Below are 144,179 nucleotides of genomic sequence, written 5' to 3'. Positions count from 1 at the left end.
GTGAGAATAATGGTAAAAAAATGTTAATTTTTATCTATCAGAAACGATGCATTTTTCTTCTTTTTTTTTTGCTATTTCTTTTTCTCTTCAATAATATATGTCCCTTATAAATTCAATGTTGCAGAAGGATGGTTCTCTGAAGCTTCTATAAACAAAAGTGTGATAATATATATCAGAGATAATTGTATATGAAGAATTTAGATAAATGGGTTTATTTAAAATTCCATTAGGTAGATAGTGAGGTTTTGAGAGCTTCCATCTTGGGCAATGGCACCTTTAGATTTCACTCATAATGCGATTCTTAACTATCTTAAGCACATAAGAAGAAACTGGCTTGAAGAACATTCTGCCTCTGCCACCCAGTAACTATCTTTCTCTACACATTATGCATTTTAAATTAACATGTTTTGACATAATTTTAGAGTTTATAATTTAGAAAACAATGAATCTTGGCATCCATACAATATATGTGTGTTTGTTTGTATTTATGTCATGCAACAACTCTATCGTTTCACTGTTTGCTTACCCTTTTTATCTGGTAAGTGATCTCAGTTCTAGCTTTTCCTCTCTCATTCCATTTGTTTCTTACTTTACTAGCTTCTTATCTTGTGGCTTTGGTATCATTTATAGTGGAGTCAAAGTCCTAGAAAGAGTGTTCTTATTTTGATTCAAACAGTGACTAATTGCTTGTTGCAAGTGAAAGAAAAGATATTGCAACTTGGACAACCATGGTTGCTCGCTCGGTGTGCTTTCCTTTGTAATGGGTCTGTTCAAATCATTAAGCTATTTATAGGGCTGGTTTTTCTTTTCTTTATGGTTAATACAGTTGCTTTTACTTTGGATGAAAATTTCTCTTGTTTTTCAATTCTGATACCTTCCAAATACAAATTTGTCATGTGGTTGGACTTGGTCACTTACTTGCATTACTATGTGGCCACGAGGACAAACTTCCATGGTTATTGAAAATGAATACACATACATAAATAATATACATTTTGTTTTAGTACTAAACTACCTCTCTGATTATCAATGTGTTGCTTAGGTACTTAGGTTTATTAATTTTTTGTTTAAGCAAAAAACAGTTATATATGTTGTAGGTGGTATATGATTTCCATTAGTATAATATAAATAGTCAATCAATATGAATATATAAATTTTTACTACTGCTAATTTTATCTAAGTTCAATCTAAACAATAAAAAATGTTGAGCAATTCAATCGATTCTTTCAACTGAGGTTAAAAAAAAAAGGTAGAGTGAAATGTAGCAGAGGAAAAGGGATGGTGTTGGCCCATTCAATGGGTAAGATGCCTTCTGGTAATATCTTAACTTTCACTTTGTTATTTAGTATTTATAGGTATTATATTGCTTTTTTTCTTTTTTGTTCTAAAAATCTCAACTTAATGCTCGATTTGAGTTTGTTAGTGAAAAGGCTTATTTCCTTAATCTAATTTCTTAACTTCTCTTAATTTAGTTGATGATTCACTCAAATGGTTGTTTTTATGTGTTTCTTAATTTGTATTGACTTTGAACTAAACATAACATCACTTACAAATTGTATCATTTCTTAACTGTGAATTAGGGAGTGACTACTTACTGATTGTTTTTGAGTTATTATCAATTGTCACTCTGTAGATAGCCACTGGTTGAGATTCCATTATATCTTAGATATAGTTTTTAATATCTTTATTGAATTAATGCTTCGTAATCACTCCCACTTGTTGCGGAAATGGGTCCAAGAGCTTTCTTATTGATGAAAAAGTATAATCTTATTTTTCTTATAAGCATCTCAACGATTATACCAAGTTTTATAAAAAGAATTTAAAATACATACATTTGAACTATTTTTGGTTCTTAATTTTCATCTTTATTTTTTATTACTTATCTTTATTTTTGATACTGGGTGAAATTTTGTTAGTTTAGATCTCCATCTCTGTGTACTACTCTGTATTCTTTGATTAAGAATGTGAAAGTACATTTGATTTAATTCATCTATTATTCTTTTGCTGAGAAATTCAATTAATCTATTATTGCTTTTACTTTTATTTTTTATTGTTTGAAAATTTAAGGTTTTAATTTCATTGTAGAAGTTAAAGAGATGATAAAACGAAGAATATGCAAAGAATGAGGACCTTCAAAAGATTAAACTGACATCATCACTGCTATTTTTGGGACACTGTAAGTTTGAAATAACCCACTTGGATTTGGTCATGATTTTGATTACTGCCTTTTTGGAATCCCATATCTGATACAAATTTCAATTGACTTTCTAAGTGATTATTATTTGGCTCTTGAGTAAATTTTTAGTGGCAAGTGGTCCGAGAAGGCAAGTGTTTATAGTTTTAGAATTCTTGTCTTTTAAGTAGTATGTGGAAGAAAGAACAATTCTTCCAATAAAAGTCCAAACCCCTGTTGTGCAGATGGTAAGCTCTTTGTTTCAAACATAGGTTAAAGACGGTCATAAATAATGTGATAAAGACCATTATGTAAAGGTTTGGAGCCATTATGGAAGCAGTACACTTGGTGAATTAGTTGATCCAAGCCTAGGAGGTAATTTTCAAGCTGAGGAGCATCTTGGTTGCTCCAAATTGGGCTAATTAGTGTACAAGCCTCTGCTGAGCTACGACCATGCATTTGTTGTGGATCTGCTTACCGAAAATCATGAGATTCCGTAGCCAACACAACCACCTTTTTCTGAGCTCAATCTCCACAGAAATTGGCCATGGCATCTCTTCTAACTAATACTATTCTTCTAGGCGTGAATCTAACACGCAGTCTTCTGGGAACAAGATGAAATGATCATTTATTTTCTTCTTTCTGAATCACTTTGTGTATTGCTTCCACATTCTATACATACAAGGCTCCATTGGCTTTTATTCGAGATGTCCCTTTACTAATCTTTTGATTCTTTCTTATGGTTTAAACTGTTCCTACCTTCTTGTCACCCTTATATGTCTCTTTGCTGTTGCATCAGTATTTATATAATAAAAAAGTTATATAATATTAAATATTTAACATACATAACTCATAACATTGATCACGTATATAAACTTAAATAAATATCAATAATTTTTTTTTATGATATAATATTGAATTTTTTAACATACGTAACTCATATATTAAAATGATATTAAAAAATCTCAATCAAGCTTTCTATTACATGTTATGATTCATGTAATACAAAAATTATTTCTACAATGACAATGAAGAAAATGAATGTGAGAATCCAAATTGCAGAAAAAGATATCTTCTTACACCACGGTAAAAGCATTATATTTAAATTGACATTTGAACTTAAGTTACATTCATACCAACGTTTACATATTCTGTATGGATCATTAGTGCAAAGACATATGTTCAACTCAACAATGGTACTGAAAAACTAGATGTTGTGATGTTCGGAGATGTTGCAGAAAATATATTATCATGTATTGCAGTTCAATTAAAGTCGTATTCAACTAAGGTATATTTTCATATTTAGTATATCATATATATATATATAAATGTGTAATATTTTTTCTGCAATTACAAGCCTACTGAAACTTATCTTAATAATCATAAAAGTAATATTTAAATTAAATTTTGCAGATGCATCGCTTGTTTCTCTAAAAAAAAAACTACGGAGAGATTATCAGTCATTAAATGGAAAATTCAGTTGTATGTAGATCCAAAACGACGGATGAGCTCAAAGTACAATCAATTCACCATTTAAACTGCTGAGCCCATAGAAAATTAAGATAACGTTTCATTATGCTTAGTTTTATTTTTCATAAGGTTTTCTATATTGAAACTTTAACTAATAATTCTTTTTCCTTATTTTAAGATGACATTTTTTCATTCATTTCATTCATTTCATTACATAATATTTTCTTTAAATTTTCCAAAATACATATATTGATCCTTTTAATTTTCTCGAAACCAAGAGTAAATGTTAAAGTCATGTGTTGATATGACTTATCATAAATTATTTCATCACATTAAGGATAATTATTATATGAGTATGAATATATTGAGATAAATTTACTGGTTATTATTAATAACAATGTGTATATCATATGTTTATATACACAATTATGGCATTCTTAACAACCTTACTTTTATAAAACAAATCGTTTAAAAAATAATTTACAATTAGTTACCGAATTCTTAAACAAAAACCACTAGATCTTAAATAAAACTAATATTTACGTGGCTCGCCACGTAACTTTCATCTAGTAAATATATATATATATATATATATAAATATATTCCAATTTTCTAATATCACCATTTGTGACTCAATATGGAAAATAAAAATCTGGAAGAGTGGCGGAGATTGCTCTTTTTTTTTTAAAGAATTGTCTCGTTTGTATGAAGCATGTTACGAAGGTACGTTAATTTTTTTTTTTTTCTTCTTCTTTCTTTTATTATTAAATATATTTTCTGAAAACAAAGGTTAATTAATTATAAGTTGTTCATCTTTATATACCTATAATCAGGGTCAGCTCTGAGTTGAAATAAGTTATAATCAAAAAAAAAATTTTGAGCCCCTAAAATGAGTGGGCCTTAAGCACAGGCCTAGCTCGCCTATACTTAGGGCCGACCCTGCCCATAATCATTTCTATTTTTAGTGAATGTAGTACTTTTATGACACACCCAACAATATGTAATAAAACATAACACATGATGACAAAGTTAATTTTTTTTAACAAATTACATTTAATTTAAATGAGACTCACTATTTTAGAAAATAGTGCTACATTATTAATTGTGCAATATTTTGTTGCATATATAATTGCTCAATATATAGATAGGTTGTGTTGTGTTGGTAATGTTGGAAAGCTTGATCAACCATGAATGAGCATGCATTTCTTATGTTTGACTCTGTAGAAGCTATTCAAGCTGAGAAGAGGTAAAAACCAGAGGAGGTATAAACCAGAAGAGTAAAACTCAATTAAGAACAGAAAACATAGCAATAGCAAGAAAAGCTTAACTCATTAAAATGAGTAGCTGATTTATTTATAGGCTGAGATTACAACAACTAAAGCACAAGTTAGTTAGTACTAACTGAAACAGAAACTAACTGACTAACGGTTTTTACAACAGTTTATTTATTGACTAATATTAACTAACATCCCCCCTCAAACGAAAAGGGGTTGCAGCCATTTTAAGTTTGTCTTTGAGGTATAGAAACCGGTCAGTGGAGAGTGCTTTGGTAAGAGAATCAGCCACTTGATCAACAGCTGGAACATAGCGAACCGAAAGCTCCTTTGCCATAATTTGATCTCGAACAAAATGGAGATCGATCTCGATATGTTTGGACCGTGCATGAAAGATTGGGTTAGCTGCGAGAGCAGCAGCTCCTTGATTATCAACCCATATGACTGGTGGATGAGAGGGAGAGATCTGTAATTCAGAGAGCAAATGAACCAGCCACCTTATTTCAGCAGCAGTGTTGGCCAAACTTCTAAACTCACTTTCAGTACTTGACCTTACAACAACATTTTGCTTTTTTGCAGACCATGAGACAAGGTTTCCCCCAAGAAAAACAACATAACCTCCAGTGGATTTTCTGTCATCTATAGCACTAGCCCAATCGGCATCGGAATATGCAGAAATCTCCATCGAAGCAGCTGGTCTTAGAAGCAAGCCATCTGTTATGGTCCCTTTAAGATACCGGAGTAATCTTTTGCAAGCAGCCCAATGAGTAACCGTAGGTGCGTGAATGAATTGACTGAGCTTGTTAATGATAAAGGCGACATCGGGTCGAGTTAAAGTGAGGTATTGGAGGGCACCAAGTGTACTTCTATATAGTGTAGGATCCTCAAATGGTTCACCATCATTTAGAGATAACTTTTGAGTAGAGCTAGCGGGATTGGGACAACTCTTCACTCCATCAAGCTGCAATCTAGTGAGTAAATCAGCAATGTATTTGCTTTGAGAGAGATACATACCACCCGAGTCTCTATAAATTTCAATGCCAAGAAAATAATGAATAGAGCCAAGATCTTTTAATGCAAACGATTGGTTGAGATCAGCAACCAACTTTGAAATAAGGGCTGAATTAGGTCCAGTTACTAGTATGTCATCGACATACACTAGTAAAATAATCAAGTCCAAATCTGATCCATAGATAAAAAGTGAGGTGTCAGACCTTGATGCTTGAAAGCCCCATTGCAGCAAAGTAGACCTTAGTTTTTCATTCCAAGCTCTAGGAGCTTGTTTCAATCCATAGATAGCCTTGTGAAGATGACAAACATGAGTAGGTTTAGTTGGGTCTTCAAATCCTTTCGGTTGCCTCATGTACACAGTTTCATGGAGATCACCATTCAAGAATGCATTACTTACATCCAATTGCTGAACCGGCCAATTAGATGTGACAGCTAGGGATAGAACTGTTCGAACAGTTACAGATTTGACCACAGGACTAAAGGTCTCTTCATAGTCAATCCCAGGTGTTTGCAAGTACCCTTTAGCATCTAACCGGGATTTGTAGGTATTTAAGGAGCCATCTGCATTGAGTTTAATTCTGTACACCCATTTATTGTCAATAACATGCATATCCGGATGATATGGAACAAGTGTCCATGTCTTGGATTTAATCAATGCTGTGTTTTCTTTTTGCATGGATTGAAGCCATTTTGGATCTTTAAGTGCTTGCTGAGTTGTTCTTGGTTCAGTAGGAAAAAGAGATTCTTTTAATGGATGTCTTGTAGCCATGTATGCCTTTGGTTTGTATATACCACTTTGGGACCTGGTTTTCATGTGATGAACCCGAGTAATAATACTAGAAATAGGAGCTTCAGCTGGTTGAATATCAGATGTAGAGCAGGTATGGGTTCGGATACAGGGACAGTAGTGGTAGGAGGCTGCAATATTATATCAGAAGGTGATGTATTATTGGTTGGCAGAGGCAAATTGGGTGTAGTTGAGGCAGGTATATCTGGTTGGTGGGAGAGAGTTTCGGAAGCAGGTTGTATATGTTCTTGTGGCTGGGAATTAATTTCTGGTGTAGGCAGGTTATTTGCTGGTGTAAAGTGGGAAATTGCAGGGGAAGGCATTTGGGAAGGTGGATGTTGTGTAAGAGAATGATGTGCGGAAGCAGGTGCTTGGGTATTTGTTGATGAGTGTGGATTGTGTTGAACATCAGTAGCACAACCAGGAATGGAATTAGCACCAGTAGCAATATTAGAAAAAGAAAAGGTAGGAAATTGAGAGTAAGGAGAAGGGTGTACCTGACTCGTGTTGTAGTTGGAAAAGGCAGGGAAGTGGCTTTCATTGAAAATAACATTCCTTGCTATATATATTCTGCCATTGGAGTTCTCACAGAGATATCCTTTGTGATGAGATGAGTAGCCAAGGAAAATGCACTGATCAGAGCGATAGTCCAACTTATGATTGTTGTATGGTCTCAAATGTGGAAAACAAGCGCAACCGAAGGGCTTGAGAATCTTGTAATCGGGCTGACTTCCAAATAAGCATTCATAAGGAGTTTTAAAACCAAGAACGGCTGTAGGAAGTCGATTGATTGTGAACACAGCACTTTGAAAGGCATACCACCAATATGACAAGGATAAACCAGCTTGAGCAAGCATAACCAAACCAGTTTCAGTTATATGTCGATGTTTCCGTTCAGCTCTCCCATTTTGTTCATGATCATGTGGACAAGGATGTTGGAAATGAATCCCTTGATCACTAAGAAAGCGAGCAAAAGGTCTATACTCCCCTCCCCAATCGGATTGAACACTTTTTATGGGCAAGTTAAATTGTTTTTCAACCATACTTTTGAACTTAAGAAAGACATCAAAGGCTTGGGATTTTAGAGTTAAAGGATAAATCCAAGTATAGCGAGTATGATCATCGATAAAATGAATATAATATTGAAAACCTTCTTTAGATGCAACATGGGAAGGACCCCACAAATCGGTGTGAATTAATGCAAGAGGTTGTGAAGCAAGACTAGTGGAAATAGTGTATGGAAGTTTATGACTTTTGCCTTTTTGACATGCAACACAAAATTGTAAATCTTTTAAGGTCCCACTATGTGAAACATTGGAAAGAATTCTGCTTAAAATAGCAGTACTCGAATGGCCTAATTTTTGATGTCAAACATTAACATCTTGTTTCAAAGTGGTAGTTAAAGCAGTAGAAAAGCAATTAAAAGGATAGGCAAAAACTGATTCTTTATTATCATTTGGCATAGTACATGATTCTATGTTTAAACCAGCATGAGTATTACAAGGAGCAGTATGTGTAGAATCAGTAGGGGAGGAATTAAAGGAAGATACAGTGGTGAGATTGCATTGTAATGCAGGAGAGGATTGACTTGAATCACCAAGCACATATAGGCCATCTTTAACCGGTCCCTTGAGAAGAACAGCCCCTGTGAGTTTGTCCTTTACAAAACAACAATGTTTGTGAAATTCAAGGAACACATTATTATCATTTGTTAGTTTTGAAACACTAACTAAGTTCTTTTTAATGGCAGGAACATTAAGAACCGAATTTAAACGCAAGGGATGAGAAGTATGGGGAGATATGTAAGTAGACCCAACATGAGTGATAAGTAATGGCTTACCATCACCAACAGCTAAAGACTCGGTGCCAATGTAGGGAGAGGGTGATTCAAGAGATTCAGACCCATTTGTCACATGAACATTAGCGCCTGTATCGACAAACCAAAGGTTATCATCACCAAAGTCAGGTAGGATAGTGGAATTATATACCTGATACTCATTGTCCATGTCGAGTTCTGTAAGATACGCACGGGGGGCAGCAACATTTGGTTTCGGGGGAACAAAATTCTTATCGAACCGATAGTGACAAACAGCTGCCGTGTGCCCACTTTTAAGACAAAGTTGACACATTAATCGATTCTGAAAACCAAAGGTGCCGCGAGAAGCTCCTTTAAAACCAGTTCTTGAAAAAGATTCAGGGATATTTCCTCGAGCAGCTGGTGGGATATATTTGCCAGAGTTGTTGCGATTGTTACCTACGGCCAGATTTGCTTGGAGTTTCATAGAGATGTCGGTCATGGTACTGTGATGTTCAAGTCTACTCTCATGAGACATGAGAAGAGCTTGAACCTCATCAAGAGACAAAGAGTCACTTCTTGAAGTAATTCCAGAGACAACAGGGTCAAATTCAGCACCTAGGCCATTCAAGATCTGAAGAACAACATCTTGATCACTAATATTAGCACCAGCAATTGCCAAAGAATCAGCAAGAGTTTGAACCTTATCCACATAATCTGAGATTGACAGATTGCTCTTTTGAACATTTGAAAACTGACCTTTGAGCTGTAAAAGCCGCGCACGAGATTGACTCGCAAATCGTTGTTCCAAAGCACGCCAGACCGCAAAGGAGGTATGATGATTGGCAACAGAAGCAAGAACGCCTTCTGTCATGGAAGAGCGAAGCCAAGAAAGAAGAAGTTGGTCATTTCTTTTCCACTGTTGATAGAGAGGATTTGGTTGCCATTGATCAAGTTTTGAGGAGGTGGAACGCCATTGAAGAGAATAGCATCAAGATCATGTCCAATAACGGCTGGAACAACCTGAGATTTCCAAGAAAGGAAATTGGCACGATCAAGCTTGATCGTGAGGGATGTCGATAAAGAACTGGAAAATGGATTGTGAACAGAGGAGGCAGGGGATTGTGCAGTCACATCTGGTGGAGAAGCAGTAACAGTCGAAGGTGTAGGATCTGGAGATGGAATCGAGGACTCCATGGAAGACGTCTGATACCATGTAGAAGCTATTCAAGCTGAGAAGAGGTAAAAACCAGAGGAGGTATAAACCAGAAGAGTAAAACTCAATTAAGAACAGAAAACATAGCAATAGCAAGAAAAGCTTAACTCATTAAAATGATTAGCTGATTTATTTATAGGCTGAGATTACAACAACTAAAGCACAAGTTAGTTAGTACTAACTGAAACAGAAACTAACTGACTAACGGTTTTTACAACAGTTTATTTATTGACTAATATTAACTAATAGACTCTAATAGAAGCATCAAATGTGCTTGTTGGACTTATATATAATGTGTTTGTTTTGTTAAATATATAATAATAATTAGAAAAGAAGAAAGTGGAAGATATTGAAAAGGAAAATGCAAAATTGAAGCAGCAAATTGAGGAAGTGAAATCTGAACAAAAGGTGAGCTTTTGTAGATTACTACTAAATACCTTGTGAGGAGGGCCAAAAACATTATGTTAGCTTGAGATGAAGCATAATGGGAGTATTTATGTATAACTTATTAAGTGCTATACTCTCTTCAATGAATACTTATTTCTTTAGATGAAGCATAATGAGAATATAGCCCAATTTGAAGCGAAGGTAAATGAAATCGGGAAAGCCCTTGTAGAGAGTGAAGAGAGCAAAATGCATGCTGAGAGTCAAGTTACTAGCTTAATAATGGTTAGCATCGAGCAAAATCAATTGATTGCAAACTTGAAGGCTGAGAACTTGAGGCTTATGAAGAGGAGATCACTGTAAACTCGAACCTAAAACATCTAACACACACGTATACTCTTCTATAGTCACTTAAGCTAGCCTCAAGTGGTGACATTATTGTAAAGTGTATGAATATTGTATCTGTTGTATTGCTTTGAAATAATTAATTACAAATTTTATGTACACAACTGATTAAGTATAACTAACTAATCAAGATCTTAGCTATCGTAACATAATAACATCTAACTAGTTAATTCTGAACAAATTTCTAATAAATTCTAAGCTGAGACATCCCTAATTTAGTTTTCACCCGCTCATTATATTAATTTTTGTAGGTTTATTCCTAAACATCGTGAGCAAAAGCAATTAACTAACTAAGTCTTATTCATCTTAAATATGCTTTATATTTCTAATAATGTGAGACTATTTTTAATAAATAGTATTGAAGGAATAATCTTTGTAAGTGCAGAAGTCTGAAAATTAGTTTTTTTTTACTAGCAAAAGCACTTTTATTACTCAATTTTCTACAAATTTCAACTTATATGATCAATTTAAAATGCATAGATTAGTGTCTAATTTGAACTTACTGGTGAGTTTAATAAGTTCAAAAAATATCATCTAGAATTTTCCTTTGAATCTTCATGGATAACCTTTTCTTTTTTTCTTTTGACAAATCTACATAGTAGAGAGGAAAATGAGAGGGAAAGAGAGAAAGATAAGATATAGGAAAATGAAATAAATTAAAGAGAAAAGAAAAGAAGAGACAGAAAATAGTGAAGAGTTTTAGGTGAGAGAGGAGTATTTTTGAGTATTAAATATTATTTATTTAACTATTTATATTTGAAAAGTAATTAAATATTTTAAATAGAAACTAGAAAGATTACGTGAGACCATCCAATAAATCATCTGTATTTTGAATTAAATTTGGTTTAAAATATGCCATAAAATTATAATTAGCTCAATTTTTATATTTGTGATCTAATACACAAAGTGCAAATTAACTCTAAAAATCTAAAAATCAATAATATCATTAATACTCATTAAAAATATAAAAATAATAAAATTTATTTATGTTATTTTAATAATATATAAATATAAAAATATTTTTAATTAATAAATAATATTAATGAGTAATAAATAGGTAATTAAAAAAATAGCATTTATTGTGAATTAAAATTTGGTACGTGTTATTTTTTATACTAAATTTGACACAATTTTTAACTTAGACCAAATTTAATACACATTTTACATCATTATTAGAGTTAGCTTTTAACAAAATATTTTAAAAAATAACAATAAACCACATTTATAGCTTTTTTTTTATTGAAAGAATTGTAGATGTCACTTGAAGCATAAATAAAACTCGAATTTCTCTTTCCATTTTGCATAGACCAAATTATCACATACCATGAATATCTATTTGACTAATTATATAACAATCACACATATGATAATAGTATATAACCATCCCCCTAATCACTTTCTTTTAACTACAAAGTTAATTAAGGACCACAGACCAGCTTCATTCAAATCATGTTAACTACCCCTGCAATCAGAGAAGAACACCTCTTGTTAGTATATATATTTATATATATAAATTAATAATTAAAAAAAAAAAAACTTCAAGAGCACAAAAACAAAAGAAATTAATATTTTAAAATAAGAATAAAATCAAATTTAAAATGTATAAATTTTTTTTTATAAAAAAATAAAAAAACTTTTTCTATTGAAATGACATTTTTATTTTAAAATACAACCAAAACAAATGAATAGAATAAAAATTATTGAGTGATTCTACAATGCACCCCCTTTAAAAGGGATGTATTGATACACCCATGACTTGTTTCAACATCTAGAAAAAAATTTTAGTCTAATTTTTAACTATTTAAAATAACCTACAAAATTTTGAGAAATTCCGAATAATTTACAATATAGAAAAGAATGTTCAAACAATCTATTTTACAGGCGTATAAAATAAAATAGTCACGCGATACACTGTTTGAACGTAATTTTCGACTTGTTAAACTTTTCTAAATTTTTTAAAATTTTACCGAATGTCATAAATAACTATAGCGTACTTGATCATGAGAAAAAATTTGACTAAAAAATTATTTCAGGTGCTAAAACAGATAAGAGTACATCAATATATCCATTTTAAAGAGGTGTATTATAAAATTTCCCCAAATTATTTATTTTCTACTCCGTTCTATTTTATTACCTCAATCCAAACACCACCCTAATTAAATTATACACTTCATAATTTTAATTTTTGTAACAAGTATACCTAAATTTCTATAAACTCGGAATACAAACATCTCCTTAACAGAGGAAAAAAATTAGGCCATTAGTAAGAGATAGAAATTAGAGTAGAAAAGGTAGAAAATGTATTATTATGAGTTGTTTTATAATAATAATAATAAGTTGTTTGGGAGATAGAGAACAAATTAATAATTTAACAAATTCATATAAATTACTTTGAATTGAGAATAAATTAAAATGATTATTTATAAATTAAATGTATATTATAAACAAAATTTCTCACCACTATATTAGTGTGTGGCCAACTAGATTTTATTTTCCCCATCTTTTCTTTTTAACCAAGCAAAAATAAAATCTTCTCCCCAAACTTTACATTCCTCCTCTACCAAACATTATGCAAGAGTATCTACAATTAGGCTGATTTGGAATTTTATGCCAATTTTTTCCTTGATTTTCACTTCGATCGAATATATTCATTTGAATTTTCACATCTAGATAATATATCTTTTAAGTTTTACACCATTTTTCCAAACACTTATAACAACATTTATAAACAGAACACTTCTTAGAGTTATATGGCATGGTTTTCCCCCAAAATTCATTTTTATTAACAAACTAACAGTTAACCATGTGTTTTTGAATTGGTATCAAAATTTGCAAATGTTCCAATGTGTATTTTATCAATAACTATTTTGTCAATTAACAATGAAATTGAGGGAGATATATAGTGATTTATTGGCTAAGCCAAAAAAAACAAAATGGTGGGTAATCATCCTTTGGCTACTCATATATGGCTTTGGCTTTTTTCATGTCATCTACCAAAATCAGAGGGAATAAGAGATTATAGGGTCACACACCCTAAATTGTTTCTTCCAAATAAGGCCATTAAGACATAAAGAACAAGAAAGATCTTACATTGAGCTAGTGAAATCCAATTCCAAGCTGCAATTTTCTTGGCTATTCTTAAAGGGGTAGCTCAAAAACACTACACAAGTTAAGATATTCCCAACATTTTTAAAACAAACAACATTAAGGTCTCTTAAATTACCTGTTTTGGTTTGGTAAAAGTGATTCATGTATCAGCTTGGGGAGCTCGGATTGGGTGTGGACAGAGCCACAATAGGTGATGAAGAAGTAGAGTAATCTCCATTCTTCTCATCAACTCCTTGATCATACAAAAACCCCTTGAAGACATGGCCACAGATTCTCACAGCAACCTGATATGCAACCTCAACCTCACCGTCGCTAATGGCTGTTACTCTATGACACCGGAAAATCGCTGGAGCATGGACTTTACTTGGCAATGACTGCTTCAAAGTTGCATCTGTAAATTTGAAAATGAAAACAGAGAAAAAACAGAACAAGCTAACAAATCATTCAATTTTGCAATAAAATAGTGTTTAATAACAATGCTGGACACAAAAATATACCAAATTGATTGTTTGTTTTTGAAATATCAAAACTCAAATTCATACTTTTATTCAATAGTAATGGTAATACTAATTGCGGTAAAACCTTTCCAATTGTCATTTCACTTATATTTAATTCTCTAAAGTGCAAATTTAAAGTATCATACAGTTAATTATTACTATCAACTGCTAATATGTACACTGTTAACGTTTATATTAATACACCTAATATTATTATTTGAAAATTATTTTTAAAATTAAATAAAATTACAAAAAATAGAAAAAAAAAAATATTTAAAAAAATAAAAAAATATTATAAATTTTTAAATATTTTTTATATTTTTAAAATAATAATATTATTTGTAACAATATACATTTTAACATATAAATAAAAGTGTACAAATACACATAACCTATTTATATTGGCAATCAACTATGAGACCTTTGCAAATCATCTCAAAAAAAACTAAACTAATATATTATGTTTATTCTTCAAATTAAGATTTCTTCTGAATAATATAATATTTTTATTAGTTCTTGTCAATCATATTGGTTACACTAATCTTGAAAAATCGAGTTTTCCAAAACATATTCCACAGACCATACTCAGATTCATCAATCAAATTCACATTTTTTTCTTTAGAATTTGATAAAACATAATTTAAATAAATTAAACAAATACCCAATTCAATTTTCTCCTCAAATCACCATTTTCACCAAAAAAAAAAAAAAATCACAAAATCCAAGAGAGAAAGAAATACGACCTTGATTGGTGAAAGTCGTGAGAGTGTTGGAAATGGAAGTAGTGGTGTGCGAATCATACAAGGTTGGCCTCTTGGAATGAGAAAAAGATGAGATGGAAGAAGAAGAAGAAGAAGGATCATGACGACGCTTCCTCCGACAAGCGACGGGGACCCACGTGCTCCTCACGTGAGTAGAGCAAGGGAAGGCACGTGCACGGCAACAAGTCCTGCACCTCTTAAACCTACACTCTTTCTTGGCTCTGTTCCCGCAATCACTGCAAGCCCTCCAACAATTCAGAATTGGAGGAGTGACACCTTCCTCGGCCTCGGCCTCTGCCTCGGCTTCGGTTTGGTCACGCCACTTCCAGTAGGTGAAAACGGCGTCGTTTGATGAACAAGGTTCTAGAAGGTGATTAGAGGATGAATAGTAAATGGGTTGTTGTTGTTGTTGTTGTTGTTGGTTCATGTGCTCTTCTTTTTTCTTTGTTTTTGCCAAACTCAAATCTGAAAAATGAAAACTCTAGAAGAAGATGAAGAAGTTGTATTATTTACTTGTTGTGAATAGATGGGTATAGGGGTAAGTGTTGGTTTTGGAGGGAGCTAAGCTACGAGTAGGGGTAGTGTAGAGGAACAGAGGAGGTGGTATTGTAATTTTTGTAGGGGTTGTAGGGGTTGCCTATCTTCTTCAACCTTTTTTTCTTTTTTGAAAGAGAAAGATCATTTGGTTTAATTGGTTTAGTATAATGGGAATTATAATGGAATCATAATTACATTACATTGTCTGTTTTTCATTTTTAAACTTTTGTAATGGTTTTACATTGTAATAGTCATTATACTATCTATTGTAATTCATATTACATTATAAAACTAATGTAATGAAAATATCTCTTTTACTATTTTTTTTTTTAATTTTAAATATTAAAAATAATAAAACTAAAAATATTTTTGTCAATATACAACTTATTTTATTTGATTACAATATTTATTACAGAGTTAAACCAAACATCATAATATGATTTCTATTACAATTCTAATTCCATTATATTACTATTCATATTACAAGAGAAATTTGATTTTCTATGCATTTTTTATACCTAAATTTGTTTCCCAAACTAATAGTTATAGCTATTGAAAAAATGGGTATACTTTTCCCTAAATCCTAAAATACCCCTCCCATATTTTTCAATCTCTCTCTCTCTTCCTCCTTTCTCTCTCAAATCAAACCTAAAACCCACGCACCTCCATGCCGAGCCACCTCCTCCACCGCACCTCCATGCCGAGCCACCTCCTCCCGCACAAAACCCACGTCGATCCACCTCCTCCACTGCACCGCTCGACCGCCGCAACCACCGCACCGCTCGACCGCCGCAACCACCACGAAAACCGACCAAAACGAAAACCCACGCGCAGGTCCGATTCAGGCGTGAATGGTTGGGGAAGACGAAGACCCGGTGGGTCCGATGGGGCTGGGCTGGGTCCGATGGGGGCTGTGCTGGGTCCGATGGGGCTGGGTCCGATGGGGCTGGGCTGGGTCCGATGGGGGCTGTGCTGGGTCCGATGGGGCTGGGTCCGATGGGGGCTGTGCTGGGTCCGATGGGGCTGGGCTGGGTCCGATGGGGGGGGGGGGGAGGGGGGGGCTGGGTTCATAGTCAAGTGTTGAGTCAGATTTGAATAAGGGGGTAATGTGGGAATTAAGTAAATATTATCCTATTTTACCAATATAAGGTATTTTAGGTTTAAGGAAAAAAATTTCCCTTCATGTAAGGATGATTAGTGGTTAAAAATACACTTTTATTTATTTTAAATGATAAAATAAATTGAGTTTTAATTGATATTTTCATGAAATTATTGTAATATATTTTATAAATGAAAATATTTGATTTTGATTCAATTTATGTCTTTCTTGTAGGAATTAAAGTGTATTTTTGTTGAAAGAAAGAGGAAGGAGCAAAGTTGAAAAGAAATGAAGAAAAAAATGGCATTTTTGTTGAAGTCCAAAGCAACCCAACCCAAAAAGGTTAAGCCTAGCCCATGAAACTCATCATCAATTTTGTCTCTTCCAAAGCATGTGATGCAATGATGATAAGTCTAGGTCATCATCAACCCTATTTTCCTCTTCCACACTCAACCTTCATCCAAAGAGTAGAAGTCAAAATCACAATGATAACAAAAATAATATTAATTTTATTTTTTATTTGAAATGTCAAATTTAATCTTAATATTTATTTTATAATTCCAAATTTTTATTTATTTATTTTTAGTCCTTTTATGGCTCTATAAATAGGAGCTCATTTTAGTAATTTTTGGTGTGTAATTTTTAGTGTAGAAAAACTATAGCAAAATTCTCTCATCTTTTCTCTTTAGAAATTTTATGAGAATGATTAGCACAATGGCCTAATCTTCCTTGGAAGGTTAGGGATGATTCCATATGCAAAGTGAGGTTATTTTGTATCTTTGATTCACATGTAATATTTATTTGAGTAATGCAAGTTTTTATTTCACTTTTATTTTCTTGTTCTTCATCCATCTATACTACTATATATGCTATTATATACTAAATATATATAGACTTAGTCATACTCTTTCTATATATTTTTATTTAGTGATTGTAGTAATAGTAGTATTTATCTTGTTCTATCTTTTATGTTCATTTTTATTTACTTTTTATTAAACATATAGGTTTAGTCATGCTCTTCCTATGTGCTTAAAAATTAAGAAAAGTAATATTAATGTTCATTTCCTTCACTATCACCACCATCTCTATTTCTATTTTCTTTGTCATTATTTTTACTAAAGATATATAGGATTAGTCATGCTCTTTCTATGTGTTTCCAATTAGTAAAAATAATATTTATGTTTTGTTTTATGTTTAATCTTTTATTGCATTATTGTTTGATGTATAATGTCATTTATAGGTTCTACATAAGATTAAATCATTTCTTTTATTTTCAAGAACTTGTATACTCAAAATATAATGAACTTTAATGTTGTATGATTAGTGTCAACTTTGTGAATCAAAGGTACAAAATAGCTAAACAAGCATATGGATGATTCTTAAAGCCTTTCTCTCTTTTACTATTGATTATACATTTATTTGCTTTCTTTTAATATTTATTATCAAATTAAAAATCACAAAATCATTGGTTACTATTATCACTTATTATTAACCTTTTGTTTTTATTTTTCTACTAACGTTTTTGTCCATAATCACCTCCCTGTGGAATCGACCGCCCGATCTATACTACAACCACCGCTAGTGGAAGTCACATTTGGGCGTTAAACAAAGGATAAAAAATCAAATTTCCCTATTACAATTACCATTCCTATTACATTACATTACATCGAATCAAACACCACCTTAATAGTAAAACTTTAGAGCATGCTTAGTGAGAAGGACATATTATCTGACAAAATATTAAAATATTATACCATTGGAAAGAAAAGAGACAAACAAAAACTCCATGGGTAAGGGTAGTCCAATGGGTGTCGTGGAAGCCAACCTCCAAGGGTTGTCGCAGAAACCAACCTTCTAGGATATGTCTAATGTGGCGTGTTTCTGACACAAAATCCCACAGAATTAGAGTAAAATATCAAAAGAAGAGTAAATCGGCACTAAATCCTGTCCAAAGGTACTCAAAAATTACTATTTTCTTTATAGGATTGTTCATAAAATAGCTGATTCAATACAATCCGCACAATCCAATCCGCAAAGTGTGAATATCTGCACTTGTACAGATTAGATTGAATTGAAAATTTTAAAATCCGCACTTGTGCGGATTGGATATTAATTGACATGTAAAAGTAACTGATCCAATCCAATTCACACATATTTATAAAAAAAGTTAAAAAATTATATATACAATTAATATTTTAATATAAAGAAAATAATAATTTTAAAGTTTAATACATATAATACAATTATATTTCAAAATTTAATAAATTAAATGTATATTCCATTATTATATATAATTTTTTTCTATATTCAATTTAAAACAAAATTAAACATTTCTTTATACATACAATTTTTTTTAGGGGCTTTCTCAATTTTACACTTTAAAACAGTTTTTTTTTTTTTTTTTTTGCATTTTTACAGAATTCTACATAGAAACTCTTATTGCAACTAGCGCTGCAACCTAAATTGCAACAAAAAATTGTATAGAAACTACTACTGCAAGTAGCTGTGCTACCACTTTAAAAACTGAAACCGTAAATTTGAAAAAAAAAAAAAAAAAAAAAAAAAAAACATAGTATAGGGGGTAATTTCCCTTTTTTTTTATCCTTTGAATTTGTTATTTGTTATTATATTTATTTTAATTTATGGTTGGAGATAGGGTTGTTCATCCAATCCAATCTGCACTTTTTTGGTCAAACAATATCCAATCCGCACTAAGTGCGGATTTCATTTTTTGGATCCAATCCAATCCACACAATAGGTCAAATCCAATCCAATCCAATCCAATCCGCAAAAGTGCGGATTGGATCGGTTACTTTGGATTAGTTACTTTTTAATATTAAATTATTTAATATTTATGAAAAAAAATATATTTTTTTTCACATAACTAGCAACAAAATAAAATAAACTATAGTTATTTTATGTCTCCAACAACACATTAAATAAATAATATAACAAATAACAAATTCAAAGGAAGAAAAAAAATTGTATATATAAAAAAAATATTTAATTTTATTTTAAACTGTATGTAAAAAATATATATATAAGAATAGAATATACATTTTATTTATTAAGTTTTGCAATATAATTGTATTATATGTATTAGATTTTTAAATTACTATTTTCTTTACATTAAAATGTTATTTGTATATATAATTTTTTAATTTTGTTATAAATATGTGTAGATTGAATTGGATCGGTTACTTTTACATGTCAATCAACATTCAATCCGCACAAGTGAGGCTTTTGAATTTTCCAATCCAATCCAATCCGCACAAGTTCGGATATCCGCACTTTGCGGATTGGATCGTGCAGATTGGATTGGATCGACTATTTTATGAACACCCCTAGTTGGAGATATAAAATAACAATAATTTATTTTATTTTGTTGCTAGTTATGTGGAAAAAAAAAATATTTTTTCATAAATATTATATAATTTAATATTAAATAGTAACCAATTTAAAATAACGAATTCGATCCGCACTTTTATAAATTGAATTGAATTTGATTTGAGCTATTGTGCGGATTAGATTGGATTCGAAATATGAAATCCACACTTAGTGTGAATCAAATGCCCTATAAGTAAAATAATACGGATTAAATTGGATGAACACCATCATGTAAAACAAAACATGTCTCATATTTAAGTTTGTCTACAGTGTTCCGTGTTCCGACTACACTAAAATACTTTTTAGTGTTATGGTTGGAATAGAAAAATATATAGTACTAAAATTATTATTTATTAGTGTTACTTTTACTGTTCGATTGGTAGATTTTGTCGAAAAAGCTACAGCATATTTAGGTTTTTAAGGTGCCATTAGAGATGACCTTAGTGATCTAAGTCTAAGTATTACCTGTTAATATAAGTGCAAATGATAGTGAGTGATTTCTTCCGAGTATCTTACCAAGATGAAAGAAGATACTTCATAATCAAAAACAATTTACATACAGGAGATATTATATACAATATAATGACCCGATACAGAGACACTGGGAAGAGCAGAACCACTAATTCTAGACAACAAATCTCAGGCATGGTACATCCTATTACTGTTAGAGACCTATCAGTAGGTCATGCAATGAAGTTCAACCCTTTTGTCTCAAGTCAAGTTTACAGGAAAACTACCATGGTTCGGAATTATTACCTAAGAAATTCCTAGCAAATGATGGCTTGCTCCAACCTTCTTCCATTGAAATGAGATTAAGGCGTACCATCAATTTATTTACTGCGTCTTCCTCAAGATTGCTAACTGGATCCGGCGATTCTTTTTGTGTAGAAGGAACCTGGGAATATTATAATGAGCTTTTCAGTAAACTAGATATGTACAATGCAATGAATACCATACTGAGAGATAGAAATGACCTTGGATTCTTGATAGAGCTTTAGGTAATCTAATGATTGCTCATAAAACCCACAAAGGTAAAGAAGAATGCTATAATCTCTCAATTCCTTCACATCGGTTTCCAGGAGGATTAGACGTTCACAAGCTGTAACATTAACAAATCTAATTAGAAAAAGGGTAGACAGAAAATTAAAGTAAATGTTGATGCAGGGTTCAGGAGCAATTGTGTGATTATTTCCCTTAAAAGGAAAAAAAAAGATTAAAAAGCGCCAAATTTTTAAAGTAGCAGAATAAAGAGGTTAGCATGACAATAAAAGCAAGACCATATTGCACATAATGTTGTCATTCTCTAGATTACATAAAGAATTGGCTTTCATATGTACAAACCAGCTAATGCTCGTCTCATATCCCCAAACCGTACACTGGTCCAAACACCACGTTCTAGCCTATGTTGAGCAGCCTTAGCAGATGCAAGTCGAAAACCACTGCAAAAGATAAAAAATACATAAGCAACATAACAAGAACCTTTTCTTCACCCCTACTAGCTATCTTCCCGAAACAAAGGAAAAAACAAATAGAGAAGGAAATAAGAGAATATACTAGTTGAAAAAATTATTCATCAATACAAGAGCATTTTATGTTCATGTATAATTAAACAACCTATCTTCATTAATGTTTGGTCTATCTATGCAGTTAGCAGCACGTGCAGCTCTTAGGAATAAACTCCCTGTCTGATCATCTTGAAATGGCCAGAAAGCTTCCTTCAAATTTCCCAACATCTGCAGACATGTTAAACTATGAACAACATATGCAACTGATTAACGTGTAACTGAGCACATGTACCAATGATAACAGGCTGACACTGAGCTATTTCTTCATGAAGATATTTGAATGATATTCTTAAAAATTACCAAAACTAGGTTAGCTTCAAGTTTTCCTTCCATATACCTCCCAAAAAAAAGGAGAGAGAGACATAATACTGACGCACTTCCCAACAAACTCTCCGCATTGTCTTAGAAACTTTTTCGGTAGAGCCAAACAATTCATTGTGATTTATTCTAATACCTCACACAAGCAGAGGTTTTGTTTCAAAAAAATACATAGATAATACCTCTTAAAGACTAACTCCATTGTGTACATATCCAATAGTTTTGGCCCACTAGTGAGAAATTTCCAAACAGTTTATAGGATTAAGAGTGCTTTCATAAAGTGTTTCACAACCCTTCTCCCAAACCATGCGAGGTTCTACATATAAACTACATGAGGCAATTGAATAGTTTCAATTCACCATATTCTGTCATGTTAGTAGAATGTGTTACAGACTGGCTCATCAATATAATTTTACAAGAATACCAATTTCTAAACAGGAAATGTTCTAGTTTACCGAGGGTAAAAAGAAACAACTCAATTCTAAAGTCAGGATGTAATACTTCAACATTGCTTGAAATACACACAGAGGAAGTCTAAGGATATTCTTTGCTCTTACAATGGAAGATAAAGAAATAACTTCAATGACTATTATTATTTTATTAGAGGAAAAAATAACAAAACCTTACTAAGAATAAAATACTAGAAAATGTAAGTAAACGAGCAGAAACTCCTTCAATACACGGCATGACCAACAAAACTACAAGAAACAAAGAAGAAGCTTCTGGATAGCATAGTTTTACAAAAACCCAACAAGAAAATAAGCATTCAGTACTTTATTGAACTTGATCAGCACACATTCTAAAAACGTATAATTTGTATGAAAGAGGCAAGAAAGAGCACTGAAAATGATAGAAAAGAAGTTACCTCCACTAGCAGGGCTTGTGATGTCAATACATGTGAGTGATCAGATTCCTTACTTTTTAGTTTATGGTAACCTCGAGGAAGACTATGGAAATCATGAGGGAAGAATATTTCCACATCAAAATCCAAAAGGCCCCATAACCGAAGCATCTTCAGAATCTCTGAATATATGAGTGAAAGCATTGTCAATGAACCTGAACGGTGTGTCAAAACCTGTTCAAACAGAAGGATTAAATATTCAAAACGATGACCGTGTAACAGTAAGTAGTTCCTCTTGAAATGAATAAGAAAGACACCATGTAAAAGCATGTGAGGGTCAGAGTTCCATACAGTGTGAAGATATAGAGATCGCGGTTCCAACTGAAACTTTGTATTGCTTCTTCGGAAACCCTGAAATTGGAAACCACTTTTTATGAAGAGAAAAAAAAAAGCACAAAACCTGAGAAAAGAAAAACATTTTGTAATGAGAATAAATAAACACCCAGAATAAAGAGAGAGAAATGATATGAGGGTAAAACATCTCAAATATGCACCCTTTTCCTTATAGTTTGTCATTTTTCTTTTTGCTCGAGGGAAATATTCATCTCATTTCATTGATTCAAATCATTAAAATCACATAAGATAATTTCAAAAGAGGACTCCCTCCAACCAAACTAAGTCATTGCTATTACTAAGGAAATACTTTCCCAATCTGTGTACTGCCATAATAGCAAACCAGAATACATAATTAACATAAGCCCTGAGAAAGAACATAACAACCTATATTGTAATGTATATATCAAAGCCTGCTTAAAAGAAAGAGCATCAATCTCATTGACACTTTAATAGTTATAATGAAGCAACAGATTTTCATGAGTACTCTATACATATTGTTATAAAGAAAACATGAAAAAATGAAGAAAGCAGAGTTGTCTCTAATACCTTCTTGTCATACAAATAGTTTTCCAAACTGTCCAAAAAATTCTCTGGCGATGATCTTGATGCTGAATTGTAATGAGAGCAGTAACCCATTGAAAGATCATCCAATCTATCAACGAAGGCATCAACAGGAAGAGGAACTGAAGAATGAGACACGAGAGAGTCGTCCTCTGCAGCTATATAAAGAGCTGTTTTCCCCAAATCAACATGTCTATTGATACTAATACTGGTTTCCCTCTCTATATCAGAAAGTTTCTCAATCTGTGAGCAAAATCCCTCCCTAGCTTCCTGCTCCATCCATTTTCAATCAAAACCTTTTTAGATTTCATAACTAAAAGTGAAAAAACAAAGGAAATTTCAACACTAAACTACTATATCCATCCAAAACGAAATTCGTGATGATTGTTAAAAAAAAAAACATTAAGAAAAATAAGCATAAAATTATAATTAAGTGATAAGAATTGAATGGCGAAGAAGAAGAAGAAGCAAACCCTAGCATGAGAGGTTTGAATTCCGGAAGAATCGAGAGCGTCGTGGAGAGAAAACTTGAGGTGGCTGGTGATGGGTATGGAGCGAGAGGATGATCCAGTGCAGCAGAGGACACGAAAAGAGGAAGAGAAAGGAGAAGAGAGGTGGTGATGTTGAGAGGTTGAGGTGAATTTGGAAGGTAGAGCTATGGCGGAAGAAGAAGATGAAGTAGGAGATACCCAGGCCATGGTTGATTGTACTGTACTAAGTTCCAACTTCAAACTCCATGAATAGGCAAAATCAATTTCTCAATATTATATATTTTGAAAAGGCACACTTCTACAATCACTTACTTCATTTTCACCATGTCAAATACAAATTATTATGTGATATATTTTTATATTTATATAATATATTAGTTTTTTTTTTTAATAATATTCTAATATATTAATGATAATTAAAAACAATATGAAAATAAATGTGAATTTTGTTGCACTATGTTTGGTGCACACTTTTTGTTAGAATTTGATAAGATGTGATTAAATTAAGGTGTATGAGTTTCATCTCAAAATCAATTAAGGATGAAAAAAAATAGTTCATGCATCTTATATGGTATTAGAATCAATTACTTTTGAAATAAAATATCATGCACCATACCAAGTCTTAACACTTTTAACCAATTTAATGCATAATCTATTTATTTTTAGCACTGATTTTGATAAACAAGTGTCAGAGTTAGTTTTTTGACAGTTAGCATTTTCTGTTGTAACAGTTTAATGTTTATTATTTTGTTGTTAGTATTTTCTGTTAATTACTCTATTCTTTACTTCTTGTATCAACTCTGTAATCAGCTCCCTATAAATACAATGTCTCATTTCAAGACTTGCAACTTTTGCAAAGTCTTGTGATTCAATTTCTTCAATTGTGTCCTCTTAGAATTGCATAGATAAGTTCACTTATTTCACATGGTATCAGATAGCGTTTGACCTACGTCGTTCATGGATCCTCGCCACCCTGAACCCCTTTGCTCGAAGCCATTGCTCCAACCTCTCAGCTCTGCTGCTCTTACCTGCAACTCCGGTTCTTCAACCAGTTCAGCAATGGAATCCCTTTCAGAATTCCCTGAATTCTTCCCTCACTGTTCGATTGGATCGAACTAATTTCCTTGCATGGAAATTTCAAGTAATACCCACTGTTATTGGCCACGGTCTTGATGATATACTCCTTACTGGTATTGCACATGTTCGAGTTCTTGTTAATGGAGGCCCTAACCCAGAATTCACGATCTGGAAACGCAAAGACCAATTGCTTCTCAGCTGGCTTCGCTCATCTATGACAGAGACAATTCTTAGTTCTCTTGCTCAGTACTATTCTTCTATGAATTGTCCCCAGGATCGTGCTTATCCCAGAAACAATCCATCTATCCCAAGATTGCTCTGTCAGGTTTGCCACAAAGCAGGACACACGGCTGCTGTTTGCCACTACAGATTCGACAAAGCATTTGTCACCCCCAAAATCAATGATTCAAAAGTCTTTCTTGCTGAAATCGATGACCAAGAAGAACATCAAGCATACTCCAGTTCAGCCATGCCTAAATTCGTTGAAGATTTCGACTGGTATGCTGATATGGGTGCAACCAATCACATTGCTCAGGGCATGGAACACTTAGAATCTAAAATCCCTTACTCAGGTTCTGACACCCTAGCTGTTGGAAATGGTAAAAGACTTGTTATAAGTCACATTGGTAACTCTTCTCTCCCTTCATCTCAGTCATCTATACGTTTAAAAAATATTCTTAAAGTCCCTTCCATTATCAAAAACCTCATTAGTGTTTCTAAGTTAACTGCTCACAATAATGTTTTCTTAGAATTTCACTCAAAATGTTGTTTTGCTAAGGACAAAATCACAGGGAGAGTGCTCCTCAAGGGGAGGCTTAAGAATGGCCTCTATATCCTGTCTCACAGCTCCTTCCCATCTAAAGTTCAGCTCCAATGTCAACTTGTCACCAAGCAATCCAAATCTGAGTCTCCATGTTCTGCTTTTCATGTAACCAGTTAAGAATCTGTACCAAGTTCTAATTCTTGTTCTTCTACATGTAATATGAGTACTGTTAACACAGTAACTCCCCCATGTACTAATTCTTGCAATAATAAAAATGGTTTTTTACCTAATAATACTGAGTCTTTATCTTATCTTGTTCACAAATCTGATGTCAACCTTTGGCATTCGAAACTTGGTCATCCCACACCAGAGACACTTGTAAAAATCTTATCTGCATTACATGTTCCAACCAACCTTAGAAATCTAAGGTTTCTGCGATGCTTGCAAAAAAGGCAAAAGCCATGGACAACATCATCCCATATCCGAGTCTCGAGCCTCCCAACCTTTAGAATTGGTTCACACAGATTTGTGGGGACCATCACATGTTGAATCCAAAGAAGGGCATCGATATTATATTCACTTTATAGATGATTTCAACCGCTATACTTGGATCTTCCCATTATCCACAAAATCTCAAGCCTATAGTACATTTCTCCAATTTAAAACCTTTGTTGAAAAACAAATTGATCTTCCTATCAAAATTGTCCAATCAGACTGGGGAGGTGAATATAGGTCCTTAGCATCCTTTCTCATGATCATGCTCAAAATGGAAGAGCTGAACGAAAACATCGTCATATTACTGAAAGTGGTCTTACCTTACTTGCTCATGCTGGTTTGTCTCTCCCTTATTGGTGGTTAGCATTTCAGCATGCTGTTTATCTCATAAACAGTTTGCCTACTCGTGTTCTTGGTGACATGTCCCCATATGAAACCTTATTTCACAAAGTTCCTGACTATAATATGCTGAAGCCCTTTGGTTGCACCTGTTACCCACATCTAAGGCCATATAACAGCAACAAGTTGTCCTTAAGATCATAAAAATGCATGCTTGTTGGCTACTCCATGAATCACAAAGGCTACATGTGCGAAAATAAAAATGGCAAAGTGTTTATAGCAAGAAATGTGGTCTTTAATGAAGAAGAACTTCTAGCCCTCACATCATGTGATTCCACAAAGGTATATTCTTCTTCACAACATTTTTTCCCTCTACTTCATTTCTTACATCTCCCATTATAACTAATAACACTATGCCCTCTACATCTGCTGCAAATGCCAACATATCATCCACTGCAAATCCACCTGCTGCTACTGCTGCTGTGAGCAATGCTGCACCAGTGGTCCCTTTAGTTGCATCAACATCCCCATCTGTTACTGTTATTGATGTCCAGAACACCACTATTGTTCCTACTGCCTCTATGTCTGTTCTCCCAAATCCTGATCCTACAACCTGTGTCAATAATCCCATACAACAGCCAAATACTGAACCTTACACTACCAATTTGCATCACATGCAGACCAGGTCTAAATCGGGCATCATCAAACCAAAAACATATCACTCTACTCTACATCCTTTACCTGAATCCACCCTCCCTAAAGTTCCCACAACACTCAAACAGGCTCTTACCAAACCCATATGGCTTGCATCAATGCATAAAGAGGACACTGCTCTAAAAAAAATAACACTTGGACACTTGTCCCTTACTCACCAGACATGAACCTTGTGGGCAATAAGTGGGTACATCGTATCAAACTCAATGCGGATGGTTCAATTGACAAATTCAAATCACGGTTAGTGGCAAAGGGATACTCTCAAACTCCAGGCATTGACTACACAGAGACATTTAGCCCGGTTGTCAAGCCCACAACAGTAAGAACATTACTCACCTTGGCTGTCTCCAACAATTGGGACATCACTCAACTAGATGTCTCTAACGCTTTTCTCAATGGCACTTTAAAAGAATCAGTCTTTATGACTCAACCTCTTGGATTTGTTGATCCAAACTATCCTAATCATGTATGCAAATTGCATAAGGCAATCTACGGTCTCAAACAAGCTCCACGAGCTTGGAACGAAAAGCTAAAATCCACTATTTGCAGCAACGGTTTTACATGTTCCAGGTCTGACAACTCTCTCTACTTTTCTGGTTCGGGTAACAACCAAATACTATTATTGGTATATGTAGACGATATCTTAATTACAGGCCCCAACAAGTCTCTAATCTCACGACTGGTTCAAGATCTTAACAAAGAGTTTGATATCAAAGACTTAGGACCCCTACATTTCTTTCTCGGGGTTGAAGTGCAGAGAACATTCGCTGGAATGCATTTATCTCAGTCAAAATACATTGCTGAAATTCTCAGCAAGGTTAAGATGGATGGAGCTAAGCCAAGTCCAAGTCCCACCAGTTCAGCTATCAAATTATCCTTGTCTATTGGTGACCCTTTTTCAGACCCAACACTCTACCGCAGTACATTGGGAGCATTACAATACCTTACCCTTACTAGACCCGACATATCATTCATTGTAAATAAACTAAGTCAGTTTATTCATACCCCTACTACAACCCATTGGGATGCCTGCAAAAGACTTTTCAGGTATTTAAAGGGAACAATTCATGAGGGCCTTTTCATTCAACCCGCTGCTCGACTGGAACTTCAAGCTTATTCTGATGTCGACTGGGCAACAAGCATTGATGATCAAAAATCCACCGGTGGTTATGTAGTGTTCCTTGGTGGAAACTTAATATCATGGTCAGCAAAAAAGCAACAAGTTGTTGCTCGCTCAAGCACGGGAAGCGAATTCCGTGCCTTAACCAATGTTGCTGCCGAAGTGAATTGGATATGTCACTTACTCAATGAAATCCAGATCTCTCTACCAGCTTGCCCAATAATTTGGGTTGACAACCAGGGTGCTGCATCTCTTGCAGCTAATCCAGTCTTTCATGCGCGATCCAAGCACATCGAAATCGATCAACACTTCATCCGAGACCAAATTCTGGCCAAGACACTCGAGGTTCGTTATGTGCCATCTCTCGATCAAACTGCTGATATTCTCACCAAGTGTCTATCTACTGATCGGTTTCACTATCTCAAAGACAAGCTCAAAGTGTGTTCATCACCATTTCGCTTGAGGGGGGATGATAAACAAGTGTCAGAGTTAGTTTTTTGATAGTTAGCACTTTTTGTTGTAACAGTTTAATGTTTGTTATTTTGCTGTTAGTATTTTCTGTTAATTACTCTGTTCTTTACTTCTTGTATCAACTCTGTAATCAGCTCCCTATAAATACAATGTCTCATTTCAAGACTTGCAACTTTTGCAAAGTCTTGTGATCCAATTTCTTCAATTGTGTCCTCCTAGAATTGCATAGATAAGTTCACTTATTTCACAGATTCAATACCAAATACCAAACACTAAATAAATATGATACCAAAGAAAAATATATCACTTAAAATTTTTTAAATTTTAGGGTGCGTTTAGAAAGCCACAATTTAATTGAATTTGTGTGTAATTGGAGGTAATTACACAATTTGTCATGTGTTGTCTGACCATGTAATTGCACTGCAACTATGTAATTGGAAGTCATTGAGGGGTTCCAATTATATTATCCAATTTTCATGGCCCCCATGAGAATTGAATGTAATTACACTATGTAATTACTAAAATCTTTTCATATTAAACATTAACTACTAAAAAATATTATCTTTTCATGTAATTACTAACTATTTTGCCAAACAAGATATTAGGAATTCATATGTAACTACCACCTCATATTCAAACACACCTTGCATTTTAAAATATAGTGTAATTACTAAACTGTATAATTACCACCCTAGTAATTACACAGTTACTTCCAAACACACCCTTATATAATTTATATAATCACTCATAACTAATTTACACATATAGTATACTGTTAACAAATAATTAATGATTATATTTGAAAATAAATTAAAGGAACGATTAAAATAAAATGAAAAAATTATGCACCAATTTAGTGTAAATTTAAAATCTAACACTACTAATATGTATTTTAGTGATTGTTCATGTAATAAATCATGCTCCGAGACTTTGATATCTACCAAATCATATCCCTCGAACTTTGATATATATTAAATCAAGCCCCTAACTTTCATCCATGTTAGATTAGACAAAAATATTTAAATTCAACAATCTCAATAGTTCATGGAGCGTTTTTAATAACCTTAAAAATTTAGAAGTATAATTTTATACATGTCAAAGTTAGAAGGTAAAAATGTTAATTATCCTATCTTTTATCCATTCTCAAAAAAATATAGTCAAAGAGTTTTAATATATTTCACTCTGTTTTACAATTTCAATTTTTATGAAATCTTGGGTGTGACATGAATAATGAGAAAATAAATTATGTAGCTGACTTTTCTTGATCAGAGTAGTGTCCATGGTGACCATGGCAGAAGGGAAGCAAAATAAGTAAAGGAGAAATAACCAAAGAAACATCGAATCGAATTACAGATTGATGGAAGTGGAAATCGGTCTATTACCATAACCACTCACTTCAAACCCTCTTCTCTTTCCTTTCTCAATCGCTTTTACTCTTCTTCTCTTCAATTTGTAAAACGATGGTATGATTCTCATATTTCTATTTCATACAATATGCAATTTTGTGGTGATTGAATCATTTGTGTTTGATTGACTCGCGATGTTGCAGATCCGATTCATTCTCTTACAGAATCGCCAAGGCAAGACTCGTCTTGCAAAGTACTACGTTCCCCTCGAGGATTCTGAGAAACACAAGGTTGAATATGAGGTATGCGATTCTTGTTCATACACGATTCTTGTTGAGAAACACAATGATTTTGAGTTGGATTTTGATTTCTTTCTTTCTTGCTTAGGTTCATCGTTTGGTGGTAAACAGAGATCCCAAATTCACAAACTTCGTTGAGGTGATGGTTTCTCTCTTTATTTCCCCTAATCTTTTTCGTTTGATTTCTCATTTCGATCCATAATTAGATTAATGGCTTTAGGGTTTGAAACCCCATAATTAAATAATTGAACAAAGTGATTTTAGGAAGATTGGTTAAAGGGTTGTGAATAATAATTTTTGATGAGACTTAATTCTTGCAGTTTCGTACACACAAGGTAATCTACAGGCGTTATGCTGGATTATTTTTCTCGTTGTGTGTTGATATTACAGATAATGAGTTAGCATATCTGGAGTGCATTCATTTATTTGTGGAGATTTTGGATCATTTCTTTAGCAACGTTTGTGAGCTCGATTTGGTTTTTAACTTTCACAAGGTTAGTTGCTTTTTCTCATGATTGAATGTTGTTTTGATAGTGTATGTGTTTGTTATAGAGAATATGACATCAAGAACTTCAATGTATAGATGAATATATCTAATGTTACTATATATTTTCTTTTATCTAAACTGAGCATATTGTTGTCCTGTGAATGTGAAGGTATATCTCATACTTGATGAGTTCATTCTTGCTGGAGAGCTTCAGGAAACTAGCAAGAAGGTGTGTTATATTGAGCTCTTTTAATCTTTATTCGTTTAGTCTTTTATGCTTTTCGTTTGTGTGTGTGCTTTTCTCGTTGACTGCATTTTATGCCTGGAGAATTTAGTTGATTGTTCTGCTTAGAAGCCTATTTTTAACTCCAAAATGCAACCTCTTGTGATAATTTACTGTCTGTGTGGAACCAAAATTTTGGTACATTTACAATTGTCAGATATGATATGGTTTAGATGGTTAAGTCACTGACTGTTGTATCTCCTTTTCTCTTCATCTTTGTCATTATTGGCTAATTAATCATCTCTCTCATTTTCATTTGAGTTTTTTTTTCTTTCTTCAACAAGGGTCTGAGAAAGGATTGTGGGCTTTTTTCAAAACTTAAGAAACATACATATTTTTTTATTTGTGGCCAATTTTTTTGAATTTTCAGATATGTAAACACTGGGAAAATGTGAGATGCAAAATGTTTAACCGTGAAGGCTGTTTTTTGCAGGCAATTATAGAGAGAATGGGGGAACTGGAAAAACTAGATTAAGAATTCTGTGGTGATTGAAGAGTGTGTAGAACTAAATTTGTTTTATTATGATATATTCCCTATTGTAATATTTGAAATGGAACTAAATTTGTTTCTTCTTCGTATTTGCATTTCACCAATATACTTTCCATCACTTTTTCTTTCTATTTTTGATAATTCATGTGAAAATCCTTCTATCCTTTGTTGAATTGAATGGTCATTCTATCCTTTGTTGAAGTATCATTCCCATTACAATGGTGAAATTTTTTCCATTAAAATTAAATTTCAAATAAAAAAAATACAATTCCTTCCATAAAGAAGTTTAATTCTAGTTATGGCAGAAGTTGCAGATGTAGATCGGGCAATAAAGGTTTTTTTATATATTTTTTATTTTATGTTTTAACCTCAAACTATTCACAGTTTGAACATAATTAACGTGTCTAATTGCATATTTTAGACTAGAATTTCTGACGAACTCTGCACTCATGGAAAGTTTAATTTATTGTCTCATTTATTATTATAAATGATCATAATTTAAGAGAAGCTTGGCATCACTAATTTAATGATCATCCTAACTTATTATTGGGAATCATTCACTGCATCATTAGTGACATTAGACCCCTTAATTACACGTATTTTTGGTCTTTAATATATTATACATGTACTCTAATCTAATCTAATGTTAAAAAGCACAATATATAAGCTAAAATTAAAAAATATTGTTACAATCATTCACAAACCCAACAAAAATACTAAATGATTATAGATATAAGTAAACTTGTTCATTGAACTTACCAAAATAAACTTAAAAAGTCAAGTCAAAGTCCATATCATTACTTCACAAAGCAAAATATAAAACCAGTCTATACATCTGGTAAGATGAGAGGTTACTACGATTACAAAGCAAAAGCATAAAAAACATAAAAGAAACTTATGCATATGCACACATCAAAAGAGCAAGTACATTGCTTTTCCAACACAGATCTTTATCTTACAAAATCACAGCATTGATGATGATCAACTTCACTTTCTTCTCCTGCATTTTAACCAAGAAAAAACCAAAATATATGTAGATTTAAGAGAATACTGTGTAGCAAGAAAGAAAATTAAAGGTATAGACTTTAGATTCACATTACCTACCTTAGGCGTTTGTTAGGAGTCCAACCATCGAGCATGTACTCAACAACATCCTTCAAAGTTGCTTTTCGATCTTCTTCCAAATTCCATAGCTCATGAACTGGAAAACGACCACTTGGGTTGTACTCATTCATCTCAATTAATGCAGTTTTAACAGCCTCATAAGCTTTCTCACCCAATTCCTTTTTCAGTCCTTTCAACTTCTTATCTTCCCCATCAACAACTTCCTGAATTAAACAGTCAAAAGGGACTATAGAGTTACCAAAAGAATAAGTGAAAATGCTTCCATTTACCCTTATTCCTAAATAATAATCCAAGAACTCAATCACATTCAAATGAGCCAAATCATACACAAATAGTATAAACCATATATATTTATGTATAAATGTACCGTGAGTTTGCCTCTGATTTTGACAAATTTGAAAGGGTGCCAGTGTGGATCTCTAATATATTTGCTCCATAATGTGCATTTCTGCATAGCTTCATAGTGGTTGTCCTTGCTACATTTCATTGCTTCAGTGAATGGTTCAGAATCTAATTCTCCCATTCTCTTAACACCAAAAGGACAAGAAGAAGTTGAGGCATTTTTGAAGTGCTACAAGTCAATTAATTAAAGTATTAAATGGGTATATAACTAAAGCATTTAACAACAAAATTAGCCAATGTGACCAAAATACAAACATCTACATCTGCATGTTTTAGATTTATGGAATAAAGTCATAACAAAAATCTTACATTAATGAAGAGCCTCCTTACTTCATTCAACTCATCCTTACTCTTTTTTTCATTAGCAATGAGAGCTTCCATAAGCTCTTTCTCAGCTTCAGCCTCTTCTTCTTCTTCTTCTTCTTCTTCTTCATTTTCTTCTTCTTGCTCAGCTTCAGGCTCATTTTCTTCCTCAGACTCAGATGGGTTTTCATTAACTTTCTTGTTCTTTTTCTTTAACAGGACAAATAACAAAGTTACATAAATTAGATCTCAGTGCAAAACCAAGACATGCAAATTTGATCATAAAGAGGTAATTAATATTTTTAAGTGTAAGCTCACCTTGTGTTGGTTTTCAATTTCTTCAAGCTTGTGCTTCAATTCTTGAACCTTCCTCTTTTCTGATTATATTAATAAACAAACAAACACATTAATTGATTATAACTTGAAAAGGCTAATTTAATTAATACATATTATTAGATTTATATGAAACCTACCTTCATAATTTGCTTCATATAGTTGTGATAATTCTTTGAAAAGTGAACATCTTCTCTGTAATTCCTCCAGACTTTCTTTCTCCATATTATCAACTCAATCCAAAGACACCTTTGTTGTTTTATTTTGACTAGCCTTCCATTTTTATAGTAAGTTAAAGAAAAGCAATTATTATAGAGTTTTTTTGGGGCTAAATTCTTTAAACTATCACTTAACTTGCACTTAACCATTTAATTTCAAACGGCAAAATTTTCTAAATTACTAAACTGGTTACAAATTTAAAGTATCATTTATTTTTTTAGAGTTATCACTACTTATGTGTACAGTTTTATACATTTGTCAAATTTATATTGGTATAACTAATATTATTATTTTAAAAATACAAATATTATTTCAAAATTTATAATATATATTTTTTAAAATATTTCATTTAATTTTAAAATAAAATTTGAAAATAATAATTTTAGGTGTACCAATATAATTGTGTCATGTGTATAAGAGTGTACACATAAGTAGTACATAATTCAGTTAACCGAAAAACACCTTAATTTTACTACTTAGTTTAATAATTTCGAAAATTTACTGTTAAAGAATAATTAAATACAAGTAAGACAAAAATTGAAAAAATTTTACTACAAAATTTATTATCAAAATAATTTTTTATTTTTTGCCCAAAAAACTCTTTATTATATAAAAAAATTTGATAGATATGACTTCTCAGAACGATCATGAGATTCTCTTCTGCATCATATCTCCTTTTCTCTTTTCTTTTGAAACAAAGTGATGTGACTACATAATTTTTTTTTTTTTTCTGAACAACATAAATTAAACAACCAGAATACTAACCAAAATAGTTCCAACCCAATGTTAAATTATAATAATATTTTAATAAGCAACATTTTACATTTTTTAACAACTTAGTTTTTGGACTAGTTGTGAGAATGTGTGCACATACCAGAAAATAATTTTGATTATGTATATGATCAATTTTTAATAAGGTTATTTAGGATTTTTTTTTTCCGAATTTTGACATGTACCAAATTATGTCCCCTAAACTTCTTTAGCCGTTAAAAATTCTCCTGAACTATTGAGATTGTTAAATTTGAGATTTTTGTCCAATTTTAGTAAAAAAAGTTTAACATGGATGAAAATTCAGGATTATGATTTAGCATATATCAAAGTTCCAGGCTAATGATTTGGTAGATATCAAAGTCTGAGAGCATGGTTTAGTACATAAACAATCACTGAAACAATAAAATTGAATGAAATCATACAAAAGCCCTTAAATCTAACAATCTCAATAGTTCAGGGGAATTTTTAACGACAAAAAAAGTTTAGGGGGCATGATTTGGTGTATGTCAAAGTTCGGGGGAAAAAAAATCCTAATTAGCCTTTTAATAATGTCCACGTATATAAAATATTGATTTATATATTTAATTATTTTCTTTTGAAAAGAAAAAACATAAATAATTCACTAACACATCAAACCTAAAAAGTCTAAAAGTATAAGTAAAGCATAAAAGATTAAATAACAAAATTATAAGAAGTCCTGGTTACAAAATGCATTCTTTACAAGAGAATGGGTAATTCTTAAACCTATTATAAGAGCATTGCAAGGAGACGGTATATTTTCATATATGCCGTGAATATTGGTCCAAGGAAGCTGCATTTCACGCAGCATTTTGAAGTTTTGTCTACAGTGCACGGTATATATGTTGTGCACTGTAGACACTGCATATATAATATATATATAATTTAATTAATATTTATAAAATTAAGAATTATTTTTTGGAAAATTTTACAATATATATTTTTAAAAGTGATGTATAAATCTATTCCTATTTGTTTCGGCACCCGACAAATTTTTTATTCATTTTTTATATAGTCGTGTATATTATAATTATTTAAGAAATTTTACAAAATTTAGAAAAATTTGGAAAAATTTAACACGCCGAAAACAATACACTTCTTTAAAAGTTGCGCACTGATATACTCCAACCTGTTTTGGCATTCGAGAGACTTTTTTAGTCTTTTTTTATGGTCGTGTACATTAAAGTTATTTAAGTCATCCTGCAAAATTTTAAAAAATTTAGAAAAATTTAACACGCCGAAAATAAAATTCAAACTTTCTCTCACGTGACTCTTTTATTTAGAGGGATGCATTGTAAAAGCATATTATAATATATTTTTTTTGTAATTATTAGTTTGATTTAATTTAATGTAAATTTTTTGAATATAATGTTTATTCTTGCAATATGATATTTTAGTTTATAGAATTTCGCCAATTTTACAGTATTATTATCTTTAATTTAATTAGTAAATTTATTTAAATTATTAATTAAATATAATAATTGTTGTAATTTTTGTTAATTAATATGTTATTAATTTTTTTGTTTTATTAAAAAATTAATATAATAATAAGAAATATTTTTTTAGTGTAATTTTTGGTGTTGTGGTTAGAGTATAAATATTTTTTGACGCTAAATTTAGTGATAATGCAACACCAAATTTGGTGTGTCTTTAGAGATGCTCTAATAAGATAAAGAAATACTTTAAAAAGATTTCCATACATTAAAAATATTATTAAAAACAATACCAAACTTGTTATAGCTAATATATTTAGAATGACATGTAAGATGTAAGGAAGGATTATTTAGAATGATTTTGGTTTTTGGCTAATCAATTCTCAAATTATAATTACTTGAAAGATTCAATACAAATTGAAAATATATTTTCATCATTTTTATATAACTTCAGAAAACTAATAATATTAATATCATGGTGCTAGATCTATTACATGCATATATATAATTTTCTTTTTTTGGTTGAATTTAAAATATACAGATGCAAAGTATCTATATATCTATATATATATAAAGGAAAAGTATTAGGCGATCTAAAATTCTTCTAAATACCACTATCTATTTTCTTATTATTTTTTTAATTTTTTATTCATACTCTTTTAAAATTATTAATTAATAATATTAATAATTTAAAAATCTAAAATCTATATATATAAAGGAGAAGTATGAGACGATGACGAGGCGGTCTAAAATTCTTCTAAACACCTCTATCTATTTTCTTATTTTTTTTTAATTTTTTATTCATACTCTTTTAAAATTATTAATTAATAATATTAATAATTTAAAAATCTAAAATTATTAATTATTAAAAATAATAATAATTTAAAAATCTATATTTCAAAATCACGTATAAATATATAGGCAGCCGATTTTGTGCCCATATGTGCAAAACACGGATTGGAATCCGTTGTACGGCAGGTGGGTCCCACCGTACTTTTAAATGTTTTTTAATTTTTGAAATTTTGGTGGTGACCGGTTGTTGTAGGTGTGGTTACCGGTTGAGAGTTTATTATTTTAATTAAAAAATAGTTAGGTACGAAAAAGGTACAAAATAGTACTGTTTGTGTTAGTTAGAGTACAAAAAGGTACAGCAGTCTTCACTGTTCCTGGCAGTTGATGGTACGAAAACACTGTAGGCAGTGGGTCCATGTTGTCGGATTGAGGCTATTTTGGTATTTTCCTTCATTCATAGGATCATATGTATTTGTGGGATGGTAATTAAGTACATTATATCGAGTACCGTGTACATTACTTGTTTCTGCGTGATGTTTAGTAAAATTAGTGTACATAATATCACGTACCGAGTACAAAATTTCACGTACCGAGTACGTTCATTTACGTTTCGTAGTATATTGTTTAGAATTTTTTTTTAAGTGATGAAATTATTTGTTGTTATACATTGAGTTTTTAGTTGGTGTAATTTTTTAATTGTAAATATTTCGTATATTAAAAATTACCACAAAAATATATTTTTTCACCTTATAAGATTGAGTTTTTTTTCCTAGGCATAATTTAGTTGTTCGTCAATAATAATTTTGAGATTTGGTGAAGATGAGAAAATTACCTTAAACACGCCAAACATAACAAGAAGTATATAAATGTAGAATTTTTGAAGCAATAAGTAGAGTCATAAACGTTAAAACAACAATGGCTAAAAGTAGCTAGTTATAAGAATGATCATAGTAAGACTCTTGTGTGGAGGAAGGCGGTTCCGGGAAATACGTGTTGGAGTGGTCATTGAATGAGTCAGATGTTGGTTGATTGTTTGGAGGTTGTTGCCCCTGAGATCCAGTGTTATGTTGACGATTTGGGCACCGTCAATAATCATGGTCTGATGAGCGATAAATGCGACAATGTCTTGAGTTTCTTGGGATCTGCTCCCCGTTTGGTCCTTCCCTTGTATTTCTCGTACCCTTTGTTCTCACAACTTCGGGGTCTTTAATAATGTTGGGGTTGCTACGATATCTTCCAGGTTGTGGCGTCTCTCCTTCCGGATTGGAATTCAAGTCAAATTCTTCCTTGAACATTAGAGTTAGCCGTTCAAGCTCTTCCTTTGCACGGTTGTACAAGTCCTCTGATTTTGCTGCATGGAAAGTGAAGTTATAAGTCAGTGAACTGAGAGATCCAAACCTAGCCATCTCGTAAATGTGCTGTTGTGGTTGTGCTGGCGGGTTAAAATGTAGGTGGAGATTTATCTTTGCGGATTTGCTCCATCGCTTCATGAGAAGAGAATTAGGTATTCTTCTCATGTTTAATCTTTTCATTGTAGCCCATAAATGTCTACAAGGGTACCCTTGACTTTCATAGAGCAAGCAACTACAGTGTAGTGCTCCTCGGCCTTCACAGTAATGAACTCGGTATTGGACGTCCGGATGCTGAAACTTTCCAATGGTGAATATTTTCCACTCTCCTTCTTGCTCCTGACTTATGACAAAATAGTTATTCTCTAAATCAAGCTGCTCAGCAACCTTGTGGTACATAGTTCTTGTGTAGAATTCAGCACATTGGTTGTAGTAAGTGGTCAAGCATGTAGGATTAGGTGGGTGAGGTCGAGTGCATCTGCTTTTGAAGTCATTTGCAATCTCGTTGTGTCTGAGCTTTGAGACTGTCATATCTATGGTTGTTACAAATTCACGCAAGCAATAATTCTTCTCTAAAAATTTTTTTAGAGCGGAGTTGATGGATTCGCAACGTTGTGTGGTTCTCATTCCTACAACGAATGAACCCCTTAAATAAGTTTCTGCCCATTGTTTTCTTGACTCGAATGTTGTTTGACACCATTCATTTGTTAGTTGTTGGGTTTGGATGACGTCTAACCATCTTGCTTCAAATTCTTCCTCCTCGTAGTAGTTGTACATGAGATCCTTAAATGTTGTTAAGAAGATCGAATCTTTAACCTTTTTCGAAGCATTTGTATTGAGATGCCAAGCGCAGAGACGGTGCGTAACATCGGGCATGTGTTCAACGATAGCCTGTTTCATGGCCGCATCTTGGTCAGTAACTACAACATTTGGCTTCTTATCTCCATGGCATTCTAGAAATTTTTGAAGTAGCCAAGAATATGATGGAAGCTTCTCGTGGAGGAGAGCAAAGCCGAAGATGCATGTGTTGAAATGGTGGTTGACGCCAATGAGAACAGTGAGGGGCTTATTGTACTCATTTGTCATGTAGGTTGTGTCAAATCCTAGTACATCCCCAAAAGCTACATAGTCCACGCGTGAGTTTCCATCTGCCCAGAATAAGTTAGCCAAGCGATTCTCGTCGTCAACTTGATAGACAACGAAGAAATTAGGATCCTTCTCTACGAGACAATCGAGAAATCTCAGAGCCCCTTCTTAGTCTGTCTCTATCTTCTCTTCTCGCTTCGCACCAGCAACCCTGTTGTACACATCTCGAAGTTGACATGGCATTTTCTCGTAACCTCCACTTTGCAAAGCAACATAAGACATTATGTTGGCAGTTTTAATTCCTACGGAGTTCATCGACCTAACTTGGGCAAGCAATCCATCAGACACAACTCTATATGATCTCAAAAATTGCACCTCACTCGATGAAGCCAGCTCGTGATTGTGTATTGTGCTGAACTCTTTGCATTTCCAAGTGTTACACGGTTGTGTGAGTAAAATACGCAATGCTGCCTGACATCCGGTTCTAGTGACATCATGAGGTCTTTTTTTTCTTGGTGTGTCCGGTGATGCGATTTTTTTCGAACCCTCGGAACAACAAACCCACCTCCGCATTACAATGACCCCATGAGAACGTCGTACATCGTCTTTCCTTGTGCCGAAACCCATCCGTTTCGCGTACATTTCGTAGAATGCTTCCCATTTTTCTAGTTTGTCGAGACTCTTGCCTAGCACGTCCTGTATTTCAATCTCATTCACTGGTTTTATGATGTTTAGCTCTGCTGTGATGGTTTCCCATTCATAAGTGTGTTCGTCATTCATGTTGGCTTGTTATTGATTTGTAAGAATTGTAGATGAGGAGTAAGGTTTAGAGGGTGCTGAGGGGATTGAAATTAGATTTTGTGAGTTTAAAGGGCTGAGATAATAGGGTTGTGTGGAGTTGGTGATCACATTTAAAGCTGTTGGGCTGATATTAATGGGCCTCTACAATATTACAATCTGAACTCAACTCCTCTCGTACGTCAGAACAGTATAATAGTACAAATTGTTTTAATTTCATTCCACATGTAATTGTAAAATAAGGTTATTTGACGAAAAATTTAAAGGGGTGATGTTATTGAGTTGAAAGGGTTGGTGGTGGCATTTAAATAGATTGGCCTTATGTTAATGGGCCTTCACCTAAGTTTTTCAATGAGTTGAACCATTTTCGTACGTCCAAAATAAAACATTATACTTTTTTTGTTTTTGAAAAAAAATATGTTAAGAAAATAAGAAAATTTTAATAAATGGTTAGTTGTTCACATTTAAATCCATTGGGCTTATATTAATGGGCCTATACCAACATCTTTTAATGAATTCAACCATTCCTGTACTTTACAAAGATAACGCAGTACTATTATGAAAACCCCATGCGTGTACATGTGTATTAAAGTGATGACATTTTTTAGTAGAATAGGTAGTTTCTCCCATTTATATATGTTGGGCTGATATTAATGGGCCCTTCACCTACATCTTCTTATAAGTTAAACCATCGTCGTACGTTAGAACAGTACCGTAGGACATTAGGTTTTTTGGAAAAACGGGATTGATGAATAATGTTGACATTTGACCATACTACGTACGCCTACACGTGTATTTAATTGTGTAATTCAGAGATTTAAGCACCCCTCTTTTGACACATCAGATGTGCCCAATGGAGTACATCCCAATGGAGTACAGCTAACTAAAAAACGTATTATAGGGTTATTATCCACGACTTATATAACACACTTGAGACGTTTTCCAATCCAGCATCAAGTTTATAGAGAAATTAACTTGTAATTTAGTTATTAGCATTACAATATATCAAGTATGAGTTCAGGTCCACACTGGGTTATTTTCAATGGACCAAATTAAGGTATCTATAGTAGGTACGAAGATGCTGTAAGCAAAAACACTACTTCTGATGAGTCCATAAAAATAATTCGTTATGAATCTTTCATAGAAGCTTTTTCTACTTTATGTCTACATGGAGAGACGGGACAATGCTTCACTGGGCAGCAAGTTAGAGAACTTTGCTGTGTTAATGAGTTTCCCTGCATGTGGGATTCTGATGATGATAATGATGAAGAGGCTATCCTTAATTCTGTTTGCTCACTGTTTGATGAGGGTGAATGCTCTGGTGCAAATAAATCACCCTAACAGGACAATGTGAAAGATTCGACTGACAAAGGTGAGGACCGAAATGGAGATGATATAGAAGTTGGGGACAAAGGAGGAGTGGATACTTCTCCCAAAAACAGTAAATGATGCACTGTGTTAGTGTCTAAGTTATGTTATTTTATATTTTGAAGCTATAATGTACTATGAGTATTTGTTATGAAATATGTACTTTGGTTTATTTTGGAGTATTAATGTCACTTTCCTCATTAATTAATTGTGGAATTAAAAGTGAAGTGAATCATTGTGAAATCACAACTGCAAACAGAAAGAAAATAGACTTAAAATAATATAGTAGAGTTACATACAACTACATATATAATGGAGGTAAGTGCTTCAACCTCATTAAATGACCTAACAAAAAGTTGATTCAACGGCCATATGAGATGAGTTGTAACAAAAGTACACTATATATATATATAAAATACCACTGTAAAGTCCTTTTTTGGCAAGTTAGGTGTCAAAATAATTTTTCCTTTTTATGGTAAGATTGCTATGCATTCATATTCGATTTCTTACCTTATAAATTCGGATTGTAGTTGCCATTTTCCTTGTTTGGAAAGTTGCACTTTCAGCTGAACTTTCCTTTGTTGAAATCTTCTCAAAAGAGAAGGAATTCTCTTTTGGAAAGTTGTCTTTTTTTGGGAAACCTTGATTATTGCCTTTTCCTTATTAATTTCGATTGTATCTTGATACAATCAGAATATCTAATCTGTTTTTGGCAGGAATCAAACTTTGAAAGAAGATCGGACCCGATTTTAGTAAGTTTCCCGTTTCTGGGCAGATCTGCTTCGTCAGCAACCGAATCTGATGTAGCAGATCGTGTTTGTTTTTGGAAAGTCTTTGTTCTGCTGCTAATTCGAACTTGTGGTTGCCTCTTTGGTTTCTATGATCTATAAATAGAGCCTAGAGAGCAACCATTCGATTTACCTCTTCCATTATTCATTTTTTTCATTTATCCTTTGTGAGAAGAGAGTGTTTCTTTGTTTTGTGAGAGCCTAGTTGTTCACCTAGGTTCTAGTTGTTCTATTTCTGTTCTTACTCTATCCTAGAGGTTGTGAAGAACTACTTGACTGAACAAGAGATTGGTCTTCGGGAGAAGACTTGATAAAGCCTTACTTCGGGAGGAAGTAAGCACTTGGTCTTCGGGAGAAGACTTGCTAAAGCCTTACTTCGGGAGGAAGTAAGCACTCACACTTCAAAGACGAAGGGAGTTCGGGCTTGAAGGTGTTTCAAGAAGTCAGATTCATAAAGTGGATTACAAAGGATTGCGGCAATACTTTAGAGGGAGTCTAAACTTGTTTAAGTCAATTGTCTTTGTAATTTTGATACTTTATTAATTGATTTCATTCTCTGGGCGTGGCCCCGTGGACTAGGAGTGTTCGTGAGAACACTGATACCACATATAAATCTCTTGTGTCAAGTTATTTATTTTTCTGCAAATATTTTATATTCTGCCTGTTCAGTTTTGCTGTAGCAGAATTACTTTCTGCTGCTGCAAACGCTTACAGTTTTTATATTTTCTTATATACAACTGACATTTGCAAAAACTCGGTTTTTCAACCACAATTGAAATTGAACGGATGTTCAATCAAGTTCTATAACTTGAGGAAACTTCCGTTGAGACGGAGGGCTATTGTCTCTGAACGGGGACTTTGGTCGTGAAGGACTTTGTCTTGGAGTAGTGTTTGGTGATTCTTGTTTTACATGAAGTGTGTAGTGGAGTATGGACACCTCGGTGTAGTCGAGAATGTCATCCATGATACCCTCTAATTTTTCTCTTGAAGTGTTGGCTTCTTGCATGGCATGGGCTGAATGGTAGAGGTGTTTCGCCAGTTTGTATGACTCCTGCTTGGCCTCCGTTGCTCTTAAATGTGCCTTCCTTATAAGTTTTTCGTGTTCGTGGAGAACAGTCTCGAGCCTTGTACAGTTAAGACATCCTAAAATGGAGGTTGAACGGAGTCTTGGACTCCGTGACAGTGTACCTACAGGTCTTGTGGAAGAAAAAGGATGCGGTGGGGATTTTTGAGGACTTGTTTCAAAAGGGTTGAAGTTTTGGTAAGGGTCCATTTGATGTAGGTAACAGTAAAACGGGGTTTGAAAAAAATGCTTAGTTTGGATAACCTAACCTTTACTTATATAGTGGTTTGATGGGTTGATGTACACGTGATTGGGTTCATGTAATAATAATGGATTTTTTTTCCCAATTTAACCATTTAATAGTTAATAAATTTTCACAATGGTAATATCCACTTAGGACAATCTGAGAAATCTCAATTTACCCATTTATTAGTTAACCAATTTTAATACAACGAGAAGGTCAATCAAATCCCACAAACAAAATCTAAGCAATATCGGGAAAGTACTATGTGATGTGACATTTTTATATTAAAAACAAACATACCTGCGGTTTTATGATTTAAATAATAATTTCCAGAATTAAAGTAAAAATAAAATGCTTTAAAGTATTAGTACACATGGAAGACATAATGAATGAAGTCAATTGATTTATTACGGCTGTATAAAAATGTCACATCACCATCTTCAAATTATAAGTACATGGTTTAAATGGTGAAATTAAAAATGTGATATGACATCCACTCATTTCAGTAGTCAATAATTTATTAAAATTTGACATCATAATCGTTGTTGGTACTACTATCATAATTTATTAAATCTCACCTAGTTGATTTGTCCAAATTTTAATAAGAAAAATGTCATATTAGTATATTAGAGCCCAACAAATATTAAATCTCCTTAAGTAATATAGGTAGGTTTCGTGTTTTCATATAATATCTTAATTAACTCAAATGAGGGAATCCCATGAGATCTGCATGTCATAATGTACTGAGTTTGATTTGACGTTACACTGTGAAATCGCTAACGTACGTTATTTAAAGTATAGGAAATACTCCATTTAACGTCAGTGAGTACACTGCGGGACGTACACAGAAAATTAAATATTGATAAGACAACAATTGGTTTTTTTAGTGAGTATCTACAAATTAAAGTTACAGGAAATAGTCCATACTTGGTTAAGAAGACTACAATATTTGGACAATTTTTAAATAATTCCGAACAACTTAAGAACGTGGACTATTAAGAATGGGTAGTAGTCCAAAATTAGTACAACTCCTAAATAGGAAATGGTTTAAACTGTATTAAAATAAGTATTGTACGAATAAATATGTCTGAAATTATGGTTTACATTTGAAAAAAAAATCTTATTATCTCATTAAATTCAAATATTGAGTAAACATAATTGCACCATACTGCATTTACGATGTGAAGTACTCTGCACATATATTGATGTACGTTATTTTCAAACTTGAACTTATTGAGATATGGGAGATCCAGCTTCTGACGTACATGGAAATACGTTCCAAACATATTTTCATATAATTTATTTCTGTGGCTGTTGAAAATTTATTTTAGGGTTGGAAAGACATACGTAGAAATACGTTATTAGAATAAAGAAATCTTTTATATTTGCTAATGAATTCGTAGGAACCACATTACAATTTTTCACATCTTGATTAGAATAAAATATTCAACATTACAATTTTCCAATAATAAAAGTGAACAACCAACTACCATTACAATGAAGATGTTATGAATCCGTGTTTGTCAAAGTAATATTAAATATTTACATTTAAAACCTAATTTGACTAGACTGTACAACCTATCAATGAAGATGACTTTGTGAATGCATTGGAAAAAGGCATTTGGATAAACCCAACCAAATGGTGATGTGAGTTCAAATTTCAAATGAAATATTAAAAAATAATAATTAATAATTTCCAAGGTATTACTAATTACTTCATAGTTATATGTAATTATTTTACTAATATTTTACCATCAATCCGTATAAGGTCACATCAGTAGGGTGTACGATCTACTTTGAAAACCCTAGCTCATACCATATCAAATATTAAAACATGTAGTTCCGTCCAGCCTAATCCATTCATCCGAACCCTTCGTCAACATTACCTGAATATACATGTAGTACATACATAAAATTTCTAAGAATCAATTTGTAATAATATACTATTGAAATAAATAGACATAAAGAGTTGAGTTATTACCCATACTTGTTATGAGATGATTGATTGAATTGCTGAAATTCCCTTGATGCACCTACAACACACGGTTGTAGTGCATACCAATCAATCTGTTTACACATCTTCACTTCGGTGCAACAATAATACATAATTTATTTTTTTATATATTATCCCTACACATACGTCTACAGGAAGGAAGTGACTTCTCTAGGAAAGAGAACAATACTAAATTGAGGTGTGAAGGAGTAAGGACAGGTAGAGGGCTATATTAGTACTTGTGGATGTGATTGTGTTGTGTAGTCTTTTCAAAAATTAAGAAATAATAATTAATACAAACTGGTACGGCTAAAGATGGGGTGATATAACACCAATATAAATCTGATTTTGTCAATGCATTGAAAACCGTAAGTTCAACAACCCAACCAACTAATAAATTTTCCTTGAAAGACGTAATTTGAACCAACCTAATAACCGGTTTTGTTATGGTTTGGTTGAGTTTGGTTAGAAAAATTAAATATTTAAATAAGTGAAATGTTGTCCCATCCCTAAAATTGTCACATGTAGCAACAAATATGCTCATATTATGTCCAAATAAACATGTGTGGCCAAATGAATAAGAAATTAAATTATGATGTTTACTAATAATCAAAACTCAATTTGTGAGTACTACGAACCAGCTCAGTTAATAATGGGTACGTGTAAGAAATTAGTACAATTTGTGAGAAAAATAATTGTTATTAGTTTGTATTGGAATACTAATTTCAAATAATCAGTTGACATCTGTAGGATGTACTACCTTCTTTAAAAACATAAAAAATACAAATTTAGGGATATTATTATAACACAAACCTTTGAAGTAAATATGAAAGAAAATAATGTTTTAATTTAAATATACATTTTGACTGGGTTAATATCAATAAAACTTAAATTACCTTTGTTTAATTTTTGTCTTTTCTTAATAAAAATTCCTACAGTACATATGATGTGACATATATATATTTAAAACTCAGCGAAGTACGGTTTTATAATAAAATAATAATTTGAACACTTAAAGTAAATAACAAATCCTTCAAAACCCTAAAGAACGATTTTAAATAATTGTTATTAGTTTGTATTGGAATACTAATTTCCAATAATCAGTTGACATCTGTAGGATGTACTACCTTCTTTAAAAACATAAAAAAATACAAATTTAGGGATATTATTATAACACAAACCTTTGAAGTCAATATGAAAGAAAATAATATTTTAATTTAAATATACATTTTGACTGGGTTAATATCAATAAAACTTAAATTACCTTTGTTTAATTTTTGTCTTTTGTTAATAAAAACTCCTACAGTACATATGATGTGACATATATATATTTAAAACTCAGCCAAGTACGGTTTTATAATAAAATAATAATTTGAACACTTAAAGTAAATAACAAATCCTTCAAAACCCTAAAGAACGATTTTAAATAATTGTTATTAGTTTGTATTAGAATACTAATTTCCAATAATCAGTTGACATCTGTAGGATGTACTACCTTCTTTAAAAACATAAAAAATACAAATTTAGGGATATTATTATAACACAAACCTTTGAAGTCAATATGAAAGAAAATAATGTTTTAATTTAAATATACATTTTGACTGGGTTAATATCAATAAAACTTAAATTACCTTTGTTTAATTTTTGTCTTTTGTTAATAAAAACTCCTACAGTAGGTATGATGTGACATATATATATTTAAAACTCAGCCAAGTACGGTTTTATAATAAAATAATAATTTGGACACTTAAAGTAAATAACAAATCCTTCAAAACCCTAAAGAACGATTTTAAATAATTGTTATTAGTTTGTATTGGAATACTAATTTCCAATAATCAGTTGACATCTGTAGGATGTACTACCTTCTTTAAAAACATAAAAAAAATATAAATTTAGGAATATTATTATAACACAAACCTTTGAAGTCAATATGAAAGAAAATAATGTTTTAATTTAAATATACATTTTGACTGGGTTAATATCAATAAAACTTAAATTACCTTTGTTTAATTTTTGTCTTTTGTTAATAAAAACTCCTACAGTACGTATGATGTGACATATATATATTTAAAACTCAGCCAAGTACGGTTTTATAATAAAATAATAATTTGAACACTTAAAGTAAATAACAAATCCTTCAAAACCCTAAAGAACGATTTTAAATAAATGAGGAAGATTTTTTTTGTATTTTAAAATAATAAATATTTTAGTAAAATTTTTCCATCAATCCATATACGGTCAAATCAGTAGGTTGTACTATCTACTTGGCTATATATAGTACTTGTGGATGTGATTGTGTTGTGTAGTCTTTTCAAAAATTAAGAAATAATAATTAATACAAACTGGTACGGCTAAAGATGGGGTGATATAACACCAATATAAATCTGATTTTGTCAATGCATTGAAAACCGTAAGTTCAACATACCCAACCAACTAATAAATTTTCCTTGAAAGACGTAATTTGAACCAACCTAATAACCGGTTTTGTTATGGTTTGGTTGAGTTTGGTTAGAAAAATTAAATATTTAAATAAGTGAAATGTTGTCCCATCCCTAAAATTGTCACATGTAGCAACAAATATGCCCATATTATGTCCAAATAAACATGTGTGGCCAAATGAATAAGAAATTAAATTATGATGTTTACTAGTAATCAAAACTCAATTTGTGAGTACTACGAACCAGCTCAGTTAATAAGGGGTACGTGTAAGAAATTAGTACAATTTGTAAGAAAAATAATTGTTATTAGTTTGTATTGGAATACTAATTTCAAATAATCAGTTGACATCTGTAGGATGTACTACCTTCTTTAAAAACATAAAAAATACAAATTTAGGGATATTATTATAACACAAACCTTTGAAATAAATATGAAAGAAAATAATGTTTTAATTTAAATATACATTTTGATGGGGTTAATATCAATAAAACTTAAATTACCTTTGTTTAATTTTTGTCTTTTGTAAATAAAAACTCCTACAGTACATATGATGTGACATATATATATTTAAAACTCAGCCAAGTACGGTTTTATAATAAAATAATAATTTGAACACTTAAAGTAAATAACAAATCCTTCAAAACCCTAAAGAACGATTTTAAATAAATTAGGAGGACCTTTTTTGTATTTTAAAATAATAAACATTTTAGTAATATTTTGTTGGAAATTATTTTACCAGGATCTTAGATCTACTCACAAGTATGTTTATTAACACCCTAAATATGAACTTTCTAAAACGATGAAATAAACACATATAAAGTTTAGGAAACCTTACATTGGGTGCAGCGGAATTAAATGACTCCTTCCGTTCAGATATCTAGCCCTTGATTCCTTTCTGTAGCAGAGCATTATCAATATCTGAACCTGGATCTCTTTCTCTGAATCTTTGATGCTGAAACTCCTTCTTGCTGAAAGTCTTTCTTCACGATCTTCCTCACTATGATTGAGGTATCACTTGCTATGTGTGGGCACTACTCATACACTAAGGATTTTCGAAATTGAAGGAAGAAGAAAGAGAAAGTGGGTTCGGCCAAAGATAGGGAGAGAGAAGGCTCAGTTTTTTCTGAATCAGAAGTGTCAGAAGAAAAGTGTGTTATTTTCCTGAAGCCTTCACTATCTATTTATAGCATTCCACTAGGGTTAGGTTTGAATTATTTGGCATTAAAATAATGAAAATATCATAGGTAAATTCCTATAAAAGTGGCCGGCCCTACATAGTGGATTTGGGCCTCACTTTTTGCAATTTTGCAGTTTTATCTTTTCTGCATCTGATTTTCTCAAAAACGCCAATTTTCTAATTCAACCATTTAAATGCCAATTCTAACTATTTAATAACTATAAATAATTATTAAATAATATTGTCATTTATCATATTTATTAATTGAACCATACAAAGTATCATAATTAACAAATATGCCCCTAAAACTCTTTCTTTACAATTTCGCCCTTACTTAGTGAAAAATTCACAAATAGACATAGTCTAATTTGAGAATTATAATTGATTAATCAAAACCAATTACATGAGTCTTACAAGCAATATTATCTCAACTAGTGGGGGGACCATGGGTCTATATAACCGAGCTTCCAATAAGTAGATCAAGAATTTAGCACTAAAATTCACTAACTTATTAATTCTTCGTTGAATCCACGCATAGAACTTAGAATTGCACTCTCAGTATATAGAATGCTCTATATGTTCCACCATATAGACACATCATTAGTTATCCATTGTTATAATCCTAATTTGATCAATGATCCTCTATATGAATGATCTACACTGTAAAGGGATTAGATTACCGTAACACCCTACTATGTATTTTATCCTTAAAACACTTGATCCCGTATAAATGATATTTCAGCTTATGTGAAATGAGTACTCCACCATTTATGTTCGTTTGGTCAAGCTCGAAGGAGATCATCCTTTGCTTACTGTTGCCCCTGATTTCACCCAATATACGTGGACCAACCGAACAGGGACACGTGGATCAGATAACTTATAAATATTTGCTAAGTCTTTGTATGCCACAAGGAAGCACCTTGGGCATAGGTCCCGGAGGAGGCACCCGGAGTGCAAGGTGCTCCCGGAAGCTCGCACAACATAAAGCCTCTCCGTGAGGTGTCAGGCTTCTCCTGAGCAATCAAGTTGCATTTAATGCTGCATGGGAGGAAGCGTGTTGGTACTGCAACACGCAATAAAGTCTGACGGCACAACCTCCAACCAGCAGCGCTACAATAATGATCATTTAAGTCTAGCGACGGCTACTCTGTGAAGAGTCACATCAATCACAAGGCAAAAAGGACATTCCTCATAAAAACCCTACAGCACCTAGGGATTTGACCATGCATTACTCATGGTATATTCATTGGGAATACCCAATTTTATGGATACTTGCAGATACATTTGTAAGAACAATTCTAGGGATTACCCCACCAAAAACACTATAAATACCCCCTCAAAGCTCATTAAATGGGATCGAGAATCTTGGGCTGCATATGAGCAAGAAGAGTAAATACTCACCAAGAACATTCTCTGTATTTATAAGGGTAACATTCTCTCAAGTGTAGAATCTATATTAAATACATCCATTAATAACAAAGACTCGTGGACTAAGGCTCATTAACGCCCCAACCACGTAAAAATCCTTCTCTCACTTTCTTACAGCTCAATATTATAATCATATTTTATTAGTTGCCGAAAATCTCGGTCAACACTTACTATTCGCCAGATAGAAGCTATAGATTTCATGTTTATGCTAGCGCTCCCACTCAATTGCACTACCGTGTTCCCAAAATGTACGTATCACCCTGACCTAAAAGTAGGCTTAACTAACAAATCAAAGAACACGAATAGCCTTTCAAGATTGAGCCTAATCATAATAGGATTAAGAAAATTTGATCTAGGATCAACTTGGCGATATTGACTTGAATAGATATTATGGTAAGTTTAATAAATCTAAGTCAAAGTTCAATATCGATCCCTTCCGATGCATACTCCATGCATCTAACCTGAGCTTTACTTTAACCAATGCTCTGGAAAGAACATAGTACTTCTCCAAATGCAAGTAAACTCTGTTGTAGATTATCATATCAGTAAAACCCTATGTCTGATAAATCTAGGAAACTTTATTCACATAGTCATGTTTACTTTCCAATGTGTTGACGGCACAATAAACAGGATCAAGTATGTGAAAAGGGTTTCAGATGAATTTATACATTATGTACATATAATCATGAAATAAATCATGTGAACCATGCAACATTAAATGTTATTTCTGATCTATATTAATAAGTAAATCTGATTATATTGAAATGAGTTTTATTGAGGGCATAAAACCCAACATATTTTCCCATCAATCCATATACGGTCAAATCAGTAGGTTGTACTATCTACTTGAATAACCTAAAAAAAATAATTACGTAGAAATATGTTATTACTATAAAGATACCTTCATTATTTGGTAATTAATTATGATAAACTATTTTTTAAATGATACGTGTATGTTTTTTGTGTACCGAAGGGTGCAAAGTTAGTTGATATTTTTTTTCATCTCATTTTATTTTTATCTGTTTTTGTCAAATTAAATAGATTATTTAACTTATTCTGCTAATTCTGTTCTTAATAAAAGTACAGAATTTATTAAAAAGAAAATCAAGTAATATAGTAGTATTTATTTTTTTGATCTAAGTCAAATATTGTATGTATAGTTTTTTAGTACAGTTTTCTTTAAAAAAATTATTTTAATAATTAATATCTGATTGATTGGGACAAGATATCGTAGAATACGGTTGTTTAATTTTTGGTATAGTTTATTAGTGGATATAATAAAAACCAGTTAACCATGCACATCCTCAAAATTGAGTTTGAGCGTCAAATAATAGACAAATTATGGAACCAGTTAATTATCATTATTATTTTAGTACGTAAATTGATTAATTATCATTATTATTTGATACTGTAAATATACATTGTATTGAGATGAATTTGTACATATACTATAACATCGGGACTCTTATTACATGAGGAAGCAATTTGACCTAAGAATGTAAAAAACGCTGACATTTGCCTCCCGCGTACCATTTTGTTCGAGAGTCTGGCGCACCGTTGTGTCAAATATGATAACACTCATTCCACAGTGGCCTTGTCGACTCGGGAGGTTGAGGTTCGGTAGGATGACATATTTGGGTGGCCGTATTGGAAGTAGTTCCGTCCACCCTACTCCACCCATCCGAAACCTTCGTCAACCGTAGTGACTCCAGTACCCCAAAGCTAACTTGACTACATACTGTGTATTACCGAGCCCGTAAACACCGCAAGTCACAGTGTGAGTAGTACGAATGGTTGAGGGTCACTCTGTACAACCCTAGGTCGAACTGGATTCGGTGAGTTCGTTGGGAGAGTAGTGAGTTCGGTACCCCACATCTAACTTGACTACATACTGTGTGTCACCGGGCCCGTAAACACCGCAAGTCACAGTGTGAGTAGTACGAATGGTTGAGTGTCACTCTGTACAACCCTAGGTCGAACTGGATTCGGTGAGTTCGTTGGGAGAGTAGTGAGTCTGGTACCCTAAAGCTAACTTGACTCCATACTGTGTGTCATCGGGCCCGTAAACACCGCAAGTCACAGTGTGAGTAGTACGAATGGTTGAGTGTCACACCGTACAACCGTAGGTCGAACAAGATTCGGTGAGTTCGTTAGGAGAGTAGTGACTCCGGTACCCCAAAGCTAACTTGACTACATACTGTGTGTTACCGGGCCCGTAAACACCGCAAGTCACAGTGTGAGTAGTACGAATGGTTGAGTGTCACTCTGTACAACCCTAGGTCGAACTGGATACGGTGAGTTCGTGGGGAGAGTAGTGAGTCCGGTACCCCAAAGCTAACTTCACTACATACTGTGTGTCACTGGGCCCGTAAACACCGCAAGTCACAGTGTGAGTAGTACGAATGGTCGAGTGTCACTCCGTACAACCCTAGGTCGAACTGGATTCGGTGAGTTCGTTAAGAGAGTAGTGACTCCGGTACCCAAAGATGAGTTGACTACATTCTCTGTGTCACCGGGTCCGTAAACACCGCAAGTCACAGCGTCAATACTACGAATGGTTGAGTGTCACTCCGGTCAACCCTAGGTTGAACTGGATTCGGTGAGTTCCGCTCAGTAGAAACCTAGCCAGAGAGGATGTTCAGTGAGTTCGTGAGGAGGATAGTGACTCTGGTACACCAATGGTAACCTGAGTACTTACTGTGTGTCACATTAACCAAAAAACACCGCCAGTAATAGTGTGAGTACTATGAACGGTTGACTGTCGCTCAGTAGAACCGTAGCCCGAGAGGATGTTCAGTGAGTTCGTGAGGAGGATAGTGACTCCGGTACACCAATGGTAACCTGAGTACTTACTGTGTGTCACATTAACCAAAAAACACCGCCAGTAATAGTGTGAGTACTATGAACGGTTGACTGCCGCTCAGTAGAACCCTAGCCGGAGAGGATGTTCAGTGAGTTCGTGAGGAGGATAGTGACTCCGGTACACCAATGGTAACCTGAGTACTTACTGTGTGTCAGAGATACAGATAGTAACAGGATGTTCATTGTTACCTGTTCGAATATTTTTGAAACAAGGATGACATTGTTACCATAACGAACCCCTCGTGAAAAATTGTAATTTTTAAAAAAATATTCTGACATGTAATTTTCGGCTTCACGATGGAGACAGAGATAGAAACAGGATGTTCACTGTATCAGTCCCACAGAGACAAGTGTATCCCAGTGTAAGGCCATCTCCAATGGGCCTGCATAAACCAAAAAATAGGGTGATATTACACTAAAAGCATGTCCAACCGGACGGCATTTGCAACATCAATTTTGGGTTTGTCTACAGTGTCCCACCATATTTAGGTTGGCACTGTAGACAACACTAAACCTTTTTTTTTTTTTTACTTTTTAATAATTATATAATATTAAAAAAGCCTAAACAATTATCAAGAAATATTAATCAAAACTTTTATAAAATGTATTTGTTTATATTTTTATATTTTTAAGTGTGCTAAAAATATATTAGGGTGTTTGCAGTGTGGGTAGTGTAGTTTTTAACCTTTTTTTTTTAAACCAATCCATACATGCGGTTTTTCCAATTTCTCAAACCGCACTCGCACCGCGAAACTAAAAATCGCAGAAATCGCACCGCGAAAAATGGTGCGATGCGGTACAGTTTTTACGATTTGGACTATTACCAATAATTAAACTATCACAAATACAACAAAACTTGAGCAACATTTGTCAAAAATACCATAAGGATTAAAAATAAATATAAAAAAAAATCAATAAATGTAAATTAAAATATTTAATATTTCTAATATTATTTAATGGATTTAACAAATATTTAGTATTAAAATATTCTTATTATATTAATAAAATAATAGAATAATAAAGAATATAATATTTGGTGTAATTTTTAGTGTTGTGGTTGGAATTGAAAAAAAATTTAGTGTTGAAATATTAGGTTTTTGGTGTTAATATGGGACGTACACTGTTCACTCGAGGGACCTTGTCAATTCACACAGCACTAATATATTATTTTAAAAGAAAGGACTGCTTGTGACATGACATGATACGCTTCCCAACGAAACAATCAGCCATGCCCTATTATGTTGTACGAATTAGGTTTTGAAATTGGGGTTTATTTTGGCACCAAGATTGATCAAGTTAAAGGTGAATGTGAGAAAGTTTTAAAAAATATATTCATTTTCCCACCACTAACTCATTTAGAACAGCCTATATATAAACAGGTGCCCCATTTCCTTGTAAGTAACACACATTATCTCCACCAAAGTTAGAACAAGAAAAAAAAATTTGTATACCTCACAAATTATAGTACATCGAACATGGTGGCTGGTGGTGGAGAAGACTCATGCGGGTTCTATGGGGGTGGTCCGCCTTGGAGAAATTCACTTCAAGGACACCCCCATTGCTACTGTGGTGATCTAGCTTATGTTTGGACTTCTAGTAGTAGAGCAAATCCTGGTCGTCGATTCTTTGGATGTCCACACTATGTAAGAGTTTTGTATTTTTAGATTCAAAAGTACTTCTCATTTATGTTTTCTGTACTTAGGCAGCCATGATAAACTAATAGAGTTATTTTCAACTCAGGAGAACGATGAAAGTCGAGGATGTGATTACTTTTGTTGGATCGATAAATCACATGTTAAGAGAAGTACAGATGCTACACTTGGATTGCGAAACCAAATCAAGATTTTGGAAGAAGATAAGAAACGCAATGAGAATGTTATTAGAAAATTAATTTTTATCATTTTTATTTGCCTTTTCATCATTGTCCAACTTATATTGCGTTAAAGATATGGGTTGTCGCAAAATGAGTATGTTTTGTATATCTTATGTTCTCAAAACTAATGTTTAACTTAATTGTGTAGAACTTAATAGATACGTGTGGATGATGACGAAAATTACATTTTGTATGAAGTACCCACTACGTTCTCAAAATTAACATTTGGTATAAAGTACCCACTACGTTCTCAAAATTATATGTTTTCTACATTTCTAATTTCTGTAGCAAATTTCCTCAATGGGTTCAATGTGAAGTTGCAAAATTATATGTTATTCACATCTTCGTATTTGTTATGTGAAGTAGCGCAATGAGAATGTTCTATATTCCATATTTTTCCTCATTACTATGTTATGAAAAACCAAATTTAAGGGGGCTATTGTCTATTTACATTTGGTTAAAGTAATGGGAGTTGATATGGTATGGTTTCAATCTGAATTTTAATATGTTTTCAAAACTCAGTTTAAAGTTGAATGAGTACAAAGATTTGGTAAGATTTGGTAACTAACATCATTTTCTTTAAATAATTAACAAGTCACCTTTGTCGTTATTTGTAATGTTATTGTACATGTGTTTTGAAAATTCGGTTTAAACTTCAATGACTACAAAGATTTGGTAAGATTTGGCAACTAACATGATTTCCTTCAAATAATTAAGAAGAAGTCACCTTTTAACCAAAAAAACAAATAAAGGAAATTAAGAAGTCACCTTTGTCGTGATTTCTAATGGTATAGTACAAATCATAAAGTTTTGGGGTTAAATAATTTCTGTGAAGTACAATCAAGTACTTCTCAAGTATGGGTACATTGTAAGAGTTGTTATGGTGTGAGTACAAAGATTTGCTAAGTATGGTGCAATCTCAAAGTTAATATATTCTCAAAACTAAAATAAACACGAGTCTGTCAACATAATAACTAGTTCCAAACGTCAACTAATAAAAACAGATGTCTAAATCTAAATGCTCCCAAATCCAAACTAAACAACACACAAATAACACAACCTATGCTCCCAAATCCAAAAGTAAACAACACACTAATAACACAACCTATTAATAACACAAGTGTTTTTTACAGACTATTCACCATATGAAATCTTAGCCTTGCTAGACTGAAACCTAGGGGAGGCTCTTGACGGGGGAAACATGTTTGTATGGCGAGACTTCGTAAAACTGAACCGAGGATCGCGTGGAGACTTTGACGGACTACGCAAAGGGGCCGAGGATGATGCAAATGAGCTGCCTTGTGCAACCCTACGATCTTCAACCACTTTGGTACGAATTTCATTTTGTTCATCAGTTATGATCCTCGCAACGATTTCCAAACGTGCCTCAACCGGGTGAAACTGTGGCACAATACAGAAACAAAAACAAAAACTTGTGAAAATGTAATTAACTCTAATCAACTTGACAGTAAAACACCGAATAAAATTTAAATTACACAACGTTAATCTCAATCAAACTTGCGTAGTACATTCTGAAATAACTAAACAGTGGTATACCTGATCAACTACTTCTTCCTCATTGGCCACAGCCTCCATGTACTTCATGACGTATACACCGCAATCTCGGTCATTGTCTTGTTGAGGAAGCCCGCGATATTTCCTGTCAATTCTGAAATCCACGAAAGTCACATTCTTCGACTTATTCTCCTCAAACAAAAGGTCCAACGTCGACAACTGCAAACGTATACAATTAGTTAGATTCAATGAAGAATGAGTTCACATCAAACAATGAAACTTTGCAACTTTACCATTTTTTTCGTAGCGTCCACACGATACTTCTCATCCATTGCGGTGTGTAGGGAGTCCAGAAATGAGACAACCTTGGACTTCATATTAACTTCGGCACCAAACTAATGTGGTGCACCTTCTAGAGTCAACACCGGCACAAACATCTACAATTGAATAGAGGAACAATAAAGTCAAAAATAAATTGAAATTACAGACCATATAGATATTCAACACTACAATGACCAATATGCATCGCTAACATATCTCAGTTTTCAAAATTACAATTAAGAACGACCATGTGTATATGATGAAGTACCTTGACGCATTTTTGGAAGTTGTCTTCGTAAAACAGTTTTAACCATTCCCGGTCTTTCGCAATCCTCTTCACATTAAACGAACTGAGAGTTTTTTGCTGCAAAAGCATTGTTCATCTTGTCAAGTAACAGAAATTACAACCAAATTGAAGAATTACAAAATTTAAAATAAGTTGTACAGCAAAGCAATTACCGAGATGCGAGTGGGCATGTACCAAACACGAGGTTGGTCAGCTAATCGACTATCACGTTCGTACTTGTTCATTAGTATAGAAAAACAGTCAATGATCTGTAACAAAATGAAATATGATTTACACATGTACAATAAATGATACATATTTAGTAACTACTTTGACACTTACGGATCCCTCAACTTCTCGCAAGGGTCGCAACGATGCCATGCACCTCCTATCCACTTCAAACTTTCGAAATTTCGCAAGCACATATCTGATTAAATTGTAATCAATGTAACTGTTATTAAAAATTTCTACAAGTATATGATAATGAGAAATACAAAAATAACATTTACTTACCCCGGATCTAATGTGTTGCTAAAAACAAACTTGTAAAACCCATATTGGTTACAGGGGATCGCTTCCTTCGTCTTGAAAGGCCCGACAACAGTTCTGCCCGACTCAATAAATTGCTCGTAGGCCTTATCGTTGAAGTCATCCTCAATTAAAGGCAGATTCTCCGACTGTGTCTTCTTTGATTTGACGAGGGCTTTGCCTTTATTCCAGAAAGACGCCACTTCGACTATATCAAAGTCCTCATCGTCGAAGGTCTTATGTGCAGCACCTTCATCTTCAACAGATTTTGTAGCAGATAGTGAAGGCGTACTTACAGATTCCACCACATTTTCCTCGGATAGACCAACAACATTAGTCTTCGAACGGACAGGGGACTTCAACGGGGACTCCTCCACGGCCTGGCTGCACTCCGCCTTCTTCCCCACTTCCGCAGCAGCATCCTCCTCCAACTCTCGGTCAATACCACCTACACCTTCTCCTTTGTCCATAAATTTCAAAGACAATGATCTCAACTGAGACTTTAGCTCATTGGAGAAGTACTCCTTCAACTTGTTGATAGAGCTGACAAAGTGGTCACTGCTCTTTCTTCCTTCCGAGTCGGAGTAGTAGTTGGGCAGTATTACGGGATTCGAAGTGAGCGTTATCTGTTAAACATAACAAATTAAACAAATTTAATTTTTCAAACCCAAAATAATTAATATCAAATTAAATCACATTACCACATTATAACCAAAATTCGATGTACCTTGTCGCTGTTGGGACCCCCATTGTCTTTCACAAATTTGTAAGCGGACTTACATTGTTTACTACCCCAAAAATCAACGGGGAGCACTGTTCGGTCGACATATCCAAAGTTCCACTCCACGTGAGTCAAGTACACCAACTGTGACAAACAAACAATGTATTAGGAATACATTCGACTAATAAATCACAATATTATATTATAAACTTAATAAACACATTTACATAAATGAAAGATAACAAAATCAATGTACCTGGAGGAATAAGGTGCAGCCAGACACATTCTTCGTGGCCTTATTTCAGAATCTGAAAATTGAGTTCATCAGATACCTGAACCCGGCAGTTGCCCAGTTCTTGTGGCGAATGTCCCTGGTAACCGTAAGGGAGTGCAAGTACCCCGAAGTGATATCGCAGCCCGTTTTTGGTGCAAGGACTGTACCTATGACCACCAAAGAAATTTTAATCAGAAATAGGATGTCTGCCTCAACGCATTCCAACAAAGATTTCTCCAACCCTGTCAACGACACGGTGTACTCGACAACGTTCAATATCTCCTACAGATATCGAGTGTCACTATCACCCTCGGTGACTACAGGATCCCCTCCGTCGTCCACCCCCATAACATCTCCGAACATCGCGGCAGATAAGTGAATTTTCCTCCCATACAAATCCAGTATGCTAGTGGTTGGGTCAACATGTTTGATTAACCAACTCACTAGTCGGGTGTCAATGTATGGTGCATCCTCTCTGATGAATGATCCAAATCCAGCATTTTGGATTACATCTTTCTGCTCTAGGTTCAGGTTCTTGCAAATCCTAATTAAACGGTTGAAGGAGCATCGACCGTACACAGATGCTTCTTCACTTTCAGGAGCAACCTCTTCCTCATCCACCTCCACTTTCTTCCCCTTGCCATCAGCTGCCTTTGGTTTCCTCCCCCTTGTTTGCACTGCCTTCTTAGCGGGAGTAGGGTTAGGGTCATAGCTTCTCCACTCAGACTTCTCCTCGTCGGTGAAACCTTTATATTGCACTTTCAATTTGTCGGTAGCCTGTAATATGAGGCAAACTTACATCTACTACAGAGTACATGGAAAGAATCTTAAAGTATGTCAAACAATTACGATGAATTACGGACAATTGACATAAAAAAATTGAGTGACATCAAACCTCTTTCTCAGTTAATCCCTTCTCAGCTGCTCGAAGGGCTTTGTAGTTCGCATTGCTACATATGGACATAATTTCAATCAAATATATAATAAAATAAATGTTAAACATCATTCACACGAGTAAACAACTATCCATCATTCAAAACTTACAAGAAATTTCTCCAAGCAACCGCATTATCGTTCGGCTCGGGGGTGACATCCTTCTTTACGGGTTCATTTCCCCCTTTCCTTTTGCGTTTCCCAGCCATGTATGATGAACCTAACCAAATTAAAGATAAACAAATTTAAACGTTAAGGACTACATATTTCAGCAAATACACTATATAAAAAAAAAAATGACCAAAACACAATGAAAATCGTGCATTGTAATCACCTAAAATCACATAAAATCAACTTAACCATTCGGCATTGAAAAAATTCAGATTTCAAACACACATTTCATGCTTCTTGCATGTTACACATTAAAGTACATTAAAATGATGTGAAACTCTTTTCAACTAAATGATTTCCAATACTTAAAAATTATACGAAACAAAAAGCATTCCCAGAATTCAGACTTCAAACACACTATGCACATCAGATAAAAACATATGATGTTTGACACACACAAAAGTTTGCTTCCAAGCAATTGATGAACTACTCCAAAGAATCTACACCTTGCACAACCAAAACAATGAACAAAACAAAACTTAACCAACAACTGCCATACACAATAATGAACAGAACCATATTTGGCAGAACCATATTTGTGAAATAGGTCTAAACGGGCTTATAAAAAAAATTCTCAAACAAGAATTAAATGAGGTAAAATCCAAGTTTTTTTACACACAAAATGGATTGAATTGAACAACAATTACTAAATCCATGAAATTGTAATACTTAATTGGCCACGAATTAAACCTTTTTGGCTAACACTTAAATCATCAAGATCAGAGCCAAGAGGGGTCAATGACATGTACTATGAATATAATCACGGGTTTCCCTCTCTTTGTACGACCAAAGCAAAAAAAAAACTCAACAATGCTTAACCAATCTCGGTACCTTGTACCTCTTAATTCATAATGAACAGAGAACAAAACAAGTTCGAAAACATTTAATATCAGAATTAACAAAACAATGCTTAACTACTAACTGTCATAACGAATTTCAATAAATTCTCCGATAATTGATTTACACAAAAAAAAACCAAAACTGCCATATTTTTTATCAATACTGTATCTCATTAACTCATGAATCTTATGTCTAAACAATCAAATTTTTCAAACGAATTTATGACAATAGGAAAATCCAAACTAAAACTTGTAATTAAATTACAACAATCACTCACTACCCAACAGATAACAAAAAAAATCACATTCCATTGTTTCTTTACCTAACTCAACACATGACAGCCATCACTTGTTTTCCTTACTTTCAAAAAAAAAATTTGGGTCAATATAGGGCAGCCGAGGGTAAAACATTTGGGTAAAATAAATACACACCAAAATGACCAAACACGTGAATCCAAAATACTTTCACAATAAAATTACCAAATTACCAAACAAAATTGATTTTCGAAAACAATTATATTTCAGCAACACTGTACTTACCAATGTTTACATAGCTTTTCTTTATTTCATTACATTCTTTTGTTAAAATTGTTTCACTGTATTAGGATTGTTAATCCTTCTGTTCATGATTCAAGAATCATGGCAATGACAATGGTGAAAACAGAGAATGAAATCCAATCTTCAATAACTGAATATATTGAGTATTATTGCATATATTCAGAGTACAATAGAAGAATACTTTATATAATGACTACACACCATAACCAAAAAAAATTAAATGCAATCTTAACTAACTGAAAAATAACAACCACTTACAGTGATGAACTAACTCTAACACACTCTGAACAAAGACCCCTAATACACAGGGTATAAATTAATCCAAAACACTTTCACAATAAAAAAAAACAAACAAAAAGGGTACACACATGTACCTTCGATTTTCAGAAATCTGAGAATCAAACCTTGTTCACGAAGCAGATTTAATGCATGTACAAAGGATTAAAATTACTCAATAAACCAAAAATAGAACACAAAAACAAAATTAAATGCACATACACGGTTGAAGAACAACACTTCTCTTTACAAAAGTTTAAATCTTTCTTTAACAATGTTAGACAATTTTTCACATCCCCAAACTAAAGAACGAACAAACATGCAAAAGAAGAATAAAATTGCTACATTCGGAGAAACTTACTTGTACACCGAGGTCGGAGACGGAGCCGGAGAACAAGAAAACGAAGTACAGTAACTCCGAACGTACTGCAGTTTCCTCCCCCAAACTTTAAAATAATTTTAATCACTACAACAAACTATGAAGAAGAAGAAGAAGGAAATGTGAAGAAGAAGAAGAAGAAGGCAATGTGAAGAAGAAGAAGAACGAAATGTGAAGAAGTGTGAAGAAGAACGAAATGTGCCCTAATAACCCACGAACCCACTATTTAGAGTATTTTCAAAATTGGTAACTGTCACCCGTACATCAAACGTCAAACGTCAAACGTCAATCGGTGTCAGTTTTTAAAAAATTAATTAATTAAAATTTAAAAAAAAAAAACGGTTACCATTCCCCCCCCCCTAAATACCCCTACTTTAATCCCAGCCATTAGATCATGCCCCAATTCAATCCAACAGCTACAGTACAATCAGAGATTGTATTCCCTATTTTAGCATAACGGGACCAAATCCTATCCCTAAATATATATATATTGATATTCTATTTTGAAATCATCATATATTTTTTTAAAAAAATATCTATATATAAATATAATAACTCTCCACTATATCCTAATTAAACTTAAACCTAACCATATTTAACAAAACTCCCACTTTTTTTTTGCAACCACCTCTCTCTCACGTTTCTTTTATTTATTTATTTTTTTTTTGACAAAACTCCTACTCACTTTATTTGGTGCTCTAGAGCAAGATTACTAATCATGCATATTTATGTGATTATTAGGTAATTGTTATATTATTCATAAGATTAATTATGATGGTTTTATATGTAGTTATTTTCTTAGATAATTAATCATGTATATTACAATATTGTTATTGTTGTTGCAATAATTACTAAAAAGTTGAAGAGATATATATCTTTGAATTGATGCAATTATATAATTTTGTGTGTATGTATAGTTTATGGCAATTTAATTTATGGCTAAAAAAGTTTGTTTGTGATATAATCAATTTATAACTCTAGAGATAGTATGCAATGTTTCTCTTTCTAATTTATATATTTTGCCAAAAAGTGTGAAATGAGTTTTTGTATGTGACATCTCTCTAAATCTCATAATCATAGTTTATTATTATTATTTTTTTTTTCAACAATCATCTTCACTCTTACTCACTTCATGTTCTTACCAACTAATTAATCAATACATATCACGTGGAAATTTATATCTTATAGAATTTTCAATAAGAAGATATTAAAAAATTTAAATTTGATACATAAAAATTAAAATACTGCATCCAAAATTACCATTGTTAATTTGAAATATTGTGCTAATAAAAATTTTGTTGCAATATTCTCATAAATTAATATAACTAATTTTTGTTATTTTTTTTTATCAATTTATTCTGAATTTTATTTTCTATATAAACCTAATAAAAGATACACATATTTTTCACATACTCTTTTATTTTCAATTTTATATTATTATAATCCTTGAATTAATTTTTTATTTTGTATATATCGAAAAGATGTACATGTTAGAAGTGTGTTAGTTGACTTTTTATTATATTTTTTAAGCATATATACATTATATTTTATTATAAAAAAATATTTAATTACAAACTAATAACAAAATTAATTGTTAGTTATTTTAAAATAAATCTTTTAATATGATTTTATTATGTATAGATATTTAATGTAATTTTTTAATTTTCGATTAGTTATATTTTTTAATAAAAAAGTGTATTAAATTTTTAGTAGTTAGTTAGCTATATGTTCTAATAAAAAATATTAATATTATAACTATAAATCTTAATATATGTTATTCAATCATGCCCTCTAATCATTAGTTATGTTATAATTTGAGAAGTATAGTTTGTTATATATGCATTGTGAATATTTTATTGTAGTTATCATATATATTCTTTAGATATGAACTTGAGAATTGAATTTTTACTTGAAGGTTTTTGAAATCCATCACACACAAAATCAAACATTAGAAACCCAGTAAAACACTAAAACTCAAACATTAAAAACACACACATTAAAATTCAAACTCAGAATTTAACACACACATCAAAATAAAAATTAAACCATAAATGAGGATTTATGTTATTTATTAGCAATAAATTTAATATTTTAAGTATTTATGTCACAAATTTTTTAATAGTAAAGTTAAGTAATTATTATAAATTAAAATACATAATTTATTTTTTATATATAATTTAAAATATTTTATATATCCGCCGCGAAGCGTGAGATGTTTACTAGTATATATATAAAGGAGAAGTATTAAGCGGTGACATGGCAGCCTTAAATCACTCTAAATAGTTTTTTCTATTCTCTCCTTAATTCTCTCATTTTTATAATTTTAAATTTTATTTTATTATTTTTCCTAATATTTTATTAAAAAAATTTAAAATAAACGTACCAAAATTTATTTTCCTTAATAAAAAAATCATTTTTCAATTTTTTTTTCCCAAAATCTGATACATATAGCTTATTAATTTTTATATTCAAATATTATTTTTTAAAAAAATTAATCACTCAATCGCACACAACAAACAACAAGAGTATTTATTTATTTTTGGTGTTTTTTAAAAATGTCTATAATAATTCAACTTACTATTACTTTTTTCTTAAAAAAAATATCTCATATTATTCTCTTTTTAACTCAAGTGCATATAATTCAAGTGCTATATTATTATTTTAGGATTTCTTATTTTAATTCATAAATCATAGAAGTACATGTATTAGAATTTAGAAGCTTCTTCTTGATAGACTCAATATAAAACTAACCATGAAGGTATATATTTATCAGTAATATTTATTTATTGATAATTTAAAATACATTGAAATTATTTAATGATATCGTCAATTAGAGCACATAAATATTAAATATATACTATGACATTTTTTTATTTTATGTGTTTCAGTTGTAACTACTTTATATTTTTTTTATGTATTATATATATATGGATTCATTAATGTCTACAGACTATACTTATAATTTCTATAGTTTAAAAGTAATGAAAAATTTTAAATATATTTCTTTTTTTCTTGCTGTACCAATTTTTCTTGGTCTATATTTATTTTATTATTTTATAAATTAATAAATAGTAATTCTAACCACATGCTTAGAGTCATAGTGGTTCTGGAGTGTTTTCTAATTGATACATTTTAGAATCTATATATCTATAAAGCACAATATAAAGTAGTGACATGATACTCTAAAATCACTCCAAATATTTTTATTTAGATAAAAAATCTATAGGTAAAAACATAATTATAAAATCACTCCAAATACTTTTAGATAAAAAATTATTATTATTATATTTTCTTCTTTTACTATTCTACCTTAAATACTATTCATTTATGACTTATATATATAGGGACCGGATTTCGTCCCGTTACTGTACGGACACGGATTTCAATCCGTGATGTACTGTAACCGTTTGATGGGTAGTTAATTTGATCCAACGGTTGGGGTTCATGTAGGGGTAATTAGGTATGAAAAAATGGCTACCGGTTACTTTTTTTGAAATTTAAATTTATTAAAAATGGAAAAGTGAAAAGTGACATCCATCCATCAATCAAGTCTAATCAACCGTCGTACTCCTCCACTCCTCCACTTCTTCACTTTCATTTTCTTTTATTGTTCTATTTGTCATTCATTTTTTCATTTTCATCTCTGCTAGGGCAAAGTTCTTCCTCTTCCATTTTCTTTTCATTTTCCATTTTGTTTTTCCATTTTCTATTTTCGTTTGAGGTAGTAAAACCCGTATTGTACATTGTGGTGACTGTGGTGTACATTACTCGAAGTGCCATTGTTGGAGTTGTTAGAGGGGGGTGTCGACGGTGAGTTATACATTACTCCGTTCTACTTTACATACATTTTCTTATTGACAGAAAAAAAAATATATTTTTGAAGGGAATGTGGTGTTTTTCCATTTTCGTGTACTTAATAGTTTCATTTTGTCTCAGGTGTGGAGGGTGAGGTGGTGAAGGGAGTTTGCATATCTTTGTGGAGGTATTTGTGTTTCTCCCTCTCTCTATCTCTCTGTCTCTGGTTCTGTGTTTAAGGGAGTTTGCATTTCTTTCTCTGTCTCCCCCCGTGCATGTGTTGTGGTTCTTAGTGTGGAATGTACTGTGTGTTATGAGTTTTTTGTTTTAGTTATTTATGAATATGTGATTTGGTATTTTGATTGAGTACAATGCAATAAAGAGTTGCATTGTTTAAATTGAATTAGTTGCATTGTACTATAATTTAGGGGTTTTGATTTGGGTATTTTGATGTATGTATTTTTGGAATGTGTTAGTTGATTTGGTTGGATTTTAAATATTTGGGGATTGGATAAATGGAGATTTTTTGAGCAATATGACAAAACTCATTTCAATTTAAAAATCTGAACCCAATAAAATAAAAATAGTTGTATTAGAGAAAAAGATGTTATCTTTTTCAGTTATGTGTACGGTGAAGACTAAAGATATAAATGTATCATATGTTTTTGAGCAACACCCCAAAAATATAATTCACAAGTTCTATAATATTAGGTTGGATATTGTTTTAGTGATCTTATCATTATGTAACTGATTTTGCTTTCTTTCTTGTTTTTGGGATAAAATATGAAACATCAAGTATTTTTAAGTATGGTACCAATTTTAGAGGCACTAAACTTATTGGTAATGAGCATAATGTCATACAATTTAAATATCCTAATAGAAATAGGAGATATTATCAAACCAAACAAGTTGTGTATTGAATTAAAAACTTAACACAGATAAATTAGGAGTACTATTAAAAATTCGGATAAGAATAATTTAAAAAAATATATGTTTTAAATTTTGTAAAGATATTTGTACTATAGAAAATAAAATTTTCGTACATTTTTGAGACCTTATGAAATTAAAACCCTTTCGAAATTTTTTCACTTATGCAGATAGAATTCATCTTATAAAATAGTATCAAAAGAAAGCTATTTTGTAAAGTAATATAGAAGTGGACAAGGTTTAGAAGTCCCATTTTGCAACCCCATCAAAGCTTAATGTTCATACTTGAGGAAGTGTAATAAGACATTAGTAAGTACTCTAGTTAGCAAGTAAAACATTAGTTGCATTCTCCTTTGAAGAATTATGGAGTTTTTGACTATGTTAGGTATAGGGAAAAAATGTGGAAGGGATAGAAAATAAGTTTAAAAAATTGTGGTAGATCCTTATTATTTATTCTTCTCAGTGTATATTTTCATGTTCCTTCTGCATCTACACTGAGATGCCTACAATAAAATCTTAATATAATTGTTTCTATATTTTATATTACATATGTTGGCATCATTGTATGTTAAAAGTGAATACTGTATAACTGACTTTGCTGGGATGGTATTGTAATAGTAAATTATCTTAGGAAAATGTGATAACTTGGAAGCAAAGGGAGACTATTTTGCAACAAGATGAGTGATTTTTATTGTTATTATTACTTGTTTATTTTATTAATTGTTTGTGAACTGCTCGTACTGCGGTTTTTTTGTTCCAAATCGATGGGAGTTGTTGGTTTGGTACAACCCACTCGATTTTGGGAAATTGACATTGCTTTTAATTGAATTTTAATCTTATTTGAATTTTCCTTTTGGGAAATTAGAATTATAACAAAACTAACAATTTACAGAATCCATTATTTAGGCATATTGGTACATTGTACTTAACAGTTTCCATGTAATACATATTATGAAATTATGTTATATGGGAAGAGATGCTTACCTGTTATTGTACACATATAGAAAATTAAGTGTCGGGATGTCATGAATACACTGAAATGTTAGACAATTGCATGAATTATTCAAAGTCTTTGTCTTCCAATATTTTAGTGTTTTGAATGTTTGTTAATTTAAGTTATTTTGTCTTGTGTAATAGGTTTATAAAATGGTATTTAAACGGAAGAGGGGGGCTGCTGCAGACAAAAAGGATGCAGCAGAGATAAAGAAGAAGGATCCGAAGGAAGCTTGGGCGAAGTACTAGTGAGTTATTTGTGGCAGTTATTTTAGTGGTAATATTTTTTGGTTTTGAAAATAATATTTATAATTCCATTCCTTTATTTAATTGATGCAGCCAAGCCAATTTCTATGCTTATGCTGATGCACACAAAGAGAAACCTAAAGCAGATGTGAGTGACTTGGACTGTGTTATGGATCTTTTATTTTTTATCTTTGATTTAGCGTACTTTTGTTAATAATCGAGTCTTAATATTGCAGGTGCTTCGTAGTTTTAAGGAGCAATTCAAGCTTCTTAGCGATGAAGAGATTGACAATTGGGCTGCATACGAAGTCGAGGCTTCCCCCTCCAAGGTTGGTGGTAGAGGGAAAGGGAAGAAGGTGAAGGAGACATTATCTGATGAGCCAGGGATTGACAACAACGAAGGTGTGGGGGACGTTCAAGTTTCTGGTCGTTGCTCATTCGAGCGTTTGGGGAGAATAGTCCCACTGCTCAACGAGGCTCAAAAAGAAATGGTGAGAAATGGCGGTTTCTCAACATTTTTAAGGGAGGATGCCCCGTACATAGACGCTAAGATAGTTAGTTGGCTGATCGATCACGTGGATCCAACCACTTCTCGGCTGGAGATATTTGGAAGAACAATCCAACTATCCTCCAAGCTGTTTGAGGATGTCATGGGAATCGGGATGGCGGAGAACCCGTGGCAACCGAAAGTGAGCGTGACACAGTTGAGTTTGACGTCCTCTTCAAGGCCAAGGACTATAGGTATTCCCTGACTTTGCTAGAGAATGAGCTCAGGGAAACCAGCGACAGTGACTACCTGTTTCTCATTAAGTTTCTCCTTGTACGTATTGGAGCGTGTTCTTCTTGAGAAGAATGGTACCGAGGTCGGCACTAGCTACATGCATTCTTTAGTTGACATAAGGTCAATTAAGAAGAAGAATTGGGCGGCTATGGGATATCGATATCTAATGAGCTCTCTACACCGGTACAAGACGAAGAACACCAAAAATGTCTCAGGTTGCACGATATTTTTACAGGTAAGTTTTCGAATTATTGTGATGGTAGTAATTTTATTCTCTCGTGTACTGGTGTGGTAATATATGTATGCACTTTTGTTTGGTGGCAGCTTGTATATTTGACGCACGTAGACTGGACTGCTACTCACGTGGACCGAACTGTGGCTCCAATTGACTTTTGGACCACAAAACACTGCAAGTCAGTGTACAAGTGGATTCGAGACCAGGGTGGTCACACAAGTGGAAAGGTACATTTAGTACTTCAATTTTCTAATGCGTTAGAATTTTATTTGAGAGATATGCTAACTAGTTTTTTTGGTGTACTAAGCAGTGAAGTTGACTAACACGTATGTGTTACTGCCAAGTTTTGAATCCGCTGCTGTTGGGCAACCCACAAATGACGCAATATACAAAGGCTGTGTGAGTTGAAAGATGAGGTCTTCGGCTTGATTTGAAGGTGAGCAGCGCAAAAGAGCATTGCGAAGGTACTCTCCACTTACCTTGGGAAGGGGACTATGAAAGAAGTGTTGGAGATACCTGAGACGAGCAAAGTTCAGCGCTCGCTTTCGTTCAACGGGGAGACCGAGAAGAAGGATGACGTGGGTGTCGAGGAAAAGGATGGTGAAGGGACGAAGGATCAATTGGAAGAGGATGTTGATGATGTAGAGAGTGTCCCTTCACTTAATCTATCAGAAGAGAAGGTCGTTGTTCCAACTAAGGTGGTTGTTTCTGATGATTCGTTTGAGGTTATGAACTTTTGGGGAGAAGATCTCCCCGCTATTGTAAAAGAGGAAGTTGAGCAGACAGTGAAGGATGATTTTGATGATGCTGCGTTCGAAAGATTCAAAGAATGCGGAGGGAAGGTGATTGGTCCGTTCACTGTGAAGAAGGGTTACTCAAATCAACAGTACGAGTTGTTCCGTTACATTTTCTCTAGCGCCAATGATCCGAGGTAATCTCATGTGTCATGATTACTGTGTACGTAGTTGATATTAGTACATTCGTTTCGTTGTTGATTATTTGTTTGGTATTTCAGTGAAGTGTTAGCCCATTTTGGGAAGGTTGAGGTCGAGCGGAGGTATTTCAAATGCATGAAACCGGAGACCGATATATCAAACAGTGTACGTAGAAGTTGGCATTTGGGTGCTTTGAAATTTGTAGTTCATTATTTTAGTTAATGCCATTTACAAATTGTATGAATGACAACATAACGGATATTGTTTGTGTAAATGTCAGGTCATTGATTGCTTTGCTCAAATCATGAATTTTCGAGAGAAGAAGCGCAACGGCATTGGAAGTAAGAGAACTTGGTTTATGCCCACCAGAATTTCGGTATGAAATTTGATATTTAAAAGTGGACATGAATCTTTTGTATTTGTGCTGTAAACTCTGTTAAATCTATGTTTTTATTTAAAATGTAATCTATTATGTGTGCTTATTGTGCAGAGCAAGTTACTTGGAAGAACGATGACTGTGGAGAGGATGGCGAAGGAGCAAGAGTGGTCCACTCTTTATTACGATGCAGATTTGAGTTTATGTCACACTGTAATTTGCATTTTCTTGAAACTTTTGTGTTGAATCAAATGTGTGTAGTTCAATTTTCCAATGACGTTGTTTGTTTTACTTTGTCGCAGATGGTGGTACCCCTACTGGATACCGATAGTGCTCCGCACTGGTTTGCGGCGAATGTGAGCATGGTTAATACAACAGTGGAAATTAGGGACTCGTTGTCTTCTGCAATGCATAAGAGGTCACGTCGGAGCACCTGCGTAGAGATGGTATGCACGTGTGTACACGGTTTGCCGTTTTATTAGTGTAATTGCACTAATCTCAACTGTGATTGTTTTAATTTTTTTGCAGCTCCAGACTTTGGACCAATTGTTTGCCCCTGTCAAGCCAGGAGACCTGAATTTCAGCGAGTTTGTAATTATTTCTTCAAGCAAGGACTACCCACAACAACAAAATGGCCACGATTGTGGAATGTTTGTAATGAAGTACATGGAATCACTGTTCGAGGAAAATGAAATATTGGAAGAGGTAATGTAATGTTGATTTCTTTAGTTTAAGTTTTCATCCAGTTAACTAACTGTTTATATTGTGAAAATTGAGTTGTCAATCTATTTTTTGATGGATTTGTTTCTATGGATTTGGTTGTCATGTGTATTACTGAATTGGTTTCCTAATGTACAATGCAGTTTGATCCTATTGAAGCCAGACTGGATTGTGTTGGGAAAATTGTCACCCACGAGAGTAACAAGGCTAAACATGCTGTAATGGAGGGAGTTAAGAAGCAATTTGGATTGAGCAAAACCAAAGTTCTTCCATCAACATCTACAACTATACCATTACGTAGTCCATCAAGGTCTCCTCGAGACCCCCGATTCAGCACAGCGAAGGCCAGGTCCGAAAACATGTGGACTGGCAAGAGCAAGTCCCCGAAAACACGTCATTCTAAAAGAAATTTGGCCATAAGTAACAAGTAGTATATTACAATGGTTACAAAAGTTACTTTATTTATATATTTACTATGTTCAGTACAATGGTTACAAAAGTTAGGTTTTAGGTCGTAAATTATATTTAGTCAGTCATGTTATATACTTGCATCATACTACTGTTAGGTGATTTGGAATTGCACTAATGTTGGTGATTTTATAATTTACTATAGGGTAAGACTTGTGGTAGTTTTTAGAATTTGGTGGAACTGATTATTATTATTGTATGTCATTATTACTATTATTGTGAATATTATTTCGGTTGTTATACTTTGCCATTACTATTAGGTTTTGGATTTTTTTTTACCATAACAATATGTGAAGTACATTATTCTGAAAATCAAACTAACCAATTTTACATTCTTTTTCGCACTATCTGTTTTAGTCCAATGATGTCCATAGCCAAAATAATAAAAATACTTATACTTATGTACTTTCCCATTATTATTGTGAATATTATTACTGTTGTTATATTTTGCCAGTACTGTTAGGTTTTGGATAGTGAAGTACATTATTTTCAAAATGAAATTGACCAATTTTACTCCAATTATGTCCAAAATAATAAAAATACCTACACTTATGTACGAAGGCATTAATTCTGGCCTTGGACATAAATTTGGATCAAAAAGAGTAAGTACAGTACAATTATGAGAAATAATAACTCTGTCACACAATTTCCTTTGTAACAATTTTACCACTTCTAAATAATGTAATTAAAGGCTATAAAAAAAAACTGTTTTCCAAAAATGCAGTGTATAGAACATCAACCTTTACAACAATTATATGGATACCTCCAACATATTAAAAATTATAAACAATGGTACCAATCTATTCAACATTAAACACATAGTTAAAGTACAGTACAGTAATGAGACATAATAACTCTGGCGTTCACACAATTTCACCATTTCTAAATAATGCAATTAAAAGCTACCAAAATAAATAAAGGTTACTGTTTTTCAAAAATGCAATGTATTGAACATCAACGTTTGAAAATGGTAGCAATCTATTAAACATTAAACTTTGAAAAAAAAAGTTGAAGTATTTTTAAAATGCAAATTAGTGAAACACAACAATATTGACTAAGTTATTATGACACTTTTTGGATTATATTGTGAAAATTACCGATATTTATCTTTAAATCCTAGTATTTCACACTAGATTAATTACTGTACTACGCACATATTGACATTCACAATCAATGACGAAATAGTAATTAAGAAATTTTTAATAGAACCAACTTAAATGCCTACCTTTCCTTTGAATTACGTCCTTAAAAAACATAAAATAAACATCATACCACATACAATATCTCTAACGAAATAAAAGTTGGCAAATTATGAAGAGGCAAATAAATATAATGAAATATAATTTTTTAATAATGTTTTCATGGTGCATCTTCTCTTTCTCTAAACTCCTTACTTGGTTTCGCAAACCGAGAGTAGTGTCTGCAGGTTTTTTAGGATGAGCTTGATCGATCCAACAAAAGTAATCACATCCTCGACTTTCGTTGTTCTCTTGAATTTAAAATAAGTACATCACCATATTTACAAAGTCTAGTTTAAAATATTATTAAGGCGTTCGAAGTCTTACATAGTGCGGACATCCAAAGAAGCGACGACCCGGATTTGCTCTACTGCTAGAAGTCCAAACATAAGCTAGATCACCACAGTAGCAATGGGGGTGTCCCCCAAGTGAATTTTTCCATGAAGGGAAATCCCTCTCGAACCCGTAGGGGTCCTCTCCAGAACCAGCCACCATGTTTTTTTTTTAACAAACCAAATTAGGGTGTTAGTGAGGCTTGAAAAGGAGTGTTTCCCTCGACCTTATGGTGGAAATAGGTTGTGAAAATAAATTTAGGGGGGAAACCGAATTTCTTTGAAAACGTTAGAAAGTATATTAAAATTGGGGAGCATATTTTGTGCTGCCTCTCAAATATTTGCTTCAAAGTCTTTGGTGCACTATACTTATATACAAAAAAGTAGTGTCAATCACAAGCAGTCCAATCAAATTAAAATAATATTTTATGTTAACTCTATGAACAGTTAAAAGTACAACACATAAATATTTCTCCCCACATGAATAAACCACATATACAGCCGGTTTAGTTTGGTTTAATGGAATTGTATGAACTTTCTTATATTTTATGTTATGTCCAAATACACATGTTGGCCAAAATTAATAAACAGACTATGCAATACTTTTTCTGTATTAATTGAGTTTGCAATTTGTATGTTTATTTCTTTTAATCATATGACAACATGTATGTTAATTATTATAAATGTTGACCATACCGGAGTCCATACTCTCCAAACGAACATAAGCTGAAATATCATTTATACGGGGTCAAGTGTTGGGGTACCGGAATCACTACTCTCCCAACGAACTCACCGAATCCAGTTCGACCTGGGGTTGTACTGAGTGACACTCAACCATTCGTACGACTCACAATGTGACTTGCGGTGTTTACGGGCCCGGTGACACACAGTATGTACTCAAGTTCGCTTTGGGGTACCGGAATCACTACTCTCCCAACAAACTCACCGAATCCAGTTCGACCTCGGGTTGTACTGAGTGACACTCAATCATTCGTATGACTCACAATGTGACTTGCGGTGTTTACGGGCCCGTTGACACACAATATGTACTCAAGTTAGCTTTGGGGTACCGGAATCACTACTCTCCCAACAAACTCACCGAATCCAGTTCGGCCTCGGGTTGTACTGAGTGACACTCAACCATTCGTACGACTCACAATGTGACTTGCGGTGTTTACGGGCCCGGTGACACACAGTATGTACTCAAGTTCGCTTTGGGGTACCGGAATCACTACTCTCCCAACAAACTCACCGAATCCAGTTCGACCTCGGGTTGTACTGAGTGACACTCAATCATTCGTACGACTCACAATGTGACTTGCGGTGTTTACGGGCCCGGTGACACACAATATGTACTCAAGTTAGCTTTGGGGTACCGGAATCACTACTCTCCCAACAAACTCACCGAATCCAGTTCGACCTGGGGTTGTACTGAGTGACACTCAACCATTCGTACTACTCACAATGTGACTTGCGGTGTTTACGGGCCCGTTGTGGCACAGTATGTACTCAAGTTCGCTTTGGGGTACCGGAATCACTACTCTCCCAACGAACTCACCGAATCCAGTTCGACCACGGGTTGTACTGAGTGACACTCAACCATTCGTACGACTCACAATGTGACTTGCGGTGTTTACGGGCCCGTTGTGGCACAGTATGTAGTCCAGTTCGCTTTGGGGTACCGGAATCACTACTCTCCCAACGAACTCACCGAATCCAGTTCGACCACGAGTTGTACTGAGTGACACTCAACCATTCGTACGACTCACAATGTGACTTGCGGTGTTTACGGGCCCGTTGTGGCACAGTATGTAGTCCAGTTCGCTTTGGGGTACCGGAATCACTACTCTCCCAACGAACTCACCGAATCCAGTTCGACCTCGGGTTGTACTGAGTGACACTCAATCATTCGTACGACTCACAATGTGACTTGCGGTGTTTACGGGCCCGTTGTGGCACAGTATGTAGTCCAGTTCGCTTTGGGGTACCGAAATCACTACTCTCCCAACGAACTCACCGAATCCAGTTCGACCTCGGGTTGTACTGAGTGACACTCAATCATTCGTACGACTCACAATGTGACTTGCGGTGTTTACGGGCCCGGTGACACACAATATGTACTCAAGTTAGCTTTGGGGTACCGGAATCACTATTCTCCCAACGAACTCACCGAATCCAGTTCGACCTCGGGTTGTACTGAGTGACACTCAATCATTCGTACGACTCACAATGTGACTTGCGGTGTTTACGGGCCCGGTGACACACAATATGTACTCAAGTTAGCTTTGGGGTACCGGAATCACTACTCTCCCAACGAACTCACCGAATCCAGTTCGATCTGGGGTTGTACTGAGTGACACTCAACCATTCGTACTACTCACAATGTGACTTGCGGTGTTTACGGGCCCGTTGTGGCACAGTATGTACTCAAGTTCGCTTTGGGGTACCGGAATCACTACTCTCCCAACGAACTCACCGAATCCAGTTCGACCACGGGTTGTACTGAGTGACACTCAATCATTCGTACGACTCACAATGTGACTTGCGGTGTTTACGGGCCCGTTGTGGCACAGTATGTAGTCCAGTTCGCTTTGGGGTACCGGAATCACTACTCTCCCAACGAACTCACCGAATCCAGTTCGACCTCGGGTTGTACTGAGTGACACTCAATCATTCGTATGACTCACAATGTGACTTGCGGTGTTTACGGGCCCGGTGACACACAATATGTACTCAAGTTAGCTTTGGGGTATCGGAATCACTACTCTCCCAACAAACTCACCGAATCCAGTTCGACCTCGGGTTGTACTGAGTGACACTCAACCATTCGTACGACTCACAATGTGACTTGCGGTGTTTACGGGCCCGTTGTGGCACAGTATGTAATCCAGTTCGCTTTGGGGTACCGGAATCACTACTCTCCCAACGAACTCACCGAATCCAGTTCGACCTCGGGTTGTACTGAGTGACACTCAATCACTCGTACGACTCACAATGTGACTTGCGATGTTTACGGGCCCGGTGACACACAATATGTACTCAAGTTAGCTTTGGGGTATCGGAATCACTACTCTCCCAACAAACTCACCGAATCCAGTTCGACCTCGGGTTGTACTGAGTGACACTCAACCATTCGTACGACTCATAATGTGACTTGCGGTGTTTACGGGCCCGTTGTGGCACAGTATGTAGTCCAGTTCGCTTTGGGGTACCGGAATCACTACTCTCCCAACGAACTCACCGAATCCAGTTCGACCTCGGGTTGTACTGAGTGACACTCAATCATTCGTACGACTCACAATGTGACTTACGGTGTTTACGGGCCCGGTGGCACACCATATGTACTCAAGTTAGCTTTGGGGTACCGGAATCACTACTCTCCCAACGAACTCACCGAATCCAGTTCGACCTGGGGTTGTACTGAGTGACACTCAATCATTCGTACGACTCACAATGTGACTTGCGGTGTTTACTGGCCCGGTGACACACAATATGTACTCAAGTTAGCTTTGGGGTACCGGAATCACTACTCTCCCAACGAACTCACCGAATCCAGTTTGACCTCGGGTTGTACTGAGTGACACTCAATCATTCGTACGACTCACAATGTGACTTGCGGTGTTTACGGGCCCGGTGACACACAATATGTACTCAAGTTAGCTTTGGGGTACCGGAATCACTACTCTCCCAACGAACTCACCGAATCCAGTTCGACCTGGGGTTGTACTGAGTGACACTCAACCATTCGTACTACTCACAATGTGACTTGCGGTGTTTACGGGCCCGTTGTGGCACAGTATGTACTCAAGTTCGCTTTGGGGTACCGGAATCACTACTCTCCCAACGAACTCACCGAATCCAGTTCGACCACGGGTTGTACTGAGTGACACTCAATCATTCGTACGACTCACAATGTGACTTGCGGTGTTTACGGGCCCGTTGTGGCACAGTATGTAGTCCAGTTCGCTTTGGGGTACCGGAATCACTACTCTCCCAACGAACTCACCGAATCCAGTTCGACCTCGGGTTGTACTGAGTGACACTCAATCATTCGTACGACTCACAATGTGACTTGCGGTGTTTACGGGCCCGGTGACACACAATATGTACTCAAGTTAGCTTTGGGGTATCGGAATCACTACTCTCCCAACAAACTCACCGAATCCAGTTCGACCTCGGGTTGTACTGAGTGACACTCAACCATTCGTACGACTCACAATGTGACTTGCGGTGTTTACGGGCCCGTTGTGGCACAGTATGTAGTCCAGTTCGCTTTGGGGTACCGGAATCACTACTCTCCCAACGAACTCACCGAATCCAGTTCGACCTCGGGTTGTACTAAGTGACACTCAATCATTCGTACGACTCACAATGTGACTTGCGGTGTTTACGGGCCCGGTGACACACAATATGTACTCAAGTTAGCTTTGGGGTATCAGAATCACTACTCTCCCAACAAACTCACCGAATCCAGTTCGACCTCGGGTTGCACTGAGTGACACTCAACCATTCGTACGACTCACAATGTGACTTGCGGTGTTTACGGGCCCGTTGTGGCACAGTATGTAGTCCAGTTCGCTTTGGGGTACCGGAATCACTACTCTCCCAACGAACTCACCGAATCCAGTTCGACCTCGGGTTGTACTTAGTGACACTCAATCATTCGTACGACTCACAATGTGACTTGCAGTGTTTACGGGCCCGGTGGCACACCATATGTACTCAAGTTAGCTTTGGGGTACCGGAATCACTACTCTCCCAACAAACTCACCGAATCCAGTTCGACCTGGGGTTGTACTGAGTGACACTCAACCATTCGTACTACTCACAATGTGACTTGCGGTGTTTACGGGCCCGTTGTGGCACAGTATGTACTCATTTCATCTTGAAGCGTACCAGAGTCACTATTCTCCAGACTTTATTACTACAGTCACTTGTTGTCTCAAACTACTATTGTATTCATAACAGTATGTACTCATTTTAATATGTGAGAAACATAAAATGAAGAATAATATTAAAAGTATTTTTTTGTTACTTTTTTATATTTTTAAGCTATATTATGTTATTATATTATTTAAGATACCCTGAAGTTACTTTTTTTTTTTTTAAATGTAACTCATATAATGTTTTAAATGTAACTTATTAAAATAGTTTTATAAAAATAAGTTTATTTTTTATTTAATTTTCTAATTTTAAATATAAAAAATTTAAAAGTAGTAACTTGTTCAGTTGTTTCATTATTTAATTTTCTAATTTTAAATATAAAAAATTTAAAAGTAGTAACTTGTTCAGTTGTTTCATACATTAAATTTTATTTAAATTTAAATATTCTTTATTTATTAACAAAATATATAAAAAAAAAAGAAAAAGACTAAAATATTTTAAAAAAAAATTAAAAAAAAAGAGAATGTTTGACAAGTTTATTATTATTATTAAAAAATATATATTTTTACTATATATGTCATGAGTCATATACAAATAATAAATAAAAAAGTAATTGGCAAAAAAAAAAAAAAACGTACAAGCACTGAATTAATATATTTTAAAATTATTAAAGTGAGAATATGTGAATAGCTCATTATTTCAGTTTTTTAATAATAATAATAATAAAAGAGAAATTTTTTCTAACCACAATCAACCAAACCACAACATAATCGATAATTTCGTTGGTTGGAATTACGTCTTCCAAGGAAAAGTTAATAGGGGGTTGGGTTTGTTCAAATTACGTTTTTCAAGGGATTGACAAAATCAAATTTGTCTTGGGGTTATACCACCTTTAGCCGTACCTAGGGTTATATTAATTATTATTTTGTAATATTTGACAAGACTACACTCAACAATCACATCCACAAGTACTATATATACCCCTCTACCTCTCCTTACTCCTTCACCTCTCAATTTAGTATTGTTTTCTTTCCTAGAAAACTCACTCCCTATCTGTAGACGTATGTATAGGGATAATGTAACGTCCCCGCTTCAAGCCTCCATTGGGCCCTTACACCCACGAAATAATGGCTCTTATACACGAGTACGTCACTCTAGCTGCTTCATGGACTGATGACTGGCCCTACAGACCAACACGATTGTTTCCAGCGTGCTTTGTCCTCACTCGCACGCTTCCTGAGAAAACTTCCCAGGAGGTCACCCATCCTGAAATTGCTCCCAAGTCAAGCACGCTTAACTGTGGAGTTCTTTCGTGATGGGCTACCGAAAAACAAGATGCACCTTGTTGACATAGGTAGTACCAATCAATCCATTTAAGCTCTCTTCAACTGTGTAGTCCCATACCTACACAGTCTCAGAATCATCCCACTTGACCTTCCCCAGGCGGTGTGGGATTGCACAGCTTACCCGGTGTTTCCCCTTACGGATCACGGGACTACTGACTGTCACAGTCACCCCCCCCCTTACGGGGTCCGACGTCCTCGTCGACCACACTTCCGGCTGGGTCAAGGCTCTGATACCATTTGTAACGTCCCCGCTTCAAGCCTCCATTGGGCCCTTACACCCACGGAATGAATGGCTCTTATACACGAGTACGTCACTCTAGCTGCTTCATGGACTGATGACTGGCCCTACAGACCAACACGATTGTTTCCAGCGTGCTTTGTCCTCACTCGCACGCTTCCGAGAAAACTTCCCGGGAGGTCACCCATCTGAAATTGCTCCCAAGTCAAGCACGCTTAGCGTGGAGTTCTTTCGTGATGGGCTACCGAAAAACAAGATGCACCTTGTTGACATAGGTAGTACCAATCAATCCATTTAAGCTCTCTTCAACTGTGTAGTCCCATACCTACACAGTCTCAGAATCATCCCACTTGACCTTCCCAGGCGGTGTGGGATTGCACAGCTTACCCGGTGTTTCCCCTTACGGATCACGGGACTACTGACTGTCACAGTATTGTGACAGTCAGTAGTCCCGTGATCCGTAAGGGGAAATAGCGGGTAAGCTGTGCAGTCCCACACCGCCTGGGGAAGGTCAAGTGGGATGATTCTAAGACTGTGTAGGTATGGGACTACACAGTTGAAGAGAGCTTAAATGGATTGATTGGTACTACCAATATCAACAAGGTGCATCTTGTTTTTCGGTAGCCCATCTCGAAAGAACTCCACAGTTAAGCGTGCTTGGCTTGGGAGCAATTTCAAGGATGGGTGACCTCCTGGGAAGTTTTCCTAGGATGCGTGGGAGTGAGGACAAAGCACGCTGAAAACACTCGTGTTGGTCTGTAGGGTCAGTCATCAATCCGGGAAGCAGCCAGAGTGACGTACTCGTGTATAAGAGCCATTCATTCCATGGGTGTAAGGGCCCAATGGAGGCTTGAAGCGGGGACGTTACAAATGGTATCAGAGCCTTGACCCAGCCGGAAGTGTGGTCGACGAGGACGTCGGACCCCGTAAGGGGGGGTGATTGTGACAGTCAGTAGTCCCGTGATCCGTAAGGGGAAATAGCGGGTAAGCTGTGCAGTCCCACACCGCCTGGGGAAGGTCAAGTGGGATGATTCTAAGACTGTGTAGGTATGGGACTACACAGTTGAAGAGAGCTTAAATGGATTGATTGGTACTACCTATATCAACAAGGTGCATCTTGTTTTTCGGTAGCCCATCTCGAAAGAACTCCACAGTTAAGCGTGCTTGGCTTGGGAGCAATTTCAAGGATGGGTGACCTCCTGGGAAGTTTTCCCAGGATGCGTGTGAGTGAGGACAAAGCACGCTGAAAACACTCGTGTTGGTCTGTAGGGTCAGTCATCAATCCAGGAAGCAGCCAGAGTGACGTACTCGTGTATAAGAGCCATTCATTCCATGGGTGTAAGGGCCCAATGGAGGCTTGAAGCGGGGACGTTACAGATAATATATATAAAAAAAAAGTAAATTATGTATTGTTGTTTGTAACGCCCTAATCTATAGGGACGCCACGTGTGTGATTTTATAAACTAGTTTAATACTAATAGAATAATTAATTATTAAAAACTGTGATAATATTAAAAACTTGACTATAATAAAACACTAAAAACGGACATTATAACGGCATAAAAAGTGTGTTCCGGGAATCCCTGTTATAAAAAGTTTTGCTAAAAAAAATATATACGACAACCATTTTAATATAAAAAAATCAAAATACACAGCAGATACAACCAGTCCAAAACAACTCCTGGCAACTCGGCACGCAGGCCAGTGAGGTCAATATGTACATTGCTGGAGAAGACTGTCACCTCATGGTTGATCTAGCTTTTCTTTGCCTTTACCTGCACCACATAGCACCCGTGAGTCACAAGGACTCAGCAAGAAAAGTAATAATAACAATCATATAGTTTATTATTTGAATATTGTCATTTATACACAATAAGAATCAAACCATCACACTTTGTTCATAAGATGAAATCCAAATCATTACTGGCATCTGTCACGAATAAACATTAGTATACAGATATTTGGTAATACAAAACCATTATACCAATAATGGAATTCATATTCATTTAATCATATAAATAATATATATGTTACCTTATAAAGCAACCATCTTCATGACATCATGCTGCCTAATCAGGCAAGTCGATGCTTAAATCTGATGATCTTATATTGTATCGCCTAATCAGGCAAGCCCGTGCCATAGCCTGGCACCCATATGTCGCATAACTGCATCACCTAATCAGGTGAGCCTATGCCTAAAAACCTGCACCATATATCATATAATTGCATCACCTAATCAGGTGAGCCCGTGCCACAATCTGGCACCAATATATCGCATCGTCTAATTAGACGAGCTCGTACCTACGCCCGGTACTTATCATGTCACTGACGCCCGTACTTACGCCCAGTACGTCGCCAGGAAAATCGCATCACCTAATCAGGTGAGCCCGTACCTACACTCGGTACTCATCATATATCACCAACGCCTGTACTTACGCCCAGTACGTTACCAGAAAAATTGCATCACCTAATCAGGTGAGCCCACATATCACATGCATAATATTATCACATTATCAATACTCAACCAATCAATCTTTTCAATATATAACAATATTAACTATATCTCAATATTGATCAATTCATAACAATACTAATTGTATTACATACAACGTACTATGCAGTACAATATACTTTTCAATATATAACAATATTAACTATATTTCAATATTGATCAATTCATAACAATACTAATTGTATTACATACAGCGTACTATTCAGTACAATATACTTTTCTTACCTTTAATCCAGATTCATATATTTCGACCAACCCAAGTGGAGAACTATCCCCGATGATCTCGGCCCTATGTCACAACAACGATAAACCAATAAGTGTTTATCCCAAAACACTGCTTATATTCACATAAGACAATCGAGGGTTTTCTACCAAACCCCGCAGTATAAATACACTAAAATAAAACTTATATTTTGGCTCTAAAACATACACCATATTGTAGAGCTCGTCGCAAGCTTCGAAACGGTATATAGAATGTCCAAAACGGACACCTGAGTTAAAAGTTATGACAAAAATACGATTTCTGATCTCTTAGGAATTTCTATAAACTGTGAAATACGAAAAATTTCAATTTTCGCACTCACCGAAACACTACCAAAACTTATCCAAATCACTCCAAACTTCACAGGGTGCATGTATGCCATAAATACTACCATCCTTACGTAACAGAAATAAAAATCGACCCCTTAAATGAAAAACGCCATTAACGTTCGGACTAAGCTTTAAAAAGTTCCAAACTCGATTTCTAACTCAAAAATTACCTCAAATTCAACAAGTAAACATATAAACTAGTCCCATAGTTACCAAAGAACAATGCTACGAAGTCAGAATCTCCATAACCTTTTTAAATCATAAAGCCCCTATATAAAACCAATCGTTTTTAAACTTAAAACGAAATTAAACCATACCTTAAGCTTTCCTTTTTCAAGGATTTGCTATCCTGCTACTACCAGAGCTTAGATCGCTAAGTTTTGGATTGAAAATTTAAGAAAATGGATATAAGAGGAGAAAGTTTTATCGAAGGAGGGAGAACGAGGGTTTCGTTCGTCGTTCGTTCTGTTCTGTTCTGTACTGTTATAACTTAAAACTTAATATATATATATATATTTAAATTTCTGTTTCGTTTTTATATATATATTATAATAATAATAATAATATAATAATATAATAATATAATAATATTAATAAAAAAATTTATTATTAATAATTATCTTATTATTTCTTAGCCACTAAGAAATCTCTATTTCTAGGGTATTTGGTCAACTTCGAGTACTCTAAAATACCCCGATATTTCAAAAATCAACTTATCCCAATAATCTCATCAATATTTCTAACTAAAACTGTTGTGACATTTTTGGCCTCCAATCGGGTCTCCAGGGTCGCCAAACTTGAAAATATTTTTATTTCACAAATAACTCATATTATATCCACGTATTTCAAGTAAATCCCCGTAATTAACAAATTACGCTTATGTATCCACTTATTGAGTCTCCAGGGTCGCCCAACCTGAAAATATTTTTATTCCACGTATAGCTCATATTACATTCACACATGCTATATAAATCTCCGTAATTAACAAATTACGATTATTTACTCACTTATAGCAAAATTTAAATTTTATGCTGAAATAAATTAGTAGGATCATAATCCCACTTATTACCTGATTAATTCATAATATAAATATAAACCCTAATTATTTACCATTAGGCTTATCGGGATATTACAACCATCCCCTCCTTATAAAAATTTCGTCCTCAAAATTTATTTAAACAATTCGGGATATTACCCCCATATTTATGATTCTAATTCTCAAATTGCTACTTCTATCTTGCTGTTTTTTTATAGCACTTTCTTAACTAGTAGAATTGTCTAATTTCATCTTTCTAGTCCAAACCCTGGACAAGATATTTTCCTCATATAATAAATTTGTCTGAAGTTTAACATCGTCACAACTAAGAACATGGGTCGAGTCTGATTAATATTTTCTCAACATGGAGACATGAAACACATTATATACTCCGGACGACGCAGAAGTTAAGGCTAGCTAATAGGCTATCTAGCCTATTTAATCCAGTGAACATGTATATAATATTTCTCTTGTACCACACTTATTAAGGTACCTAACCAGTGGTACATTTAATTATCACTTTTTAAATAAACACCTCATAAGGGAAGATATTATTCTAAGATATTCTAACCTTTATCAAATATGCTCACAGTATACTTCTAATATTCTATTGATCTTCACAGGTTACCCACCTTTCAAGAATAAAGCATTATACTATTTTCGCTTTAACTTCCATGGTTCTCAATAACCTTCTTTAATTCTTAACATCATAGCCAAAAATATCAACCTTGGAATTTTACAAGATTAGACTATTCCTTCGTATGAATTCTGTATTCTCATTTATAGTATAAATTGTCTACACTGATAGACAACATATTAACTCTGTATGTCCAATCGTTACTACTCGGTCAAAATCATAAGATCCCATAGTACATAATTCGTAATTATGTCTTTCTATTCTTTCTATGAGATCTCCTAAGCTGATCTACTGACTTAACTTAGTAACAAGTTAAGTATTCATTTCTGATAGATTTTCAATTAGAGCACTTCTTATTTCCATCCACTACTATATACTCCTCTCAATACCTTGTCAATCTCTACTTATTAACACATCACTGTTGGAAATTATTTTACCAGGATCTTAGATCTACTCACAAGTATGTTTATTAACACCCTAAATATGAACTTTCTAAAACGATAAATTAAACACATATAAAGTTAAAGAAACCTTACATTGGGTGCAGCGGAATAATATGACTCCTTCCGTTCAGATATCTAGCCCTTGATTCCTTTACGTAGCGAGCATTATCAATATCTGAACCTGGATCTCTTTCTCTGAATCTTTGATGCTGAAACTCCTTTGGTGATGATCTTTCTTCACGATCTTCCTCACTATGATTGAGGTATCACTTGATGTGTGTGGGCACTACTCATACACTAAGGATTTTGAAATTATCAAGGAAGAAGAGAGAGAGAGTGGTCAGCTAAAGATAGGGAGAGAGAAGGCTCAGTTTTTCTGAATAGAAAAAGTCAGAAGATAAGTGTAATTTTCCTGAAGCCTTCACTATCTATTTATAGCATTCCTACTAGGGTTAGATTTGAATTATATGGCATTAAAATAATGAAAAAATCAGTTTAAATTTCCTACAAAAGTGGTTGGCCCTAAACTTAGTGGATTGGGCCTTGCTTTTTGCAATTTTGCAATTTTAACACCTTTTGTATCTGATTTTCTCAAAAATGCCAATTTCCTAATTCAACCATTTAAATGCCAATTCTAACTATTTAATAACTATAAATAATTATTAAATAATATTGTCATTTATCATATTTATTAATTGAACCATACAAAGTATCATAATTAACAAATATGCCCCTATAAACTCTTTCTTTACAATTTCGCCCGTACTTAGTGAAAAATTCACAAATAGACATAGTCTAATTTGAGAATTATAATTGATTAATCAAAACCAATTACATGAGTCTTACAAGCAATATTATCTCAACTAGTGGGGGGACCATGGGTCTATATAACCGAGCTTCCAATAAGTAGATCAAGAATTTAACACTAAAATTCACTAACTTATTAATTCTTCGTTGAATCCACGCATAGAACTTAGAATTGCACTCTCAGTATATAGAATGCTCTATATGTTCCACCATATAGACACATCATTAGTTATCCATTGTTATAATCCTAATTTGATCAATGATCCTCTATATGAATGATCTACACTGTAAAGGGATTAAATTACCGTTACACCCTACAATGTATTTATTCCTTAAAACACTTGACCCCGTATAAATGATATTTCAGCTTATGTGAAATGAGTACTCCACCATTTATGTTCGTTTGGTCAAGCTCGAAGGAGATCATCCTTTGCTTACTATTCGCCAGATAGAAGCTATAGATTCCATGTTTATGATAGCGCTCCCACTCAATTGCACTACCGTGTTCCCAAAATGTACGTATCACCCTGACCTAAAAGTAGGCTTAACTAACAAATCAAAGAACACGAATAGCCTTTCAAGATTGAGCCTAATCATATCTGGATTAAGATCATTTGATCTAGGATCAACTAGGCGATATTGACTTGAATAGATATTACGGTAAGTTTAATAAATCTAAGTCAAAGTTCAATATCGGTCCCTTCCGATGCATACTCCATGCATCCAACTCCGAGCTTTACTTTAACCAATGCTGCGGGAAAGAACATAGCACTTCTCCAAATGCAAGTAAACTCTTGTTGTAGATTATCATATCGGTAAAACCCGTGTCCGATAAATCTAGGAAACTTTATTCACATAGTCATGTTTACTTTCCAATGTGTTGACGGCACAATAAACGGGATCAAGTATGTGAAAAGGGTTTCGTATGAATTTATACATTATGTACATATAATCATGAAATAAATCATGTGAACCATGCAACATTAAATGTTATTTACGATCTATATTAATAAACAAATACGATTATATTGAAATGAGTTTTATTTAGGGCATAAAACCCAACAAACTCCCACTTGCACTAATATAAAACAAAAAGTGCGTTTCAAATAATCTCAACACCTTGATATGCAAATCAAGTGTAGTAGTAGTAAACTCCTCGTAATAGGATCTGAAAGGTTGAATTAACCACAACCTTTTCTCCACTATTACTCTTCCTTAATCACAAAATCATTGATAATGTGAAATTCCTCTCTATATGTTTACTCTCTTGGGATACTGGATTCTATATCTTTGGCAACTACTTTTGGTTAATCAGGAAATTAACACTAGTAGTTTAAGGCAATTTGGAATGGTGCCAAAGATGTATAGAACTTTCCTTAGACTGAATAAGTACCTTTCCTGCAGACTTTAACATTCGGTCTCTCTCGGTAGACCTAGAGACTTCGGATAGGTTTTTACACTTCTCCAAAATCACTATTCCACCCCCGTAGTAACCACCATCTTATCGAAATATTTACTAGCACATAGGCAAATTTCGAAATCGATATGGTGTAGTCTAAGAGTTTTAAACACACCCTTATAGACTAACATATAGTTCCTCTTCTTTATCTTAGGATTTACTTGATTGTCTTCCAATGTTCTTCTCCTGGATTAATCTGATACCTACTCATTACTCCCACTCAACAGCAGGTGTCTGGTCTAAGGCATACAAAAGCATATCTAAGACCTCTCACTGTTGATGTAAGAAATTCTTTCATGGCTTTATCTTTTCTGGAATAGTTAAGACTTTTCCTTAGATAAATAAAATCTATACCTAAGAAGTTGTGAAGCTTCTATAGATTGCCATTAGAAAGAAAATGCTTCGCATCTTACTAAAGTAAGTTGCTTGCATTAGAGTAAGTAATTACTGTGTATACCACAAGCCATAGGTTTAGATAATCTCAAACCTATAATACTAGGAACAGGAAGTTTTGTTAAGTCCATAGAATAGACTTATTAACGAAAATTTCCTTTTATGTCCTTGTAATAGAAAACTTTAGGTTATTCCATGTGAATGGATTAAACCATAGTTCTATTGGCTTTCTTCTTAGTTTCTTATCTTGACAATCCATTACTTGTTTAAACTCACAATGGATTTTAATCACTTGTGTCTCCCAAGTCATAAGAAGGTGAGTTCCTAGAAACTCTCCCACTACGACAAGGTACTCTCCCACTACGACAAGGTACTGTGAATTATGTCGAAGAAAACTAAATGGTCTTGATCTCTTCGGTTGTGAAAAGACAACGGAGGCGTGGGATCATCATATGTTATATAAGATGATAGAACACTTTTGGAATCAAGAATAAATATCTCCTTTATTTGCTACTTGTTTTTCGTACTTAGTCATTTTCTTAGAAAAGTAGTATTTGTTTGAACAAACACTTTCTTATCTATTGACAATGGGATGGTCCACCCCTAATCACTTAGAAAAGCTAACAAACCATGGTTAACAGTTCTAGCCTTTCTTAAGATTTTGATTAGGTCATCCATGAATCTAGTAATGATTTACATTAAGTATACAACCATTACATCATTCTGAAATTGTATTACCATAGAAGGACTTAGGCAACGACTAGTAACTAATCATCAATATGCAAATCGAAATTTCTGGGGAGGTAAGTTTGGATATAAATTCAAAAATCAATTTAATGATCTTTGAACTGCATATCTACTAACTATTTCTCCACCCCTATCAGTTCGCAAGATCTTTAACCACTTACCTTAATGGTTTTAACCATTGCTAGAAATTAATGAAATTTTTCAAACATTTCAAATTTCTTTGCTAAAAGGTATAATCTAGAGTTATCGTCTTAAGAATACAACGAAAAACTCATATCCACCCCTGAATGTACATCCATCTGCGAATGAGATGAACTACTTTCAGTGGATATAGGCATATTATCTCTTTGCAGAGATTGATCATGTCAAATTCATTATGAACAAGATACAAATGCCATAGATTAAAAAAAATGTGGTAGTGTCTTTTGATGACATAGGTTTAGTTACATCAAAGAGTTCTTAGAATAGTGCAAGTGGATCCTGGTCACAGAATCACCTAACTCATATTCCATACGGTTTTGAATCCATTAATAAAAGATGGATATTAAACACTTGAGAAAGTGTAACCGTATTGTATCCGGAATTAGAAATATAAGAAAATTTACGTTTGGATTCTAAAATTAAAGTCAAAGACTTAAATTCAACCAAATATAATGAGTAATTCTTTCTTGGACCACCACTACTAATACAAACTCTAAGTCGATTTGCCCATTACAAGTAGGAGATTTCTAGGATTGAGGATTTATATCAATTGGGAATAGAATTTCGGGATTATAATCATATACATCATTTAATTTCTTAAGAGAAAATATAGAATGACATGAAATGATTTATAGACCATTCATCCAATGATATGTTTTGAAGCTAATTCAAAATGAATAAGCTAAGAGGAATTAGGATAATTTCGTTTATAAATAAGAATCCAACGATGCTTCGATTAGCGAAAGTCAAAGTAATCTTATTTATACAATCTTCTTGTTTCATATCGTAAAAATACTAGTCTAAGGTGTCATCAATTGATGAACAGCTAGATGTCGCATATACAATATTTATCTTTTGAGATCTTACACTATTATGTATGTCTAATGGTGAAAATCCACTAGGGATTTATCTCATTAGATAAACAAACATGTTGGACCAACAATGAAGATTCGAAATTAAACTACAACTTAATAACAGAAAATAACATGGTTCAATATAAATTCATACACAATTCGTAAATTATAAACATATAGCAAGTAGGAATGACTAGTGAAAATACTAAAACATACAATCCTAAATAATTTCCAAGGTTTTCAATAAACCGATACGGTGTCCGGTAGGCGAGAGTCAAAGCATCATTTATTGAATAGAGTTGTCGACTCATCTAAAATAGAAACCATTCTAGCAACCTTTTATTCGATCAAAATAAGAATCCAACGTTGTCCCGTAGGCGAGAGTCAAGGTTATTCTCATTTTATGAGCTTCCACCATTGTTTCATGTTTCATAAGTTTATCTCTAAGTAGTCACCGTAGGGGAGAGTCTAATAGAGACGAAAACTTACAAAACACTTATCAAATGAAATCTTACGGTGTTAAATGCGTTCAACGAATAACCATCCATAGGGGGACGAAGTCTAGCGTCTCGAGGTTATATTGAAAAAATTTAACTTTTGTAAGACCAACAATGGAGATCGAATATCTTATAATAAAGCTCATTATTTGAAAAGAGTTGTATTTTCTTTTATTCTCTTTATTTATTCTATTTATTTTAAATATATATTTATTTAATTAAAATCTTCAATTTAGAATGAAAAATTCTAAATATAAATTTTAATTTAATATTTATAAATTTTACTTAGATGGATATGAAAATAACATGAATTATTTCCATCTTAGTAATAATTTCCAATAAATATTTAGAAAAAAATATTTAAGTTGTTACAAAATTAATTTAAATTAATTTACAACTCAAATTTAATTTTCTATAAATATATATTGCATTTCGAAAAATTAAAGTATATAAGAATACAATTTTCGAAAAATGCATATTAAAATAAAAAATAAATCTGGAAAAATTATTCTAATTTAATGTTGGCCCAAAATTAATTAATAAAATTAATTTACAACAAAAAATATAATTTTCCTATTTAATTAAATATATAAGAAAAATTACAAATATTTAAGTATGATGATGAAAATCAACTTAAATATTAATTTTCTATTTAATTAAATACACTAGAAAAATACTTCAAGCAAAAATATCACCTATCTAGATTTTCCTTTGACTAATTAATTCTATTTCTAATAATATACTTTAATTCAATTTATTTTAAATTAATCAATAAATGAAAAAATCATTGATTTAAGTTGATCCAAGAATTAATTAAAATAAATAATTAATTTACAACTTAATCTATTTTTCAAGATAAAATTCGAAATTCTAGCATTTAAGAAATGCAATTTCGAAAAATTGATTAATAAAATAAAGAAAAAATATATTTTGAAAATTATTTAAATTTAGTTGAAAAATTAAATTTCAACTAAAAATAATTTTCTTTATAATTAAATGTCATGAAAAAGAAATATTTAAGTATGATGATTAAATCAACTTAGATATTTTATTTTCAAATTAATTAAATGTATTAAATTCAAGAAATAAATAATTAAGTGTAGAGAAGGCTTAATTATTAATCTCTAGTTTAATACTAGGAAAAATATACTTAAAATAAATTGTACCAAAATTAATTATATAAATAATTAATTTCACAATTTATAATATTTTCCTATTTAATATTAGAAATAATAAGTAGTCTAGAAATAACTATCTAGAAAATATCTTATTTGACTAAGTATCTTTTCCACAAAATTTGAAAAAATATCTAATTTAAGTTGTATTAGAAAAAAATCTAGAACTTAAATATTTTCAAATTTAAATTTAATTAAATATCAAAAATTAAGTTGTAACCACTTAATTTGAAAATATTCCATTTTAAGTTAATATTCGAAAAAATATTAACTTAAAAAATATCTAAAGAATCTTAATAACCAATGCCTAAAATTCCTCAACTTAATTTTGAAATTTGAAATTCAAAAGATATTGATTTAAGTTGGTTAGTTGTAGATAACTAAATATCAACTTAAATAGGAATATTTAATGAAAAATTTAAATTAAGCTCCAGAAAGAATCTAGATGGTTATAATTCTATATTTAATTAAATACAAGAAAATACATATAGTTTAGCTTAGAATAAAAAAAATTCTTTAAACTATATTTTTCTTAAATTAATTTCAAAATAAATGAAATTAATTATGTTGCTAATCAATTTTTATTAGGTTAAACTAGTGTAATTAACCTAGTACAGTTATTCAAATCAGGCAAATGGGCCTTCACAATTGGGGTGGTTTGTGTGAGGGGGTGCTGGGTTCAGTATGTCGTACCCACTTCTATGGCTCCCAACTCTCACACAAGGCCCAAAAGAGAGGAATTTAACCTTAATAAGAACAACTGTTATTCATTGAGTAAGCCCAATAACTAAATGGGCCTAAATAAATTCTATCAAGAACTATGATAATTTATTTTAGCAACAACAACCTATATGTATCTATAATCAAATTAAACACATAGGCTCACACAGGCACACTTTGGATGGGTCCTATCATGTTGCTAGGTCATACACAGATGAAAGAAGATTGTAAAATTTACCTGTTACAAATTATTAACTTGACCAAGGGAGCCATCAGATCATTAGATCTGGCAAAAAGTAACCATGGCTATTTGCAATCAAGTAATAATAGGTTTTGAAAACTTACAAACAAGCTAAAACACATACTCCTGCAACAGGGTTAGCTGGATAGTTGGAAGTAGGATTTATTTAATTTTAAATAAATAATTTCGAATAAATAAATAATTAAATTAAAAAAAAATATTCGAAAAATAATTTAAAAAAAATTAATTTCGGAATTTAAAATTAAATTTCGAAAAAAAAAAATTAAAATTAAACCTACTTTTTATCTTATATCTATTTAAAATTACATGATTATAAATATCTATTTTAAATTTAAATAAGGTCAAAATATCTTAAAAAGATTTAAAAAAAAATCTTAAAAGATAAGATATTTTTAAATATCTTAAAAGATAAGATATTTTAAAATATCTTAAAAGATTTTATAAATATCTTAAAAGATATTTTTTAAAATATCTTAAATATCTTAAAAGATATTATAAATATCTTAAAAGATATTACAAATATCTAAAAAATCTGACCTTAAATTTTAAAAAAAATATAATCAAATTTAAAAATAAGATAGATTTTTAAGCAAAAAGATAAATACTAATTCTATTCGAATTCAAATTACACTAATATCTTGAATTAATTTAAAAAAAATTAAATTAATTCAAAATGATAATTAGAATTGAATTAGGAATAGTAATAGTATATATACAAAACCATACAAAAAATTGGAAGTTAATTCCATGAAAAAGTATGAAAAATTGAAGAAAAAGGAAAAAATCCGAAACTGTACGGACAGTTCTGCGATCGCAGGAAACTATCAGCACAGCCCCGATTTTGTCAAATCTTCAAAAAATCATAACTAATTCAAATAAAATCCAAATTGAGTTCTGTAAAAGGCTAACTTGCTTAATTTTTTCCATACTATCCAATAAAAATAATTCCAGAAACGAAATCACAATTATTGTTCACGAAAATTTCACAAACATCAATCAATCATCAAATAACACTCAATACAACATGATACCATCCAAAGAACATACAAACAATCGTTTTAAAGTCCAAATTTCTTGCAAATAAATCAATTACCATGGCTCTGAGGCCAGTTGTTGGAAATTATTTTACCAGGATCTTAGATCTACTCACAAGTATGTTTATTAACACCCTAAATATGAACTTTCTAAAACGATAAATTAAACACATATAAAGTTAAAGAAACCTTACATTGGGTGCAGCGGAATAATATGACTCCTTCCGTTCAGATATCTAGCCCTTGATTCCTTTCTGTAGCAGAGCATTATCAATATCTGAACCTGGATCTCTTTCTCTGAATCTTTGATGCTGAAACTCCTTTGCTGATGATCTTTCTTCACGATCTTCCTCACTATGATTGAGGTATCACTTGATGTGTGTGGGCACTACTCATACACTAAGGATTTTGAAATTATCAAGGAAGAAGAGAGAGAGAGTGGTCAGCTAAAGATAGGGAGAGAGAAGGCTCAGTTTTTCTGAATAGAAAAAGTCAGAAGATAAGTGTAATTTTCCTGAAGCCTTCACTATCTATTTATAGCATTCCTACTAGGGTTAGATTTGAATTATATGGCATTAAAATAATGAAAAAATCAGTTTAAATTTCCTACAAAAGTGGTTGGCCCTAAACTTAGTGGATTGGGCCTTGCTTTTTGCAATTTTGCAATTTTAACACCTTTTGTATCTGATTTTCTCAAAAATGCCAATTTCCTAATTCAACCATTTAAATGCCAATTCTAACTATTTAATAACTATAAATAATTATTAAATAATATTGTCATTTATCATATTTATTAATTGAACCATACAAAGTATCATAATTAACAAATATGCCCCTATAAACTCTTTCTTTACAATTTCGCCCTTACTTAGTGAAAAATTCACAAATAGACATAGTCTAATTTGAGAATTATAATTGATTAATCAAAACCAATTACATGAGTCTTACAAGCAATATTATCTCAACTAGTGGGGGGACCATGGGTCTATATAACCGAGCTTCCAATAAGTAGATCAAGAATTTAACACTAAAATTCACTAACTTATTAATTCTTCGTTGAATCCACGCATAGAACTTAGAATTGCACTCTCAGTATATAGAATGCTCTATATGTTCCACCATATAGACACATCATTAGTTATCCATTGTTATAATCCTAATTTGATCAATGATCCTCTATATGAATGATCTACACTGTAAAGGGATTAAATTACCGTTACACCCTACAATGTATTTATTCCTTAAAACACTTGACCCCGTATAAATGATATTTCAGCTTATGTGAAATGAGTACTCCACCATTTATGTTCGTTTGGTCAAGCTCGAAGGAGATCATCCTTTGCTTACTATTCGCCAGATAGAAGCTATAGATTCCATGTTTATGATAGCGCTCCCACTCAATTGCACTACCGTGTTCCCAAAATGTACGTATCACCCTGACCTAAAAGTAGGCTTAACTAACAAATCAAAGAACACGAATAGCCTTTCAAGATTGAGCCTAATCATATCTGGATTAAGATCATTTGATCTAGGATCAACTAGGCGATATTGACTTGAATAGATATTACGGTAAGTTTAATAAATCTAAGTCAAAGTTCAATATCGGTCCCTTCCGATGCATACTCCATGCATCCAACCTGAGCTTTACTTTAACCAATGCTCTGGAAAGAACATAGCACTTCTCCAAATGCAAGTAAACTCTTGTTGTAGATTATCATATCAGTAAAACCCTGTGTCTGATAAATCTAGGAAACTTTATTCACATAGTCATGTTTACTTTCCAATGTGTTGACGGCACAATAAACAGGATCAAGTATGTGAAAAGGGTTTCAGATGAATTTATACATTATGTACATATAATCATGAAATAAATCATGTGAACCATGCAACATTAAATGTTATTTCTGATCTATATTAATAAACAAATCTGATTATATTGAAATGAGTTTTATTTAGGGCATAAAACCCAACAATCACTTCCTCTTGATAATCTCTGGAACGACTATCGATTCTGCATCCTAATATGAATCATTCTAGCGTACTTTGTCCTCACTCATACGCTTTCCGGGATGACTCCCCAAAAGATTTCCCATATTGAGATTACCCAAGTTAAGTATGCTTAACTCCAAGGTAAGCTCATGGTGGGTTATTAGAAAGTAGATGCCCCTTTTTTTTGTCGTTCTTAATTGTATTTCTTGCTTTCATTCTTTCATTAATAAAATTCAATTGCCATCACTCCCTTCATAAATCTCTTGCAATTCCTCATCGGTTTTTGTTCACTCAAACTTGAGGAATTCCCATCTTATTGTCAACTTAAATCTTGTTCATCTCCACTTATTTTAACTTGTATCAATTTCCCTTGAATTGACACAACTTTTAATTAATTAATTTTTTTTTTCCAATCATTTACGATTAACCACCATTATAAGGTAATTTGATTAAATATATACAGTAGAGGCAACACTGCTCATACCAGGTACCCACAACTAAACTGGAAATACCCATTTCCCGAATTCTCAACTAATAACAATTAATTAAAGATCATTCCTTGATCCTGAAGTTTCTTTTCATCATCACCACTAAGGTTTCACTCCCTGGTTCATATGATACCATTGCTTTCCTGCAATCATCACTATCTTCATACTTCGTTAACCACTTCAAAACTTATTCTATACTCAATTATATAACTCGTTGTTTAATAAACAACCTACTTTGTGATCCAATATCCACCAATCACTCAATTACGTGTCTATTAAATTGCATCTCAATTCATAAGCTTTTCTCCATTCTGGGTGAGTATGCCTTTCCATAATTGCACAATAAAGTAATCTTTTCCCAGAATGTCAATGGTCTCCTTATATACCATATTGACTATCTAGTCAATTATAAAGTACTCTCCATCATTACCGTATCACCTTAAGTAATTTAGGTAATCTTCTTTACCTTAGTGATACCACTACTCTTCCTGATGTTCTTTTATACGTTACCTCAGTAACGTCACTGCTTTAAGCCTCCATTGGGCCCTTATTCCCACGAATTAATGGCTTTTATACATGACTGCATCACTCTAGCTGTTTCTCGGATCGACGATCGTAGTCCAACGGACCAATCCAAGTGTTTCTAACATACTTTGCTCTTACTCGCACGCTTCATGGGAAATTTTCTTAAATGAAACCACCCCAAGTCAAGGACACTCAACCATGGAGTTCCGTCATGGTGAGCTACCAAAACAAGATGCTTCTTGCTAACATAGGTAGTCCCACTCCTACATAATCTCAAAATTACTACACAATCGTCACCTTCAATTCATCTAGGATTCCAAACATTACTCATAAATTGCCCCACCTTTGGTAACGCTAGATCACTTCTAAACAAAAGATTTTGTTATTTGAATCAATTAAATCGATGCCTCCATTAATCAAGCTCATTTTCTATATTCCACTAGGGAATATCAACAATTTAACTCATATTGTCATCTTTCTAATTTGTCTACCCTGTTAAATGGGTTACCACTAAATAACATACATGCACAGTCCATTCAGATTTCTTGATGTCTCTAACTAAATGTACAATGTTTAATATCAATAACAATTATAATATTGCCCATAAATTCTAACTTGAGTCAGCCGAAGGACCGATATTCGGGTCCCCTTGAATCATAACTGGCGCTTGGGCAAGATCTGTACACTTTTCTTCTTTAACATCAATCTTTCTTAACTGTGGGCAGGCTCTTTTCAGATGACCCACTACCCCACAATAAAACAAGATCTGGCTCTACATTGGTTCAAATGGCACCTTTTTGCATCTTGAACACTCAAGATAAGGTCACCATCTCTTATACTCACTTTGACCACTATCATGGTCACCCTAGAACCTTTCGTTCTATCCCATAACTTGTGGATCATTTAATTTTTGCTTCCTGATCTACTAGTAAGTTGGCTTCATATATTCCACCACATTTAGTGGTACAACAGGAAGTGTCGGTAGTATAAAAACAGACATAAGATGAGCCTGTTATCTTTTCAAATCTCAGATTTATTTTTTTTTTCTCCTTGTCGTCTAATCATATCCTGTCTAACAGAATTTACATGTTCCCAGCATTATGGCAGTAAATAATTGTCTTCCATATTGTTTGCCCTGAGCCCAAATAGCTCTCTAATCAGACTATTTGATTGCCCTTACTGTATAACTTATCACATATTTCTTCTAACTATTTAAAACTCAGACGGATATCAATATCAATATGCATATACCATACACATATTATTATCAAAATTATCAGTATGCTACTTTTCCCAACATACTTTATAATTGCCTATGCAGGTAATCCAATAGCAAATAATATAAATACTTACTGTATACCATGAGTTGACCTGTCCTCGCAAAGAAATGTACATATTCGACCGTCTTCGGGACCTTTAAAACCATGGTCGCTCGATACCAAGTTGTAACGCCCTAATCTATAGGGACGCCACGTGTGTGATTTTATAAACTAGTTTAATACTAATAGAATAATTAATTATTAAAAACTGTGATAATATTAAAAACTTGACTAAAATAAAACACTAAAAACGGACATTATAACGGCATAAAAAGTGTGTTCCGGGAATCCCTGTTATAAAAAGTTTTGCTAAAAAAAATATATACGACAACCATTTTAATATAAAAAAATCAAAATACACAGCAGATACAACCAGTCCAAAACAACTCCTGGCAACTCAGCACGTAGGCCAGTGAGGTCAATATGTACATTGCTGGAGAAGACTGTCACCTCATGGTTGATCTAGCTTTTCTTTGCCTTTACCTGCACCACATAGCACCCGTGAGTCACAAGGACTCAGCAAGAAAAGTAATAATAACAATCATATAGTTTATTATTTGAATATTGTCATTTATACACAATAAGAATCAAACCATCACACTTTGTTCATAAGATGAAATCCAAATCATTACTGGCATCTGTCACGAATAAACATTAGTATACAGATATTTGGTAATACAAAACCATTATACCAATAATGGAATTCATATTCATTTAATCATATAAATAATATATATGTTACCTTATAAAGCAACCATCTTCATGACATCATGCTGCCTAATCAGGCAAGTCGATGCTTAAATCTGATGATCTTATATTGTATCGCCTAATCAGGCAAGCCCGTGCCATAGCCTGGCACCCATATGTCGCATAACTGCATCACCTAATCAGGTGAGCCTATGCCTAAAAACCTGCACCATATATCATATAATTGCATCACCTAATCAGGTGAGCCCGTGCCACAATCTGGCACCAATATATCGCATCGTCTAATTAGACGAGCTCGTACCTACGCCCGGTACTTATCATGTCACTGACGCCCGTACTTACGCCCAAAGCACGTCGCCAGAAAATCGCATCACCTAATCAGGTGAGCCCGTACCTACACTCGGTACTCATCATATATCACCAACGCCTGTACTTACGCCCAGTACGTTACCAGAAAAATTGCATCACCTAATCAGGTGAGCCCACATATCACATGCATAATATTATCACATTATCAATACTCAACCAATCAATCTTTTCAATATATAACAATATTAACTATATCTCAATATTGATCAATTCATAACAATACTAATTGTATTACATACAACGTACTATGCAGTACAATATACTTTTCAATATATAACAATATTAACTATATTTCAATATTGATCAATTCATAACAATACTAATTGTATTACATACACGTACTATTCGGTACAATATACTTTTCTTACCTTTAATCCAGCATTCATATATTTCGACCAACCCAAGTGGAGAACTATCCCCGATGATCTCGGCCCTATGTCACAACAACGATAAACCAATAAGTGTTTATCCCAAAACACTGCTTATATTCACATAAGACAATCGAGGGTTTTCTACCAAACCCCGCAGTATAAATACACTAAAATAAAACTTATATTTTGGCTCTAAAACATACACCATATTGTAGAGCTCGTCGCAAGCTTCGAAACGGTATATAGAATGTCCAAAACGGACACCTGAGTTAAAAGTTATGACAAAAATACGATTTCTGATCTCTTAGGAATTTCTATAAACTGTGAAATACGAAAAATTTCAATTTTCGCACTCACCGAAACACTACCAAAACTTATCCAAATCACTCCAAACTTCACAGGGTGCATGTATGCCATAAATACTACCATCCTTACGTAACAGAAATAAAAATCGACCCCTTAAATGAAAAACGCCATTAACGTTCGGACTAAGCTTTAAAAAGTTCCAAACTCGATTTCTAACTCAAAAATTACCTCAAATTCAACAAGTAAACATATAAACTAGTCCCATAGTTACCAAAGAACAATGCTACGAAGTCAGAATCTCCATAACCTTTTTAAATCATAAAGCCCCTATATAAAACCAATCGTTTTTAAACTTAAAACGAAATTAAACCATACCTTAAGCTTTCCTTTTTCAAGGATTTGCTATCCTGCTACTACCAGAGCTTAGATCGCTAAGTTTTGGATTGAAAATTTAAGAAAATGGATATAAGAGGAGAAAGTTTTATCGAAGGAGGGAGAACGAGGGTTTCGTTCGTCGTTCGTTCTGTTCTGTTCTGTACTGTTATAACTTAAAACTTAATATATATATATATATATTTAAATTTGTTTTTATATATATATTATAATAATAATAATAATATAATAATATAATAATATAATAATATTAATAAAAAAATTTATTATTAATAATTATCTTATTATTTCTTAGCCACTAAGAAATCTCTATTTCTAGGGTATTTGGTCAACTTCGAGTACTCTAAAATACCCCGATATTTCAAAAATCAACTTATCCCAATAATCTCATCAATATTTCTAACTAAAACTGTTGTGACATTTTTGGCCTCCAATCGGGTCTCCAGGGTCGCCAAACTTGAAAATATTTTTATTTCACAAATAACTCATATTATATCCACGTATTTCAAGTAAATCCCCGTAATTAACAAATTACGCTTATGTATCCACTTATTGAGTCTCCAGGGTCGCCCAACCTGAAAATATTTTTATTCCACGTATAGCTCATATTACATTCACACATGCTATATAAATCTCCGTAATTAACAAATTACGATTATTTACTCACTTATAGCAAAATTTAAATTTTATGCTGAAATAAATTAGTAGGATCATAATCCCACTTATTACCTGATTAATTCATAATATAAATATAAACCCTAATTATTTACCATTAGGCTTATCGGGATATTACATTGTTGCACCGAAGTGAAGATGTGTAAACAAAAGGATTGGTATGCACTACAACCGTGTGTTGTAGGTGCATCAAGGGAATTTCAGCAATTCAATCAATCATCTCATTAGAAATTTCGGTAATAACTCAACTATTTACGTCTATTTTTTTAAAAATTATATTATTACGAATTGTTTCTTAAAATTTTTATGTATGTGGTATATGTATATTCAGGAAACGTTGACGAAGGTTTCGGATGGGTGGAGTAGGGTGGCCCGAACAACTTCCAATACGGGCACCCAAATATGCCATCCAACCGAACCTAAACCTCAAATAAGGCCACCGAGGGATGAGTGTTATCTATCATATTTGACACAACGGTGCGCCAGACTCTCGAACAAAATGATACACGGGAGGCAAATGTCAGCGTTTTTACATTTTTAGGTAAAATTATTATTTTATTATAAAACCGTACTTGGGTGAGTTTTCAATATATATGTCATATCATATGTACTGTAGGAGTTTTTATTAATAAAAGACAAAAATTAATCCATTTTGTTGGGTTAATCCAAATGTTAATCCATTAGTTGGTTGTTCACTTTTATTATTTGAAAATTGTAATGTTGAATACTTTATTGTAATCAAGAAGTGAGAAATTGTAATGTGGTTACTACAAATTAATTAGCATATATAAAATATTTCTTTATTCTAATAACGTATTTCTACGTATGTCTTTCCAACCCTAAAATCAATTTTCAACAGTCACAGAAATAAATTATATGAAAATATGTTTGGAACGTATTTCAATGTACGTCAGAAGCTGGATCTCCCATATCTCAATAAGTTCAAGTTTGAAAATAACGTACATCAATATACGTGCAGAGTACCTTAAATCGAAAATACAGTACGGTGCAATTATGTTTACTCAATATTTGAATTTAATGAGATAATAAGATTTTTTTTCAAATGTAAACTATAATTTCGAACATATTTATTCGTACATTACTTATTTTAATACATTTTGAACCATTTCCTATTTAGGACCACGTTTTTAAGTTGTTGGGAATTATTTAAAAATTGTCCAAATATTGTAATCTTCTTAACCAAGTATGGACTATTTCCTCTTTAATTTGTAGATACTAACTGAAAAAATCAATAGTTGTCTTATCAATATTTAATTTTCTGTGTACGTCCCACAGTGTACTCACTGACGTTAAATGGAGTATTTCCTACACTTTAAATAACGTACGTCAGCGATTTTACAGTGTAACATCAAATCAAACTGACTACATTCTGACATGCAGATCTCATGGGATTCCCTGATTTGAGTTAATTAATATACTATTTCAAAACACGAAACCTACCAGTAATTACTTAAGGAGATTTAATATTTGTTGGGCTCTAATATACTAATATGACATTTTTCTTATTAAAATTTGGACAAATCAATTAGGTCAGATTTAATAAATTATGATAGTAGTACCAACAACGATTATGATGTCAAATTTTAATAAATTATTCACTACTGAAATGAGTAGATGTCACATCACCTTTTTAAATTTCACCATTTAAACCATGTACTTATTATTACCATAACATTTAAATATTTAGGTGACAAAGTATTCATTAAATAATTACTCCTTCTGTGGGATCCGACCAAAATATTAAAAAAAAAAGTCATACATGTCACGTGAATTCTTCGAGTATTGTGCCAAATATTATAAAAAAAAACTTGTTTTTATTATTTATTATAATTGTAGGGAATGTTCTATTCTATGTACCTTATATTTTGATCTCTATAAATAGACAAACATCCTACATATAGTTACTTTATTTCTAATAAAATAATTAGGATTAATACAATTAAGAGCACCATGATTTGATATCAATATATTATAACATTTTATTTTAATACATATAATACAGTTTCATTTTTTTTTCTTTTTCTCAAAATTAATTTTATAATTCTAAATTTTAATGCATATGGTGCATGGGACCTCACATTTGATCTTTATGTTCAATTAATATTGATTTTTTTTTTATATATTATTTTATTTAGAAATATTTTGTGTTCTTATTTAAATTTAGGCTAGTAAATTTATATTAATACAACATTTAACAAAAAAGAAGGCAAACACTCATTTTGACAAATTATTTAGATGGTGTTTTGGCACTATAATTAAAAAATAAATTTTATTCTTAACAACTAAATTTTTTTTTTTAATAATACAATTATAAGTGTTTGACAATATTTTCAGAAGATTTTTTTTTTAAAAAAAAAAAATATAAAAAAAATATAAAATTTTGAGAACACCAAAAAGTTATTTGTCGGAGTTTAATTTCATCAATTTTTTTTTCCAAATTACTTTATCTCATTATTATTGAAAAAACTTTTAAAATGCATTTCTTTTTTATGAATATATTTATTAATTTTTTTATTGAAGTTTATTTTCTAAGAAAAAAAGAAAGAATAAATAAATAATTTCTGTTTTTAGAAAATTACATCAAACAAATATTTTTTATTTTTTGAAAACTTCAAAGTATGTTTTATATTATCATTATTTTAAACAATTTTAAAAAAAATAAAAACAAAACCAGAAAAATTGAGAGTGACTCCTCTTATTATTTAAGATTTGAAAACAATTTTATGTTTTTATAAACTCAAAAGGTGGGTCTACATAAAAATTCTTGATTTAGTTAAATATTTTCAAAAACAAAATCTGGGTATTATTTTGAATTTTAGATTGAAAAATAAAAACACTATTTTTTATGTTTCAAACCATGTACTTATTATTTAAAGATGGTGATGTGATATTTTTATACGGCTGTAATAAATCAATTCACATTATTCATTATGTCTTCCATCTGTACTAATACTTAAAAGTATTTTATTTTTACTTTAATTCTGGAAATTATTATTTAATTCATAAAACCGTACGTATATTTGTTTTTAATATAAACATGTCACATCACTTAGTACTTTCCCGATATTGCTTAGATTTTGTTTGTGGGATTTGATTCACCTTCTCCTTCTATTAAAATTGGTTAACTAATAAATGGGTAAATATTACCATTGTCAAAATTTATTAACTATTAAATGGTTAAATTCGGAAAAAGAAAACCAATATTATTACATCAACCCAATCACGTGTACATCAACCCACCAACCCACTATATAAGTAAAGGTTATGTCTATTTACTAAGCAATTTTATCAAACCCCATTTTACTGTTACCTACATCAAATGGACCCTTACCAAAACTTCAACCCTTTTGAAACAAGTCCTCAAAAATCCCCACCGCATCCTTTTTCTTCCACAAGACCCGTAGGTACACCGTCACGGAGTCCAAGACTCCGTTCAGCGTCCATGTCAGGATGTCCTAACTGTGCAAGGCTCGAGTCTGTTCTCCACGAACACGAAAAAATTATAAAGAAGGCTCATTTACGAGCCACGGAGGCCAAGCAAGAGTCATACAAACTCGCGGAACATCTGTACCATTCAGCCCACGCCATGCAAGAAGCCAACACTTCAAGAGAAAAATTAGAGGGTATCATGGATGACATTCTCGACTACACCGAGGTGTCCATTCCCCACTACCCACTTCATGTGAAACAAGAATCACCAAGCACTACTCCAAGAGAAAGCCCTTCACGACCAAAGTCCCCGTTCAGAGACAATAGCCCTCCGTCTCAAAGGAAGTTCCCTCAAGTTATAGAACTTGATTGAACATCCGTTCGGTTTCAGTCGTGGTATTTTTCATATATATATACTGTACTTTTGTTACAACTCATCTCATATGGCCGTTGAATCAACTTTTTGTTAGGCCATTTAATGAGATTGAAGCACTTCTATTATATATCTACTTGTTTGTAACTTTACTATATTATTTTAAGTTTTTTTGCTTTCTGTTTGCAGTTGTGATTTCACAATGATTCACTTCACTTTTACTTCCACAATTAATTAATGAGGAAAGTGACATTAATACTCCAAAATAAACCAAAGTACATATTTCATAACAAATACTGATCGTACAACATTATAGCTTAAAATATAAAATAACATAACTTGGACACTAACACAGTGCATCATTTACTGTTTTTGGGAGAAGTATCCACTCCTCCTTTGTCCCCAACTTCTATATCATCTCCATTTCGGTCCTCACCTTTCTCAGTCGAATCTTTCACATTGTCCTGTTCGGGTGATTTATTTGCACCAGAACATTCACCCTCATCAAACAGTGAGCAAACAGAATTAAGGATAGCCTCTTCATCATTATCATCATCAGAATCCCACATGCAGGGAAACTCATTAACACAGCAAAGTTCTCTAACTTTCTGCCCAGTGAAGCATTCTCCCGTCTCTCCATGTAGACATAAAGCAGAAAAAGCTTCTATGAAAGATTCATAACGAATTATTTTTATGGACGCATCGAAGTAGTGTTTTTGCTTACGCATCTTTGTACGTACTATAGATACCTTCATTTGGTCCATTGAAAATAACCCAAAGTGTGGACTCGAACTCATACTTGATATATTGTAATGCTAATAACTAAGTTACAAGTTAATTTCTCTATAAACTTGATGCTGGATTGGAAAACGTCTCAAGTGTCTTATATAAGTCGTGGAGAATAACCCTATAGTACGTTTTTTAGTTACCGTACTCCATTGGGATGTACTCCATTGGGCAAATGTGATGTGTCAAAAGAGGGGTGCTTAAATCTCCGAATTACACAATTAAATACACGTGTAGGCGTACGTAGTATGGTCAAATGTCAACATTATTCATCAATCCCGTTTTTCCAAAAAACCTAATGTCCTACTTCGCATCGTTCTAACGTACGACGATGGTTTAACTTATAAGAAGATGTAGGTGAAGGGCCCATTAATATCAGCCCAACATAAATAAATCCCCAACATATATAAATCAGTAAAACTACCCATTCTACTAAAAAAACTCATCACTTTAATACACGTGTACACGCATGGGGTTTTCATAATAGTATTGCGTTATCTTTGTAAAGTACAGGAATGGTTGAATTCATTAAAAGATGTTGGTATAGGCCCATTAATATAAGCCCAATGGATTTAAATGTGAACAACTAACCATTTATTAAAATTTTCTTCTTTTCTTAACATATTTTTTTTCAAAAACAATAAAAGTACAATGTTTTATTTCGGACGTACGAATATGGTTCAACTCATTGAAAAACTTAGGTGAAGGCCCATTAACATAACCCCAATCTATTTAAATCCCACCACCAAACCTTTCAACTCAATAACATCAACCCTTCAAATTTTTCGTCAAATAACCTTATTTCACAATTACATGTGGAATGAAATTAAAACAATTTGTACTATTATACTGTTATGACGTACGAGAGGAGTTGAGTTCAGATTGTAATATTGAAGATGCCCATTAATATCAGCCCAACAGCTTTAAATATGATCACCAACTCCACACAACCCTATTATCTCAGCCTTTTAAACTCACAAAATCTAATTTCAATCCCCTCAGCACCCTCTACACCTTACTCCTCATCTACAATTCTTACAAATCAATAACAAGCCAACATGAATGACGAACACACTTATGAATGGGAAACCATCACAGCAGAGCTAAACATCATAAAACCAGTGAATGAGATTGAGATACAGGACGTGCTAGGCAAGAGTCTCGACAAACTGGAAAAATGGGAAGCATTCTACGAAATGTATGCGAAACGGATGGGTTTCGGCACAAGGAAAGACGATGTACGACGTTCTCATGGGGTCATTGTAATGCGGAGGTGGGTTTGTTGTTCGCAGGGTTCGAAAAATCGCATCACCGGACACACCAAGAAAAAAAGACCTCATGATGTCACTAGAACCGGATGTCGGGCGCATTGCGTATTTTACTCACACAACCGTGTAACACTTGGAAATGCAAAGAGTTCAGCACAATGCACAATCACGAGCTGGCTTCATCAAGTGAGGTACAATTTTTGAGATCATATAGAGTTGTCTCCAATGGGTTGCTTGCCCAAGTTAGGTCGATGAACTCCGTAGGAATTAAAACTGCCAACATAATGTCTCATGTTGCTTTGCAAAGTGGAGGTTACGAGAAAATGCCATGTCAACTTCGAGATGTGTACAACAGGGTTGCTGGTGCGAAGCGAGAAGAGAAGATAGAGACGGACTCAGAAGGGGCTCTGGGATTTCTTGATTGTCTCGCAGAGAAGGATCCTAATTTCTTCGTTGTCTATCAGGTTGACGACGAGAATCGCTTGGCTAACTTATTCTGGGCAGATGGAAACTCACGCGTGGACTATGTAGCTTTTGGGGATGTACTAGGATTTGACACAACCTACATGACGAATGAGTACAATAAGCCCCTCACTGTTCTCATTGGCGTCAACCACCATTTCAACACATGCATCTTCGGATTTGCTCTCCTCCTCCACGAGAAGCTTCCATCATATTCTTGGCTACTTCAAAAATTTCTAGAATGCCATGGAGATAAGAAGCCAAGTGTTGTAGTTACTGACCAAGATGCGGCCATGAAACAGGCTATCGTTGAACACATGCCTGATGTTACGCACCGTCTCTGCGCTTGGCATCTCAATACAAATGCTTCGAAAAAGGTTAAAGATCCAATCTTCTTAAAAACATTTAAGGATCTCATGTACAACTACTGCGAGGAGGAAGAATTTGAAGCAAGATGGTTAGACGTCATCCAAACCCAACAACTAACAGATAATGAATGGTGTCAAACAACATTCGAGTCAAGACAACAATGGGCGAAACGTATTTAAGGGGTTCATTCTTTGCAGGAATGAGAACCACACAACGTTGCGAATCCATCAACTCCGCTCTAAAAAAATTTTTAGAGAAGAATTATTGCTTGCGTGAATTTGTAACAACCATAGATATGACAAGCCTCAAAGCTCGTACACAACGAGACTGCAAATGACTTCAAAAGTAGATGCACTCGACCTCACCCACCTAATCCTACATGCTTGACCACTTACTACAACCAATGTGCTGAATTCTACACAAGAACTATGTACCACAAGGTTGCTGAGCAGCTTGATTTAGAGAATAACTATTTTGTCCTAACTCAAGAGCAAGAAGGAGAGTGGCAGATATTCAACATTGGAAAGTTCCAGCATCCGGACGTCCAATACCGAGTTCATTACTGTGAAGGCCGACGAGCACTACACTGTAGTTGCTTGCTCTATGAAAGTCAAGGGTACCCTTGTAGACATTTATGGGCTACAATGAAAAGATTAAACATGAGAAGAATACCTAATTCTCTTCTCATGAAGCGATGGAGCAAATCCGCAAAGATAAATCTCCACCTACATTTTAACCCGCCAAAGACAACCACAACAAGACATTTACGAGATGGCTAGGTTTGGATCTCTCAGTTCACTGACTTATAACTTCACTTTCTATGCAGCAAAATCAGAGGACTCGTACAACCGTGCAAAGGAAGAGCTTGAACGGCTAACTCTAATGTTCAAGGAAGAATTTGACTTGAATTCCAATCCGGAAGGAGAGACGCCACAACCTGGAAGATATCGTAGCAACCCCAACATTATTAAAGACCCCGAAGTTGTGAGATCAAAGGGTACGGGAAATACAAGGGAAGGACCAAACGGGAGCGGATCCCAAGAAACTCAAGACATTGTCGCATTTGTCGCTCATCAGACCATGATTATCGACGGTGCCCAAATCGTCAACATAACACTGGATCTCAGGGGCAACAACCTCCAAACAATCAACCAGCATCTGACTCATTCAATGACCACTCCAACGCGTATTTCCCGGAACCGCCTTCCTCCACACAAGAGTCTTACTATGGTCATTCTTATAACTAGCTACTTTTAGCCATTGTTGTTTTAACGTTTATGACTCTACTTATTGCTTCAAAAATTCTACATTTATATACTTCTTGTTATGTTTGCTGTGTTTAAGGTAATTCTCTCATCTTCACCAAATCTCAAAATTATTATTGACGAACAACTAAATTATGCCTAGGAAAAAAAACTGAATCTTATAAGGTGAAAAAATATATTTTTCTGGTAATTTTTAATATACGAAATATTTAAAATTACAAAATTACACCAACTAAAAACTCAATGTATAACAACAAATAATTTCATCACTAAAAAAAAATTTCTAAACAATATACTACGAAACGTAAATGAACGTACTCGGTACGTGAAATTTTGTACTCGGTACGTGATATTATGTACCCTAATTTTACTAAACATCACGCAGAAACAAGTAATGTACACGGTACTCTATATAATGTACTTAATTACCATCCCACAAATACATATGATCTTATGAATGAAGGAAAATACCAAAATAGCCTTAATCCGACAACATGGACCCACTGCCTACAGTGTTTTCGTACCATCAACTGCCAGGAACAGTGAAGACTGATGTACCTTTTTGTACTCTAACTAACACAAACAGTACCATTTTGTACTTTTTCCGTACCTAATTATTTTTTAATTAAAAAAATAAACTCCCAACCGGTAACCACACCTACAACAACCGGTTACCACTTACATTTCAAAAATTAAAAAACATTTAAAAGTACGGTGGGACCCCCCTGCCGTACAACGAATTCCAATCCGTGTTTTGCATATATGGGCACAAAATCGGCTGCCTATATATATGACATTTAAATGTTAAATTACAAAATCTAAATAAAAAAAAAATATTTAATGCACGTAACTTTTAAACCAAACCAAACTAAACCACACAAATTTTCTAAAAAAAATACTGTAAATTATCTATCTTTTTTTTTTCTCTCTCTTTTCAATTTTCATCCATATTTGTTTTTTAAATAATTTTTTTTAACTAGATTTCAAAATAATGATTTTTTTTAATAGAATGTGAACAATTTATATGTTAATAGTTATATTTTTTGCTATGTTTTTAAATTATTAGTTATGATTTTTAATTTATATTTATCATAACAACTATGATTAATTAATCCAAAACTATTCAATTTTTTAAAAAAATTATGATTATTAATTAGTTTAAATTAAATTAGATAATTTATATTAAAAAATTATGTAATTAAATTATAAAAATAAGACTATGGATCATTAACTACTAAGATGAACATGTAAATATGACAACCCTATTATTTTCAACTTGAAGCTTCTACAATTGGAATACCCCGTAGTGTTGTTTTTTTTTTTTTTTAAAAAAAAGAAATATTAAAATAAATTGTTACTAATAACTTTCTTAAAGTAATAAAAAAACTGTGTATATATATTAATAAATTATTATAGATATTTTTAAGAGATATTTGTTATAATAGATTAGAGATATATAAATAATAGAATTAGTTAAAGAATTTAATGACTTAAAAAAAATTAGGAATCATTTTTTTAAATATCTTAATTAATTAATCAATTAATAAAATATTTTAAAAAATAGAATTAAGTGAAATATAGATTAACGTATTACGCACTATAATAATAGTTAGAAACCAAAATTTTAAATTTTAGATGTTTATTAAATATAAAATAAAGTCAACTTGATATATCAAACTCAAACATTAAAAACACACACAATAAAATTCAAACCTAAAACTTAACAAACACATCAGAATAAAAATTAAACCATAAATGAATCAAATACAAACTCAAATCTGTCTTCTTTTTATTCTTTGATTTGGCCTATGTTTAAGACTATTATATTGGGTACCAATAAAATTATAAAACTGTTAAGTTTAGAAATTTGAGAATTTATGCTACTATTTTTTGAATTTCTGTATTTATAGCAATACATTTAATATTTTAAATATTTATGTCACAGATTTTTTAATAATAAAGTTAAAATTTTAAGATAATTTTACTTAGTAATTATTATTAATGAAAATATATAATTTATTTTTTATATAATTTAAAATATTTTATATATCCGCCGCGAAGCACGAGATGTTTACTAGTATAAATATATTAGAAACTCAAAAATAATACATTGGTAATTCCCCTAACTTATTTAATTTGGGTATATTTTTTGTTGGGTAATATATCTGTAATTATCTTCTCCCTCTATTAAAAAACATTTTAAAAAAAAAAGCAAACCCTAAAATCTCATCAGCCCCTCTCTCACTATCGTATTCTCTCTCCCACTTCATCCCTCTTTGCTGCCCAGCGATTTGACGACGACGACGACGGTGACTCGCTCGTTGCCCAGCAAATCGGTGGACGACGACGGCAGCAATTTGACGACGATAGAGACGACATCATCTTCTCCCCTACTCGCTGACGACGACGGCCATCTCCTCGCTAAGTCACCGACGACATCTTCTCCAGCGACGGAAGCTACACAGCTCCTCCCTCCTCAACGACGACGCATCTTCTCCCTCAGAAACGACAACAACTCAGGTTTTTAACTTTCTCTTATTTTTCATTTTTTTTAGTTAAACTTAATAATAATTCTTTCTAAGCTTGAAGCACCTGATTTCAAAGATAAGGGGACAAAAAGAAGAAATATTAATTGATTTAATTTTATGAAATACATCTGTGAGTTTTAACTTTGATCTATGATCCTTTTAACTTTGATGTGCTTTTCCTTAAAATGAATTGATATAATAATTTGTGATTTTGTGTTTAAATGCAGACATTATTCTTCAACAAATATATTGTTATATAATATATGTATGTATATATATATACATATACTTTGTACTTTGTTGGCTCTGTCAATTTTTGAATTCAAAATTTGATAGTAAAAGCAATCTAGAACAATAATAGGGACTAATTAAGATGAATTGACAATGTGAATAGAATGACCTTATTGCTTTATAGAATGACATGTTGTGTGTATAATACATTCATAAGAATAAGAAAAAAGTTCTAATGAAGCAATAGTAACATTGGTTTATTAAACATTTTGAAATTGAAAACACAAATACAGTAACACAATAACATTAGCAAGTTTTTTATTTTTTTAATTAAATTGTGTGTTAGATTAAACTTGCTAACCTTTCACATCAAACATTAAATTGGAATGAATTAGAGCATCTCCAAAGAGACACCAAATTTGGTGTTACACTATCACCAAATTTGGTGTCAAAAATTATTTCTACTCCAACCACAACACCAAAAATTACACTAAAAAAAATATTCCTTATTATTATATTAATTTTTTAATAAATTAAAAAAATAATATCATATTAATTAACAAAAATTACCACAATTGTTATATTTAATTAATAATTTAAATAAACTTACTAATGTGATTAAAGACAATAATACTGTAAAATCGGCGAAATTCAATAAATTAAAATATCATATTGCAATAACATAAATATTACATTACTAGAGAACAAACATTACATTCATGACAAAAAAATTACATTAAATTAAATTAAACTTGAAACACACACTTAAAATTAATTAAATTATATTAATTTTGTGAGTTACCATATTTGTCCCACAAGTGTTCGATTAATGCATTTCGAAGCTCAATGTGAGCATCTTTATCTTTAATTTTTCTATGTCTGGCAAGAAATTTTTGAAACCGAGCATTATCATCTTCTACCATCTCAACTTTTGGACTTGGCACTTCGACACGCTCTTCAATTGGTGCATTTAGATCACGTTCATCTTCTATTATCATATTATGCATAATAATACATGAAGTCATTATATTATGTAAAACCGTTTTATTCCAAAGACGTGCGGTCCAAAGAATAATTGCAAATCTAGATTGCAATACTCCAAATGCACGTTCAACATCTTTTCTACATGCTTCTTGTTTCATTGCAAATAGTTTCTTTTTTGGACCACGTGGATCATGGATAGTTTGAACAAGAGTGGACCATTTTGGATATATACCATCGACTAAATAATAACCCATATTGTACTCTTTTCCTTTAGTAACATAATTAGCGGGTGGAGCAATACCTTCAGCCAGATTAGCAAAAAGATGGGATGCCTCTAACACATTAATGTCATTATTAGATCCTGGTAAGCCAAAATATGCATGCCATATCCAGAGATCATAGTCAGCTACTGCTTCAAGAATAATAGTCAGAGACCCACTACGACCGGCATATTGTCCTCCCCAAGCAGTTGGACAATTTTTCCATTTCCAATGCATACAATCCAAACTTCCCAACATTCCTGGAAAACCTCGACGTTCACCAATGTGGAGTAGTCTTGCAACATCATGAGCGTTGGGTGATCGGAGATAGTGGGCTCCAAACACCTCAACAACAGCACGACAAAATCGCTTCAAGCTTTCTAAAGTTGTAGATTCTCCTATTTTGATGTATTCATCGGTAGCATCTGCCGGCATACCATATGCTAGCATACGAAATACAGCTGTAACTTTTTGCAAGCCTGATAACCCGAGTTTTCCCATTCTATCCCTTCGCTGGAGAAAGTAATTGTCATGTCTTTGTATAGCATCCAAAATACGAAGGAATAAAGGACGACCCATTCGAAATCTTCGGCGAAACATCAAATTGGTGAGGATTCTTTGCAAAATAGTCGTTGAAAAGATTACGATCAGCATTTTCCCGGTCACGGTTAATAACTATATGACCAAGAATCGAGCCTCGACGTGAGCTTTGATTTTTTTGGTGTCGAGCGATACAAAAATTATTGTTAGCAGTGATTTGACCTACCACTTGCATTTCTATATCATCATAATATTCATCATCTGAAGAAGACGATGATGATAAATAAGATGAACTACCAGGATAAGAATTCATATTTTTTTCAAAGTTAAATTGTATATATTTTTGGTGTGCCTCATATCATGTATCATATCTATATTTTATAGTGTAAACATTCTTATCTTCTGATTCCAAAATTAAAAGATAAGAAATCTAGTGATTTAATCTTGGCCGCTGAAATTATTTGACCACGATCTCAACCGTTGCACTGTGTTGTCACATCACATCCTTATCTTCTGATTCCAAAATTAAAAGACAAGAAATCTCACAGTTTAATCTTGGCCGTTGAAATTATTTCACCACGATCTCAACCGTTGCAGTGTGTTGTCACATCACATCCTTATCTTCTGATTCCAAAATTAAAAGACAAGAAATCTCACAGTTTAATCTTGGCCGTTGAAATTATTTCACCACGATCTCAACCGTTTCAGTGTGTTGTCACATCACATCCTTATCTTCTGATTCCAAAATTAAAAGACAAAAAATCTCACAGTTTAATCTTGGCCGCTGAAATTATTTGACCACGATCTCAACCGTTGCACTGTGTTGTCACATCACATCCTTATCTTCTGATTCCAAAATTAAAAGACAAAAAATCTCACAGTTTAATCTTGGCCGCTGAAATTATTTCATCACTATCTCAACCGTTGCAGTGTGTTGTCACATCACATCCTTATCTTCTGATTCCAAAATTAAAAGACAAGAAATCTCACAGTTTAATCTTGGCCGCTGAAATTATTTCACCACGATCTCAACCGTTGCAGTGTGTTATCACATCACATCCTTATCTTCTGATTACAAAATTAAAAGACAAGAAATCTCACAGTTTAATCTTGGCCGCTGATATCATTTCACCACGATCTCAACCGTTGCAATGTATTTTCCTTTCCTATATAATCTCACACTTCTCATTCAATTTGATCACATCTCTTCAACATATTTCCTAAATAGCTATATTTTCTTCAAAAATGTCTTCCATTCGCGGTTCTTCTTACTCAGTAGAGGAAGATGTGCACTTATGTCATGTCTATGTTGACATTTCTCAAGATCCAATCGTAGGAAGAAACCAATCAGGTAATAATTTTTGGGCAAGAGTTCAATCAGAGTACCACAAAGATGGAAAATTTAGTAATAAACCTCGCCCAGTAAGATCTTTGCAAACTCGAATGTCTACTATTAATAGTGCAGTTGCAAAATTAAGGGGATGTATCAACCAAATTGAAAATAAAAATCCAAGTGGTGCTTCAGCAGAAGACATTGTAAGTGTTTGTTATCATAATTTATTTATTATTACTATCTTATTTTTCAATTTTCATTAACGTTATTACTTAATTTATATTGCAACAGTTAATTCAAGCGAAGATGTTATTAGCCCAAGATAAAAAGTACGATAAAGGCTTTAAATTTGATCATGTGTGGCACATCCTCAAAGGTATTCAAAAGTTTTCAAATGATGAAAACATCAATGCACCACGTAGATTCCAACACGAAGGTCCTAGTTTCACTTCATCAAAATCATCATCTCACAATTTTGAGTCTCCAACATCGGCATCCAATGGTATGAGTTCATTTGATCTAAACATGAATAATGAGGAAATGAATACTTATCCAACAGAAAGACCATGTGGTGTAAAAAAAGCAAAGGAAAAACAATTAGGTAATGATCAATTCAACAAACTAATGGAATAAAATAAAGAACTCATTAAAGTTATTGAAAAGAGTAACAATGATAGAAATGAACGTCACAGAAGAAAGGCTGACGAAAAAATTTTATTCACGGATTTGAATTCTATATCCGATCCAGAGTTTCATAAGTACATTCAAAGTGAAAAAAGACGAATTTACAAAGAAAGGGCACAAACATCCGAAGTTGGAGAACAAGGAGAAGGATCTCAATATGAGGGATCTCAATATCAGGGATATCCAAATCAGGGATCTCAATATCAGGGATCACAATATGAGGGGTCACAATATCGAGCATCTCAAGATTCGGGACATGGCGTTGAAGATGAAGATCAACGATCTCAAGATCAAGGTGAAAGAGCTGAAAATGACTCACAAGTTTATAGTCCGTATTATGACTATCTTGGCGGATCAAGAAATAATCTTCCACATTATTAAATTGTTGTATCTCATTTTGTCTTTGAAGGTTCGTATCTGTGTTATTACTTTTCCGTTTAATGTTTGGTGTGTTGTATTTTAATTTTTAAATGTATGTTTAAGTTTGTAATGTTTTTATTATGTATTATTGAGTGTGCTTTAATTTTATAATGTTCTGTTGTGTAATATAAAATATGTGTACTATTGATTAATAAGAATATGATGTTTTAGTGTGTTTAATTTTAATTTTAATATGTGTTCAATTTTAAAAATTATTTTTATTGTTTAATTTAAAAAAAAATATATATAATAAATTTTTACTTAATTTATAATTAAAAGAAAAAAATAATTTATGATATTCACATTTAAATTTACACAAAAATAAATATTATAAGGTGCTTTTACAATGTATTCTTCTAAATAAAAGAGTCACGCAACAGAAAGTTTGAATTTTATTTTCGGCATGTTAAATTTTTTTAAATTTTTTAAAATTTTGCATGATGTTTTAAATAACTATAATGTACACGACCATAAAAAAAAAGACTAAACAAGTCTCCCGAATGCCGAAACAGGTAGGAGTAAATCAGTGCACCACTTTTAAAGAAGTGCTTTATTTTCGGCGTATTAAATTTTTCTAAATTTTTTTAAATTTTACAGGATGTCTTAAATAATTATAATATACACTACTATATAAAAAAAATAGACTAAAAAAGTTTGTCGGGTGCCGAAATAAATAGAAGTAGATTCGTACATCACTTTTAAAAATGTGTATTAAAAAATTTCCCAAAAAATAATTCTTAATTTTACAAATATAATAATATAAATATAAATTAAATTATTAAAAAAACTAAAAAAAAAAAAACAAACAAAACATGTCGTGGCTACAGTGCACGGCATATAAGGCTACAGTGCACGGCATGTATGCCGTGCACTGTAGAGAAACTATCAATTTGCAGTGTGTGTTGCTGCCTCCTTGAATCAATCCTCAACACTACAGTATCAATTTGCCGCCTCCTTGGAGTTGGCCTTAGTGTCCAAAGGAAATGAGGATTTGTGAGCTTTCACTTTGTTTAAATCACTTTTTTTATACTTGAATTGTACATGAGTATCCAATAGACTTTGGTTTGTCATAAAATTCTCTTATTAAAATATGTTAATGAATGAGCTCGACCTTTTCCAAGGCCAAAAATACAAAAGAAAAAGATAGAACAAAAAAAAGTATTAGTGTTATTAGTATAGTAAGATGGCCACTAGGTCTTTCTTTTTGTCGTATTATTCACCTACTATAAAATAATTTAAACTTTTTTTTTCCTTTTAATTTTACGTGAAAAATCAAATTTTATTTTTGGATTGGATTGTATTTGATTGGATGGATCCAATCAATCCAATTAATATTGGATTAAAAATATTGGATGGATCCAATCCGATCTAAAAAATATTGGATCAAAAGTATTAGATGAATCCGATCCAATACAGGGATTCATTTATTGGATGGAACCGATCCAATCTAATGTTTCATTGGATCGGTTCGGTTCGGTTGAGCCTACAGTATTGGATTGAATCGGTTGGAGAAATTCAATATCCAATGTGTAATTGGATTTGATCTGGATGGGTCCAAAAACATTGAATGTGATCCAATGAATAGCTTGCTTTAGAGTTTAGAGTTAGAGAGGGAGGATGATATATAAATATATGAAGATCGAGCAAATATATTATATAGTAATGGCAATGGTGGGTGGTGAGTAATACTAGTACAATTTACCCAACTACTCTCATGAATTGGTAGATATAAAAAGAGAGCACATGGGGTGTATTGGTAATATAAGCTATAGTACTAGTGTAGTGATACTACTACATGACATGACAAAGCTCACGTATAGCTTTTTCTGTATAGAAATTAATCACTGATTCACAAGTTTCATTTCATAGGAATGGCTGTAATAATTATGTAGCTACCAAGTTTACAACTATAGAATATTATATCAGTGAAGATATGTATAGTAAAAGTACCCTCATTCCTTGCATTCTTTTGGTTGTTGATGATAAGATTCGATGCATTCGTTGATGATAATACAAATTTTTGGTGTGTCCAAAATTTAGTATTTTTGTAAAAATTGGTTATAAATTAAAATAGAACCGATTTTATAACATAATGAATAAAAAAAGTAACACGCAATAATTCAAATCAATTATTATTAAAAAAATAAAATCGATTTTATAACATAATGAATAAAAATAAATAACATAGAATATAACTCAAACCGGTTATAATTAAAATATAACCGGTTTTATAACATAATAAATAAAAATAAACATAAAATAACTCAAACCAGTTATAATTAAAATAAAACTCGCTCTATAACATGTTATAATGAATAAAAATAAATAACATAAAATAATTAAAACCGATTATAATTAAAATAGAACTGGCTCTATAACCTAATGACTAAAACAAAATAACTTAAATCGGTTATAAATTAAAATAAAACAGATTCTATAACATAATGAATAAAAACATGTAACACATAATAATTCAAACCTGATTATAATTACAAATAGAATCAGGTCTATAACATAAAGAATAAAAATAACTAACACAAAATAACTCAAACCAATTATAATTAAAAAAATTAAGAGAAAATTAATTCTTAAAACACTGAAATCTAAATTTAAAAACAAAACTAGTTTTACAACAAACTGAGTAAAAACGAATAACACATAATAACTCATAAATTGGTTATAATATATTTATTTTTTTAAAAAAAAAAAAGTGAGATCAATTCTAAAAATATTGAGGCATAAATCTAAACAGAACCGGTTCTATAACAAAACAAATAAAATAAATAAAAGAAGATTTAAAATTTAGATAATACACATAATAACTCATAAATTAATTATAATATTAGGTTATTTTTAGTATTAAATTTAGATTAATTTTAGTATATTTTTAATTTAGTTTAAATTGTGTTTGGAGTATTTTCACGCTTTTTATTTTGTATTTTTGCAAATTTAAAATAGAAGAAGATTAGAAAATATCAAATGAATTAGATGAAAAAAAGATAAAAAAATCTCACAAAAAGATGATACATAAAATAGAGAAAATTGTGCAAGAAAATAAAGCTGAAACTTTACTATCACTTGATTGGATTTTGGAAAAAGTCAAAACATAAAAGTTCTAGATCTCTCTTTTATCTTTCTAGAACATCTTGAATCGTCCGATTCCAAACAATATCAAGAGAGTTATGGCCAAAATACTATCAGTCGATGCAGCAGAAAAATCACCGTCGAAACGAAACCATATGGTGAAACTCCAACACGGGCCGCGGCCCAGCCCTTGTGGGGCCGCGACCCGCCCCCTAAACTGCCCAAAAATCGTCTTTTTCTCTCACGTGGGTTTAGGTGATTTTCTAATTCGAATAGGCATTTAACATGTACGTTTTTATATCTTTTTAGTCACTGAAAGCCTATATAAAGGGTGAACTGGAGTTGATTTGAGGCAAACAATTTAGAGGAAAAAAGGAGTACGAATTTCAGCAATAGGAGTCAATACTGGAGGCATTTTGCAGAGGGTTTACAACATTATTTTATTCTCTATCTTCACTTTCTTAAAGTTAATATGTGTGATTTTGCTTCCATGAACATGGGTAGCTAAACACTTGATTAGGGTTAGATGGATATCGTTTGATATATCTTTATGGTATTAATATGATTTATTTTCCCCCAGTTTCTATGTATTCTATTTCATTCGTGCTTAATTACTTTTAATTGTCTAATCACTAATTAATTGTCTATAATTTTGATGCGGGATCTGAGAAGTGAGTGTCAATTATGCTATAGTGAAATAGAACTGAATTTCATATTATGTCATAATCAATAGAAACAATAGTAGTCGAAATCGTAGTTTTTATTAACTGTTAATTTCCTTATTAGTTTAATTGCTTACTTTTATTTTCTAGTTTTAATCCTTTCTTAATGTTTATTCAACCAAATAAAAGTAAAAATTTAATTTTAACTTAACTACAATTCTCGTGGGATCGACCTCACTCTTGGTGAGTTTACTACTTGTCACGATACGTGCACTTGCATGTGCAAAATATCACAACAGCAAAACATTATTATTTTACAAATATGAAATTTCCACTTTTTTATAAAAATATTGTATAAAAAAACTCATATAAATGTAGTAAAAAAAAAAACCGACAACCTTAGAGTTTGTTTGGTACGTTGTATTAGGTCGTATTGTATTATATTGAGTTGAATTATTTATCATATTTTTAAATAATACTATGTTAAATTTTAATTTATATTAAAATATTATATATTTAGGTATTCATAAAAGTCAATATCACATATAGTTTTACATAAAAATATTTAGTGAAATACAATTTAATATAATACAATACAATACGGTATAATACGACATACTAAACGAACTCTTATGATATTATTTATTTATGTTATTCAAAATTAAACTCTTATAATTTTTCTATTATTTTTTTAAGATTTGTGAGTTATACTCTTATTATTTCAAATAAAAGTAAGTGAACAGTAATGGGGATGGGGTTGGGAGATTACTTTTCCTCTTTGATGAATAATGCAGCACTGCAGTGTTAGATGCATTTGATCTCTTAGGCATGAAGAACAGCAAGCAGTGAAAGAAGAAGAAACAGATCAAAGGCAGAGAAAGACAGAGAAAGAAAAGAGAGAGAAAGACAACTCTTCATTGATTTAGAAAATGAATACAAGAGTGTTTATATAAGAGTACAACAAACACTAACAACCATAACAAACCAATGACAGCTGTCTAACCACCAAACCGAAATAAGTAACAGAAAACTAACTATCCCTAACATGCAGACATACCTTCTGCACTTCCTTTCCTTCAAATACAATAAATAATTTATATATAAATATAAATATATACCATGGTTCTTTCCAAAAATTAGCTAAAAATAACAATTCTGACCAACTGTTTTCACTAAAAGCAACCCTCTGCAATTGCCTTTTTCAATTTACCAAAATTCAAATTCAACTAATTAACTTGGGCTTAACCCCATCAACTTTTAATAATCTTAATTACTTCATTTTAATATGTAACTTTTCAAAGTTATAAAAATATGATTATCTTTCTTTGCATAGAGAAGAGTCTCTCTTTCAATCATTCAATTTCACTACCTCCAAAATGCCACCTCATAGTTGTAACAATTTTTATATAAAATTAAAATTCTAATGATAGTTAATACAACTCTGTACCATTGTGCTAACTTCTAATATTAATTAACAAAAACTATAATGTAACATTTAAGTCACAAAATTAAGCCTTAATTATTTATAAGTGTTACTTCGATCTTGTAATATTATAGAATTATATAATTGTAATAATTACATTTCTATTATAAAATAATATAAAATAAATGAAAAGAAAGAAGAAGATGAAGAGAGAAAGAGAAAGTGAATGAGAATTTCTGAGTTGTTTATTCTAATGGGGTGAATCCCTATTTATACAAATAGGAGAGTTAGATATTAAGAAACTAAGAAAAAGAGAAATATTGATTACAATTCATAATAATAAATAAAAGATTTGGACATCCACATAATTATTAATATTTATAACAATTTCAATATATTTGTTTTTCTTTTTCATTTCTGTTCAAAATAATGTTTTATTGTTATTATTATTATTTTGTAAGGAAAACAAAGTTATTAATAATATTAATAAAATTCAAAATTAAAATAGTAATTATGTATCTTGTATTAAGATCTGATAACACTAAAATATTTTCTTACAAATAATTTTCATGGGATCACAAATATAATAGCCAAAAAAATATTTATAGTCATCAATCATAAAAAGATGCATAACACCAATAGATTAATATAACAAAAAACATCATAGATTTTACAATCATCTCAGTACCAAGAAAATAAATAAAGATATCCATAACAGCACACAATAGTAATAATACGAAATTTTAATACAAGTCTTAATATAGTAGAAATAAACTGCTAAAACACATGCATGCATCTAAAATAAGATAAAACATAATATAGTTCAGTTGTTTCTAATAATATTAATTAATTTCTCAATCTTCATAAAACTTAGGGTCACTCAAGAAAGCAAAGTTATTCCCAAGATCATTGAGTATCTTTTGTTTCTCATTGAACCAATTACTTATAGTGTTAGATTCCTCCTTGAGAAGCTTTATCTCATTCCTCAGCTCTTTACAACCCAAAGGGTCAGCCTTCAATCCACTAACCATTTCCTTCTCATCATTCTTATTATTATTATTCATAATACTCATTCTCAACATTGAACTTCTACTCTCCAACAACTTGGCTCTCTTCAACATTACCTATATATATTGAATTACATAAATAAGTTTTAATTAATAACCTAAAATCATTTAATATATATTGTGTAAGTACTTCATCACCTCGTATTCTTTGCTAAAATCATTAAAAATCTTAGTTGCCATCATTGCATTCAAATTTCCAATAGCTAACTCCATGTACTCTGCACTTCATATACACACATATATATATAAGATTATTTCAAACAAGCCATATATGAAAGTAGTTTATATATATATATATAATGCTAACCTTCAAATTTTCCTTGACATTCCGGACACATTTTCTTAGAAGCAAAAATCTCCCTAAAATGTAAGAGAAAAAATAGAGCTAATAAGACCATTTTATTACATTTTATCAAGTATGTTATATTTCTACTTTTGCTAGAGCCAAACACCATAAAATTACATCACAAAAAAGAGTATTGATATATAAAATGGAGACAAAATTGGCTTACCTTAATGCTATAGCTAGTGAAAGTTTAAGAGAGAGAGATGATAGAAATGATGGTGTGGTTGTTTGGTGATATAGATCACAGATTTTATAGTACTATAAAATGGAGAGAAAAGTGAAATTACCATACTACCCTCATTCATTACATATTTTCTGATTCAACTAGACTAGAGTCTAGACTGTAGAGTAGAGTAATGGGAGAAGAGAGATAAAATATTTGATGGGATGGATGAGACATATTTTTTCATTTCCAATATCGTACCTCTCTACGTCTTGAAGAAGAAAAGCTAAAAACAAAAATTTGCTTTAAAAATTATCGTACAAATAGTAAAATCTCATTGAAGAGGTTTGTTTTTAACACTTTGAGATAACCTCTTACAGCAAATCACATCAAATGGCAAATAGGAATGCCACATATAAAAGTATTTTTCTAAATTTGCGTGTTGGGTTTATTTGTAATTTTTAAAAAATAAGTTGTGCCTCAACAAAATATGAGTCGTACCATGTCTTGCTAATTTATTTAAAGGATAGGCTCGACACGGCCCGTAGGCTCAATATTTTCGTGTTGTGCTTTGCTAGTATCGCTCGTATTTCTTAAACACGTCAGCCTATTTTTATATCCAAGCTTAAATTCATGTCTTATTTTTTTATATTTTTTTACAATTACTACATTATATGTATAATTCAAAACTTGAGTTATATTTATATAATTTTTTAATCATTTTTAAGTGTTTTTACAAAAATACTAAATTTTGAGTAAAAGCTTATAGTTTTACCATCTTTTACAAAAATGCTCGTGTCGTGTCATGCTTAAAGACATATTTTTCGTGTCGTCCATTTTAAACAAGAGTCAAAGTTATTCTTATTTTATAAACTTCTTTAATTTTTTGCTATTGTACCCTAGTCTAAGTTGTCATCTATTGGGGATGAGTTAACTAGATTTCCTATTTACAAAATACTTATAATACGAGATCTAGCACTATTAATTTGTAAAGTAATTTGCGGCAAAACCCTCCAACTATCAATTTACTTGCAAAAAACTATCCAACCTCATATTTTGGTGGGAAAACCCTCCAAAGTACTGTTCTGTTTACATTTTTAAGGTGTCGTCTATCCAGTCTCGTTAAGTCCTAATTTTGCCCTCGTGGCAATGACAAGTCACAAAAAAATTATCCTACATGGCCATATTTTACAAAATAAAAATTAAAATGAGTAATTAAAATGAAAATTTAAAACTTTAAGAGTAATTTGCGGCAAACTTCCTCAAATATCAATTTACTTGCAAAAAACATCTAACCTTAAAGTTTTTTGAATAATTTTTTGCAAGTAAATTGATAGTTTGGGGGATTTTGCCGCAAATTACTTAATAAAAATAATATATTTACTTAAACTATGAATAATTATAAATTCTACTTAAATCGTAGTTTCGAACTGAACCAAACCAAACCGTCTTAATGGTTTGGTTTGGTTTGAGAAATTTATTGGTCTCGTTTAGTTTTTAATATTCAAAAAACTGTTATATTGGTTTAGTTCAAAAACTATAAAAATCGGTACCAAATCAATCCGTGAACACCCCTATTTTCTAGGGCTGTACATCGGTCGGTTTAGTCGATTTATAGTACATATTTTCTAACACAACGTAAAGATCGGTTTGTAAAATTCTGCATACAACCTACCCAATTAAAAAAAAAATCTTAACCCGACTGAAATAAGAGGTTTTTTTTTTTTTTTTTTTTTTTTTTTTTAAGTTTCAACTAAAATAAAAATTAGCCACATAAATACACAATATATGTGAGAAAGAACTTTATTGAGAGGTTGAGAAAGAATTTTAGGATTTGGGACTTTTTTTTTTAATATATTATTTAATATATATATAAAAAAAAAAAGTAAAAATCGGGTTAAGTCGGGTTGGGCGGGTTTGGGTCAATTTTCAACCTGCCCAATTAACTGATTGGGCGGTTTGGAATTTTGTCGAGTTATGTCGGTTTGTATTTTTTAACGATTTTATCGGTTTGGTTTGGGCGGGTTATTCGGGTTGGACGGTTTACGAAAATTTTTGTATACCCCTACTATTTTCTGCATTCGATATGAGGTGAAAGTTAAAATTTTATTAATTTTGCATAAAATATGAAATAAAAAGACTTAGAATGGTTTGAGCAATCGTAAATTTACAACACAATTAATTTTATAGATTCTACAAATTGTATAGATTATAAAGGCCGTAATGGTGCAGTTAAGTTGTAAATTTGAGTTTATGCAATACAATAATTTTGATTTCTCAAAATAATAATAATAAAAATAAAATATTCAGCATCACTAAACTTCAACTATAAACGTTAAAAGATATCATGTGTGTATATATATTTTAGAGTAATTTGTGGCAAAATTTCCCACACTATCAATTTACTTATAAAAAATCATCCAAAAAACTTTAATGTTGAATGGTTTTTCGCAAGTAAATTGATAGTTGGGTGGTTTTGCCACAAATTACTCTTAAAATTTTTATTTTTATTTTAATTACTCATTTTAATTTTAATTTTGTAAAATATGGCCACGTAGGATAATTTTTTAGTGACATGAACAGTACTTTGGATGGTTTTTCTACCAAAATATGAGGTTGGATGGTTATTTGCATGTAAATTAATAGTTGAGGGGATTTTACCGCAACAAATGATCATATATTGGGGATGTGTCCCATTAAAAATAATTACTAAGTTAGACAAAACATAAAAAAAAAATAATACTACATAATCAATAATAATAATCAATTAATGCTATGTTTAATATATATTCTAATCACATATATTCAAAAAAATTGTAAACACATAATCAAATATGAAAGATATGAAAAAAATACTAAAATAAATTATTAATGTAGATTCTCGTTAATTAATAAATGAGCTTAAACTATATAAAAATAATTCAGAATAATAATAATAATAGACAAGAAGGTTTTTACGTATTGAAGTTAATTTTCATAGTTCACGAGTCCATTTTATTCTCAAGATATGATGAGTTTACAAAGAATTAATAATACAATATTTTATATCTTCTCTAAGGGTTCTCAATTTGGCCTTTTCCTGAATTTGGGAATTCATTTACTATTTATAGGTGTTTGGGGTGACAATTGTTTCACTTTGATCTTATCTTTATAATTATTTATAAAATTTAGACAATTCTCACGTTTCATATTTACAACATATATAATAAATGAGTAACTACTATAACGGTCTTTGTCTTTATCCAAAACAGTTATGTTGACTAAGCTTCTACGCCTAAGTTGACTTTGGGAACTCCAGGATAGAAGTTCAAACTTTGATAACTCGTTTTCAACTCACTATCTTTTAATATTTTGTACCATTAAAGACAAGGAGCAATCAAATCAAAGCCATAGGAGCTGAAATTACATGAGCACATGCACCCCCAAAAAAATCAACTTGGGCACCTAGGGTTTCACCCAGCACCCAAGTTGACATCCCTAACTAGGATGTTAATTTTTGATACCGTCTTAGTACAAATGGGTCAAACTTTACATTGGAACATGAACTAGACATATCACAGACATATTTGAGGCATCGGAATCAGATTTAAATAAAGTTCATATTTGAGTAGCTGGTGCCCGGGCACCCAGCGCCCAGGTTGACAATTTGTCAATCTGGGCGACTTCCAAGTCTTATATCGGCAATTCAATATTTTCATCTTCTTTGTCTTCATCCAAAATGGGGAAATAAGTACTTTCAGAGAAGAAACAACACATCCCAGTTGACAGAAATAAGGCCCAACGGCCAGGGTTGCAAAATAGGTTTTATTGCTCCTAATAAGCAGATCTTGAAATTTAGCGAATAAATTTCCTAACTTATTAATTCATCTTGACTCCATTATAAATTTAAAAGGGAAATTTGATTTTCTATACTTAAAAATGTTCAAAAAATTTTTTTTGAACCAATACATTTTACACTATGAAAAATATTGACTTTTTTTTCAAAACTCCAAAAATACCCCCCTCTATCTACTTTGTCTCTCTCTCTCTCTCGGACCGAACGAAAAAAAAAACATATGGTCCGATGGTCGGACCACATGGTCCGATGGGGTCCGACCAATCGGACCAATTGGACCATGTGGTCCGACCATCGGACCATGTGCCTCTCTCTTCGTTTTCCTCAAATTGAAAAAAAAGGCATATGGTCCGATGGTCGGACCATGTGGTCCGACCATCGGACCATATGTTTTTTTTTTTTTTTGGTCCTAGAGAGAGACGAAGAGAGTGAGAGGGGGCGGTACAGTGGGTGGGTGGTGGAGGTGAGCCGTGGTAGTGCGTTTGGGGGTGGGGGCGGTGAAATGGTGGGGGCGGTCAAGTGGGCGGTCACTCACGGTGAGAGAGAGGAAGAGAGAGGGGCATTTTCGTGGGGTTCGGGGTCGCCGGTTCTGGTTGGTCGGGGTTGAGCGTCGACGGCGTGGGTGGGTCGGGGTTGAGCGTCGACGGAGCACGGTGGGGACGGGGTTGAGCTTCGGTCGAGTTCGTCCGACTGTGTGGGTTTTTTCTTTTGGGTTTGGTGTTCGGCTGAGAGAGACGAAGAGAGAGGAAGAGAGAGGCTGATTTCAAATGAGAGGGGTAGTTCAGGAAAATTGGTAAAATGGTCATATATTACCAATTTTAATAACTTTGCATTTAAGAGAAATTTTTTTGGGTAATGTAAGTATAGGAATTCAAATTTCCCATTTAAAATTACACTCTTGGTTACATAGAACACTCTATACACCAACTATAGATACGTTATAATTTATCTATTGTTTCAATTACAGCAATCACGGATCCTATATAGACAGTTTATATTGAGTAGGGACAAAATTACCATTTTACTTTTAATATGTATTTTATCTTTAAAATACTTAACTACATGTAAGTGATATTTTGAGAAACTAATATAATTACCGAATGAACGTTTAATCATTTAAGGTCTTTAACTAAACTCAAAGGAAACTATCGTTTCACCTATAATAAATATAGAAGCTATAGATGTACATATCTATTATTAATATTCCCACTTAATTGTACAACTGAGTTTCAAAGATGTAAGTATGGGCTAGTCCTACGAATAAGTTGGTAACTAATGTTTTTTTTTCTGAAGTTTATTGAAAGAGAGAGAGATATTGAGAAAGAAAGAGAGAAAGAGGAGAAAGAATGAAGTGGATCAAGGATTCCGCTCGCATATTGTTCCAATTAGGGTTGTACAAAAGTTTTCCTAAACTACCCAAATCGATAACCCACCCAAACTAAACTAAAAAAACTAATGAAAAATACAAACCAAAATAACCTAACTAAATTATAAACTGGCCAATATGTTAATTTGGCTAAAACTCGCCCAATTAACCCGATGTAACCCGAATAGGTTTTATTCTTTAACTTTTCAGTTTATAATTATAATGGGAAAGGTATTCAATGTGTTGAGTGTACTGTTTGAAGGCGTTATATTTTTATTGTTTAAATTTTAGAAGCAATTTTGTCCCACGTGGTTCGTGTTAGGAATTTAGCAGCTCATGGTTTAACTAAGCATGCTTTTCAATTAGACGATAAGTTATCGTGGTTCGAAGAGGGTCTTGCGCTGATTACAAATATATGCATCATAAATTTATAAGTAATTCTAATCACTATGTCAAAATAAATAAATAAATAATATATAATATAATTATATATATATATATATATATATATATAAAAGAAAAACCCTTTCTCACTTATTAACCTAAATAAGTGCATGCTCTTTCTATTGGGAAAAAAACAAAAAAATACAAAAAAGAAAAAAAAATTACAAAAATACTTTGGGCCGGCCCATTAAATATTTATACAGTCCACATACAAATATTTACAAAAATACCACATGCACTAAGACTTCAGCTGTACAGAGCGAACCATGAAGATGAAATTACGCGCTCGTTTCAAAACTGCAAAACAACCAAAATGAAACCAAAACGAGAAAAATACAACTATTAATTCTGGCAAAATCAACTGGAAAAGAATACCTGCAATGATCTAAACTGAAAATGACGAAAAAAAAATCAGAAAAACTGTGAAGAAACTGAAATTACACATTTGTTTTCTATTTTATTCGATCAAAATAACTCCCCCTAATATCGAAATCTATATTCATGAAATGTAGATCTGTAACAAACAGATCTGGAGCTCCCACTAAATCCAAAACAATGTATGATGTGAAAAATTTAAAAAAAAAAACCTCATGAATAATACATCTACGTTATATACAGTTGCATTTTGATTTATTTTTTGTTTTGGTTGCCTTATAGTTGCATTATCGTTTTATGATAGTTTATATATTATGCAAGAATTTAATTTGATGGGGACTAAGAAATAGTAGTTATACATAGTAAGTTTTGTGCAAATAGTTGCATATTAATTTTATAGTGAAATAACATATGCAAGTAGCAAAACTATAACAAAACTACAAAACAACTGTATGCAAGTGCAAATAGTTGCCTTATAGTTGCATTATCGTTTTATGATAGTTTATATATTATGCAAGAATTTAATTTGATGGGAACTAAGAAATAGTAGTTATACATAGTAAGTTTTGTGCAAATAGTTGCATATTAATTTTATAGTGAAATAACATATGCAAGTAGCAAAACTATAATAAAACTACAAAACAACTGTATGCAAGTGCAAAATAGTTGCCTTATAGTTGCATTATCGTTTTATGATAGTTTATATATTATGCAAGAATTTAATTTGATGGGGACTAAGAAATAGTAGTTATACATAGTAAGTTTTGTGCAAATAGTTGCATATGAATTTTATAGTGAAATAACATATGCAAGTAGCAAAACTATAATAAAACTACAAAACAACTGTATACAAACTAAAATACAGGAAAAACTCTTTGAACATCAACATTCATGATAAATCTCATTGTTACCCATTGATGATATAAAAATGGGACTGACCAGGTTAATCTAATTTATTAGCTTTGCCACCTTCACTCATAAATCTTAATCATGTTTGTCCTAATACTTTTCTAATATTAATTTTATAACTCTACTCACGTCAATACTACTATAAGCATGAATTAGATCGTTTTCTTTTCAAGTATAGAATATCATCGGTAATTGTTTCTTATTATTTTATTTTGTTATCTAATTATTTCGACGTGGCTTTGAGCTAGTCCAGCGAGAATGAAAATGACATTAAAATTGTACAAATTTATTTGTACATGCTTATATCAGTTGAATGACCTAGTCAAAATCTTCTCTTTTGTCATGAAAGTATTTCAGAAATTGTAAAGTTAAACTAATAAGTTAAAAAGATTTAATTAAAAACTGAAATAAAATTAAAAATAAAAAGGAAAGAAGAAAAAAAGAGAGTGAAATGATGGATTGATTGATAGAAGTCAATCCTAGACCTAAGCAACAATATATAAGAAACTAGCTTTACAATTAAAAATTAAAAATAAAAATAATAGAAGAATTGTTATGGAAAAAAAATTAAAAATTAAAAACTGAAAATAAAATTAAAAATTAAAAATTAAAAACTGAAATAAAATTAAAAATTAAAAATTAAAAATTGAAATAAAATTAAAAATAAAAAGAAAAGAAGAAAAAAAGAGAGTGAAATGATGGATTGATTGATAGAAAATGAAAAAAGAGAGGGAAGAGAGTAGGATTTGATTGATGATGGATGGAATGATGACTAAGTGGTATATGTGTAATAAAACAAACTTTGTAAGTAAAAAAGTAGGTATAAGCGTGTATGAGTAATTTTGTAATAAATTGTGTAAAATGGATTTTTCATGTAAAAATTTCCTTTCTATTTTCTCTAAGAATGGAAATTTGACTTTTTTCGCGAGCCGAGTCGGCGCCCGCCTTGTGAGGGCGGTTTCTAGCCCGTTACAATCAGGCTTTATAAGGATGGAATGAGTTGAAAAATATATTTTTTTTTATATTCATTAATAAAAAATATCTTTTTATTATATTTTATTAAAATATACTTATTTTTTTTAAGTGAGTTGCCTAATATACTCTCACTTTCTAGTTAAGTCTAGCCTATAATTTACATTAATCTAAAGAGTCTAATTGAGACATCATCTCATATATAAAAGTGAGTATATTTTAAAGAATATGAAAATACTGGTAAAAATTAAAACAAATAAATTAAATAGGGTATATAATATAATTTCCTCGGTTGAATCGGGCTTAACTCGACCCGGCCCGACAAATTTTATATCAGAGGTCCGACCCGACCCGGTGTAGACAGTAACTTAAAATTAAAATACGTAATTCCGAATTCCAATCCCTAATTCCTAAATCGAAATTGGGAGAACGTCGAACTGAGAAGAGATCGTCTGCAACCACCGCCGGCGGCACCCACTCAACATCGTGGTTCGGTATCTGAGGAAATAATTTTCTGGGTCATTAGGTAATTCAACATCGTATTGATCATGTTCGTGTGGTTTTTATTTTCATATGCATCATTACAGTTTGATTGGAAGCTTCAGTTTGTGGCTGGAATTTCATATTGATCGTGTTCGTCATGAGTTTCATTGATCAAAGCAGTAAACTTAATCCTTCACTTTAGCTTCAACTTTTTCTACTCGATCTCTAGCATAGCATAAGATACCCTATTCTTTACCTGACTCAAGAAATCTTTTGCTTTGATCGATCGAAAATTTCTTCCATTGCCGATTACTGGAATTTTTGGTTTGAGCGAACGTTAAAGTCAAAGACCCCTCACATCTCTCTGGTTCAATCTCTCTCTAATTTTTCATTTTCCTTCTTTTTTTCTATTTTTTTTTGTGATTTGGGTTGTTTTGTTTGAATCTGATTTTGTTAATTCTTTATTTATTTATCAGTTTAAAAATGTGTTGTTGGGATTTTCTGGTTGATTAACAGATTCATGTTATTTCTGGGTGTTTTCTGATCGGTTATGGTGTTAAAGCATCTCTAGCCAGTGTTAATAATGTTAATAATGTTGGGTCTTACTTGAGTTTTCTGGTTTAGTTATATAATCGATTAAATCTCAGTATGTAATTCGATTTTTCATGTTTCAAAATTTAGAAGGTGCAAAGCTCGATGGTGCAAATTTACTTGGGGCAATCAGATAACAATCAAGCATTATCAATATTTGAATCCCTTTGAGTAAGTTGTGTTATTTCTTATTTGTGCATTAATTTAACATTATCTAATCTACGATATCATTTTGATGCCAAATGTTAATTGTTTGCATGTTTGATGAGTATTTGAGTGTCTCCAATATTTTCTTGTTCATACACAGAGCCTTGTAAATAAAGTATTGAACCCAAGTTTAATACATATCTAAAATCTATCATGATTTATCTTTTTTCTTCTTCATAGGAAGTGTTGTCTTAGAGGATGTTGTAAGTCTGTAGATGGCATGCTAGACTTGTCAGTATGATACGAAACTCTTTTTAGAAATGACCAATATATTGAATTTTATCTAATGTAGTCAATGGTGTGCATTCTGTCGATTTTGGGTTGAGATATCACCAAGATAGTTTAGACCAACAAAATGAAATAATATGCTGGTAATGTAGATGAATAAAATAGCATAATATGCTGATATGGTTAAAAAAATTCCCACCATTATTACCTCGTGGTGCCTTATATTATGGATTTACTCTCATAATATAAATTTTTCTCTTGACGAATAATGATAGCTTATCAGGTCAGATAAGACTTCTTCTTTCCAACGGGTATTTAGGATTCATGTGATATTGTCATTGTTTTTGGGATTGAACTTTAGTCCATTGGTTTCAACGTGTAACATCTATAAACTTTTCACTTTGTGCAGCTACAATATTTTAATACTCCTTTTTTTTTTTCATTTGGTTAATGGGCAGCGATAAATTTTTAATTTTGATTTCAATTTCTATTCTTAGGCTTTGACGCTTTGCATGTGTTTGAAAAGAATCTGAGTTAAGTTGGAATTTCAGTCTCAACTTCTGCAGCACAACAACAATTGTCTCTAGATTTATTAGATCGGAGGTATATTTTCTATAATTGCTATATTATATTACATATAGTTTCTATCATATTGGTTGAAGTTGAAACCTTCATATTTGGGTTTTGTATGTTTTTCTCTAGTTCTTTTTTGCGGCTTAGTTACTCATTATTTTCTTTGTTGAACTGTTCTTGACAACCTGTTCCTTAATCTGGTTTTCGTACACTCAGCTCAAGCCAAATAATGTTTAAGAAAAATACATTTTCACCTACTAATTTCATATTTAGAGTTGCAGTACAGTACACCCTTTTTAAGTGTAAATTGTGTGTAGATTCATCTCTCTGATACATATGACTGACTTTTGCGGTGTTTATTGCTATGTTTTTCAGATTTTAACAGACAGAATTTGAATGGCTATGTGTGAATTTTCATTTTAAAATATTCCACCAAATAGAAGGTCCAATTCCCTGAACAGCACCGCTTAAGAAAAATTGGAGAAAGTATAATGAGATTGGTGCAGGCATGGTTCGTGCTAGTAACACTTGTTTTAGTTTTGATTCCATCGAATGCTGTTTCTGGATCTTTGCATCCAACAACCGATGAGGCTTATGTCACACTCCTGTACGGAGATGAGTTTTTGTTGGGGGTTCGAGTCCTTGGGAAATCGATTAAGGATACCAGATCAACCAAGGATATGGTGGTTCTGGTCTCAGATGGTGTTTCCGATTATGCCATGACACTTCTCAAGGTAATTGAATTGGTGACTTTACTCTTGTCTTTCAATAAAAAACACTTCTATCTAGTATGATAAGCTAATTTTGATTTTCAATATTCGTAAGTAAAATTCATTTGAAGCCAAAAGGGTTACCTCAAATTGTCAGGCATGTGGTTAGCTACCACAACATTTGAAGTTGGAGTAGTCCCTACTGGGTACCTACATAGCAATTGCTATAGTTTTCTTCCTCTCGTAATATTGTAGTGTTAGGAGGGAACCTATTTTCAAAAGAAGTAAAATTAATTTGAGGACTATGTGACTGGTATTTTGATTTTGATATTATTTTATTTGTACAGGCGGATGGGTGGATAGTGAAAAAGATTAGTTTGTTGGAAAATCCAAATCAAGTGAGGCCAACAAGGTTTTGGGGTGTCTACACAAAGTTAAAAATATTTAACATGACTGACTACAAGAAAGGCAAGTTTTCAGTTATTTAAACAGAAGAAGTTTGAACTTATGTTAATGGCAGAAAAATAGTATCACAATAAGTTGAATCAATGTTTTTTCTAAAATATTTAATAATAACCCCTAATTTGATTGCAGTTGTATATCTTGATGCGGATACTATTGTGGTAAAAAGTATTGAGGATCTTTTTAAATGCCGGAAATTCTGTGCTAACTTGAAGCATTCTGAGAGATTGAACTCTGGTGTAATGGTAGTAGAACCATCACAAAAAGTTTTTGATGATATGATGAGCAAAGTGAACACTCTACAATCTTATACTGGAGGTACAGTAATTCCTTCTGTGATAGTTGTTGACACTTCACGACATTGCTATTGCTAATATTTTTTATCTGCCAATCAAGACCATATGTTTGTGGCGTTTATTTCTCTTTTAGAGTATTCTAGCATTGGAATAGATCTTACTGTCATCAATCTTCCTATCTCTGTTGTCATAACGTTTTTGTACATGACTCTTTTTCAGGAGATCAAGGGTTTCTGAATTCATATTACTCTGACTTTCCCAATGCCCATCTCTTTGAGCCAAATTTATCACAAGAGGTACTGAAGTCTAGACCAGTACCTGAAATGGAGCGACTTTCCACTCTATATAATGCAGATGTGGGTCTTTACATGCTCGCTAACAAGGTATTCATTAAATATGTATATATATATATATATATATATATATTACTAACTAGTTTGTAACATGTGCATGTCTCTCCTGTTAAATTCTCTGATGCTTATGCATAATTCATGCAGTGGATGGTAAATGAAAGTGAACTTCGTGTTATCCACTACACTCTTGGTCCTCTTAAACCTTGGGACTGGTGGACGTCTTGGCTTTTAAAACCTGTTGATGTTTGGCAGGTATTGCTTTTAACTTGAACTAAATCTTGTTTGCTGTTTCTCCTGTGTATTTTTCTTGTGGGAGGAAGTGTGCTTTGCATTTTGTTTACATGCATGCATGTGGCTCTACAAATATGTGATATAACTAGGCATTGGTGTGACGGTGTTGGTGGGTTGATAGTATGCAAAAGTTATTTATTATGTTATGTGACTCCACCAATGCGCTACTTAGTAACACTTCTCTCTCTCTCTCTCTCTCTCTCTCTCTCTCTCTCTCTCTCTCTCTCTCTCTCTCTCTCTCTCTCTCTCTTTTTCTTCTGTTGCAGAATGTTAGGGAGCAACTTGCAGAAACACTTCCTGGAACTGGAGGAGGCAGTAATCCAAATGATAGTTTTCTTGTCAAATTCCTGTTCTTGCTACCATTTTTGGCTCTTGGCTTTTGTTACTATCGATCATTTTTAAAGGTAACCAGTTACAAGAAAGTTTAAGCCTGAAACTTCAACTATATTGGATCTTCTCACCCTTTTCTTGTTTATTTATGTGTGTAGACTCGTGAACACTTAAACTCATTATGTAACCATATCAGGCATCTTTACTATAAGATTAGATCTTTTGGAACAATTTCTTATTCTAGTGTTTCCACATCATCCACCAATAATTTAAATTACCAGGTCAGTTTTCCTTAAAAATCTTGTATGGTGAACTTCAAATTTTTAACGTTTTTGTTGAAAGTTTGTTCCTTAAATCGATCTATGATGGTATGCAGGCTAAGATACCTGTCTATTTAGGTGGGATCTCAGTCGTCATCTGTTTTATGGCCGCTCTAGTGGCCCTTGCCCTTGCTCTTGCAATTGTGCCACGACAAGTTATGCCATGGACTGGTCTACTTTTGATGTATGAATGGACATTCACGATCTTCTTTTTGTTATTTGGAGGTTATCTTCGTCTAATATATCAATGGGGATCGACAGCAGCATTGCAAGCAGGATCCCCTTCCTCTCATTCTGATTCTCGTGATGATGATTCCGGAAAAGGTTTGACAACCTTTTCTTACATTATCATTTGTGTATATGTGAAATGGAATAGAAATTTCTCTCCTTAACTAAGCTTGCACTTGATAATATAGGTCATCATCGTCTCACATCATCATGTGATTTTGCTAATTGGTATTATGGACTTGTAATGGCGTTTTTGGCCATCATTGCCCCATCATTGCCATGTTTTCTAGGAATTACTGCTCTATTTGCAAGGTAAATATGTTCAAGTTTTGTAATTGGTTTTAAAGCCTGTATTGTTTGACAACTTTTGAGAATCTTTTTATTTTGTTCGTGTTCTCATAAAACCAGGTTAGCATTAATGGTAGCTGGGGGTTTAGTGTTAGCATCTTTCATGACCTATGCATCTGAGCATCTTGCAATTAGGGCATTTTTTAGGGGTCTTGAAGATCGTGATGCTGCAAGAAGTAGTAGTAGTAGTAGGACCTCTTCTTTTTGTTGATCAATGCTAAATTTTTGGTCCTTTGTGCTTCATGTTGCAAGTTTTCTTTTTTGGTTGTAAATTAGTGCAAATTTTTGTCCTAATACTGTTATCTTTCAGCTACTTGAAAAAGAAAGGTAACATCTCAATTGGGAATTTGGAATGTATAATTGTAATTTGTGTAGTTATTTATTTCTGAGATTATAGAAAAATCTTGAACTTTCTTGTTTGGTTCTATTATTATTCTTTATACGCCTTGTTGTTTGTGTATAATATAATGCTGAAAAAAATACATACAGTAATATACTTTTGCCAAAACTAAGAATAATTTTTTATTTTGCTGGAGCTACATATGTTAGTTTTAGGGTAGATACCATTTTGGACCATTTGTAAAAATTATCAATTGGATTTTCTGTTTTCTTAAATGACAAAATGAATCTTGTATTTTTTAAAATTGTACAAATAGGATCTTGAATTGATTTTTTGATAAAATAAAACTTAACAATAATTTAATTTAAAGATATTATAACGAAACTAGTTATATTTTTTGTATCTGTTTGTGTTAAAAGTTGTGTTGGTTATATTAAAAAATTAAATTGTTAAAAATTAAATTTGGGGTCTTATTTTTACTATTTTGGAAAATATTGGCTTTATTTTATCATTTAACAAAATATGGTCTAATTAGTCATTTTTATAAAACACAAGGTTCAAAATAATATTTACTTTATTTTTATTTTTGCAGTAAATACAATATTTGTAAAGCAGTGATTTTAGATTAATTAGTATTTTATGACACAAATTTCCTTAACTAAAGTAAGATTAGCAACGCAAAAATCAGTTAGTCTTTGAAGGAAAAAAAAATGTCCAATGTGCTTAGAAAATTTCTAAGTTGTTTATCTTTATAGAAGTTGTAATAAAACTTTTTAAAATATTCTATAGAATTATTAACAAATTTTATGGGAAAGAAAAAATGAAAGGCAGAGCTCATCAAGTTAAACAGAGACTTTGTGAGCGATAACGAAGAACAGAGTGATCTTGACGACGAAGCAAGAATGGCAGAAGCAGTGAAGAAAAATTCAAGACTTTGTGAGCGATAACAAATAACAGAGAATGACATTGACAAAGCAAGAATGGCAGAAGCAGTGAAGAAAAAATCAATTCTAGTACCATGTTGAGAAGTAGAAAATCATTGATTAGAGGAGAGTGCTTTTATATACATGCTGAAGATTGGTTAGACTAAGCTATGAGCCTAAGTGAATATAGTTAGAGATATAGTAAAACAGTAACAGAAATGTAACTAACTATATGTACATAACAACTGCTTTATCAAACAACCTACTCTTATTTAGGAGTATATATGTGCTTGTATTTTGAAATATAAAAGAGAAATTTATTAAAAATATTCTATCAAATAAAAAATATATGTGCATATAATTATATTTATATATATTTCACCGAGTATTGCTTGTGAATGGGTATTATTTGGAAAATTTGAGCTTTTTTACTTAATTTTTTTTATATAATTAAAAAAAATCTTATTTTTACATTATATAGACTGAGATTGTTCTATTATTAGCGAAAAAAAATTGAGTTTGATTAAAATATTTTTTATATAATCATATTTTTAATAAATTGTAAAAAATATATATTTTTTCATATATATTTTTTTAATAAAGTAACTAAACTAAGTATAAAAATTAAAATCCTTCTTTTATTATTCGTCATTAGATCAAAATTTAATGATTTATATTTATAATTAAATTATTTTAGTAACTATCAATAAGTAATATCCCTTAAAAATTGTTCTATATGTATATTTGAGTGAAAAATGCTAAAGGGTACCAATGGTGCTTAGCACCCTCCTATGTGCCAGTATCGCTATTGGTCCAACTAATTATCGGGTCCCATATAATTTAATATAATAAATTTTAGGGAGTATCGCTAGTCAATCGCAACGTGACATGTCGAGAAGGTGCTAGGCACTACTAGTGCCTAATAGCAATGCTCTATTTAAGTTTATAATGTAAATAGATATTAGTGCAATTTTTTTTTAGTTTAAAATTTCCACATATGATTTCGGAAAAATTATTAATAAAAATATATTTTTTATTTTATTAATGTGATGTATTGATGTATAGATATTTGAACCTTAATAAAAAATTAAAAAAGAATAAGAGAATGGATAGAAGAATTTCTAAACCCTAATAAAAAAAAAGAATTAAGGAAATAATGTATAGAAATATTTTGAGTAATTAATAATTGTTAATTTAAGAGCACTCTTATCAAGTGCTTTGTAATAGTTAAAAGCTACAAAAATAGTTAATGATTAAAATTTATCTCTATCAAATGCCCTTAAAGCTTAGCTATTATTGCTCATCTTAAACTCGAAAAAATATTTCTACATATAGCTCAATAAATAGTGGTGAGCTAAATATATTTTATGTTTTCTTTCCTCTTTCACTCTTTAAATAATTTTTTTAAAAAAATTTGTTTGGCCTTTTATTTTAATTTTAATTAATAAAATAAATGTTAAGATATAATATTTAAGTGATGTAGAGAAAAAATATATAGAATATGATGTATAATGTAATGTAAAAGTGTGAGATAAAATAAAAAAAAAATAGTACAATATTTAAAAGTAAAACCAAAGAAGCTAATGCGAGTGCATTGCTATGAAGGATGATGATGACATGAATATATTTTTAGCATTTTTTAATTGATGCTTACTATTAGAATAGAAAAGAATGTTACAAAAGAATATCATACTACAGTAGAACCTCTATTTAAGAATACTCTATTCAAGAATAACCTCTAATTTGTTATAAAAAAATCAAGTCCCGATTTGGGCCAGTTATAAATAAGAATAACCTCTAAATTGTAATTAGTTATATATTTTTTAAGTCCCGTATTAACAAAGTATACCTCTATATAAGAATAATTACATCTTAATAAAATATATACATGTATTTTATAAATTTATTTATGTAAAATTAATAATTTTATTTTAAATTATAATACATATATGAAATTATATTTACTCTAAAATATTTCTATTATGATATAGTATTAATGATTATTTATTGTTATTATTGTAACATTGATATTTTTTGGTTTTTTAATTTTTTTTTCTAGTGTAACTCTATTTAGTTATAACATCTCAATTAGAATATAATTTACTTGGTCCCAAGTGTATTCTTGGATAGAGGTTCTACTGTATAATATCTTTTATATTTTCTTTTTCATATTTTTAATTATTAATTTATTATAAGGTAAGAAAATTTATTTATTTATTTAATATATATTAAATAATAATATAATATTATTTTAATAATTTTTTGAGTTATTACCGTTAAATTATTTTAGAATAAACAAATATTAAAAATAATATAAAAGAAAAAATGTTAAAGAGAATCAGTGGTGCCTAACACTCTCCTATGTGTTAAATCGCTATTGGTCCAACTAAGTATCGGGTCCCATATAATTTAATATAATAATTTTTAAAGAGTATCGCTAGCCAATCACAACGCGACATGTCGAGAAGGTACTAGGCACTAGTGCCTAAAATGCTCAATAAAATAATATATTTCACACTGTTAAAAGTAATACTATTGGAGATGCTTAAGCCTATGAGCATTAATGATGTTGGGAACTTGAGAGTTCACAGAGTGGGAAAATGAAATATCTGTTTCTCTTCTTCAAGTAATAATAAATAATAATAATAGTAAACATCTTATCTCAATACTCCAATCTTTTCATATTCATGTCATTAAATTACTCCAATAACCTCTTTAGTATTTCTCCAACAATATACTCTTTTTTTAAAGAAAAATGGTAAATAGTAATTATGGTGGCTAATAATGGTAATATTTTAAAAAATACTTAATTAGGTAGTTAGCATAAGTAGCAAAATATAGAAATGTTATACTATTAAAGATAAAAAAATTCTATTATTGAAATTTACATTAATGTCATACAATGGATGCTATATTTTTTTTATACAATAAAAAAATTAAATGTGCAATATATATAATTGTTTAATAAAGAACAAATTATATGTATAATAATAATAATTATAGTATTTTTAAAAATTATTATACTATTTGAATGTTTTTAAAAATAAAGGTACCAAAAATAATGTAAAAATATTTGAATAATATGTAAATAAAGCATCTTCAAAGAATGTTATTACCATTAAAAGACGCTTAAATAAACAACTAAGATTTTCAATATTAATACTCAGTAATTGATGTAAATAAAATTACAATAACATTTCTTTCCCATTTTATTTGGTTCAAAACCCAAAGGAAAATGCAATCAATGAGGGTATTATGGTAAATTTAGTGATCATGAACATTTAGATTTTCTATTAAAGTTGTAACAATATGCAAGGCATGCAGGAGCCTTACTCCACTTCATTCTTTCTTTTCTTTCTTTCTCTGTCTATATAACTTCAGAGAAAACATTAGTTTAATTACTTGACAACAAAGGTATGCAACTAACTCACATTCTTTGTTTTCTTAGAAATTAACCACACAACATTAATTTATAGGTTTCGTATTTATGCATTTTGATTCTGTTTTTGAGTATTTTTTTTTTTTTTAAAAAAAGTTAATTTTTGTGATTGCAAGGTATAGTAAAATCAATAGGTTGAGGCTGTTTTTCTTTTTATTGATTTTACTTTCTCTATATGACTCTGTATCCAAACATAAATGTTGGCCTTCTTTGTTCTCATGCCATACATCCATATAATATATAAATATGGTGGTAGGAATATTTTTGTTGGTATCTTCTTTTGTTAGGAGTTAGAAAATAGTGTTCATATGTAGTAAATCTTTTAGTTTTGGTTTAAAAGGAAATGAGTTTTGTATGTTTTTTATTTTTGTGATTATGCTACATTATAAAGATTCTCCACATTGGGTTGGGTGGTTTAAGCTTTTATTTATTTTCTCTGTATCCAAATATGTTAGTTTAAGCTTTTATTGGGTTAAAGTGTTATGCATTTATGTGTATATGTTTGTTCTTGTTGGATTTGTATACACTTACTATGTAAAACCTTGTTTTTAAATACCTTTAGGGAATGAATGTGTAAAACAAATACTTAACATCCTTTTATTTTACCAAGTTAGAAGATACTGTTAATTTTTTTTATTATTATTTTTAATACTGTTATTGTCTCTATAAAATGTTTTATACATATACATACACATATATATTAGACAAAATATATATATCTTTATTTTCAGATAACCATGTCTCGGTTGCGAAAAGCAAATTGTGAAGGTTAGCTTTGTTTGAAATTGGCCTAAATAACATGTGTAAATATCATATGAACATGAAAGAAGAAGATGGGAGTTGTGTTCTTGTATTTTCATATTTTTCTTTTCATTCTCCAATATATATTTTTTGTTGTGTTTGTTTTTTAATAATTAATAATAATCAGATAAGGATGAGGTGGAACAAGTTGTTGCAGAAGAAAATGCAGAGTTTATGAGGCAGCAAATTGTTGGTGAAGTTGCAAATGATCTTAGTGTGAGCTTTCTTTCATCACTACTAATAATCAATAACTTTTTCTTTTTCTAAATAGTGTTTGTGCCAAAATAGTATTGATTGAAGCTTTTATGTGTTTTCTTTGAGAGGAAATGAAGGGAATTAAGAGCAAGTCTGAGTTGATGGTTAGTGAAATCAGAAGCTTGGAACCACCATCATCATCCAAGACAACTGATCAGGAAGCTGGGAAGAAACTGAAGATGGATGATATGATCACTCGTAACCATTTTGTTGAGGCTGCAAAAGTCCATGAAATTAGGCTCAAGCTTTGTATTAATCCAAGCTACATTGCGGCGCTCAAAGCTAGCAACGAGCTAGGTTATGAACCACCAATATCCGCAAGAGTCATGGGATGTCGATATTATGAAATACAGGTATCCAACATTCGCGACGCTATGACTTTTGTGCTTGAGTACTACCTCAAGTATAAATATCTAGCTCAGGATCAATTGACAACACATCAAATCGACCAAGATCTTAAGGTTGTAGTTCCAATCACTGTTGACGCATGCAGGGCCGGCCCTGAAACAAAGTGGGCCATAAGGGAAAAAAAATTTTGGGCCCTTATGTTAGAAAAGATGTGGTATTTTTCAAAATTAGTAAAAAAAATGTATAATTTTAAAAGAGGAAAAAAAAATTTGGGCCCCTGGGCTGGGTGGGCCCTAGGCACAGGCCTAGCCCGCCTATGCCCAGGGCCGGGCCTGGACGCATGTATGACTGTTCTATACACAAAGCTACGTACTATCAATGAAGAGACAGGTGAACACACTTACAATCGGGACATTGAGATTCCTCTGCCCTTTGCAGATGCTATACAACAATGTGGTCGTTTTACAACAACAAATATGCCAACCAACTACATTATGATCCCAACCATACCAGAAAATGTGGAGAACGAAGGCTGAAAAGAGAAGAACTGGCAGCCATTCAAGTATGAGAGGATTATGTCAGTTTTAAAGGAATTGGGCGTCCCGCTTCGAAGCGTTGATACCCGTGATCGAAATGGCTCGGCTTGGTGGACTTATCGCCTTGAAGAAAACAATGGCACTGTCGATTTCCACTGTATTGTTCCATTCCTCCATTACTCAAATCACACTGCAATACAGGCTCTCCTGTTTCTGGTTAAAGACAAGGAAGGCAAAGTGTTACCGATTGTGAAGCATCTTAGTGATGACAAAGACTACGGCTGTAGGTTGCAGAAGATATGGAATGGTTCTGCTCTGCGTGCATTTTCAGCACTCTGTCATGCACCAACTGAAGAGTGGAACTTTCCATTTTAAACATTGCTATTATTTTGAGTTTTATGGTTTGTAACGAACAATTTAAACTCTTATCTTTAATTATGAATTTTAATCATCACTTTTAATTTGGTAAATACTATTTTGGATCATGTGTTTTAATTAGCTAAATACTATTTTGGATCCTGTGTTTTGTTAAATGACAAAATAAACATTGTATTTTTCAAAATTATACAAATAGGATTCTGAACTGATTTTTGGTCAAAATAAAACTTAATAATAATCTGATCTAACACTCAAAAAATAATAATAATAATAATAATATGATCTAGAGATGTTATTATAAAATTGGTTACATTTCCTGTATTTGTTCGTGTTAGAAATTATCTTCAAAATAATTATATTAAAAAATAAAACTGCTGTAAATTGAGTTCAGGATCCTATTTTTACTATTTTAAAAAATATAAGATCTATTTTATTATTTAACAAAACAGAGGTCCAATTGGAAACTTTCGCAAAACACGTGGTTTAAAATGACTGTCAAAGAAGTAGAGATACTCCCCCCACTTTTGCAAGCTGATTGTGGATTAAGTGAAGTGCTTTTGGAATATAATTCCCATATTAGGGATTGGTTTGGTGAGATAGCTGAGAAGGTTAGCCTTATCCAACAACTTCAGCCAGCCTTCATGTTACAAAAAACAAAATAACTACTTTTGATTTTAGAAACTAACAACTTTTGTTGTTTCTCACAAAAACACAACTTCTTTTTTGTTGTCTTCGAGGGAAAAAGAAAGTAAGGCTTTAACTTTCCATCAACTGTTACATTTTGTGTTGTAATACCTTGACATGGTATGATGGGGTTTTGAAATGTCCATATGATTTAAGATTATAATAAAAATTTTGGGATTATCTTAATCAAAACACAACAATTCTATGTTATTTCTCTCTCTCTAAATTGTTACATGGTATCATCAGTAGCTTCTCCCATTCATGAATGGAGCCTTCATCAACTTTCAATGGCACCTTCTCAAGACTGAATCAACCTCAAGTACCACTACCAAAATTGTATCCTATTTCTTTTTCACACTCACAATCCATTAAACTTAATGATCACAACTTTCTCCCATGGCGACATCAAGTTCTTACCTCCATTAAAAATAGTCGTCTCTTTAAATACCTTGATTCTACTCAAATTCTCTTAAAATTTCTCACTCAAGATGAAAAAACTAATACTTTGAACCTTGCATATGAGGATTAAAAAACAACAAGATAATTTACTTATCTCGTGGCTACTCTCATCTATGTTTGAGAAAATCATAAATCACATGATTGACTCAAACACCACAGTTAAAATTTGGTAATCTTTCAGTGAGTACTACATTGCTCTCAATGCTGCTAATATCGGCCAGCACAAAACTCAGTTGCAAAACACCAAGATGACTAGATCTTTGAACGACTAACTCCTCATAGATCAAAGGTCTTGTTGATCTCATAGCAACTATCGATCACAAGCAGATTCTAGAGGATCATATTGA

At 32.5% G+C, this 144,179-nt stretch overlaps 7 protein-coding genes, 1 long non-coding RNA gene and 1 pseudogene across 8 annotated transcripts in view; 5 read left to right on the top strand and 4 right to left on the bottom strand.

The window, feature by feature from the left end:
* The window catches only part of LOC133033612 (uncharacterized), a 3,306-nt gene extending 396 nt beyond the window's left edge, over nt 1-2,910 (top strand). The window contains exon 2 of the long non-coding RNA XR_009685767.1: nt 125-2,910. This is a non-coding gene — a long non-coding RNA (uncharacterized LOC133033612). The remainder of the gene's footprint in view (nt 1-124) is intronic.
* A 10,859-nt stretch (nt 2,911-13,769) lies between these two features.
* LOC115707072 (protein SHI RELATED SEQUENCE 6) lies at nt 13,770-15,308 on the bottom strand. The gene is made up of 2 exons (XM_030634900.2): nt 14,864-15,308; nt 13,770-14,014 (listed from the first exon to the last, which is right to left on the bottom strand). The coding sequence occupies exons 1-2, from the start codon at nt 15,306-15,308 to the stop codon at nt 13,770-13,772; spliced, it is 690 nt and encodes a 229-aa protein (XP_030490760.1).
* Nucleotides 15,309-20,414: 5,106 nt separating this feature from the next.
* LOC115707557 (uncharacterized) lies at nt 20,415-24,408 on the bottom strand. The gene is made up of 8 exons (XM_030635565.2): nt 24,059-24,408; nt 23,571-23,855; nt 22,980-23,039; nt 22,653-22,862; nt 21,519-21,637; nt 21,246-21,343; nt 20,879-21,003; nt 20,415-20,799 (listed from the first exon to the last, which is right to left on the bottom strand). The coding sequence occupies exons 1-8, from the start codon at nt 24,281-24,283 to the stop codon at nt 20,638-20,640; spliced, it is 1,284 nt and encodes a 427-aa protein (XP_030491425.2). The 5' UTR covers nt 24,284-24,408; the 3' UTR covers nt 20,415-20,637.
* Nucleotides 24,409-30,194: 5,786 nt separating this feature from the next.
* LOC115708095 (AP-2 complex subunit sigma) lies at nt 30,195-32,091 on the top strand. Its single transcript, XM_030636282.2, has 6 exons — nt 30,195-30,518; nt 30,605-30,703; nt 30,789-30,839; nt 31,021-31,194; nt 31,357-31,416; nt 31,904-32,091. The coding sequence occupies exons 1-6, from the start codon at nt 30,516-30,518 to the stop codon at nt 31,943-31,945; spliced, it is 429 nt and encodes a 142-aa protein (XP_030492142.1). The 5' UTR covers nt 30,195-30,515; the 3' UTR covers nt 31,946-32,091.
* Nucleotides 32,092-32,726: 635 nt separating this feature from the next.
* On the bottom strand, nt 32,727-122,422 carry LOC115706622 (factor of DNA methylation 3). The gene is made up of 9 exons (XM_061108577.1): nt 122,352-122,422; nt 122,147-122,199; nt 121,978-122,057; nt 121,716-121,896; nt 34,109-34,167; nt 33,797-34,000; nt 33,453-33,656; nt 33,065-33,288; nt 32,727-32,960 (listed from the first exon to the last, which is right to left on the bottom strand). Exons 2-9 carry the CDS (start codon nt 122,175-122,177, stop codon nt 32,948-32,950), a joined length of 996 nt encoding a protein of 331 aa, XP_060964560.1. The 5' UTR covers nt 122,178-122,199; nt 122,352-122,422; the 3' UTR covers nt 32,727-32,947.
* LOC115704766 (uncharacterized) lies at nt 58,482-60,677 on the bottom strand. The gene is made up of 5 exons (XM_061101853.1): nt 60,514-60,677; nt 60,365-60,419; nt 59,452-60,246; nt 59,202-59,339; nt 58,482-59,100 (listed from the first exon to the last, which is right to left on the bottom strand). The coding sequence occupies exons 1-3, from the start codon at nt 60,609-60,611 to the stop codon at nt 59,752-59,754; spliced, it is 648 nt and encodes a 215-aa protein (XP_060957836.1). The 5' UTR covers nt 60,612-60,677; the 3' UTR covers nt 58,482-59,100; nt 59,202-59,339; nt 59,452-59,751.
* Nucleotides 69,351-72,064, top strand: LOC133029940 (uncharacterized). Its single transcript, XM_061101931.1, has 9 exons — nt 69,351-69,602; nt 69,692-69,829; nt 70,067-70,533; nt 70,618-70,702; nt 70,818-70,913; nt 71,028-71,126; nt 71,216-71,359; nt 71,442-71,618; nt 71,777-72,064. The coding sequence occupies exons 1-9, from the start codon at nt 69,351-69,353 to the stop codon at nt 72,062-72,064; spliced, it is 1,746 nt and encodes a 581-aa protein (XP_060957914.1).
* Nucleotides 112,459-115,781, top strand: LOC133033613 (glutathione S-transferase T3-like; annotated as a pseudogene).
* Nucleotides 122,423-130,546: 8,124 nt separating the features above from the next.
* LOC115706029 (inositol phosphorylceramide glucuronosyltransferase 1) lies at nt 130,547-136,096 on the top strand. Its single transcript, XM_030633529.2, has 13 exons — nt 130,547-130,775; nt 131,414-131,494; nt 132,256-132,361; nt 132,707-133,065; nt 133,389-133,509; nt 133,636-133,821; nt 134,019-134,182; nt 134,297-134,404; nt 134,710-134,847; nt 134,932-135,054; nt 135,150-135,417; nt 135,510-135,633; nt 135,730-136,096. Exons 4-13 carry the CDS (start codon nt 132,823-132,825, stop codon nt 135,878-135,880), a joined length of 1,626 nt encoding a protein of 541 aa, XP_030489389.1. The 5' UTR covers nt 130,547-130,775; nt 131,414-131,494; nt 132,256-132,361; nt 132,707-132,822; the 3' UTR covers nt 135,881-136,096.
* Nucleotides 136,097-144,179: the final 8,083 nt, after the last annotated feature.

Source organism: Cannabis sativa, chromosome 1 (assembly GCF_029168945.1).
Source record: "Cannabis sativa cultivar Pink pepper isolate KNU-18-1 chromosome 1, ASM2916894v1, whole genome shotgun sequence".
NCBI lineage: Eukaryota > Viridiplantae > Streptophyta > Magnoliopsida > Rosales > Cannabaceae > Cannabis > Cannabis sativa.
The sequence above is the reverse complement of the archived record's forward strand: the minus strand, read 5'-3'. Positions and strand labels throughout refer to the sequence as shown.

What these genes read in the sequence shown, in the direction of transcription:
- LOC115707072 (XM_030634900.2), bottom strand. Translation starts at nt 15,308, where the DNA reads ATGAACCAACAACAACAACAACAACAACAACCCATTTACTATTCATCC. An exon ending in CACGACTTTCACCAATCAAG is followed by an intron (nt 14,015 to 14,863) that starts GTCGTATTTCTT and finishes TCAAATTTACAG; the next exon opens with ATGCAACTTTGAAGCAGTCA.
- LOC115707557 (XM_030635565.2), bottom strand. Translation starts at nt 24,283, where the DNA reads ATGGCCTGGGTATCTCCTACTTCATCTTCTTCTTCCGCCATAGCTCTA. An exon ending in CACAAGCCCTGCTAGTGGAG is followed by an intron (nt 21,638 to 22,652) that starts GTAACTTCTTTT and finishes ACATGTCTGCAG; the next exon opens with ATGTTGGGAAATTTGAAGGA. An exon ending in TATGAGACGAGCATTAGCTG is followed by an intron (nt 21,004 to 21,245) that starts GTTTGTACATAT and finishes TTAATGTTACAG; the next exon opens with CTTGTGAACGTCTAATCCTC.
- LOC115708095 (XM_030636282.2), top strand. An exon ending in TGGTTTTTAACTTTCACAAG is followed by an intron (nt 31,195 to 31,356) that starts GTTAGTTGCTTT and finishes GTGAATGTGAAG; the next exon opens with GTATATCTCATACTTGATGA. An exon ending in TTCAGGAAACTAGCAAGAAG is followed by an intron (nt 31,417 to 31,903) that starts GTGTGTTATATT and finishes TGTTTTTTGCAG; the next exon opens with GCAATTATAGAGAGAATGGG.
- LOC115704766 (XM_061101853.1), bottom strand. Translation starts at nt 60,611, where the DNA reads ATGGCTGGGAAACGCAAAAGGAAAGGGGGAAATGAACCCGTAAAGAAG. An exon ending in GTTGCTTGGAGAAATTTCTT is followed by an intron (nt 60,420 to 60,513) that starts GTAAGTTTTGAA and finishes GTCCATATGTAG; the next exon opens with CAATGCGAACTACAAAGCCC. An exon ending in AGGGATTAACTGAGAAAGAG is followed by an intron (nt 60,247 to 60,364) that starts GTTTGATGTCAC and finishes CTCATATTACAG; the next exon opens with GCTACCGACAAATTGAAAGT.
- LOC133029940 (XM_061101931.1), top strand. Translation starts at nt 69,351, where the DNA reads ATGAGCTCAGGGAAACCAGCGACAGTGACTACCTGTTTCTCATTAAGT. An exon ending in GTGGTCACACAAGTGGAAAG is followed by an intron (nt 69,830 to 70,066) that starts GTACATTTAGTA and finishes AGCATTGCGAAG; the next exon opens with GTACTCTCCACTTACCTTGG. An exon ending in TTATGCCCACCAGAATTTCG is followed by an intron (nt 70,914 to 71,027) that starts GTATGAAATTTG and finishes CTTATTGTGCAG; the next exon opens with AGCAAGTTACTTGGAAGAAC.
- LOC115706622 (XM_061108577.1), bottom strand. Translation starts at nt 122,177, where the DNA reads ATGTGTCCGGAATGTCAAGGAAAATTTGAAG. An exon ending in ATGTCAAGGAAAATTTGAAG is followed by an intron (nt 122,058 to 122,146) that starts GTTAGCATTATA and finishes TATGAAGTGCAG; the next exon opens with AGTACATGGAGTTAGCTATT. An exon ending in AAATTGAAAACCAACACAAG is followed by an intron (nt 34,001 to 34,108) that starts GTGAGCTTACAC and finishes GTCCTGTTAAAG; the next exon opens with AAAAAGAACAAGAAAGTTAA.
- LOC115706029 (XM_030633529.2), top strand. Translation starts at nt 132,823, where the DNA reads ATGAGATTGGTGCAGGCATGGTTCGTGCTAGTAACACTTGTTTTAGTT. An exon ending in ACTATCGATCATTTTTAAAG is followed by an intron (nt 134,848 to 134,931) that starts GTAACCAGTTAC and finishes TTATGTGTGTAG; the next exon opens with ACTCGTGAACACTTAAACTC. An exon ending in TGATGATGATTCCGGAAAAG is followed by an intron (nt 135,418 to 135,509) that starts GTTTGACAACCT and finishes TTGATAATATAG; the next exon opens with GTCATCATCGTCTCACATCA.